The following is a 144,179-nucleotide window of genomic DNA, read 5'->3' on the forward strand; positions in this document are numbered from 1 at the left end:
GCTCCTAGAGCAGGTCCAGCAGAGGGCAACAAAGATGAAAAGGGGAATGGAGCAACTCACTGATGAGAACAGGCTGAGGGAGCTGGGCCTGTTCAGCCTCAAGAAGAGACATCTGGGAAGGGACCTCATAAATGTCTATACGTATCTGAAGAGAGGGTGTGAGGAGGATGGAGCCAGGCTCTTGATGGTGCCAAGCAATAGGACAAGAGGCAATGAGCAGAAACTGACACACAGGAAGTTCCACCTGAGTATTAGGAAGAACTTCACTGTGCAGGTTGCAGGTTCACTGCGCACTGAAGCAGGTTGCCCAGAGATGTTGTGGAGTCTCCTTCACTGGAGACATTCAAGAACTGTCTGGATGTAATCCTGTACCAGGTGCTCTAGGATGCCCCTCCTTAAGCAGGGAGGTTGGACCAGCTAACTCACTGTGGTCCCTTCCAATTCTACCTATTCTGTGATTTAGCAGCAAGATCAGGTATTGAAATTAGGCAAATCCCAGGCTCAATTAGCAGTTACAATACAGAATGTACTCCCTCCCCCCAACTACTGCAACATCAGAGACCAGCCATCTCCTTATTCTTATATTTCTTGCTCATTGAGTTCTCTTTCCCACTTGGCAGAACACCTGAGGATGACGTAGTGCAAGGCTCCCAAGAAACAAGTTACTGTATGTAGCCTGTTATTCAAGATTGCTTAGAAGTTCCCTTGACATATTTCAAAAGCCTTTAGAATATATATCTAACAGCAGCTGCCATTCTCTTACACGTCACAGAGAATTGTTTAAAGCTGGATTTACATCTACACTCCATATTTTGGCAAAATAAAGTAAGGAATGCATTTAACAGTGAGCTACCAGCATGCTAGAAGCAAAAAAGTCTAACTCTTGAAAGATTATCAGTGTTCTACTAAGTCTTCTGGCAAAGGTGCAACCAGTGTAGGACTAAAGGTTAGAACAAAAACCAAGCCACAAAAAGAAAATACAAACCAGCATGAGCTTGGCCTTTAAAGTTCAGAAATGGGCTGGCCTTTCTTGGATGTGACAAAATTCCTGCAGCTAACACAATATACATCACTGTCAAATAGAGAGACTTCTGTGCTGCTTTTCTAGATGGGTTTGACTGTAGAGAGGCTAAATAAGGAGGAAAATCCAAAGAATAGGAACAATGATATGAGAGAACAGCACGGAAAGAAAGAGAAGACCTTAAACTCTCATATCTCTGACCAACAAACACTGAACTTGCATTGAACAGTGACAATTTCTTCTAGATTCTACTCCACTACCACCAGAAGGACTCCATGGAGAAGTTCTGAGTTTGTAAATTTGCTCACAAAAGTAACATAAGAGGAACAGGTGAAGTGTTTAGAACTTGTACTAGTTTGTGAAGCAAATCTCCTACAGTGACTTGGCTGAAGAGTTAAGTGACAGTAGAGCCCCATAATACATGACACCACATTCAACATGAGGAGGCAGATGAGAACAGAAGCCTGTCATTCCATGCCATTATAAAACGTACCAGTAAGATACTAAGACCAGCACAACAAGAGCAACAGATGTTTGGTCATCTGTTCCTTTCTCTGCTTACAAGGAAGAAAAAGCAACAAAAAACCAGCCCTGTATAGAATTGTGTATCTAGTTTTTACCATTAGCTAGATCCTTAGAAAAAGATCAAAACCAACTTGTACATCCAGCAGAAAAATAGACATGAGTTTTCCAAGAAGGTAAACTCCAAAGCTCCAGAAATCATGGTACTCAGAGACTCGAGTCCAGAACCACTTGGAAACCTACATGATCTCATTTCTAACGGGCTTTAGTCAGCACATTAGCAGAAGTGCTATGGCAATATATGAGCAGCACATTTTTTGGAAGAAGATACTCTAAAATTTTGCTTAACCATGGCACTTATAAAGTGTTGATTTTTTTCAGACACCTAAGTATCTTCTTTGAATTGGACCACAGATCTATTTACCTCGGACATTTAATCTCAGAATTTGGACCATCTTTACAAAGAAAAATCCCACAAAATACCAGCGAATAGTTTACTCACCCTGAAAAACAACAGCTTAGGACAGGTAACTATATGTTGTAAAGAATGGCAGGGCTGAGACTGAAGACCCGCTAACCTGTGGAATAGACTTCTTGCACTTACATGATTTTCGTAACTCCACATTTACTCACTTACGTCCATTCAGAAGAAATACCTTATTGCATTTTGCTGGAAGAATATCAAGTTTAGGACTGACTCAAAATCATCAATACAGAAAAGTACTCACTTGGACTGTAGTTTGAGACTTGAACCTGCCATGTTTGAGACTTCAACCTGCTGTGTTCTGTGACCCTATCTAGGTAACACATAGGCAGTCTTGACTAAGAGGTTTATCTCCAGACTGCTTCCTGACAAGAAAGCAGCAGGATTTCTGATACATTACTTAATCAGTTTAACTCTCAAAACTGTACAATTCCTTCTGTTCTTCTGGAACTTGACGACTGGCTCCATGAAAACCTAATGCATTAACAACATTAAGAAAAATTGCAAGAGCAAGAGAGAAAATGCACATATGTATTTAGGTTTTGTATTTTCCTCCTACAGAATACTGCATTTGGTCCTATCCATTCTCATCAGATATAGCCCCCTCCGAAAAAAGTCAGACTTAAGATTCAGTGATTAAAGGGCAGAATTAAATCTCACTTCCGAATTCTATTACTTGCCTTAACATAGCACATTATGCAACTCCAACCACATTAGTTTGGTTTTTCTCTTAAAATTGGCAAAAAATAACTATTTTCCAAAGAACTTCAGAAATAGTTTTTGTAAAGTGTTCGGAGTTCCTTACATTATGAACATATTCATATTGCATAAAACAGAAACTGCCAGGTGACCTGATTATTATTACTTTAAGTATGAAAAAAATATGAAAATGAAACTGTTAGATGAAAATTGTGTTTAATTACAGTGGTAGATACCAAGACACTCCTGAAATCAGTGCATCAGTGCTACTAAGCAACATACCAAATCTACAGAGATAATTTATTCTGTTTTGATTTCAATATAATTTGTTCCAACACATCCTTTGGTTAATCCCAATCTACTTATCCAAGACACAATATAGGCTACACTTAGTTTTGTATTATTACTTAGAAGTAAAAAACTTGTTCTTCAATATTTTGGCTTCAAGAAAAGACAGCTTATGAATCCACTGACAATCTCAATTAAGAACTTCTTCAGTTTCCAAAGTCCTATCAACACTTATCTCAAAGTCTTCAACAGATCAAGCCAAATCTATGTTTAAAGTTCAAAATACAAAAGATATGAATTATGTTTTTTATAAAAATGTAAAAAGCTAGTCAAAATTACATGTTTAGGTATTTAATCTCTGAAGAATGGAGTATAGCAGCGGGGAACTTAAATATAATAAGAATTATCAACAATAAATACAAGAAATTAATGCAAAGATTGCAATAGAAGGATTCTTGAGTACAATGAGAATATAAAGAGACATTCTAATTTGTACAAAAACCATCCCAACTTTGTATACAATCTCTTCTATAAATACAACCATATAAGATGAAATGCTTATTTGCAAATAATAAATATTAAAAAGTGTGCTTTACTGGGTTTTTCGTTCATTCTCTTGGCAGGTGTAATTTGCAGGAAGTCTGTAAAGACAAATTTCCATAATTAGATACTGTAACTCTCTCCAGATGTTATGTTTTAAATACGAATAACAACGGATGCAGTACATACTTGATTTTCACAGAAAGCATCAATAGAACACTAAGCACTGTAACAAATCCATTTGCAGTTATACAGCGTGGAACTGTAAGGGAAATTGTAGATAAAAAGTTTACCTATAGTGGAGCATGAAATTGGCTGTGCATTGCTATTGCCTGTTGAAGTTTTTCCTCTTTGGCTCGTCTGCAGTGGCACAGCTACAAAACAAGACATACAGGACTGAATTCAGAACGCAATCCTTTATAATGCATACTAGTTTCTCTTTAACTGTTTAGCTACATTGCAGAACTTTAAAAAAAAAGGAATGCTCTGTGACCTACTTGCATTCTATTCTTCAGACTGAACAATGGTCTATATTGATAACATTATTCCATCCACAATTGTTTACAAGAGGATTGTTTCCAATGTTATGAAATGCATTTATTAGACATCTTTAAAGAAAGGTACACTACTTGCCAAGTTGCTTCTGTCACAGCACAAGCAAGAATGGTGTTTTTTGAACTTCAGTTACTTACTTGATGATAGCCATTAAAACAGTAATTAGTTTAAGAAGTTTAATAAATTAAACATAAAGGTTATTTAATACAACATGTCATTTTATGTCAACCTTCCAAACTTGAAATTTACCATGTGGCTACCATATCCTATATCTGTATAGGATATACAAGAAAGTGGCATGAAAACACATGAGTGGGGTCTAATGCAGGAGACCTTTGCACTCCTGCCTTAAAAATACATGCCTCTGGAATGCAGATTATAATCTATATGGACTGCAGCCACTTAAGGATCTTTTTTTTCTCTATTAAAGCTTACTAAAGCACTGCTCTGTATGACAGGACTGCTCAAACTCTTAAGACCTAAATTTACTCACTATGTGTCATACATCTCTCAAATTAGAGTTATTTGTGTATTACATACCGTTCTCTTTTCCATGAAACTACTAAGAAAGTCATCTATTTCTGTTTTGCCTTCTAAGAAATCTTCTGCAATAGTGTCAGACTCCTCTTCAGCTTCATGGGCAGCTACTTTAAGTCTGGCTTGCAGGGCACTTGGACTGCAACTCTAATAAAATAAAAAGTCTTATGTAATATTAAACTGTCCATCAAAACTTACATTCTTAAGGAGATAAATGACTATATAAATATGGAATATGTGGATAGACCGTTATTATTACATAAAAGGCTAAGTGACCAGATGAAGCTTCATCTCCAAGAAACAGCACAGCTTGTTAAACTAGAAAGGATTCCATGTGAGAAAAGCGGTGCTAGTTTAGGTCTTGATACACAAGTCATTCTCACAAATATATAAAGCTTTTCAACTTTTACCCTACACTGTAGAAAGCATCCAGCTTGGAAATCTGACAGGTTCTCGAGAGCATGATTTCTGAGTGGAACTAGTGTTTCAAGTGTCTTCAATAAATAGGGTCTACTTTTGAAACTCAGTTGTGAACCTGAGAAGTATAGAAAGGTAAAAAAGCACTTACTGTTCAGATTTTAGATACCCTTGAAATGACTGTGGAGAGGAAGACAGGAAAGCAAAAAGCACCTACTCAAGAACTAGATGGGCTAACGTAAACCATTATTTTCATTTTCCTGTTCCTATAAACCTCAAACATTATTTCTGTTTATTGCATACAATTTCCTTATTTTTCCTCTAATATGTTTGGGAAGTTAATCAGGACATGATTCACATCCAGTAGGAGTTTGTACAGAGGTAGAACTGCAAAATAAGGGTATTTACAGGTTTTAGATACTTGGCCTACCCTTCACCTACTGCACGAAAAGCATTTTACTTATGTACTGTAAAACTTTAATCAGAAATTTCCTGTTAAATAACCTTGTACAAAATAAGGAGAGTTTGCTCTAATAAAAGATGACTAAATTCACTCACACTACCAGTAAAAAGACTTGTCTGGAATGTTGAAGGAGAGAGAACAGGAGATAACAGGTAGTGCACAGTAAACATCAATACAAGAAGATACAGCATGTATGGGAGAAATGCAGAAAAATTCAGCTGCAACTCTCCAGCTCTCAGCCTCCTAACCATCATTCAATCGAATCAGCAAATCTGACTTAGAAAAAATAAAAGATAATGCAGCTGTGGGATATTATGTCCTGTTCTTAAGTGGTTTCTTACAGAAATAGAAGGTTTCTCAAGGTCAACTACCTCCATCCACTTTAAAGACAACTTGCATCACATGAAAAGGAGGCATTAGGAGTCAGACCACTCTGATTTTCAAACGAGGAAACACTTAAATCCCCTATGAAATCATTCAGTTTGCTGTCACACAACATTTTCATTGTTATTTCCTATTTTGTTACTTTGGGAACATTCTGAAATTCAGGTACTGTGCATGCTAATTTGATGGACTGTTGTATTCTCAGGTGTTAAGTCTTGCGAATAATGAAGATTTCAGTGCAGAAACTGGTTTGTGGGAAGTTACAAAGCCTGTAAACATACCTAAAATCATTCGCCTCAAAATTACTTTCTGAAGTAGCAACTTTACCCAGTTTGTGCTTTTGACTGTGCAATGTTCGACAGCATTATACAATATATTGCCCAAAGTAAGCACATCCATTGAATCACGGAATTTAAGTTTCTAAAGTCATAACTGTTTTCACCTGGTACAGTTTTATAAGCTCATGTTAAATGAGTACCATTAATTAAACAAGCCTTCATTAAAGATCATTCTATTCTTAAAACTGGTTTGGCCTAGGATTGTACTTAACGGCTCCGGATGCACATCACTCTCTTATTCCATCTTTGCTTCAATGGTAGTGTTAAAAAACAAAAACTCAACCACAGAAATCACTCTTGTGCTTTTAACCTGTTTGATCCATCATCCCATTTTTGTCATAGTTTATGTGAATCTATTTCATGCAAAATTAAGAGTTAATGAAAATTCTTAATGGTTAAAGATACAAATCAAAACTTCAATTTTATTCTTAAAGGATAACATACAGAAATTATACCTCACTAAGTTCATGCTGTCTTTGCATCTTTTTTTCAAAGGCTGCTTTCATCTGTGTGAGTTGCTCATACTGGAAGAAAAAAGAAAAAGAACATTTTCATCTTGAAAACCACCAAATATTACCAGTAATATTTCTGAAAAAGATTTTATTGTTCACGTACTTTATCCAAGACCGTCTGTCTTTTTGCCTCGAGATTAGGCTCCAGCAACAAGTTTTTTTCTGTAAAATAAAGTCACTATTATTACTTTTTTTTTAAAGGATTCAATTCACAGAGTATAGGCAGAGATGATAACATTTTGACATCTTACTTGCCAGCTCTTCAATGCTTTTCACTAACTCATCTCTATCAGTAATGACTTGCTTCAGCTGTGGCAGAGTCACAAACTGTTCTAGTAACACCTCCTCTTGCTCATTCATACTGGTCAGCTGTGATATGCTATATTAAAACAGAACAAAAGTAGATTTAATTCTAACAGCAAACAGCAGATGTAGAGTAACTGACGTCTGCCAAAAGTCTGAGGCATTTTTAGGGATTTTACAGATACATGACACTTGACCACACGTTGGTTTTCCCCTTTCTCCTGGATTGTGGGCTCTGCTATATGCAGCAGTGAGCTTAAAAAATAGCATGTCAAAAAGTATCTCCCATTTCAAGCCTTACTTCCTATGAAGTGCTTTTTAATGCTACTATAGTTGGTTGACCATGTCCAGCTACCAGATGCCCACCCAGCTGCTCTCTCAGTCCCCTTCCTCAATAGGATATAGGGAAACAGCTCAGGGTTTGAGTTAAAGACAGTGAGATCACTTACCAATTAAGATCGCACGGCAAAATACACTCAGAAAAATTTATTGTCATTTATTGCATTTATTGTCAATTATATTAAGAGTTGGATGGTGAGCAAGAAACACAAATAAAACACCTTGCTCCCTTTTTTCCCCGGCTCAACTTCATGCCTTTATTCCCAACTCCTCTACCTCCCACTGCCTCCTGCTTCTTGAGGCCAGGAGGGAATTACAAATGTAGTAGTCAGTCAGCACCATTCATCTCTGCTGCTCCTCCCTCCTCACACTTTGCCTCACTCCAGCATGGATCAGATTGCCATCAGCTCCCAGCAGGGCAGACTATTCTAGTTTGGGTTATCCATGTCTGCAGTTTCCTTCAGGACGTATCTGCCTGCTCCAATGTGGAGTCCTCCATGGATTGCAGAGTGGGTATCTGCTCCAACACAGTCCCCTCCATTGGCTACCATCCTGCAGTGGGTTTGCTGCCAAGCCAGCCTGGCACAGGGGCAGCCCCTGACCCCCCATTCTCAGAAAGACCACCTAAAAAGCCCCCAGGCTACCAAAACCTTGCTATCTACACACAATACAGAATTTTAACCCACTCTTCTTGAAAGGAACAGGCTTGATTAGAATACTATGTTTAAACAATCAAATTACACTTCCCTGCTAAACTGCTACCTTGCTACTATGTAACAAGGATGCTGCTGGAACTTACAGCTGATTTAGCTACATTCAACAGGCTCTTTGGAAGGTGTCAAAGAAAACAAAACACCCTGAAGTCTGTCTTGCAAAATCTCTTTTTCTTTTTTGAAAGGACAAAGCTACCAATTGCTTAACAATGGTACCACCATAAAGATGTGAGATCTGAAGGAAACCAATTTTTAAGATCCTCAGAATTAATAGCCAATTTGTAATCCTATCCCAGAGAACTCATCTAGGAGGTTGGCTTGTTAGATCTGAGCAAATTGCTGGGGACAACAGCTAATAAATCTTGTTTGAATTGTGATGAGATGATGACAGTATTTGTGCAATATGTATATGAAGTATTCAGATGTAGAGGTGCTTTGCACTGGGACAGCTGGCACAGTTACCACTTGGATTTGTCTAACCCAGCCCTTCCTTCATGTGCTGAGCTGCTCAAGGAACTGCCCACTCCTACCCTGCACTACAGTCCTTTCAAATTTAAGAGAATATAATTTGTGACCAGTCTCAAGCTGTACAATTTTCTCCTTCAGAAGTTATGCTTATTGTATTAGTAGAAATTACGTTCCTGGCAATGCCTCAGAAAACAGCTGAACACTGACAGTTAGGAAAAGTAAAAATAAATATTCTTTTTCCTGGTGTTGAATCAAGTAGATTAGATTAAAAGAATCAAGTAGATTAGAAAAACCTAAATAAGCAGCACGTTTGAATACAAGGTTAGCATACTTTCTGACTCCACAACTTTGGTATTTGGTAGTTCTCCTATCTATAATTTCTCTAAAAATCTCAGTAACATGTACATACTTCTGACAAAAAAACAGATACAGAGCAGTAGTAACTGCCTTTAAGTAACTATGGGAAGTTTAACTACCTTCTGAAAATTTACCTTAGTTCTGAGAGTTCTGGAAAGGTATCAGGAACATCAGGCATCTTGTAAGTAAATCCATTCTGGCCAACCTAAGTAGAAGTTCAGAAATGCTTAGTAGATTTTTGAAGAGCACTTTCTTGATATGTAACCGATTAATCTAAAACTAGAGATGACTATTTGCCAGCAAGAAGAAAAGCAGGAAAAACAGTAAGAAGCAGTACTAGTCTCTGAGCAAAAGACATTTCAATTCAACGATGGCAACAAAATGCTTAGGGATGTTTGGGGAGGCATGTCATAAAATATGCCTAAGTTTTGGAGGAAAATAATTCTGTCTTGCCTGTCCTTTGTTTGAAAACAGTTGGATGATCAAGGAAATACACAAGAGTACAACTCAGAGAAAACAGAGAAATAGATTGATATTTTAATCTCTTTCACATGGTTTTTAAAACTATAATCCCGCAGAAAAAAAAAGTTTTAGACAAGGAAAAAATGTTTGTCTTCACAAAATGTAGAAAGTTTGAATTTCACAAAGCCAGAAAAGTGTCTTCAAAGATTAAGAAAACTTTTGTTTCTAAAGACAAGATTTTATTAAAGACTAAATGTCCTAGTTGAGCAGGAGGGACCAGTTGACACTGTGTGGGGGTGATCAAAGCTGTGTATTCTACCCCCTCTATTCATTCCCAAGGACAATGGCCCATTAGCAGCAGCTGCCCAGGGAGCCATTATCACCTTCACACTCAGCCTGAGGGGGCGGAGCTGCTAAGGGGCCATCAACAGTTCAACACCCCCTGGCTCCAGAGTTAATCACCCATTGTGTGAGTCCCCGCCCAGGGGGAGGGACTGGGTGCTCCCTGAGGGTACATATGTGGTGGGTAAGAAGACTTCGGTAAACTTCTTGTCGGATCCAAAGGAGCAGCAGGACCTCAACAGGAGGAGATCCCCGCTCTCGCCCAGACCACAGCCCTCGCCTGCACCAACAGGTTTTTTATTTCCTTTTGCTCTGGACTTGGGGGAGCCACAGGGGTCTCAGCACAAGGGCAAACAAACCCCCTTGGGTTTGTGCCCCAGGACACTGGGTTATACTGCTGTTTTTTTGTGAGTTGAAAGCAATTTCCCTTTTGTGTCAGTGTTTTTATTGTAATATTATTATTAAATTTTAGGTCTGACTTATAATCTCTCTTGTGGTGAGTTCATTTCCCCTGCTGGTTTGCCTTTAAACTAGCACACTAAACATTTGCATAAAAAGTATGTAGAGAACATTAAAAAAAAAACCTTCCAGAGTTCATCAGCAAGAGGGAGTCTGATATACACATAAAAGATAAAACTCTACATATAAGGGCTTGAGATTGCACATTGTCCTCACCTGATTCTGGGCAGGAAAGAAAGAAACATTTCCTATGGTTGGAGAAACAGTTACATCTGCACTATGGGGGGGAGTGCAGCTCCAAAAAAACTCCTCTGCTATATTCAAAGTTATTTAGGGTAACACTAGTTTCACTGAAACTCAGAAAGATAAACTTGTTGCTCTGACTTCAAGTTTCAAAAAACTTTGTCAAAGCCAGAATGACAATTTTGCTTTCCTAACACCAGCAAAACAATAATGTGCAGCTTCACAAACTGCTTCCTTGACTTTTGCAGCAATGCCCTATGTGCTCTTTAGGGAACTTATACTCCATGTGTGACAGCTCAGGCAGCAAAACCCTGAGCACAGACCTGCAGCACGGCAGCAAAACCCTGAGCACAGACCTGCAGCACGGCAGCAAAACCCTGAGCACAGACCTGCAGCACGGCAGCAAAACCCTGAGCACAGACCTGCAGCACGGCAGCAAAACCCTGAGCACAGACCTGCAGCACGGCAGCAAAACCCTGAGCACAGACCTGCAGCACGGCAGCAAAACCCTGAGCACAGACCTGCAGCACGGCAGCAAAACCCTGAGCACAGACCTGCAGCACGGCAGCAAAACCCTGAGCACAGACCTGCAGCACGGCAGCAAAACCCTGAGCACAGACCTGCAGCACGGCAGCAAAACCCTGAGCACAGACCTGCAGCACGGCAGCAAAACCCTGAGCACAGACCTGCAGCACGGCAGCAAAACCCTGAGCACAGACCTGCAGCACGGCAGCAAAACCCTGAGCACAGACCTGCAGCACGGCAGCAAAACCCTGAGCACAGACCTGCAGCACGGCAGCAAAACCCTGAGCACAGACCTGCAGCACGGCTTCTGCTGTTGGAACTGGCAGTGGCAGATCAGCAATCAACCCACAGGAGGGAGCAGCAGGCTTGTCGGCAGAGTAGCTTGAAGAAACTGATTCGCCAGCAGGCATGGCTGACACTGTTCTGTTTGTTTCTTGAGTTGGGTATGGAGGAAGAAAGGGAAACCCCTGAGGTGCAAAAGGAGGCATTCCAGCTGGTTTGCTGAAAACGCTACAAACAAACAAAAAACACGACCATGAGCAACCAACTACTTACAGCACATTTCCTATCATTTGAATTATAATTACTAGACCACTTACAAGACTGAATTTTCAAACAACCATAAACTTTGCATTTCTGTTCTCAGTTACTTCCAATGTTGTCTTTTTGTCTTATACTGCATATATAACACAGAACTCCATTAAACTGTATTCTTGTAGAGCATCCAAATACACGCACTCTTAATTATAAGAAAACTACCTCTCAAAGATTTATGAGAGCATAAATATAACTTGTTTCTATCCCAAAGTTGTGAGAAATGTATTTGTGTCATACATTAGCTCTTATTTATGGTATAGCATTTAACAGTTGGGCAACACATACATAACTACTTCTAAATAACATGAATGATTTTTTTTTAGAATTCACGACTGCAGCTGCCTCTAATCCCAGTATCACTGTAAGCCACAAGAACCATAGTTGTAGTGATAAAGTTGGAATTTCAGACCACTTTTGCATATTTAATACAATTCTTTAAATGGCACAATTTCTGTTGTATAGTTGTGCAACAGAAACCGCCCTAAGCCTGGGAGATTAAGAACAGAGTATGAAAAAGTACGAGTGATCACCAGATCATCAGCTGATCTACAGCAAATTCCAGATTTCATCTGATAATGTAAAAATTTATTCTTTTTCAAGAAAACAGATATAAAGTTACATCAGCAAGTTGATATAGTAACTTCAATGAAAACTTGTGTTTCTTCTCAAAACAATGATGTCATCAAGCATGTGCATAAAGTTGTGCAAGGACAGGGAATCTAATTCTCCCAATATATCCACTATATTATTCCTGTCCCTGCCCTCCTAATAATTGGTTTACTCTCTTTTTAAAAAATTGATAAACATAGTTCTATTCATCATGTTTATAGATAACTTACTATGGAAATGATGTTGAGCTAGGAGCCAGGACTGGAGGATTCTTCCAAAATTCATCCAGTAAACTTTGAATAATTTTTCCAAGATCTGAGTGCATTGTAAACTGGTAAAAGCATAAAACAAAACCCAACGTAGAAGAAAAATTATGTCTGGAATCAAACAGCTCCAAAAATATGCTAAGCTTGATTGCTTATTATACCCACATGGCAGTGCTGGAAGCTATTTCAGATGTATCAGCTAATGTAAATTCTGTATGCATAATCTCCAAATAAAGTGATAAAGTCAGCCAGAGCTGAACAGATATTAGAAATCTTTTATATATTCCATTATGAATAGACAGTCAATGAAGTGCAACATTTCTGTTGATAACCAAAAAATTCACCTTAGTTACCAACTTACTTTTGGGAAAACAACAAAAGGGGAGGGGCAAAAAATAAAATATTTGAGGACAAAGGCATTAATTGCATTCCAAAAGAGTCAGATCCTCCCCTCCATCTCAAAAACTACCATTTTCTTCTTGACAAAGAAAAGGGGAAAGAACAGCAAATTAAAATCCTGAATATTCGAGCTAAAACCCTTATGTTGTTCTAATAGGATTAGGCTGGAAAGAACTATGTTACAAAACAGTCTTAAAGCATTCCTCTCCTTTATTTGGAATACACTGCAGAGAAACAAGAACTGTGCTATTGATACTGACAAGAAATGTGACAGGAACTATTTTATAAGCCATCATAAATTAGTTGAATATTCCACATATCTAAAACTCAGTAACAGTAAAAGAATAGTAGTAGTATACTGAACACCTGAGTTTTTGTTTTCAGGTCCCCAAAGTACAGTTTGAGAGAGATTAGCATCTGTACTAAACTTGTCTACAGGAACTATTAACAATAATAGTGTAACATGTATTAAAACTTCTATTAACAGTAGATCTATGTGAAACTACAAATTATACATACATTACTTATTAAGGGACCGGTCACATATACTCCCTGCTTGTCCATTAAATGATGTCTCACAGGTGGGAAAACACTGATGACTGGTTTTTCCTGAGGAAACTGAGGTGGAAGCAAGCTGCAAATACAAGAATAATCATTACTACAGCTATATCCCTTGATAAAGTTTGTGTAAGAAGGCTTCTTATGCAAAGAAAATGTCCTATTAATTACATAAACTTACTTTTCTACAACAGTGGTGGAAAAATATACAGTGAATAAAGCACATAGGATTGTTCAGTTACAAAAGTAGAAGCCAGAATGGAACACCAGACTTCATGGAACTGAAGAAAGCATTTACTGTGCAAAACTGTAGTACAGCAGTGGAGTAATTATGTCCATGGACAAAGAAAAAGCTGTAGCAGAACAAGAGTATTTTTGAATACCAATGTTATTAGTACCAATACAATGCAGTGCAACCTGTAAGAAGAGGCCAAGCCAGCAGGCCAAAGTAATAAAAAACTTGTAGACAGAATTCCACCAACATTTGCCAGAGCAAAAGGATCCTCCAAAGTCAACATCACGGCCAGGCTTTGTGAACAAAGATTTGGGCAGGGCACTACCCACATTTATGTGGGTGTGTTCTTCGAGCCTGCACAGTGGATTTTTTAGGTGAGGCACAGCGTGTGCAGAACTGGCCTCACCCTTTGCTCCTGAGGTTCATCTGCCACAGCCAAGTGAGCTTGGACAGTCGCAGCGAATACCTCAGGACGCAGGTTTAGTATCCTCCAAAGTAAATTCACAGGCAACGTTACAATACATCACTGAAGTTATGATCCAGAATCTTCACTGGGGTAAGAGTATGGAGTTACAGCAGACTAGTAAATTACTAATCAAGTTTATTTGCAGTTGTAGAGGATTCAAAGTCATCAGAAACCCTCAAATGTTTTCCCCTGGTTTACCTTCAACTAAAAGCAATCAGCTATCTTACCAGCTTAGCACAGCAAAATATGGGTTTGCTCTCAGCTAAGCTTCTGCATGCATCTTGTACAGGACTAGCTTCACTCAATCACTACAACATGAATATGAATCCAGGTTCCTCACATTAATTATGAGTGGGGAGCCACTTACATTCTATTACTGCTTTTTTTTTGAGACCAATTTTAATTTTCAAGATGTGTGTAGAGATATCTCACTATACTTACATGTTAATATTAATTGTCAAGTTGTTTACAGTGAACGGCAGTCGATATTCCACATCTTTCTGAATTTCTGCAATGCTGTCAAAGAAGAAATGGTTAGCATTCAATTCATGATCAATAGAACAGCTTAAAGTCTAAAAAAACTAAGCATGACCTCAGATCTTTGTACTTAGTTTAGTTTTGAAAAGCCCTCTAAGAACTAAATTGAAAATGCTGGAATAAGCTAATATGCTTCTGGCATGACATGCTGAACATTAAGATTAAAGTGAAATACAGTAATTCCACTTTTAAACCTCATACATGATGGCAAGCAATGGAAATACAGTAGGAGAAATCACACTATTCACTGTTCTGACAACAATCTCAACTTACTTTTCTCACTTACTGGCTTAATTGAAGACATCACATCAGTCATTTTTAAATATCTTGAATTTTATCTGATTAAACAATTACTGTGCCAAGGCTTTATACCAGGGTTTTTACAACTAAGTATGGCTTCACAATACTGTCTACAGATCAGTATTTAGAATATTTTTAAGACTAGGCTCTCTTCCTTAATAGGTTAGTTTGGTGTTTAACAGTAGTTTTTAACATGTGCACCAAGCTCAATACACTTGCACAAGTATTTTCAAGAATAATATGGAGAAAAGCTACTTGCAAGAATGTAAAGCTCCAGTTACACTCCAGACCCAGGAGCCTCCCTGAAAGCACTCATTTATTTTGCAAGACAGAATCCAAACGTGCTTTTCCTACAACAGGTAAATTACTGAGAAAATCTTCAAAGCAGCAGCATTAATAGGAAGTGTATTTCAATACTCAAAGCACTCTACAATTTCTATACTCAGCAAGACTGTTTTGAAGGATGGCATTCCATAGAACGTGGGGAAGGAAGAGGTGGAGAGGAAGACTTAGCTCAGAAGCAGAATTTTCAGACAACACAAACATATCTAAGCTGGGACTAGGAGAGAGAGGAGGGCAGAAAATTAGCTTCATCTTATGCCTGAATCAAAACAAACTTCAAAAGCAGACTGACTTCTCATTCATATATTTTTCCTGCCTGTACTTGGTTAATAATGTTCTTCTCCCTCACCTCTCTAAGGCTCCCTTATAAAGGGAGGTAACACAGCTCCAGTGGGAAAAAATGGCAGATGGGTGTCCCCAGAAAGAGCCTTTTAAGCCAATTTCAGAAATGCCCCTCCATTCACTGCCAGATCGCTCCATACAATTACTTCCTCAAAAAAACCCCATTACTTGCAAATGCGTGTTAGGAGTAGTGCTAGGAGTGTTTTGTGTCCTTCCAAAGCATTACTTGGACACAGAATTTCAGACTCTAGCTTTCAGAGCTTGGGGAACAAATGGAGTAAGGTAGGAACTTAGCTATGAACCTTGCTTTCTGCAGCCAAATCTTATTCCTCTCATAGTCAACTCAGTATCTGCTCTTTCCCTGTGAAATCACGTGTTGTTTGAACAAAATATATAGTATCTTCATCACAAGAGAATTCAAATCAAGGGCTCTAGCATGTTACACCACACACCAAAATTGGCACCTCCTCATTCTGAACTGAAGGATTCTCCCTGGAACCTCTCACATACATTCCGCCCTGTAATCATGTCACACTTTTTAACAGCCTGCTGCAAAATCCTTTGGAGAAGGGTCTGTAATTATGCTCCACTCACATGCACAACCTACAGAAACTGGGGAGGAAGATGAGGACAGGGAGAAACAAGAAAGCCAGAATAATATTGAGCTGATCAAAGGGTTATAACTTCCCTTGCTTTTGGAAAACCTTGAACTGATAAACTTAGCTCTCCCTTCCCCAAGTGGGAATGGGTACACTGGAAAAAGGACACATTCTTAACTTTGGCTAGAACAACAGCAAACGTAAGAAAATTATTTTTAAATGCAAAGACTTTATTTCAAGCTCCTAACCTGTGAGGGACCCTGAAAAAGCAGTCTAGCTGCTTTAATGAAATTAAGATCACACATACCTGAGCTTTTATGATCTAAGACAATACAAACCAAACTCGACTAACTTAGTTACCTACACCATGACAAGAACTTTGAGCATTTCGGTGAGGAGCAGCGAGTATACTCAAAAATTAACAATAAAGTACACATCAGACAAAGCAAACCCTAGAATGACATTTATTTAATCACTGCTCAGGAAACAATGCTGTTGCAATGCTTAATGCATATTCCTATCCTATAGATCTGTGCTGCTGGAGTCCATGAGCACGCACAAAAAACAAACTTTGAACTTTAGAAAACTTGCATGAGTTCACACACCGTTTTAAAAGCACACAATTTGAGGCACTGTTACTCAGATTTGCTCAGTAATAAGTATCTCTTATGAAAACTGTACACTTTCCTAACTTTGCGTAATTTTGGGGTTTTAATTATTTTATTACTCTTAAGAGAGATCAGGTAGGCTGGTTTACAGGGCTGTAGTTACATTTGGGCAGCTACCATGTCTCTACTCCGCATCTCAATTCCTAGCTGCAGGGTCTCTTCCCTCTCTGCCTGTACTTGTGCTGGTGCCTGCACAAACAAGTAACAAACGAGTTCAGCAAGCTCACTGACAAACGCTGATCACCTTTTTGGGGACTTAACTCGGGATGAGCTTATCTCCCTGCTACATAAAAAAGTTCACTAAGCTGCTGCATGCCCACAGAGACAGCTCCTTAGCAAAGTGAGCTGTCTCAAAAATATTTGCAAAACTGTCTCTGAACAGAATTAAGCTTATGCAAGCAACAGTACTTAGAACATTGACAAAATATTAGGATGGTGAGTTATCTGCAGTTATTTAATTGGAAATACAGTATCTCTTCCACTCCTAGGAAAACATTATCCTTCCTCTTTCTTGGTTGTTTTGGAGGCATATATCATTCCAGTTCTACAGACATCTTAGAAAGCTGTATGTCTGTAGAATGCTTACTTCACTGAAAATATAACTTGAAATTTATGAATTGTGGATCTCCTTTTAAAATGTGAGTAGTTTTAAAAGCCTAGGAGAAATGGAGGGCAGTATGCCAAGAGGGAGTACCTCAGAAACAGAAAATGCCTTGGTTTCAGAAGTGTGGATGTCGAAGAGGAATAAAAACAACCGGCCTGTGTTGAGCACCAAAACAAAATCAGTTTTTAAGGAACAACCAGTTATTAAGAAGCTAACAATAAATAGTTGGTACATCCTGTAGGGCTGCTATACCACTGCTTACAGACCACAGTGACGTTCAACTCCTTGGTACTCTCTGCCTCAACTTTTAAACGACTCTCTCACAAGCAGCTTCCAGAGAGCTTTTATCCCGACATGTGCAGTCTGCACCGCTTTGCAGCCCTCAGCCCATCACACCGTTTCACTGGCTCTCTGGTCAGTGCCCGGTGGGAGCGGGCACGGCGACCTGCGCCTGCTGCCCGGCCCAGGCCCCACGGCTTGCCGGCGGGGGCGCCTTCCCGCAGTCCCGATAGACAACTCGGCTTTCTGTTTCCCGGTGCCTCCTTCCGGCCGGCCCCGACACCGCACAGTCCAGCCCGGCTGTCCCCCGGGGGGACACGGCGCTCCGGCCGGCGGGACCCTGCGGCCCAGGGGCTCGGCCGGCGCGGGTGTCCTGTTCACCCGCACGGCCGCGGAGACCAGCCGGGCCTCGCCGGGCGGGGACGGGGCGCAGCCAGGTCCCCGGGTGCGCCTGCGGGGACACAAGGCCCGGTCCCGACACGGCGCGGCCCCCGCAGGACCCCCACAAGACCCCGAGCCCTGGCCGGGTCACCCCGCGCGGCCCCCCCGGCCCGGCCCGCGCGCTCGGCGGGCACTCACGAGGCGTGCGCGGCGCGCAGGGACTCGAGCTGGCGCTGCCGCTGCTGCTGGAGCCCGGTGCGCGCGGGCGGCGCGGGGCCCGCGGAGGCGCCGCCCTTGGCGAGCGGGAAGAGCCAGTTCATGGCGCGCGGCGGCCGCGGGCGGGCGCGAGGGTACCGGCAGCTCCGCGCGCCCCGCCCGACAGACCACGTGCGCCTGCGCGCGACCCCGGCCCCGCCCACCGCCACCGCCCCGGGGCCGCCCGCGCAGATACGTCACCGCCGCGCGCCACGGCCGCGTGCGGCAGGGGGAGGGGCGGGGCGGGGCGGGGCGCGCGGCGATTGGGCAGAGCGGAGCGCGGAAAGGCCGTGTCGCGCGGCGATGACGCAGGGGCTTTGTGCGCGCGGCGGCGGCGCCGGGGCAGCAGCGCGTCCTGCGGCTGGCGGGGCCGCGCGGGCCTCCCAGAGCCGCCCCGGCCCGGCCCGAGCGGTGAGCGGGGAGCGGGCGGGCACTGGGGCGGGCACCGCGAGGGGGGCCGCGCTCCGCCGCTCCCACCGGCGCCTTCCCCGCACCCAGGGACACGGCCCGGGCCGCCCGAGCCCGCCTCGCTCTGTGGGTCCCCGCGCACGGATTTAGCGCTGCCTTTGGGAGCTGGAGGAGCTGCTCCTGCCCCCTGAGGCCGCCCGCCGTGCCCTCGAGTTCGGCGTGACGCCGTTTTGCGGCTGCGTTCCCTCCCGCACGCGGCCCAGGGATCCGCAGGAACGCGCCCTCCCGACCCGCGGGGCAGCGGCGCCCGTAGGCTCGGGTGGCCCTGCGGTGCCTGCCTGAGCGCTGCGCCCTCCCGGTTTGCCGCCCTTGGGCAAGAAATAGTTGCTGGCAAACTGTAGAATTTTAGTTTCTGAGGGTAATCCGAACTCAGCCGAAATTCATGTGTTTTGGTGGCTACGTTGCTCTGCTTTTATGAAATTTTTAAGAATAAAGCTTGGTCGTGGTGCTTGAAGGCTTTGGGGTTTTTTCCAGATAAACGAAGAGCTAAAAACACTTTCATTCTTTGCTTTCTTTATCTTTTAGGCTTAAAAAAAACCATAAACAATTGAACTCCTTATGAAACTGATCTTCAGTCAAGTATAACTTCTGATGTATGGTCTCTAAAGCTCCCCACTATGCCAGCAGCTACCGTAGACCATAGCCAAAGAATCTGTGAAGTTTGGGCTTGTAACTTAGATGAAGAGATGAAGAAAATTCGGCAAGTTATACGGAAGTATAACTATGTAGCTATGGTAAGTGGGCGCTGGGCGTCTGTAGCAAATTACCTCAAAACCCATTAACTGTAGCTGAAGTCAGTAAACTTGTTCATCTCTTCAATGAAAGAATAAGAGGTTCTTAATGTGGAATTAACGCTGTAGGAACATGAAGATCCTAATTTGTTACTCTTTTAAAAGCTAAATTTGTGTGTAGTACTCTTCAGCTATGAAGCTGTTTGATAATGTTTTATTGCAAGTGAGGAATGTAAATATTTGTCCTTGTCATCTGTTCAAGTTTTAATTCTGCTCTTCCAGGACACAGAGTTTCCAGGAGTAGTTGCAAGGCCTATTGGAGAATTCAGAAGCAACGCAGACTATCAGTACCAACTATTGCGCTGTAATGTCGACTTACTGAAAATAATTCAACTAGGACTGACATTTATGAATGAGCAAGGAGAATATCCTCCAGGAACTTCCACTTGGCAATTTAATTTTAAATTTAACTTAACGTAAGTGTTCGATTTGCATGTTGCTGAATGTATGTTTCTGACTTACTGAAAATAAGTAATATATTCTTTCACATATATATACATATCAACTTTTTTTATCTATCTAATTGGAATATCCTCGATACTTCATGTGAGGAAGATTTTTTGTCAAAAATGCCAAGCAGTTTCAGCCAAAGTTTTCAAAAGGGGCATTCACACTTGGTGCATACATTAGCTCTGTGTTTTCATGTTTAGCATTTCACAATGTGTTAGTTGTTAGAGAATTCACATGTTGTTTCTTTACATACCGTAAATGGAAATACCAACACTTGAAGAAGATAAAAGTAAAGCTACTGAAGCGACTAAAGAAGTATGTCAACTGTTACCTGCAAGTTCTGAATTATTTTTTCTGAAGCTGCTTAAAAAGCAAGGTGAATTTACTGTGTAATGGAATAATATTGTGAATGTTTTACAATGTAGTTTTTTTTCAGTATAAACTTCACTTTTTCAGGGGAATCAAACAGAGGTCTAATTATATCTTTACCTGGTTGACAAAGTTACTGGTATCTTGATGTTTGGGGTTTTTTTCCTGAAGTAAATATAATTGGTCTGATAGATTTTCGTATGTTGATTATCTGTTGGATACCAGTGCAAAGACTTCTCACACATTTAAGTGTGTTGAAGCCTTGGGGTTTTGGCAGTTGTGTTACAAGCTGATAACTGGACAGCTTCATATACATGAGTTAAAGCTACAGCCTACAAAGGAGGTTTAGAGAACAGACTTTTTTTTCTGAAGATATAAAGGCTTGTTATCAAGGTAGTTAGGGTTCTTAAAAAGAGGAAGAGTGCTGCTGCCTCCCTTGATCTTTTAAACTCTTTTAAACAAGCAGTGCTGTGGCTTGTCACAAATCAGTTTGTTCTGAGCTATGACACTGTATTTAGGCTTGTTTGAAGTGTCTCTTGAAAGAAAACTAAGTGCAGATTGAATATTTTGGTTTGTCTGATCTTACCTGGCCACATGAATGCTGGATGGAAGCTGTTCATTTCTCTGATAGAATATACCAATCCTGCTAAATATGGGAAAAAGAGAAGTGAATTAATAACTTAAAACTGCGATCTGGGAAGAAAAGCCTGTGCTACAATTTGTTTTCTAAGCTTCAAAGGTCTGCTTAATGTCAAGCAACTGAAACCAAAAGTAGCTTTCCATCTGTTTGTGCCAGATGCTGCAGGAGATAAGACACCTTAGTAAAGCAAGATACAGGTAATCACTGAGCTAACTTGTTACTAGTTCCCTTATTGTATAGAAAAACTTAAGCTTAGTAAGTATTGCATGAAACATGAATTATACATTTTTTTAATCTCTTTTTTCACATGGGAGAAGAACTTATTTTTGTCTTTTTCTAATCATCCGTTTGGGAAGTGGCTCTGTGCCAAGTGTTCTGCTAAAGCAAAACAGCTGTTGTTTGTTCCTATGTGACTTTTGTGTGTGTGTGGTTCTAGCCAGGTCTTGTTTTAGTGTGCTTTGAAAGAGCATAAGTATTTCTCTAATCAAACTGTGCACCTGAACAACTAGAATTAAAACTCCTTTTTGTGAAATGGTGTGTTGTTTTGGGGAGATACTTTAATGTGTTACCGAGGTAGACAGGTGTTGGGAAACTGATGCCTTAAAGCTGGAGAACTAATGAGCAGCTGTGTGGGAGGGAGGAAAAAAGATACAACACATCTTGAGAATGTATCTCTCTGTTCTGATGAATGATGACTTGCTATTAGGAATAAGGAATACAAGTCTCTGACTGAATCTAACAATTGAGTTTGATATGTTCGTTGTCTTCTCTGATTTTTTTGGCATGTTTGGTTTTTGTTGTTTTTTATTTAAAATTATACACTGAAGAAACTGGAATAGTATGTTGTGGACAGTAAAATGAACATCATCTTCTGAGTAGAGTCATGTTTGTATGTTTGTTTTTGTTTTGTTTTGAGGTTTTTTTTCAGATAACCATTCTATGTTTTAGTATGATGATACAGATTATACTTTAGGGGGGAGAACCCCCCCCTCCCCCCCCACCGAACATCAATTTCAGCATAAAATCCCTAAAACTTCATGCAAATGTTAGTGGTAAAGGGAATAATACAGGAGTAAGAGGGAATCAAACAAGGCATAGAGGAATTGTATTTCATTCTGTTAAATTTTAGGTCCAAAATATGGCTATTAAAGTTGAAATTGATTGTTTAGAAGAATTAGGCTACCTGAAAGGATTGACTAGATGGAGCAAGTACTCTATTTCCAATTGTACTGAGAAGGAAGTTTTGATGGATGTTTATGTAAGCTCAAGTCACAAAAACCTGTAGGAAATGTTATCCACAGAACTGATTCAGCACTGGGATCTGTTCCCAGCTCTGTAAGGAAATGTGTTGGTGCTTTAGCTGTTACGTATCATTTGTCACAGTTCCAAGAAATGAATAGAGGTATTTTACTGAATAAGATCCATAGATTCACTTTGCTCTGTAGCTCAGCGAAAGAGGGGTTATAGGTAAGTGGAAGAGGGGCAGGAATGAGGTTTTTTAATGAAAACAGCAAGAACGAAGGTGCTGAGAATGGTGGAAAAAAAAAAGCTTTGAAAAATGGTTGTTTTGTAATCAACCCAGAACAAAGTCAAGTTGCTCCTGCTCTATGCTAGTGATGTCTGTGGAATGAATAGCAAAAAAGATGTTACCTGGTTTATAATCACCGAGGTTTGTGGATTTTGGAAATTGACTTTTCCTCTCTGTTTTTAGAGAAGATATGTATGCTCAGGACTCCATTGAACTGTTGACGACGTCTGGTATCCAGTTTAAAAAGCATGAAGAAGAGGGAATTGAGACACAGTACTTTGCAGAACTGCTCATGACATCAGGAGTTGTACTGTGTGAAGGAGTCAAGTGGCTTTCCTTTCACAGGTAAATTCTCCATGTTTATTTGAGGTTTCAACATCTGTTACTGAATTTGGATTTCACATCTTGTGTGATTAAGTGCTGTGAATCTGATGGTGTGTGTAGCGCACGGCTTGGTTGATAAATATTTCTGCTGTAATACCTCTAACACCTTTCTCTGAATAGTGAATGGCAGGTACAGGAGATACTGGGGTTTTCTACAAGGTGTTTACACAGGAACCAGGAAACTGTAAAGCTGAAAAACATGAGACTCCTCAGCCAGCAGGTGGTGCTGTACCCGTGCGAATAACAACGATGGACGCAAACTATTCCTAAGCAATTCTTGAGCAAAACCTGTTTGTGTCCTGGGAGAGATCACCACAGAATTATCAGTGAAGAGTTTTATAAAGCACTCTTAAATTTGTTGTAAATTTCCTGAGAATCTGGGTAGCTGAAAATTACTCAGCCTGGAAGGAGATCCCTTCTAAGTCTTAATTCTAGCTGTGGTAATGTTTATTCCATCACAGGAACCCATCTTTCAAGTAGAAATAGAAATGTGAATGCTAAATCTCTATGAATCTGTCAAGATACAAAAGGTTTTTAAATGATAGTAAGATTTAAAACATATGCAGTGGTCATTGTGTAGCCAAGCACAGGCTAGAGATACCTCACACTTCTTGCAAGCAGCAGTGTCTTTAAAAGCATATTGCCATGTAATGCCCTCGAGTTGGTGTCTTACATGTTGGCTGCTGAGAAAGTCAGTAAGGGCAGAGTGAATGTTTTAACCCAGGCAAGTTTTGTTACAATGTTATTCACTGTGTCACTCGTACTGTATTGGTGAGTGGTAACATGTAAATTATGAAATGAGAAAAAACCCTAATTCTTCATCCGTAAGTGCCAAATGTTGGAGGAGACAGTCATATGGAATTAGAGAAGTATTTATGCTATAAACCAACTGGAAAATAAGGTAATGAATGTAAAGCAGTAGTAGAAGGGTGCATATAACATCTTGTTGCAGAAGTTACCGTTTGATTTGCTCTGTAGAAAGAATTGTTATGCTGAGCTTCCAAAGGAGGAGCCTTAGAAAGAAAAGACAGTTAAAAAAAGAAGGATCCTCTGAGTCCAGTTGTCACTTATATCTTCCACTTACAGCTGTCTTGACTCACAATATGACTTCAAAATAATCTTACTCTTGCTGTCATGCTACTGGGGTAGGACATTGTGGAAGAATACTGTGACAGGAGTGCCATAAACTGTCAAAATAACTGCAAAGGCCAAAGTAGTGAATTAAGTTTTTTTCAGCTTCTTAAACCCATTATTATGGGCTCTTACATGTATATTTATGATTTATACTTGACTACAGAAATGCAACTTGGATGGTTCAAGAGAAAGGGAGGCAGTTTATGCGTAACTGGTGCATCAGCAGAGACTGTCACGCAGAAGCAGCTTCAGCCTTGAAATGGTGTTTTTCCAGTATTGCCTGATGACCTTAAGGGCCTGGTATAAGGTATACCTGAGCCATTTCTACACTAGGGGTTCTTTTTTAAGCCTTTTTCTATTTAGTGTGTGTAATTCCTGACTAACAGGCTGGTTGAAGTGTAGTGCAAACCTTGTGCAATAATGCCATTTTTACTAGTGCAGCTTGTGAAAGATGTTTGAAATGGCTTTATTAACAGAAGTCTAGTTTCATCTGTGCTGAGATAAATTTCTGTTTTGGATTTCACTGAATATGTCTTTAGAAATCCTCTTAAGACATTTATTCCAACAAGTGTTTGTCAAATGCTGATTATCAGAGAGTGTTTAAAGGCTTTTGATGTTTGCCAGGGCTTGTTGATACCATCTTGAGCATAAAACCCTGGAGTAAGTGGGTTAAGTTCCAAGGAAACTGAGATTGCACAAAGGTATATTTGAGCATGGGTCTTTTAAAATGTGCCACAAAGAGTAGTGAACAGGTGCTTCTAAATATGTTTTAGATTGATTGTGATTATGTTTTATCAGCAGGACACTCAGCTGAAAATTTGTTTCATGTAGATCCTCCATACAGTAGTTCTTTGACTACTGAAAAAGCTGTACTTGATAATTGCTGACTCTGCTATTGCTTCCATTTCCTTAAAATGCTCTGATTACTACCAACCCTTAAAATTTAAGTCCCATAGGAATTGGGCAGAGGGGACTCACTCCTTTCTCAGAGTGTGAGGTTATGGTTTGTTTTTTTCCCAGTCCTTGATTTCCTTGAACTCTTACATGGTTTATTTCTAATCTCAGCTTCTCTAATAGTTCTGTGTGTGTGCTTTTTATCTGTGTTTGGTGCAGCTGCCTTGGCACCCTGACCTGTTGGCAAATCTGTGTGGACCTGCAGTTCTGACAGACATAAGTGGAGATTCGCACTGTCACTAGTTCTTGTGTACTGCAATGTCAGGCAACTCCATCAAATCTGTTGTGTGTGTTGGTTAAAATGTATTTGAGTCAATGAGAGAGGAGGGGGAAACCCTGAATTTCTGATCGTTGTCACAATCAAAAGAGCTCTGAGTGCTTGGCAGTCTAGCAAGTTAAAAAGAAAAAACTCAAATGCTGTTTTTGTGGATGTTCACTTGACTGCCCTGCTGAAGCTTTTGAGTGTCCACCTGTGTGCAACCTCCTCTGTTTGTCTTTGGAGGGTCTGTCTAAACATGCTTTTGTGAAAACAAAACACAGATGTTTTTGGGATGTTGGAAAGTTCCAAGGTATTGTGTTTCAATAATCATTTGTGTCTAACTGATTTTAGTAAAATTTAATCTCTTGCCTAATTTCTGTTAGCCTATTATAAAACGAAGTAAGTCTTTCTCAGCTCTTGCAGATTTTGATTTATTTCAGACTTGGTGCTTGAGTAGAATTCATAGTTAATTGGCTGTCTGAATTCTTTCTGGATCGTAAGGCAAAGAAATATGGGTGTGTTTGCTCTTCTTTACAGCCTTGTTGCCTGCAGCTGTCCATGTGCAGTGAAAAAGCAAAACAAATGTCTGTAAGACTGCTCATGTTGTAGAGCTCCACGGATTGTGGCTTGCTGCACTAAGCAACTTAGGTGATTATATTAGAAATGGTGAAAGTTTTTTAAGGAAAGGAGGCCTTTGTGCTTCAGGGTGTAAACCAACCACTAATTGCCTGTTAAAGGATTAGAAGAAAACTTTTTTAATGAGTAGGTAGTTATATAATTGCTCACCATGGAATTTCTTACCTTTCTGTTAGCATTCAGCAGTGGCCACTCAAAATTTTTTAACTGGATATATCTTAGTCTTGAATTGGAGTGACAGTTTTTACGTCTCTGTAAGCTTGGATCTGCTGCAGTCTTCAAGAGAAAAAAAATTCTCAATCAAAATTGCACATTTGTGATTCCTGCTCAAAATAAGATTACTAGATGAATGATGACTTTTCTTTTCTTGCAGAGCTTCTTTCTTAAGAGAAAGTAGAAATGTTTGAGCACATCTGTTTTTAGTAATTCAGTCATGTAAATAGGGTGTGGGGTTTTTATTGGAAGAGAAGTAAAAAAAAAAGTTTTTTTGACAAGGAGAAGCCCAAATACTGGGATTTTTCACTTTAAAAGTTTTAATGTAGCAGTTACATTTGGGTGATGAGGATGATCAATGTAAGGAATTCAGTGAGTTAATAAACTAATCTCTAGAGGAATGCCTCCTAATCCTGAACAGTCTTTTTTCCATCTTTTTGAATAGTCTTTTTTGTTGATGTGACTTTTTTCTTTTCTTTAGAGGGCTTTGTGCTAATGCAGGCTTTCCCAGCTTCCCTTCTCCTTCAGATCATGTAATAACATTAAGCTTCCAAGCGACTGTTTTGCCAAGTATGCTGCAGTTTTTACTTTGTAAGACTCTACTGAAATCCTTTAACTCTGGCTTCTTTGCTCCTTGGCTCGTGGCTGCTGCTGTGGAGATTGGAGGGCAGCCAGCACAGCTTCAAAGTACCAGATGCAGTGCAGGATTTGTTCCACATGTAATTTTTAGAGCAGTGGAAACCCCCATGGGAGAGCTGCAATAGTCTATACCTTTTGTATATCTTGTATTAATGAACTTACAGGAAACAGTCCATTCATTCCCAATGTGTTCAAGGTGTTTCTACCCTTTGTCTTGAAATTCGTAATATAAAGATGGTGTAGAGAGCCTTATAGTGTACAAAAGATACAAAAAGTATTTTATTTATCTTGAGTATGGAAGCTGAAGCCTTGAGCCTACATCAGAAGTCACCAGTCTTTGTGAATTCTACATAACCACAGGATCAATAGTAGAGTGCTCTTAACTGATTTGTCTTTTCTGTTGCTCATCTCCCAGTTAAACATCTTGGTCAGTAGCACCAAGCTGCAAAATCCTTGGGTTTGCGTGTCATCCCTGTGTGTTCAAGAATGAACACAAAGTCTTAAACTGGGAGTTTGAAGTCTTTGGTGGCCACCTGTTCTCTTGAATCAGCTCTCAGCGCTATGCTAAGGTTCCTTAAATAGCAAAACTGATGAAGCCTTCAGTGGAGGCAGCCCTGCTGTGTGTTTTTGTCTTCATTGTTAGTACAGGCGTTTTTAAAATTGTGTGTCACTAAAATCTAGACATTGATATGGTTCAATGCAAACTTAATAACCTAGAAGAGAGTGTATCAGTCCTTCATCTAGCTCAGTTCATATGTGTGAGCAGTCCTGCAAGCACAGGGGTCAGACCAGATCAGATTTGGGATAAGGTCATGTATAATCTGGTTTGTAATTGCTGCCTTCCTAGGGAAGAACATAACTAGTCATCACTACTTTTTGCAGTGGTGTTTAGTCCTTAATACTTGACATCTGTCTTTTATATACTTTAAACCCTCTTTCCTCTCATAACCCTTTGTAAAAAGTATGTGGTTTCACCTTTCACTGCCACACCTGTTTCCTTTGTCCTCTTTCTTCAATCAAGCTATTGAGGAGGAAGCCTTTCCGAGCTCTTCACTGTAGCGTGCACGCACTGTAATACCTCAGGTTCTTCTAACAAATTGTACTGCTCAGTTATCTTGCTGCCTCCTGCACACTTACATGTACACACAAAAAGTTTTCCAGCTTACCCTGTCATTGTCTCCAGAAAGAGTAATAGTCTACAAGCTGTTAAATTTTTCAGTTGTGTGTGTGCAGATTTTATGGGAAAGTTGAGAGACAATCCCTCTTCATTGCTGAGGGTTAAACTTTCCTCCTGGCATAAACATGCATTGGCTCTGGAAACACATTAATCTCTTGGATTTCAGGAACTGTGGAAGTCTCTCTGTGTCTCAGTTTGTAGTGAGAAACTCCAGTCTCTGTGAAAGAAACCAACATAAGAGTCTTTCTGGTATAAGTTCTTGTTATCAGATGAAGACCCAGCAACACTACCTTGTCTCAGGATTTAAAGGAATTCCTGTAGGCAGATCTTTTTGCTTCTTCACTTCGCCTTATTCAGACTAAATTAAAATATTTTTTTTTGGAATCTGCAATGGGACCATTTAGACTGAAGTTTAGTTTTTTCATAGAAGTTGTTCTTAATTGTTCTGAAATTAAATAAAATGTCCTGTTAATGTGAAATAAACTCTTGATGTTGGAAGTGAGGATGCTTCTAAGTAATTTGCTTATCTTGTTTTTGTTATTAATTTGCAGTGGATATGACTTTGGCTATTTAATCAAAATCCTGACAAACTCCAATTTACCTGAGGAAGAGTTGGACTTCTTTGAGATACTGAGGTTGTTTTTCCCTGTCATCTATGATGTAAAATATCTCATGAAGAGTTGCAAAAACCTGAAAGTAAGTAATCAGTTAATGCCTCAGAACAAATTTTGTGTTTGGAAACAGTACTTTGTGCTTAAAAATCCTTATTTTCTTTATTTTTGTTGTATGCTTTTGCTTTGATAGTGCCTACTAAGCATTATTATATAAAACTTCGTATGCTTAATATTAAAGGCATTGATAGAAGCAGGCAGGAGCACAAATCAATTTTTATAACTAATTGACAGTTAAAAATACCATGATAGTGTATTTACAGTTCTTTAATAGATGATAAACCCATGTTTGGAATTAATTCTTCCTTTCCTTAGCCATAAGAATTGATGGGTTTCGAATACTCTTTATTTCCTCATTGGCAGTCCAGTGAAGGACTGCAGCTGTCTGGGCAAAGGTAATTGCAATGAGGATGATGTGGAAGTGTCTTGGGAAGAGGAATGGAGTGAAGAATGTTTCAGATGGCCCTATAAGGAAAGATAACAGCATATGTTCAGGGACAACATGTGAGTTCTGGGGGAAAAAAAAGAATTAGAACCTAATCTCTAATGTCAGGCCAGTGAGGCTCCTAACTGGCTTACTCTGTCAGGCATAAAATTTGGATACCTTACTGGACTGAAGAGTGAATGGGAATTGGAACTAAGTGTGTGAAGGGGGAGACAGCAAGTGAAAGAAGGATGCTAAAGGCACTGTTAACAGCCTTACTTGCCCCAAAGAACTGCTGCTAGGAGTTTGGGCTGCTGCTGGAATTAGGTGCATCGCTCATCTGAGGCAATTGATGACTCATTGCTCTTATGGAAAGTAACTTAACTTCTGGGCTTTCTGAATGAAAACCTGCAGAAAAAAGAGAACACTCATCTTAGTAAAACGAAATCCTGGAATCCAGGAATGACCTGCCACTTCGTTGTACTGAATGAGTAATTTGTGTGCTGTGTACAGTCCTCTTTCTTTCTGAGAGAAACTTGCTTAGTTTATCATAGAATCGATTGGGTTGGAAAAGTCCTCCAAGATCATCAAGTCCAACCCTTGGTCCAACTCCAGTCCATTTACCAGATCATGGCACTCAGTGCCACGTCCAATCTGCGTTTAAAAATCTCTAGGGATGGTGAATCCACCTCTCTGGGCAGCCCATTCCAATGCCTGATTACTCTCTCTGTAAAGAATTTTTTTCTGATATCCAACTTAAATTACCCCTGGCAAAGCTTAAGCCCATGCCCCCTTGTCCTATTGCTGAGTGCCTGGGAGAAGAGACCAGCCCCCACCTGGCTAGAACTTCCCTTCAGGTAGTTCTAGACAGTGCTGAGGTCACCTCTGAGCCTCCTCTTCTCCAGGCTAAACACCCCCAGCTCCCTCAGCCTCTCCCCATAGGACTTGTGCTCCAGTCCCTTCACCAGCCCTGTTGCTCTTCTCTGGACTCGCTCCAGCACCTCAATTTTAGGTAGTAACCTGTTTGTGTTGAAAGTAAATTGTGAGAGAAGTAAATTAACTTTGTTAATCAAAGTAATGTTGAAAATGTAGACCACCCTTCCAGTCAGTAAGAGAAGTGTACCTGTCTAGGTCCATCTGCAGTTGTTACTGATACAATCAGCTAGGCTATGGCTGAGTATGAGAGAACATCCTTAGAAACAGGTTTTTTCCAGAGGCCAGGAGCAAAAATCAAATGCTTGTAAACTTCAGGAATCTTAAAGAAGTGGAGGGGGAAGCCTCTAAGAAAAAACCCTTTTCTCACTTGTGATGAACCAAAGTAAAACATCTGGTGTTTTAGTGGTGGTGACACACTTGGCAAGAACAGAATGTATATTCTAAATTTAGTGCCATAGGAAAGGTAACAGGTTGATATTCTGTGTCAGTGTTACAGAGGAGATATTCCCAGTGGGTTTAGGGAGGGGACTGTAGACATTTCATTAAGACATAGTTGTGTGTAACCTGCATTGCTTAGAGACACTGAGATCTTTTGGAAGACAAGAAAAACCTTCAGAGGTCTTATTTCAGCAAACCATAAGAACAAGGGTCATTTTTTTTTCAGACCTGAATATGTAGGTCAGCTTTCCTGCAGTAAATTTTGATCCTGTCACCTCACCTGCAGACTGATAGTGACAGCTGGGAAAGGGAAATGGACTGTCTTACCCCTTCAGATTTACCAGTGATGAAGTGATGGTGGACTTGAGCTGTACTGAGAGAAGCTGCCTGAAACAAATTACTAAACATTCAGTGTTCTGACTCTAAAAATGCATGCATTGTCTCCTAATGTGTGTTGCTTTCAATCTCTATTAAATGGCAGTGAATTAAATGGCTGTGCAGTTGTCTTTTATTGACGTCTACGTTATTTTTCATATGATTTTTCATTGATCTGCTGTAGGTCCCCTGCTCTCTGTCCCCACACAACCAAAAAAGATTTTTGGTATTGGAAAGAGAAATATGTTTCAGGATAGGAAAAGTGTTTGATGCTCTTTTTGTGGAATTAAGTACTCTGTGAATTTACAGTATATTATTCTGACTTTCCTAGCATGCAAATTGAGTGTTGAGATATTAATATAGTGTAAGCTGAACTTGCTTATTTTCTAGGAATCTTTTTGTGTAGACCATTCCAAAACTTTTTGATAATAGTGGCAATCCTAAGGAATGTAGATTGATAGAGCTTGTTGGAAACTTGCTTCTAATAAGAAGGTTTTTACAGAACAATGAACTCTGGGACCATGAAATGAGAATTTGAACTGGATTTGCTGTTGACTGTGGTTGTGTGATTATGTAAATGATTGTGGCCTTTTTCTTGAAAGGCTGATGCTCTCAAAATTTGGGAAGAATTTGTCCTTCTCCTCCAAGAGTGAAGCATATTTACCTGGAGTACGGAAGTCTTGCCTGAAAGAGAATCTCAATAGCCTATTCATTTTCTGTCCTGGTTCTGACTAGCACAGAGTTAATTTTTGCAGTAGCCAGGAGGGGGCATGACTGGGACACGATGGTTATTCTGTACCACCTCACATCTTTCTCTGAGGAAGGGAGTAGTAGGGCTTGCTTCCATGACAGAGGGAACAGACAGGTGTTGTTAGGGGTTTCTGCAGGATGAGCAGTACTGTTTCTTTTCTTGTACACTGCCATGACTGTTGTTGCTGTTACTGTTTGTTTTCTTATCTCATTGCTGTTTTCCAGTAAATTGTTCATATTCCAACCTGTGTTCTTTACTTTTTGTGCCTCCAGTTCTCCTTTCCAGCCTGTCACAGGGGAAGGGAAAGGGGTAACGTGAGTGAGCTCTGTGTTTTGTAGTGGTTTCAGTGGGAACACTAAACTGGAGAATACCATTCCTAAGCCTTGAGAACCTTATTTGGCACCCAAGGTGGTGAACAAATGGTTGAGATAACAAATCTGTCTGAAGAACAGGTTGGAAACAAGTTCGATCTAAGCATTTGTTGCATTAGATCCAGAGCCACTGGTCACAGTGTTGCTTTATCTGTTCATGTGGTTGTACCTAACCCTGTATGTGTTTCTGTATATGCACTATGTACCCATTGTGGTTCTCTTTTTCAGAGCAGAGAGGGATCAGAATTGCTTTGTTAATGTACTGTGGGGTATCAATCTATGATGTGAAAACATTAAGCACAGTAAGGGTAATTTGGGACGTGTGTTCATTCAGTGCTGCTCTCCTGCCCTTGCCCTGAGCATCTCTGCGAGTCCATTAAAAATTGTACTCAGTGTGTGAGAAGAACAGGGGAGGATGGTTTCCCCAGCTTTTCATCACAGTTTTCTGCATCAGACCTCTTAAAACAGCTTTTGCGACTTTTGAATTTCCTTTGGACGTTAAGGAAAGCGTGCCCTTGTTTCTGTGTCTGCTCTGTCTCCTCAGTGCAGCCTAAACCATATTTAGGGTAGCATGATCCACACTATGTTTGGAGTCAGGACGGAGATTTCTGGGAATGTCAATCAGAGATCTACCCTGAGGATGGATAGTCATGAGTGACATGGAATGTGGGAGAAAACGGGTCAGTTTTTGGGAAAATTCTTTGCTCCAGTAATTTAGGAGTTCACCCTTGAACAACTACAGGATCTTAATAAAGTGATAGAATATTTGGCAGGAGAATGCTGTGGCAACTCCATAGAGGAGCAACTTCCTTCTTGCATTGTGTTGGACCATGGCTACGCTTTAATAGACACAGTGCAATACTAGACAGCACCCTCATGGGGAAGAGGAGGAAAGCAGACCAGCAGGCACCACCATGGCCGCTCTGGCTGCAGCTGAACCAGAGGAACAACCTGTGCTGATAGCATGCACTCCTGTACAGAAAATCCAAGACAAAATCAGCTGACTTAGTAAGGAATTAAGAGGCAGCCGAGCCCTCAGAACAGGAGGAAAAGGCAGGGCTGGAGATAACCACCTGACTCCTATCCCTCGGTGAGCTGTGAGATATGCTAAAAGATTTCAGCCACCAGTCAGGTGAGCCCCAGTGCCCTGGCTGCTCTGATGCTTGGATGTCATGGCCCACAATATGAAACTAGATGGTACTGAAGCCAAGCAACTGGGATCCCTGGGATGTGGGCATTGACAAGAGGGTTTGGAAGAGGACAGAAACTCTCAGCCTCTGGATGTGACTCCTGTCAAGCGCGAGGGAAAGGAATTCTCTGAAGGATGATCTACTAGTGTGCCCAAGCAGGTGGAATGCCATAGAGTAAGGTATCCAGTACCTGAAAGAATTAGCTGTGCTGGAGGTAATCTGTAAGGATTCAAATAATGAGAAGTCCCCTGTAGATTGTGCAGATGCAGTGAAGTATATGCAATCCATGTGGTGGAAGTTGTACGGAGCACACCATTGTGGTATCCCAACTCATTGGCATTAATGTCAATGAAAGAAGGAGAACAAACAGTGCTTCAGCAATATGAACTCCTACTCTGGTAATATGAAGATCTTTTTTCCTCCCTACTGACCTGTGCCTTAGCTGTATGATCCCTGTGTGGTGAGTTGCAGAAGCTATTGAGGGTCAAGGTAGATCAAACCAGGTTGCAGAACTGAAATGCATCCAGCTGGCTTTAGATATCACTAAATGAGAGGAGTGGCCACCGCTCTACCTCTACACTGACTTGTAAATGATAGCAAATGCTCTATGGGGATGGCTAGACCAATGGAAAAAGGTTGATTTGCAGCACAGAGGAAAACCCATCTGGGCTGCTGAGATGTGGCAATACATTGCTGCTCAGGTAGGGAAGGTGACTGTAAAAGTATGTCAGGTAGATGCATTCGTACGTACCCAAGAGTCAGGCTACTGAAGAGCATTGGAACCATGCACAGCGGGATCGAGCTGCCCAAATTAAAGTGTCTCAGCTAGATCTGGACTGGCAACATAAGTATGAATTATTTCTGCCTTGGTGGGCCCATGACACTTCAGGTCAAAAAAGGAAGAGATGCAACATGGAGATGGGCTCATGATTTAAGGGTGGGCTTAACCTGGGAGATAATGTTCATGGTTATCCACAACTGTGAAATGTGTGCAACCGTTAAACAAGCCAAGCTGGTAAAGCCCCCTGTGGTATGGGGGATGATAAGATAACCAAAGTATAAATGTGGGGAGGCCTTGCAGACTTACTATATCTCACTCCTGCAAACCCCCCAAGGCAAGTGCTATGTGCTGACCGTGGTAGAAGCAACCACTGGATGGCTGGAGACATACCCTGTGCCTCATGCTACTGCCTGGAATACCATCCTGGGCCTTGAAAAGCCAGTCCTGTGGTGATGTGGCACTCCAGAGAGAACTGAGTCATGCAGTGGGACTCACTTTAAGAATACCCTCATAAACACCTGGGCTAGACAGTGTGATATTGGGAGGGTGTATCATATTCCCTATTGTGCACCAGCCTCTGGGAAAATCAAACTGTACAATGGACTGTTAAAAACCACCTTGAAGGCAGGGGGTGAGGAGACCTTCAGACATAGGAATCTGCCTTCAGTGGAGGCCGCCTGATTAGTTAACACCTGAGGCTCCACCAATCAAGCTGCCCTCACCCCATCAAAACCTCACATAGCTCAGAAGGGGACAAAGTCCCCATGGTGCATAAGAGCCGTATGTTAGGAAAGACAGTTTGGATTAATCCTGCCTCAGGCAAAGGCAAACTTACCCACAAGATTGTTTTTGCTCATGGATCTAGGTGCATTTGGTGGGTAATACAGAGCAACCAGGAAACATGATGTGTACCTCAAGGGGATTTGATTTTTGGGTGAGAACAGTCTGTAATGTTGAATTGTATCATATTGGTTGCTGTTGAATGACACTGCTACTGTATGCCATAACTACCATGGACAATGAGTACGGACTGCTCCAGATGCACTAGTTGTGAGCTCCTAATGCAGCATGCAACAGCCAACAGCACACTGTACCTCCTGCCTTAGACATCTAGGATGGATGGATAGAACCTACAGTCATGGACTAAATGAACTCAACAGACATATTAGAAAGGATGACCATTGACAACGAAAATTATACCCCTGCTTGTGTGTATTTATATATATGTATATAGTTGGAAGTTGTAGCATTTAGGCATGACATAAATGGTATAGAATAAGAGGTGGATACTGTCCTGGTTCCAGCCAGGACAGGATTCATTTTTGCAGTAGCCAGGAGGGACTGTGGCTGGGACGCACAGGTTATTCTATACTACCTCACATAATTTTCTGGGTATGGGGTAAGGGGACTGTTCTGGGTCAGAGTAGTATGGCACAGGAAGCAATTGTGTATTTCCAGGGGTTTCTGCAGGGTGAGCAATAATAGTTTTGTTTTTGTCATTAGTATTGTTGCTGCTCATTTCCTTATTTCTATTTTACAGTAAATTGTTCGTATTTCAAGCTGTGGTCTTCACCTTTTGTGCCTCCAAGTCTCCTCCCCAGACTGCCATAGAGGGGAGGAAGTGGAAAGCGAGTGAGCAGTGCATGGTTAGGAGTGGTTTTGTGGGGAACACTAGACTGGAGAATACCATTTTCAGAGACAGATGAATTCATTTTGTAATTATTACACTTACAGACCAAGAAGTTCCACACAAAAATTGTGTGATCTTTATTTACAAATATACATACACACAACACTATACCACTGTTTTCAAAGCATTCTTTGGTAGGCTGCTGTACTGTACTTTCTGTATTACTAGGTTTGCATTCCAGAGCTTGCAGCTGCTGTGTAACTATTACTGATTTTATTCTGATTCTTAATTTCTTCAAAGTTATTTGGAGGTAGAGTAGATAGTTTTACAACTTGCAGAACCTGATAGAGAGGCTTTGCTAATTTGCAGCTGGAGGAAGCAGAGTTAGGAGCAGAAATTGGTACCTTTGAAAGGGTTTGGGTCCAGCTGCTGTTGTGAATTAGCAGCTTGTTACTGGAGTTAGCAGAGAATATGCTTATGTCTAAGATGCACTCTTTTCCTTGCTGGCCAACAGCCCTCAGCATGATTTTGAGAGTGCAGATTAACTGAGTGTGTTCACAGTGTTCAAATGCTCTATCTAAGCACATAAAACAAACTAGTTTTAGTGCTTAACTGTATAGTGCACAGACATACCTTAATCTTCTGTAAACTATATTCCTGCTGCTGAAGACAGAATAAAACTTGCTATACCAGTACTGTTGGTTTGTAGCTGTTACTTAGGAATGCTATTACTGAAGCTTCCATGTTTTTTAACAGAAAAAGTGAACTCAAACCTGTTGGCATAAGAGCCACAGGAATTCTCATAATGTTTGATCTGATTTTCAGGTCAGATTCCTGTATTGGTTCATGAGTTTTACATTTGACAGTTATGCTTTTGCCTCGTGTTGCTTCCCTTCTTGTACCTAAAACAGCTTAAGAGTGCAAGGAAAGGTGAACTTTGGGCATTCTTTCTTTAAAAGCGTGGCCTCTGTGCAACATTTTTGCCTTGCAAAGCTTATGGCAGCACTGAGGATTTTGTTTGCCTGGTTTTTTTTAAATCTTTCTAGACCTTTAAGAATGTGCATGTGCTTTAGTCTTTCCATAGCTTTATAATTTAGTGAATTAAAAAAAGAATTGTACAATCATGTGTTCACAGCATTAAAAGATTGTAGTTACAGTGTAACCTGTCTGTCCTTCAGCTGCTGGTGTTACGTGTAAAAGCAAACCAAAGTCTGACAGGTTTGCTTCCACACATAGCAGTTACTGCTATCTTGGAGGGGACACTAAAAGGAGGTTTATTTAGTCATCTGCAGTTAAGGGGATGGTTTTTCTCATAAGCTTATTGGGAAAGAAAATTGTTTCAAAACTGAAGAAGTTTTACCTTTTAGAGCAGATGGATTTATAGATTTGCAGCTTTGACATGTTGTCTACACTTTCACTGTCTGTCCTTGTAAACTGTTGTATCAACATTCAAAATTGATGACTACTGTTTTAAATTTTTCCCTTTTTGTATGTCAGATATTTATTTAATTTTTTTAAGAAGTAGGTTTTGTTGCATATGTGTCTGTTAAATATACGTCTTTAACAGAAAAGCTTGCTACACCATTGCATTTTAGTATCTTAGAAAATAAGTTGCAAGATGATCAATTCTTTATTGCATGCTTTTTCCACTATTCTCTTACAAAAACTAATGAAATAAACTTTAAAAGGGGTAGAATGTCTTGTAGAGATAGAAGGAGCACTACCTTCCTCTTTTAACTTTGCCACCTGGTTTCTAAATGCCTGTGGTCTAACATATTTGGAGACTCCCTGTAGTGATCTGGGTGCTTAAGAATATTCTCGGTTTTTTAAAGGGATGTGGAGACTCAGCTTAATTGTTGAAAGGGTAGTGGGGAGGAAAAGGTCTGTTTCAAAGGAAGCCAGGCACTTTAACACATGGAGGCATGTGGGCTTGTCATTTGAAAGCACTTGAACTGGTGTTTTTTAAAAGGTAAAAACGTCATTCTACACTTTTGTTCAAATAGAAGTACAGGAACGCCTGGTTTTGTTCTTAAGCATTGCTAGTCCACCTTTCAGCACCTTGAAGAAATCGTTAAGTAATGACATCTGATTACTGGAGAGGCTGAAACATGAGGGGTAGTAGTTTTGTTGGTTGCAGGTACTGCCTTATTTAATCAATACTGATAGAGAATTTTAATACTGCTATTGATAGAGAAAGTTTGATTCTCCATGTGTCCATTTATTTAGTATAATGACTGTTTCAACTACTGTACAAATGTTAAAATATGCCTGAGGTAACCTGTGTAACAGATTTTCCCAAATATAGCTGTTCAGTTTTCTGATTTATCTTTTTTTAGCAGTTAACATAAATGTATTCTTTTTCAGGGTGGATTGCAAGAAGTGGCTGAGCAGTTAGAGCTGGAAAGGATAGGACCACAGCATCAGGCAGGATCCGATTCTTTACTCACAGGAATGGCCTTTTTCAAAATGAGAGAAGTAGGTGAATGTATTGTTTTTATTTCCATGACAGTAATGTGCTGTGATAGTCACATGGAATTGCTGGTTCTGATAAGTCTGTGGTATTTTAAAGAGGTCTCTGAAGGGCTTCAGGGTTCAATCCTTTCTTGACAGAAATAAGACTTACCTGTATTTTCCCCAGAGTAAGTGTGAACCAACCTCACTGATTGCCTGCTTAGCTGCTGTGAGTATTTCTTCCCATGTCCAGCCTGTGCCTGGCTTTTCCATTTTTTTGTGAATTTTGTTTTGTGTTGGTTTTTTGCCTTACCTGTTTTGCAGGGCACCATTTTACAGGTGGCTGTTGCAGTGAGTTTTGAGCTGCTGGAGCCAAACTCCTTTTTGGGAGACTCTACTCAAGCCAATTTTTTTTTTAGAGCTTCTGCTCAGTGTTATACCCAGCTGGGGTGCATTGCTGCTTGTGACAGGCTGATAGATGGGGAAAGTGCTGACTCACCACTTCTAGCTAAACTTTCAGTCTTTAGGTGTATTAAATAATGACTGTCAGGCTGCTGTGGAGCATGTCCGTGCATTTCTTCTTCCTTACCATTAACAGAAGCACAAATTAACTAATATTCTAAAAGGTTGTGTATCAGTCAATTAATTCAAGGTTTACAGCAAGGAAAATCAGGTTCTATAAGCTTCATACTTCCTTGCTACTTGTCGACATACAGCAGGAAGATATTAGGATATTTTGCATTAGCAGAACAATCAAATGTTGAACAGGCTGCTTCTGGAAAGCACTTGCACTGGAGAAATGCCAGTGCATTAGAACATGGCATTCTGCTAGCAATTCAGTGTCAAAATACATGGTAATATCAAACCTCATCTTTTAACAAGGTTAAGTACTACATGCTGAGGTGTCTTCCTTCTGGAATCCAGCCTTTTGTATGAAGGAGAAAATGGCTATGAACTTCTGACAAATACTAGTGAGACAGCTGTGAATGAATAAATGATGTGGTTTAAGCTGGTTTGCTTATCCTAACATTCTGTTCTGCCTCTGCTGGAACTATTGCAGTTGTCAAGCAGGTCATGGGCTACAGGTGGAATAAAGAGGATTACATTTCTGGTATGATGAAAGCCCAGTGTGGCTAACTGCTGTCTGCCTGGTGTTGTTAATTTTTTACTCTTGAATTTGAAACAAAATCCGAAGCAAAAGAAAGGGAAGTATATAATAATCATTTTTAAGATACAACCTTTCAAATTAGTTTCATAATAGAGGAAAAGGTTCCAACCCCTGACAGTTTCTTTAATGAGATCACAGAATATGCTGAGTTGGAAGGGATCCTCAAGGATCCTCAAGTCCAACTCTTAGCCCTGCACAGAACCATCCCCAAGAGTCACACCATGTGCCTGAGAATATTCTCCAAATGCTTCTTGAACTCTGTCAGGCTTTGTGCTGTGACCACTGCCCTGGGGAGCCTCTTCCAGCACCCAACAACCCTCTGGATGAAGAACCTTTTTCTAATATCCAACCTAAACCTTCCCTGACACAACTTCAGGCCCTTCCCTTGGGTCCTGTCACTGGTCACCAAAGAGAAGAGATCAGTGCCTGCCCCCTCCTCCAGGCTGAATAGACCAAGTGCCCTCAGCCCCTTCTCACATGACTTCCCCTCAAGGCCCTTCACCATCTTCGTTACCCTCCTTTGGACACTCTCCAATAGCTTAATATCTTTCTTATATTGTGATGCCCAAAACTGCACAATATTCAAGGTGAGGCCACACCAGTTTACCAAAAGCTTTTACCAGGAGTAGAAATATTTGAGGGCCTTTTAGAATAAAACACTTGCTTCATTAAACCAATAGACATGGATTGTGATTTTTTTCCCAGTACTTGTGGATATTCTTTGCAAATACAGCATTTCTAAATAAGAACACAGTAGTAAGCAAAGAGAAATATATTGTGATGATTTTTAAATTCTTTTCTGTGGAGTTCAGTATTTAAAAATGTAGTTCTCAGTAAAAGAACTTCATTTTAGAGGTAAAAAGTTTTGTTACTAATTGCTGTGAAGGAGTTACAACTTGCTTGCTGAGTTTTGGAGTGCCAGCCAAAAAAAGCTACTGCTCTTTTTCTTTCTGTCAGAAATACTTAAATAATGATACTACACCAGTAGAGTTGTTGTTTTGGGGTTTTCCTACCTGTTTATTTCTGTAAAAACTGCTGGGGGCTTTAAAACTTTTAATTGAAGTCTCGGATTCCTGCAGTACAGAATTTTTCATCCTGACTGTGCTGGTAAGAGCAAAGCCTGAAGAGAGAAGTTTTGAGGCTCTGTTTAGAATTGTGTATTGCATCCATTCTAGTCCTTCATACCTCTGCCTGTCTTAGATTTCTGATGTTGATGATGTCTCAGAATGTCAGATTGTCCAGGGTTGCCATGAAGGTTTTAGGGTGAACATGTGTGTGTCATCTTATTTTTGTGAGATAATTTGTGGGTTTGTGCTTGAAAACCTAAGTCTGAAAAGTAGAGCATCAGACTATCACGGGGTTTCATTTGTCTTCCACTGAAAGGTTCCATTTGCAATTTAGATTTGTATTTTGCATCTCCTTTTTAAATGAAGTCCCTGTCTGTGAGGAGCTGGAAATGAATCTTTCAGCATTTCTCTAAACTCCATAATGGGTTTTGTGCTCATCCTCCCCACTCCCAAACCTTTATAATATAAATCAGGACACACCACCATTTCAAGTCATAGTGTGGTGAAATCTGTCCACTGAGGAGTAGGTAAGAAAACAGCCACTGATGAGGGATGCTAAGCATGTACCTCTTGTGAGAAACACCACAGAAATCAGATGGAGAAATATCTTTGTTGCACTTGCAGAAAAGTCAGTGATGACTAATAATACAAAATTACGCAAACATTGCATTTGGCCATTTCATTGGGAAGGACACACAGGAAGATTGTATTTCTTGACAGATTTAAATGTTCTATAGCACATTGCGATAATGTGTTGAGATTAAGTGTGTTATAATGTTAATTGTATCATCTTCTGCACCTTGGGATTTAATATCTTATTCTAAAAAGAAAGTAACATTTTAAAGCCTTGCTATAGTTCTATTTAAATTGAACCTTTTCTAATAATTTGTGTATCTCTTTTAACTCTTCAGATGTTCTTTGAAGATCACATTGACGATGCCAAATATTGTGGCCACTTATATGGTCTTGGTTCAGGCTCATCTTATGTACAAAATGGCACAGGAAACGCTTATGAAGAAGAAGCCAACAAGCAGTCATGACATGAAATGAAAGGCCACCTTTTTGACCTCCACGTGCTTGTATATAGGTTTTATCTCTGGCTGAACCCCTTGGACAATAAGGCTTTTTTCCCCCCTTTCTCAGCACACTTTCTTTTCTGCCTTTCTATGTACTAAACTTGACTGTTCCTATCGCAGATTTTGATCTTAATATTGATATGTAAAATTTTCTGGGTTCCATTTTGGCCTCTTAACTAGCCCGTTTGTAAAGAACCATGTATAGGATCAGTGTGGCAGAGAGAGAGAAGGGGAAAGTTGAATCATAATGAATAGTCTGTTAAACTTACCTATATAGTTCTTCCATTTTTTTGTCTCTTTCCCCTCCCTTCTCCAAATTAACTGGCTCTGATTGTAACTAACTTCCCCCTTCATGTCTGTTCCTTCCAGTATGCAGGCGCTTTAGCTATTCAAGATTGTGGACCATCAAATTTGCACTTTAGAGAGAGACTCTGACTCAGATCCTCTGTTTTATTTGAAGTTTGTTTTGGTTTTTTCTTTTGCCCTCAGCTAGAATACAATCATCTGCCAAGTTCAGCAGCTTCACGCTGTATTTCCTTGGTATCTCGACCCACTTATTTGCTGCATAATCTGTTTGTTCAGGCAAAACAAACTACTGAAATCGTAGTAACTGCTTTTATTTTACTAGTGTTGGGTCATCTTCAGACACATCTGCACATGTCAACTACTGGTTGGCCTGCTGCTTTAAATCCGCTCTGGGATGGGAGAAAGAGGCTTGAAAAAACAGCTTTACACCCTTCAGGAGAAGAACACCTATGATTTAGCCTTTTTGCCATTAAGCTGAGAGTTGAAGGATATGGGAAAAGTAAGAGTCTTGTAATGGCACACTTCCCTTGATTAAACTCCTAGCTTTTTTTCTAGTAATGTACACCTCAGATATTTTTTATGAAGTCATATTTATTATGTACTTGATTTCATCATTGTTGTAAGTCAGTTTAGTTGAAGATAAAACCCAAAGATCTGAAAAAATACTATTTAATTGAACTATTGAATTAAAAGGACAATTAAATCATGCTTTTTGTAGTTGTTACAAAGACAGATGTTACAGATGTGTTGTAAAGCAACAAAATATAAATAACTTACAGCTAATAAAGTTACCTGAGGAGTGTAATGCTAGCTTATTTTTGAGTATATCTTACAATATATTTTAGATATATTGTTTTAAAGGACCCTAGAGTATGTTCTCAACTCTGCATAGCATGTATCCAGAGCAGTTGTGCAGGAAGGATTTTTGGTACTGAATAGCTAAATACTAGCCTGAAGTGATGGAATGTGTGATATTGTGTGTCTGTGCGTGTGCACGTGTATGTGTGTTTGACACAAATCAATGGTAGAAAAATCTCCAAATGTTCACCAAATACTCTGTTTTATCTTGTACTTAAAAGCAAAAAATCAGAACACCTTTTTCTCATTGAGTTATGATGATGTAACTGGGCAGTCCTTTTTAAACAAGTAATTTGCATAACAGAGGGTATTTGTTTTTAAAGCTTTTGTAAATAAAGGCCTAAGAAATGTTTTCTTACATAACAACAGACTGGTGGTTTTGTTGCAAAATTTTTCCTGGAATGTGAATATTCAGTAATTTCAGTTCTGTATTCTGTTTTGTTTAGGCATGATAGTTCTCTTCTGTATGCTTATAAAATAATCTAACCTGCTGCTCCCTGACTGATGCCACATTCAGAGCAAAATTCTCTTCGTGTGTTTCTAGTAATTTAATTCTTACTGTCCTGAATTGAAAGACTTGATCACAATTTGCTTCAGAGGCATCCTAATCCCATTAGTAATTTTAGACCATTATGCATTAGGTGATGGTGACTTGTTGTCAGTTGTCTTTGGCTTTTGTTAGATAGTGATAGTGAAAGCAGGATGAATTCTTAACTGTGGCTTACAGAGAAAATTTGCATACATGCGGAATTAAGAACCCTGAAGTTGATGCATTTGCTTTAAAGCAGTAGCTTTGCCTAAAGCAGAACCAGTGCAGCTATCTGGCTAACTTTTGAAATGGATGACTTTTCCAAAGACTTTAATGGGTTTTTGTTTTGAAGTAACTTTTTAATCGAGGATCAAAGAAGGTTTTAGAGCCTTCTAAGTACGTGCCTAGAGTAAAAGTTGTAGTGCCGATGGGGATGTGCTTTTGAAGTGACTGCTGAGCATCCCACATGCTGTGCTGTGCTTTTCTTTGCTTCCTGTCATAGAATTACAGAATGGTTTGGGTTGGAAGGGACCTTAAAGATCATCTAGTTCCAGCTCCCTTGCTGTGGGCAGGGTCACCTTCCACTGGACCAGGTTGCTCAAAGCACTGTTCTACCTGGCCATTAACACTCCAGCAATGGGGCATCCACAACTTCTTTGCCGTGGGCAACCTGTTCCAGTGCCTTACCACCCTCACAGTAAAGAATTTCTTCCTAATATCTGCCTTCTCAGTTTAAGCCATTCCCCCTTGTCCTATCACTACATGTCACATAAAAATACCTCTCTTCTAGGTCTCCTGATATGGGAAACTGCTGTTAGGTCTCCCTCAAGCATGCTCTTCACTAGGCTGAGCAACCCCAACTCAACCTGTCTTCATAGGAGAGGTGCTCCAGCCCTCTAAACGTCTTTGTGGCTTGCTCCAGCAGGTCTACATCCCTCTTATGTTATGCGTCCCAGGCTGAACTCCAAGTGAGGTCTTACAGGAGCAGAGCAGAGGGGCAGAATCCCCTGTCTTGACCTGCTGGCCACACTTTGATGCAGCCCAGGACACTTGCACATATCAAGTTTCTTGTTCACCAACAACTGCAAGTCCTTTTCCTCAGGGCAGCTCTCTATCTTCCCAGCCTGTGTTTGTGCTTGGGATTGTGCCAGCCCACAGTAAGGACCTTGCAATTGGCATGTTGAACTTCATGAGGTTCCAGACCCACCTCTCAAGCCCGGCATCCCTTCCTTCCAGTATGTTGACTTCACAACACAGCTTGGTGTCGTCAACAACTTGCATGAAGTTTGCCATGTCATGAACCTGTCAGAGCTTGGACTCCTTTTAGAAGAAGCTGCATCTAAAGATGCACAACAGCTGTGTGTCTCATGTCCTGGCTGCTCATGGGCATGCAGCCTGCAGGGACAGGCTGAGTTGCTTCAGCCCTAGCCTACCATGGGGTATTTGACTTCAAGCAATTCTACTCTGTAATAATTTTCTTCCTGTAAGAAAAGCTTTTCTCAAAAGCCATCAATCAGCATGAAACTAAGATTGTACTTCATTCTGAGAGAGAACTCTTGGTCTGATCACTGCGATCTGTCTGTTGAGAGTTGATTACAGATGGGGAGACATCTGTGCGTCATTCATTTCTTGGGCAAAATTAGATTTAGTTTCAATTAAGGAGTGACTTAAATTGTGAATAGTAGAGATTATGAAAAAAGTAATTTCTTCCTATGTGTAGGACTACTACTTGCAAACTGCAGAGCCTGAAATCTGAATCTATTTCCAAAGTGGACAGCTTTAATTGCTTTTGCAAAAATGAATGTGCAGGCACAGTTCCAGCTGTCTAGACATGCACTTTTTTGTTCAGAGACAAGAATTCTCTTTCTAGGCCTCTGCTTTTCCCAATCCATTTAAAATACATCATTGTTTGAGTAGGTTTGCCAGAAGAAATGCAGTATCAAAATCTGTTATATTTGATCTTTCTTTTTTTAATCCCCTGTATTTTTGGCTACTGGAGTCAGATGAGTGTTCCAGGAACCTTATGTTCTCTGTCACTATCTTTTTCAGTATATATAATTTATATTTTAAGCATTTAACCCCCTTGCTCATTGAAACTAGGCAAGGAGGATCTTTTTGGTAGAAGAAAATAGGTCTGGTCCATATTCAGAGTATTTGAGGCTTTTTTCCATTTGTGTTTGCAGATGACCTATAACCTCTGATATCCAAGAAATTTCTCTTACATTGTCTGACTGGTTACTCTAAGCTCAAGAAAGGTTCATTCCCTCATGCATGAAATCAAAGAAAAGTAGCAGGAAACCTGCACTGATGAACAAGGAGCTTCTGAGAAGAGATGTCATTCCTACCTTCAAGAGGGAGGACACAGAGGACAAAGGTAATTGCAGGCTGGTCAGCCTCACCTTGACCCCTGTGAAGGTGAATAAAGAGATAAGCATAGAAACCATTTCCAGATATAGAATGGATATAGCCTGGATTTGTAAAGGGGAAATAATTTCCTATCAGTTTACTGTATTTTACCTTCCTTTGAGCATATGTATTGGATTAGGTGATCATAGATCCCTTCCAATGCTCTCTCTGTGTGATACTACAGCACACCTATGTAGATGGCACTGAGTCCTTATGAGCGAAATAGATAAGGCATGAAGTTTAGGTGTTCTGTGCTCAGAAGGTACAGGGGTTTGTTAGTCATCCAGAGGACAGTCCATGCAGTGAAGACCAAGTGGTTGCTTCATGCTGTATAGCATGGTCTGGAAGACATAAGCCGCATGGCAGGTAGAATAATTTCATAGTAGTTTCATTAATAGTTCCAAGTAACATTTCCTAGCTTATTAGTGCCTAAGACATTTTGTACTTAATTGTGTTGGCTGAATGGTCTTGAGTGGTAGTACTTGTTCAGTTCTATAAAACTCTTTTATAGGGCGAGCTAAGTCATCTGGCAGTGTGTGTGCTAGTAGTCCAATGTTCTCTGACCAGGTTTTTCAGGATATTCCATATGAGGAAAGCTTAATGCTGTAGTACCAAATTTAGTAAGTTGAAGATGTTTGTTGCTATGTGGGATTTTGATTTAGAAAAGTGATAGAGCAACACGCTGAAATCACAACACAAATACAATATAGCAATTGTGCATACAGTTGACTCGCAATACAAACACCATTCTCTTTACTGATCTCTATAGCTTGCTACCACTGCAGTGCTGGGTTATCCCAGTTTCTGGAAGGACCATGTGGATTGAAGCCAGCTTGAGCCTATTCTCCTCAAAGTTGATTTTGCTGGGTGTTCAACTTTTACACTCTATGTCAGGCTAAGCCATGTTCACACATCCCCGTGTTGGCGTGGCTGACTCCAATTGATTATTTTAGGGAAGACCTATTTGCAACCAGCTGCCCCCTTCAACTGATACAGCTGTTTGTTTACAACAAAGGACATCTCTGATCCCTTTGCTGTGAGATCAGTTCAGGTTCTTGGGTGACAGCTGTTGTCACTTCCTACATTCTTTTCTGAGCTTCATGCACACACCATCTCTGTCTTCTCTGAGCCTTCTCCTATTGAAGGCATTCATTGACCACTCACAGAACAGAAGTGTGGCTTTGTAAGGCCAGATGTTGCTGGATTTGATTTTAAGATGTGCTGCATATTAATGACTATCCCACTCAGAAAAAGGAAAAAAACCAACAAATTTAAGCTGCTGTATCTTCACTTTGACTTCCCAATGGTGTATCTTTTGCTGACATGTTCTGTTTTGGGTTTTTTTTCCCCTTCCATTTTCTCAGTTGTCATTTCTACTTGAGAACCTGTGTTTCTGTGGCTTCTGTTTCAAACTCCCGACTGGTTTTTCAACCTCGAATTAACTAATAACTCACCTAACCTAGAATGCACTGAAAGGAAGAAAACACTTTTGTACTGAATCAGTTTTTAGAACTTCCCTGGATTTAGGGTGGTGTGGGTTCACTGCAGTTTATTAACTTGTAAAATAATTATTCTAAGTGAATTTTTAAATAGAACAGACTTCTCAAGATATTTATTTAACAACACCAAGTCAGTGATGGCAAAGAAAGCCAAAAGCCTCCAGTAGAATTGTGGGCATTTATCTGACTACCACAAATTGTTGAGTTTGTAAAAAATCTCCCAAATAATAAACCTTGATTTTTACACAGAGTACAATAAATTGGTTATCTTTATGTACTTTTCATACCATGAAGTTACTTTTCTGATACATCTGATCTTCAGTGTACTTTGGTTGGTTTAAGGAGATTGTTTTGATGTTTCCCTCTTCCATGATTGTGTCACACAGGTAGCAAAATCAGGATGATATTCCTGCATTATTTTAGCAGTCTTGGATTGGGAATGACGTGCCCATTGTGAAGGTCTGATTTCTTCAGAGGCTGGTGTGATCCTTCTCTGCCAGCACAGATGAGGTATTATTTTCTGCCTCTGGTGAAGTGGGAGAACTGTGCTCTTTCTCATGCTCGTTAGACACTTGCCTCCATTAACTGTGTTGGATAATGTGAGCGAGAGAGAGTAGGGGAAGTCTTCCCTTCTCTGCACGTCAGGTAGAAGAACAGATGAACTTTCTGTGCTCCGTTATAGAGAACATGCTTTATCTTTTGTAGAGTAGCAAATTGAGCTGGTGCTGCAGTTGGCAATATCCTTTCTTTACCTTTCATGATGCAATAGCTGAGCTTGGCAAGCTGCATTTTCTTTCATTCTTGCCCCTCTGCATGTTCTGGAGTGTAGCTGTACTATCTGTGATAGTGTTCTATATAATTGCTAGTGTGCTTATATGATCACTAAGCTACTGACTCTATTGCATCTGTTTGAACTACTGGCCAGTTGTATCTGTGGTATGATAGAGAAGGTAACTGGAAATAAGTTTCTGTTGTTCAGGCTGAAATAATTTGTGTGTGTTGTGTATTTTTGTCTTATAACCAGAGCTGATCTGAGAATTATTCTGGTTTTGGGGGGGGGGGGAGGGGGGGAGGAAAGGAAAGTGACTTCATAAAGTGATGACTGTCAGGAAGTGTTGGGTCTGTTCCAGTTATGCCAATCAGTTAAAACTGTGAGCATGCAGGAGGTGGGAAAGGGGAGATGGCTCATGGCACACTCTCCCTGCACACTGCTGCACTCAAACTGTTGGGACCATCTGCTTTTGATTACAGTGATCTAGGATGAAGCATGTAATCAATCCCCCAAATACTGGATTTCAGGATGACTGAGTTACTGTGTATCAGTGATGGGTGCCAACTTGCAGAAATTAAGGAATTATCTCTCTATAATGAACTCAGGGACAGAGAGGAATAAAGAAGACATAAATATTGATTTTATATTTCAAATTAATGATTTTCAATCTGGACTTCTATGGAAGGAAAGAAGAGAGAGAACATAATAATAAAAAATTTCAAAAGGGACCAGTTGAAAAATTGCAGAGGTGAAATGGCAGGGCTTTCCTTAGATGCCACTTGCTCAACATTTCACCCCAGAAGGCTGCTGCTTTTCCTGTCGTATTACCAGGTGACTGATAAGCAAGTGATAACTGCAACTGAAGTAGCAAGAGAGACACCCCACCACCCATACAGCATAGCAGCACATTCTTTTATTTATTTTTGTTTTGGATGAGAATGTTTGCATATGGTTCAATACCACTATTTATGGAAGAATTTTAAAAATGTGAAGAGCTTGAACCATATACTGTAGGTTATGTCTGAACTGGAAGAGGTGAAAACTGCTTTCATCTTTACATAACTGCTTCTCCATTTTTAGAGATGCCTGAGCAGTCTCAGTGCTCTCAGCACCTGAGGCAGATCCAACAATTTCCTAGGGAAGACAGCACAGACTGGAAAGTCAGGCAGATCAGAAGACTGTCATGGGAGGGACTGGAGAGCCCTCATGAAACAAAGCTGTGGTGGGTGGCAATCCTGGTGAATAACATTACTTCCTTTCTTGCACCTCCTCACTTCTATAAAGTTAAATGGTTTTAAGAACCCCATCTTCTTTTGAGACAAAATTCTATCTTTCTGACCATCAACAATATCCAAAAGAGTGCAGCTGTCTGTCTGCCAGCATGAAGACATTGAGTGTTTCACCCATGAAAGACCATAAAAGGAATTGGTTCCATCTCAAGCTCTTTCAGTATTGGTGCTTTGGGATTTAGGAGTTAAACTGAGGAAAAGAAACTTACCTATAAAAGTCCAAGATTGCTGGTGAGAGACTGAGGGGTGACATAGCAACTAGATTCTTAATGAAGCCATAGTAGAGATGATGTTCTGCTGTTTAGGTGTGCCATCAGTAAAACTGAAGGTAGTGTCAATGACTGCTATGTACATGATGTGCTGAACACGAAGCATTTATTTATGTGAGCAATACATTAACAAGTAGCAAAGTTTACGCTAAATTTATGTAGAAATATATTTCCCCCACCTCCAGGACACCAGTCAACTGAATCAGGGCAAGACCTCTCAGTCCAAATAATGATTAAAACCAGCTACAGAATTCCACGCATTAAAACAAACTTGTTTACTGAACCTTTCTGGAGACTCCCTCACAGGAGATACTCAAGAACCATCTGGATTCAATCCTGTGCAATGTGCTCCAAGATGACCCTGCTGAAGCAGGGAGGTTGGATCAGATGACCCCATTTGTGGTCCCTTCCAACCTTAATTATTCTGTGATTCTGTGTTTCATTAACTTATCTGCCCAGTTATAGACTACTGAAAAACTTTCAGTCTGAAATGTAAACTGGACTGTGTTTTTTCTCTCAAGTTAAAGAACTTAAGTGCATAGAACAAGCTGTGTCTAACTGCTCAGCAGGAGGAGCTCACCAACATTGTATTTCATTTTTTTTAATAAAAATCCTTCTCTGTGAAGACTTCGAGCACTCCATCACTAGTCCATCATCTGATAGAGCGTATGTGTGGACCACTTCTGGTGCAGACATGTTTTGGATTTGTTCTAACCTACAAATTAAAAAAAGCTTCTTATGCATGTGGGGAGCTATGATTCATACGACTGTTTACGTATCTACAAAATAAATTTAACTCTGTCATCAGGGACTTGGGCCCATCTGAGGAGTCTGTAGGACTTCTCCAATTCCCACTAAAGCTTGAAATGCAGTCATACTGATAGACAAATCACAGATATCAGGGATATTATTTTCTTTTTAGCATAAAAGTAGATTAGTAACTGTACAGTAGGTAAAAAGCAGTCCTTAAAAAAATACAGAAATTACACAAAAGCTGTAGTAAAGTGCCTAGCAAGAATATAGAGGTCAGGAAAATCAGTGTAAGCAGACAAACAACGTTGCATCCTCACTCCCCTGATCTTTTCACACATTCCCCTGTGTGCATTGTAACACTGACCATGCTCAGTATGTCAAAAAGAGCATTTTCACTTTGTTATAGAAAGTATTACAGAGCTTAAAGCCAAGAATATAGTCATATCATCAGAAATTATAGTCTGGAGCATGCTTAGCTCACTTTTTTGTTCATACTCTACGCAGCCAGGAACCCTCAAAAGCCTGCTGACAGTACTCTTCATGGAGACAGCTCATGCCCATCCAGACAGCAGATGTAGCCACAGCCCTCTGGCTCATATCTGCTCAACGTTTACCTCTGAGCTACCATCCTTTCCACTTCTTCCTTCATCAACATCTGTTTCCCGTGCCTCTGGCTGCATCAAAGCTGCAGATTACTTAGGGCTATTGTGCTTTCCAAGTGTGACTCTGAGACATGGAGAAGCCAGCTATTTCTTCATCTGTTATCCCTATCCTTTCTCTACATTGATCCCCAGTCTTACTGAGAGCTCTCAAGAGTCCTGGACATAGAGGGGCTGACATCTGTATTAAAGAGATCCATTTTCATGATGGGTTTTGCTGGGGAAAAAAAAAAATCTTTTGTCTTTACATAAAAATATGGAGCAAGTTACACTGAAGCTGAATTTCAACTTTTTTCTCAGTATCTTTAAATGCATGCTCCATGACAAACCACCCTGTGATTACCTGTACAAAACAAGATTCTACAGATAGAGAACCTGAAGTGTTAAAAAATACATTTTCCCTTTCCCCCTTATCCCTTAACAAGTTCACCTTTAAACAAACACAAATACGAGGTAAGCTGACAGAATAATACTGAATAAATAGCTGCAAAAAATCTTTTGGTTGCTAGATCTCTGCAGGCATCATGTAAACTGTATGCTACCTTCATGCTAGTTCAAAAAAGGTGTTCTACATCAAGGGATCCACATTCTGGCACTTCTGGCAAGAAACAGATGTTTTCAGGCTGGTAAAATTTGGTATTAAAAAAACTCCAAACCATAACATAAATACATTTTCCCTCACTAGGAAAAAAAGCCACATTTGTGCTCCACCAGCTATCACTTAAGTTGTAAACCCAAGAACGAAAAATTTTAAAGCTACCTGCCTGTAGAAGAATTAATGATAGTATTTTTTGCTTTCAGAATTATGTCCCTTAGTCCTGCTGCCAGTTTTCTAAACAAACAACTGGCATCTTTACACTGTGAACCGACCTTCTAAGTGACTCAGTTTGACAACAGAAGCACTTCTGTTTCAGCTGAACTGAGCTTAGTCTGAGAGGTTTTCACTTTTTTTTTTTGACTGGTCCTTTTAGCCAGCCACCTAGAAAGCTTTAGTTCCTCCTAAAGTTGTTTTCAGAATAGCAATTTGCATTTAAATGTAAACACTGATACCATAAGTGTAGTGTATACAAAAGGCACGAGACAGATTTGTGTTGCTGAAACTTCCTTGACTGTGAAAACTGATAATGTGTCCTTTTATTATCTGGTCAGTAACCTCTGATGCTAAGAAAGCTGCCAGCTCCCAACTTAATTGAAGGGGATTTCCCATGTGCAGCAGCTTGGCTTTTGGGTATTGCAATCAGAAGTCTGTTGTCCTCCAAATGCAAATATCACAAGTCTCCTTGATTGTACATGATATTTGTTAAGTTATGCCGTAAGAAAGGCAGTGTCTTGAAGAACAAATCAAAAAAGAAATGTGAGACAAATACTGATTAATAAGAAACTAGGAGCTGGAAAAACTAGGAGCTTGTGGCCATCAGGAACACAGGTTGGTAAAAAACCTTTTGGATCAAAGTTCAGTGCCAACAATTGCTTCCCAAAGGGGTTAAGAGCTCCAAATGGGACAATAAAATCCCCATTTCATAGCACTATCCTGTGCAGCTCCCATCAAAATCCCCAGCTGGCCAGTTTTATTTATGTATTACCCATCTGAATGCGGGCTTTTTATCACAGCACTGAGCACTGACCCACTGTACAATTCAATTAACAAAGGACTTGTTTCCCCTCTATAACTTTTCAAACTACTGGTAGTGCAGATCTGAGGGGACACAGAGCTTTTGCAATCATGTTTTCCAAAAAAATTCCAAAAATAGACACTTCAGTTGGGTCTTCTTATCTTCAAAAATCACTTATCAAGTGCTCAAAGTAAAATACAGTCCACCAAGCCACTAAATTATTCATAGTCAACACTGGGCCTTCTCCCAGTTCATAAGGGCAGGAGTGCAAAAATTTGATTTTGATGTCAATTATTTATAACAATTTGAATTAAAAGGTGAACCAAGGCAAGAACATGGACTGATACATAAGAAGGTCACATTTCTCTTGTGCTGAATATCAAAGGAAAATCAGCCATTGAATTTTTACAGTTGTAAATTCAGACTCTTTTTTTTTTCCTTTTCCTAATACTCACTCAACCTTCACCATTCAAACCCAGCAGTTTTAAGTTGAAAGATTCTTTACATAGTTCAGAAGTAGTATGTTTAGTTTCATGTTTCAAATAGTGACACGTTGGTTTGTTTTCTGAGCACAACCATACAGGAGCAGACAGGAACAGCTGGCCAACAGGGCTGATATTTGGAAGAATGCATCTTCCTTCCAATGACAGCTTGTTCTTAAACTGAAACAGAACATTAATCAGAAAATAAATTATTAGAATCAAAGAATACTTAAAAATTAAGTTATTGCTACAAGTCTCATCAACTTGAAGGGCAAAGTGACCAAGTGAAAATCCCACCCTGAAGAGGAACACAGTAAGATTGCTCACAGTTATGTTATTGTTATGTTATGTTATTAATCTACTTCAGGATAACAGTGATTTAGTACTGACTACACAGGAAGCAGGCCACCAATTTATAAAATGAAGTGAGCTATTTTTACAGTAATTCCAGGTACCAGCATCATTAAAAAACAATCCTCTATTACATTAGTATAAACTACATTTGGCATTCTCAGTAATTAGTCCTCTGATGAACTAGAAAGGATTATAGGATACAGGATATTGAACAGATCTTTAGTTGGGGCAGGAATAAGAATTCTAACAGCCTGGCAGGGGCTGTGGGCTGTATTTTTCATGTCAAAGATGAAATTACTTGGTTTGGTTGTGGTAACTTCAGCAACTCTATTAAGTGTTCTTTTCACTCCCTAGGAATAAATATAACTCAAATACTGAAAAAAAAAGAAGTGAAATGCAAAGTAGTTAAAAAAAGTTTTTATATAAGGGCTCTTATTCCAGCAACTATATGTCATAGGTAGATGATGATAGATAGATAGATAGATAGATAGATAGATAGATAGATAGATAGATAGATAGATAGAGCGAGCAATTAGCTTTCTTACTACCTCTCCAGAAATCTTTCAAGTGCCACATAGAAACAGCTCAGAAACCAGGGTACAACCAAACTGGTGCTCATGCTCATGCCAAAGAATTGCCAGTCGTTAAGATACTATCCTTCTGAAATGTGCAAAGGAACCCCTTTATGGGGCTTTACATTTACTCTTTGGAACAGAACCTCCTCTGAAAGTGGTATCTTTTTAAAGTCTCAGTTCAAAATGGATGCTCACAAAAAGAAAAAAAAAACAAAACAAAAAACCCCCAAACAAACAAACAAGGTCCCAGGCCCCAGGGATGAGTTAATCAGACTGCAAACACAAATCTGTCACTTTCTCAGACTGGACTAAGAACTATTTAAAAAGACCATGAGATGCTTATCAAGCTGAACAGCAGGGAAAACCCTCGCTTTTAACATCTTTAGAACAGTCACAGACCATGCTTGATATTCAGAATAATCTGAATGATGTATGGCCAAACTTCGCAAACGAAGATTTGGGAAGGGCTGTCCCCACGTGGGTGTGCCCTTCCAGCCTGCGCAGTGGATTTTAGGTGAGGCTCAGCGTGCGCAGAACTGGCCCCACCGTTTCAGTCCTGAGGTTCATCTGCCACGGCCGAGCGAGCTTGGACAGTGACAGTGAAGTCCTTGGGACTAGAACCTACAGCACCCGGCATTTCCCAGGAGGTCTCCCATCCAAGTACTAATCCGGGGCTGACCCTGCGGAGCGTCCGAGATCTGATGGGATTGGATGTCAGGGAGGCATTTAATCTGAATGATAAAGTTCCAATAAAATATACAACTCTTCAAAGAAAGATTAAAGTTTAAAAGTAATTAAGTAAATAAAGTGTTAGCACTCTAGAAAGTAGAACTCCAACCTGATAAAGCTAGGTCCAATTAATGGTAACATAATCCAAAAATCTGTTTCTTTAAAATCTATCTCCAATATTTTACTCTTGATTAGTTATGACATGTAAGACATTAAACTCACTGAAACTGAGTAATTTATTATTTTCTAGAAGCTTTTGTTTTGTTAAAACAACTGACAGACTAAACAGGGCAGAAATACAGCATTTTCCATTTTGAACAAAGGATTGGAAATGAGAGTTTTATATTCTATTCAAATAACATACACAGAACAGTCAAAATTGCAGCCACCGTCTTGAGTTTCATTCGCTTGTCTCTAACTCTGTTCATCTGACTCCCACATTTCAACACTTCTAGCACTTCACACCATCATCAAGTTTGCAGATGTACCTATATCTGGAACTGTGTCTTCATCACTGAACACCAGAATGTAAGGGTCAAGAATTTTTTTAGTTTCTCTTATGAACCAAACTGAACTTTTGGGAACTTTTTGGTACAAGCTATGGGCCCATCTGTTGGTATCTGCACACCTATCTGCTCTGATAGTGCAGTATCATTCCTGATGGATCTAGTAACAATCACTGCAGTTCCCTGATGGCTTTCCATGCCTTCTGCTTCCTCCACAAGGGACCATCAGCAACCTGACAGTCATGACAGCACGTCCACGAGTCATGTCACACACAAATGAGTGACATTCACTTGAGACACTTTTTCAGGATGACTGAAAAGGTGCTTCCAACAGTAGAGACAGAACTGACCTTGCTGGAACAACTCCATACCAATTATTTAGTATACAGAAAATCTTAAAGAGTTGGAGTCATATTTTTCATAGAGTTTTTAGATATGAAATAGTTTAATTCCATAAGCTTTGGTGCAGTTAGCAATATTCAAATACTAAAGTGAATATCATGATTGATTGTGTTCATTCCCCACAACCCAATTATTAAGGTCTCCTTATGTACCTAACAGAATTTACTAGCTGCTTTCAAATCTGCTTTCTGGGATATCTATGTTGCAAGATATAAATGCAAGGAATCAAAAAAATCTCAGCTGCTTTTGAAAATAGGCGATTAAATGCTCAGGGTCATGGATTTGCCTTCAGTAGGCAGCACTTTTTTACTATTAGAGAAGATGCAGCTCAGTACCTGACATAGAACAAGACATTAAAAGCTTATATATTAGACTAAATCTTTTTTCCTTCATCATTTGATAGACCTTTACCTGCTTTAGTATACCATGCTAAGGTCTTTGCATTTAGTGTTAAGAACTAACTTAATTTTCAAACAGCTTTACAGGCTGAACAGCTGGACTAGTCATAATATCATTATCTTTCTAAAGAAGGAATAATAATAATAATATCTAGGAATATTAGCTAAAAAAACAAGTACAAAGATTAAACTATTCTCCAAACACGATACATTAGGAAATAGGAGGTTTATTTTAAACCTATGAATTCATGTGCTACTACTTGTGGTAAAAAAATGAATCAAAAGAAAACAGATAGGAATTGTTTTAGTAATTATCTTTTGTGCATTCTTCAAGTGGTAGGGAATCACAGAAAAACATATTAATTACTGAGATTATTAACGTACCTTTCCTTACATATTCAGGTATTTCTTTTAAGGGAAATTAGGTTTCATTTTCCATGGTTAATGCAGGATTGTTCATACCTTTAAAGACAAAAAATGGTATTTCCACAGGAAAAGGTCTCATGTCTACTTCAGCAAATAATACACAACCTTTAATAAACAAACATTTTAATGTCATTACACTATTACCAAGTCTATTCCTGTCCTGTGTCTATTACACAGCTTTTTACTAGTTGCAAGTAGCTGTTATCATACTCTTCTATAGGCAACTTCTTGTCAGAAGTACTATCAGGCAATTAGCACCTACAGGTGTCAGTGTTCTCAGCACCTCTTGGGCAGGTTGGCACAGCAGCCTGAAACACGGAACTTCCTACAAGCATGCATTTAAAATGTTTCACGAATTTTGGTTCATGAATACAAACCAAGTGACCTTGGTCATTGTTACTCTGTATCCTCCACAACTACTTCATACAACACAAATCATTGCAGCATAAATCAATTCCTTACCAACTTTGCCCTTTTCAGCCTTTGCACTAGTTTCTGACCAAGAAGGTGTATCTGTAAGTAGGTGGCTCTGGGAATCACGCAGAGGCTTTGCAGGAAACAGATGGTTCTCACTGTAGTGCCAATAAAAAGAGCATGAGTGAACTGCAGTAATTTTTCATTATCACACATTACGAACAGATCGTCATATGCAGTGTTTTTCTTACCTTACCTTGCTTCTTTTCTGATGAATCACTACTCTTTTATAATTACATACATTACAGCATAGTTGTCACAGATGTAAGTGCAACATAAAAAGCAACTCCCCAGCACAGAACAGGAAAACATTCTGATTTTTAATTTGACAGATATTATATATTAATAGATGTACTTCAGCTCCAAATGCACTCTTACCTGTAATCTTTCCCACTACAACAAACTTGATATGATAAATAGTGGAGAAAATATCTCCAAAATTTCTTGCCTAACATAAATTGTGGAATGCTGACGTAAGATAAAACATTGGTTAAGTAGCTAGCTGAATAAAAGATTGTCAATATGATTCCATTATCATTTCTTTGCCACATGTTCAAGTATACGATACTTATCACACTTTTCATTGCATAAATGTTGCAAAAAAGATACGGTATGAAATACTAAGCTGTTATATTTATTTAAAGGAGCATCTGCATACTTTTCACGCTTTAAGGATGTCATGTCCACTAAGTTTAAGAACTAATAAATTATGTCCTATTATCAGCAGGAAACGCTTAATGTTCAGCTTTCTGTGCTTTGGCAGAAGTGCCATAAGGGATGCCCTCATGTGAAGCTATCACCAGACACAAAAAATGAGGCCTCCCCTAAGAGCTGTGCAAGGTAATGGATTTGTATCACAGGCAGACCAACTAACCAGCTCAAATGTATGCAGAACAGAATGCTGCTGATAATGAATGTCAGGCAGGTGTGGAAAATTCAGGTTCTGGGATGCCACTGAAGCAACAAAAAGCACATCAGGAGGAAAAAAACCCACCCCACATTACTTCCATGAATTTAAAAATTAACCTGAGAATTAGCTGATCAGCTTAGCTGTTTAAAATCTGACTTAATAAGATTTATTAAAAGGATACGTAAGTGGTATGCAAATGAAGAGTATCTTATACATGGTTCTGTTTATGTATGCACAAGAAAAAAAAAATCAGCTATTTAAAATTAGTACAAAAAAGCAGATTACTTTTTGGACGTAGAACCAAGACCACCAGGTGTAGAAGCTTGCTCAGGATCCTGATTAACGAGGCAAGTCGGGAAGGAGCAACCATCCCCTAAACTGAAAAATTCAAAATTAGTATCCTACATACAAAAATCCAACACCCTTGAAGAACATTTTATTCAAGTGAGTATTACTTCATCTTATTTCAAAAAACTAACCATCCCCCAAATCCTCTGTATCCTGATCATTCAACAAATGAAGCACTAAGAACGGCATACCTTGAAAACACAGGCAGCAACCAGTATTTCTTCTCATCACCAAACACCTGCCTTAGGTTTTTGCTAAAGCCCAAGCTAAACCCATTCTTGTCCGTTCTGTGACGAAATATCGGAGCTCGGAATACCTCTTAAAAGAAAAAGATCAGTTAGATCTCTTTGCAAGGTAGAATGTTTAAGTTTCACACCAGTATTTAGGCAATTCCACCAATGATACCATCATCCAAGAGGGAAGGCTGTACTGCCTGAAGGACAGAGAAAGCCGTCAGTGCTACACAGTTGCTGTGCATGTGGAGGAAGTGCAATGGCTGAGGAAGGGTGAGGAACTCACTCATTAAGAAGGCATGATATGTTTATATGAAGATTTCAGCATTTGACTATACCATATAGAGTGTTCAAAAAAGAAAAACCTAAACAAAGGCTTTACTACAGAAGGAGGTAATGGCAAAGAAGAAAAGCTGAACCTACTAAGACTAGCTTTTCACATGCTGGTGTATGAAAATACTGTATGTTTTTACAGCTGCATAAAGAAATTACTTTTCTCATGGACTCAGATTTCTCCCATAGACATACAACCTATATTTCTGGAGAAGAGAGCTAAATACAGCTTGAAGTGCTGCAAAGTGCCTGAAGCACAAAATTAATTCACTTTCCACTAAGTGACTGATAGCCATTTCCCTTAATTGGCTATATATAGTATGCAAACTACATCCTGATGTCCTGACAGTACAGCTCCCACAAACCACATGGGAACCATGCCGAGACTGTCCTTCTGCAGCAATGAACTGCTGGAAATGACCTTCCACGTGCAGTATGCATTAGTTACAATGAACCAGTTTAAAGAAGGGGGGAGGGAAAATGGGGACACCCTTTCAGCTGCCCACCTTAAGCCAGGAAAACAGCTCCCAGGATGATTTAAGCACAGTCACACTTAAAGCTGTAATGGCTTCATTACCAAATATTGCATGTTGAACACTTTCCCCAGGTAAATGAGGAAGAAGAAACAGATTCTTTTTGAGCAGCTTAAGTATGGAGAAAACATATTATATTAGCTCTATTGAATTCTGTTTCTTTTGAAAATTAAATGTTGAATTAAAAGTGTTACATATTGTGGTTACCTCTGAACAAATGTTTTTTGCACTAAAATTGTAAGACCAGTTTATAAATAGAATACTTAATTATTTTCATTCATTTAAGCATTTCAATAAAACTTTTCTCCACCTATAACTAGACCAAACAATTTTTTTATCAATACTAATTTCTAAATGAATTTGTCACAATGCTGACGAAACCCACAAACCCTAGAGAAATCTTGATATAAACAAGCTTTCTTCCATTGATATAGATACCTATTTTCAACAGAAAAGCATTTAGAGATTTAGAAACTTGAATGGCTACATTACAAATTGGCATTATTAAAGTCCAGGACATAGTACAAAACAGGCACTCAAATCTTCTGCACCTTCTTTTATTTATTAAGATTTTATATCAAAAAAACATGCATTCAAGTAGAGGGAAATCCTGGTTTAATACTGATATTCAATGCAATTATATATACTGCCACATAGAACAGGAACAGTCCACCTTCTTTAAAGTTCGTAAAATTAATTCAGAACACAGGGCCCTTTCTCTGCATCTATGATTCTGTAGTAGAGAGGTCTCACTGCTGTGAAACTGCCTTTTGGATCTCCACTGCTCATTTACTACTAAATATAGAAGCACTGCCTGTTCTGTAACAGATCATTCCCTGACAGAACTTTGGTTCTGCAGGGGGCAAGGGGGGGCACGAAGTGCTGGAGCCACTGCCCTTTTTGAGACACTGTATCAGAGGACTCTGACTCGGGGGCTGAGAATGCCAAACAAGAATCCCATGTACGAGCATGCAGTAGTGTGTAATATTTATGAGAAAATCACCTCAATTTTATTTTCATTTTTCTAGTTTATTCAGTTTCTGTTTACAAGCTGTGGGTGTAAAGCAGTGAGAGGAAGAGCATAAGTGTGTTAATGACTTAGCCCTTTGGGGCAAGAGGGAAAGAGAGTTTCCAGGAAGCAGCAGAACTGGGGAGTCAGGACAGGACAGTGCCGGATCTGGGAATTTCTAATCAGGATCCAAGGAACCTGTGTAGAATTGGCCACTTTTTCCTATCACACCCATACGTGCAATATACATTTATTGTTTATTTTTTGCTGTCAAACACAGAAGCATTAAATCTCCTTACCTAAAGTAGATTTATTCTTGCTGACAAGCCAACAGTGATACCCAAAGAGAGAAGACAAACTGACAGAAAACATTGCTGCAGCAAAGAATAAAAACATGATGTGGAACTTGGCTTGAGTATCAGGAAGGCCATTCTAAAAATAAAAAAAATATGCCATTAGAATTGGGGAAATAGCTGTTTAATTTAGTTACTAATAATCCTCTATTCAGCCAAATCAAATTCAACACAGAGACAAATGTACCATACAAAAATATGATTTAATGAATTACACATTTTCAATGTACAGACAGCCACGCAAACTAGGCTGGTGACAGCAGCTAAGTTAAAGAAACAGTTAAACAAATACTGAGAGCAACAATCTGACATTTGGATCTGAACATTGAAGTATCTCTTAGTGAAGAATAATTTGTCATTACAAAAACTGTGTTAATTGGCATTATCAAAATACTTGCATCCTAAATTAGCTTCAAAATAATGAAGAAATAAGTGAAATTTCATAAACTATGATAAAGAAAATTAAGGCTATGGTTATTAGATCTTTTGTACTTTGTGATATTAGGGATACTAAATTACAATGGAATCACAGAATGCCTTGGCTTGGAAGGGAAAGGTGTCAGCAAAACCTCAGCTCTGGACATGACTAGAGCAAACTTCAGGCTGTTCAGGGAATTAGGTCCCCTGAGAAAAGGCTTAGTGCAGGTGCTGGGGTCCATCAGTGCTGGTCACTTCTAAAACATCACCTCCTAAGGGCACAGGAGCAGCAACTCTCAAATGTCAGAAGTCAAGCAGGTGAGGCAGAAGGCTGGCTTAGCTGAACAGGAATATTCTCTTGGAGATAAGGCAAAAAAAGGAAAGTGTATGGCCAGTGGAAGCAAGGCCAAGTTCCATGGGAAGAATTTAGAGATGCTGCTAACTGCTGTAGAGAGAAAATTCATGTGGCAAAGCTAAACTGGAGTTGAAGCTGGCCAGAAATGTGGGGAACAATAAAAAGAGTTTTTTTCAAATACATTGATGGTAATATGCAGTATAGAAATATCATCAGCCTTTCCCAAGGTGAGGATGGTCACCTGACAAACAGGGACAGAGACAAGGCAGAGGTGTTTAATGCTTTCTTTGCCTCCGTCTTCACTATGGATAACAGACCAAGCGGGTCTCAGTTCCCTGGGCTGGAGGACCCTGACTGGGAGAATGATCAACTCCCAGTCAACCCTGAAATTGTGTGGGATCTGCTGCTCCATCTGCATCCCTACAAATCTGTGGGACCTGATGGGATTAATCCCATAATCCTCAAAGAGCTGGCTGATGCCATCGCAAAACCTCTCGATGATTTTTGAGCAGTCTTGGGAATTCCAAGAGGTCCCAGCTGACTGGGAGCTGGCAAACATTGTCACACTTTTCAAGGAGGAATCTACAGGCCTGTCAATCTCACTTCAGTGCCTGGTAAAGTTACGGGGAAGATTATTCCGGGAATTATAAAGACAGACAACATTGTCATTAGTCACAGTCAGCAAGGCTTCATGAGAGGGAAGTCCTGCTTATCAAACCTAATTTCTTTCTATGACGAGGTAGCCTACCTAGCTGATTGAGGAAAACCAGTGGATGTAATCTTTTTGTATTTCAGTAAAGCTTTTGATACTGTCTCTCACAGGATCCTTCTTGTCAAAATGTCCAGAACAGCTGGATAAACACATCATGCAGTGGTTGAGCAATTGGCTCACAGGTTGAGCACGGAGGGTGACCGTGAATGGGGTAACATCAAACTGGTGACCTATCACTAGTAGGGTTCCAGTTAGGCCCTGTGCTGTTCAACATCTTCATAAATGACTTGGACAACAGACTGGAAGGGATACTGAGCAAGTCTGCAGATGACACAAAACTGGGAGGAGCTGTTGACCCTCTCGAAGGCAGGGAGGCCCTGCAGAGAGACCTCAACAAATCAGAGGACAATCACTAACCATATGAGATTCAACAAGGGGAAATGCCGGATTCTGCACCTGGGATGGGGCAATCCTGGATGTATGTACAGACTGGAGAATGAGATGCTGGAAAGCAGTGCTGGGAAAGGGACCTGTGGGTCCTGGTCAGTGACAAGTCGAATCTGAGTCAGCAGTGCCCTGGCAGCCAGGAGGGCCAACTGTGTCCTGGGGGACATCAGGCACAGCATCACCAGCCAGTCGAGGGAGGGGATTGTCCCACTCTGCTCTGCACTGGGGTGGCCTCCCCTTGAATATTGTGTGCAGTTTTGGGTACCACAATATAAGAAAGATATTAAGTGATTACAGAGTGTCCAAAGGAGGGCAACAGAGATGGTGAAGGACCTTGAGGGGAAGTCGTGTGAGGAGCAGCTGAGGGCACTTGATCTGTTGAGCCTGGAGGAGACTGAGGGGAGACCTCATTGCAGTCACAACCTCTTGTTGAAGGGACACATGGTGTGAGTCTTGGGCACCATCCTGTGCAGAGCTAAGGGTTGGACTCGATGATCCTTATGCATCTCTTTCGATTCAGGATATTCTGTGATTCTGTGATCTAGTTCCAACCCCTCTGCCATGGGTAGGGACAACTTCCACTAGAGCAGCTTGCTCAAAGCCCCATCCAACCTGGCCTTGAACACTTCCAGCAATGGGGCATCCACAACTTCGCTGGACAACCTGTTCTAGTGCCTCATCATCCTCATAGTAAAGAATTTCTTTCTAATATGTAATCTAAATCTGCCCTACTTCAGTTTAAAGCCATTACCTCCAGTTATAACACTACATGCACTTGTAAAAAAGTCCATCTCCAGCTTTTTTGTAGCCCTCCTTAGAATCTTAGGCTTCTTATGCGGCAGTAAGATCACACACTTAAAGACAGTATGTAGACTGGGGTACTTACTGTCCAAAACTTGATAAAGTACTGTAAATCTGTTGCAGCAATGAAAAGGCAATACACAAGTGAGTAAGCCAAGAAGAGAAGAAAAAATTTGTAATTGGAGAATCCTACACAGTTGTTCACCCTGATTAAAAAAGAGTACAAGTGAAAATGGAATGTTATGGAAGTTATTTTCATTTACTTTATTCCAATTTAATTTAAACTTATTCACTCTAAAAAACGTTAATATCAGCATGTAAATCAAGTTTTACTTCCTATCTCTGCTGCTTCAAGCTACTGAAATGGATTTAATTTCAATTCTCAAATTAGAGTAGTAATTCTAACCCAAATTAAAATAACATCCCCACCAGAAAAAGCCCAAACAACTTTACCAGGTAATGCCACTTTCAACAGCTTACTGAAATTAAATTTTCTCTTATGGTATGAAATCTGTTCCCAGCACATCTGATGTAAATGTGACTGCAGTTAGAGGTATTTTTTCAGTTTGCAGGTAAATATGTTACAACATTAGGCATGCTGCATGTCAAGTAGGACAGTAACAAGGCCAAGAATTCAAATCTTGACTGAATTTTGTGAGAATAAAAGCAGTCTCATTTAATCCAAATCCTCCTTCATTAATCATACTACATATTAAAACTTCTTAGTAAGACTCAAAAGCATTTATAGAAGATTCATAAAAATATTTATATTTACATCAAATAATGAGAGAAATACTACTCTTGAATAAACAGAAAACATTCCATACCAGTGACAACATGACATGAAATAAAAGACATTAGAAACATGTAAATACAATACAAATGTTAAAATAAATCTCATTTTATCATGTTTACTTACGGGCTTTAAGTTCACCTGTCTCCTATTTGTAAAGGTTTAATACATGGTAACAGGGAACCCATACCCTCTATGACTATGATGGTACATTTATTACCACGCCAGCTTCCCATTAGAGGCAATATATTATGTATTATGCATTTTAGAACACACATGTAATGCTATTATAGCCATCAAATGAAAATTGGAGTGCTGGCCATGGGCAGTCTATTAGTAAACCACTTCATCTTTTATTTGATTGCATTAAGAAGCTAATCAAAGTTATCTTTGCACTAACTTTGACAGAACTCTTCATATGAGTTTAAAAAAAATTATTCCATACACCTTTAACTAACTGATATTTCTGTCAGAAAGATCAGCTAATTAAGAGAAGAACACACCCATAAAAGCACTTGCATGTTGAAAAATAATTCTCAAAAGAAAAAAAAAAGAATGTGTGGCAAGTCTCAACTTTAGCTTCTAGAAGTGCAGGACAAGTTACTGCAATTATTCTCTTTACTGAGATAGTGATGCTAATGGTAGGATACAATAAGGGTAAAATCTTAAAATACCAGATAGATTTACACTGTACACTACTGCTGTCCATTCTCAGGGTGGATAGAGAGTTTGTTCTAAGTTTTGTTTTCACAGAACACATCATGTTGGCTAAACAATAAATATAGCATTATCATTTAAACATGAAGCAATAGCTAAGCATCTCTATTAATTACAGTTAAGGACTCACAACAGATTGTTCTAATTCAAAAACAAGAAGATAGATTTCTAAGCTCATCATGCAGTGAAGTGGGTTTTTTTCATTAAATATGTCAAAGTAAGCAATTCCACTATAAACTGCAAGAAATTCAGATTCAAGTTTTCAAAGATAACCCTATTTTTCTTTCATGGTATTTATTTTAGGACTGTTTTTCCTTTAAGGCACAGTTTAGTATGAGAAAAAGAATATCAAGTGAAATGCTATTCCCCAAAGATGAAGTTTCTTGAATCAAAGATATTTCTTTATCACTGTTCCTTTGCACTATGACATGTGATACACACGTCAGAATAAACTCTAGATTTTCATGCTCCCTTCAATTCTGACAAAGCCTCAAACTGCAGAGCTCTTACTTGAAGAGGACAGTTTATCAGAAGATTGAAGAGAAAGTAAACAGCAGGGTTTTGTAATTGTACTGTTTGAGCATGTAGTATAAAATCTTAAAACCCAAGAATGGTGGTTATATTTGAAGTCTAATGTTTCTGAGGAAGATTAAAACTGATAAATATACTGACAACTGGCTAAATAATGGCACATTATTGCAGTGACACATTCATACAGAAGAACAGTCCAGAATAACAATTTGGATTACAGCTAACATTTTAAACACTACAGTTTGAAGAACAAAAGGAAGATGTATCATTCCTGTCTCAAGAGTTAGTTTAATGAAAATGCCAGGCAAAGAAATAACTTACTGAAGGTGATGCAACTCAGTTAAAAAACGTATCACAGAATTCAGAAGATGGTTACTTCTATTTGGATTACTCAAAAGATAAAGTAGAAATATTTCAAATTACTCCTAAGGTCTTCCTAATGCCCCTTGTTAGAATTAGAGTGTTATATACAAATGATATTTTTGATGTGCCTCAAGCCACTGCATGCCCACCTGCAGCTCCATCCGTACAGAGTGAGCAGCAGCAGTACTAGAAATCACTAACGCAACACGTAAATCTGTTGGAGTTGTTAGTGGGCAGTTAGCATTAATATTTCCATTTATCACAGCACTTCCACTAGCACAGGAGTGACAGCCAAAATAAAGCCTCCCAGAGAGCTGAAGACAGCTGACTTGGGGCTAGGACATGACAACTTCTTATTCCCTCTGCCTTCCAAATGCTTCATCTTGCTTTCCCTAGGTTATTTTTACCTGTCTTCTCTCCAGAAATCCTTTTCCTAGCAGAATATTAAATTAAAGGATACTCTCATTACTGTTTCCCCGCTCTCCTTAAGTATCACATCGGTTCTTTTCCCTTCCTTCCCACACAGGCCTTCTCCCATGAAAAAATCCCAACATGAAAAGCAAAGCAGGACCTAGTGATAAGAGGCTAAAATCCATCCACTATACTGACTTGCATCCTTATTTTTGTTGACAAGATAGCCATGTATTTCCCAAAGAACCTCTGAGCATGGGTAAGTGAGTTTCAATAACATGAACTAGATACAGCCTGCCTTTTCATTTTTAACCTGGGGTGGCATTTCATCATTCATTGCAACAAAGGCACAGTAATACTCAAACTATAAAGAAAATACACAATCCTTAACTTAAAAGAAGTTCTCACTGACCAGAAGTCTACCTCATCCTTACTGTAAAAACACAGGGTTACCCAACTCAAAGGTCTAGGAAAAATTATGTATAAACTTCTTTCCATATGTCACAACTAAGAAAAAAGGGCATACAGTAAATACCTCCAGTGGTTCTGCAAGAACAGTAACCTCACATAAGCATCTAACTCTAGGAATAGTAAAGCATCACCTTCATGACAGGCCCAGTAAAAGTGGAGCCAAATCAGAAAGTAAGAAAAGAAAGCCAAAAATACACTCACCAAGGGCAGTGATGATCCATTTTCAAAATGCATCTTAAAAACACCCCAACAGAATTCCAAGCATTGCAGAAGGCAAAAAATAAAAAAGTCAGAAGCATAGTTACAGGTCAAATTTAAATTATTCACACAGAGATTAAGAATTACCCATATTTACTGTTGGTTACCTAATCTATTTGACAAATATGTGTATTTAAATTCACATAAAACTGTTTACCTACAAGTGAAGTACAGATAACCTAAACTCAAAACACTTGATCTGTCACAAGCTTAGTGATTTAAGAAAATGCAATCTCTACCTTCAGCTTTAGGATTTGGTTCTCATTTTGTACAGGTTTTTCAACTATTGTTTATCCTCTGCCAGCGCCTTAAAAACTGGGCTAATTAAATTATTATATCCTTAGACATACAACTAAAGTATATTTCCAAGAACAAGGTTTGTTTTTATAAAAAGATATACACAAGCACACGAGGTTTTTAAGAACTCACCTTGTATGAAAAATCCCAACCACTTTTCCAATTAATCACTCTCCATTAATAAAATGTGCACAAGAAAATCAGGTCTAATTGAAGCAAGTGAATTTTGAGACGGTAAGGACAAAATAAAGGTATTCTATGAAGTATGTTCTTCACTAATGGCATTCTGCAAATATCACTCACATTTTGTAGGATAACACAAGTCACCCTTTTTCTCCAGTAGAAGCACACATGACTATTCTCCTATCATACATGGCAACCACCATTCCATATTACACAGCCAAGATCCTCTTTCTGCCTCAATTCTGTTACTTTCAGTGCCTCTCCTGCTTTGCTGGACAACATGGAATGTCTTCTCCACCTCACAATTATGTTGGAAGGTGTGATGCTGTCAGGTGAAGAGTATTTGGAACAGCCTTAAAGCTAAGAATAAATTATCCTTTGAGGAAGTGTCTTCTCTCAAAGTTAGAAATCTAAAGCACGGGGGGGAAGGGTGGAGAAATACACAGACATAAATGCAAGCTAACTAGAGAAAGGTCAGAGAGAACAACAACCAAAAGAAGGATTAAATTAAAAAGCAATCAAGACTTCTGGAGACTATGGATGTGAACTTCCTTTTGTGTTCAATGAACAAAAACTTCATTTTATTTCCCAGTTAGAAATGGGAGAATGCTCAGCTGTTTCTTTAAACAGAAGTAACCGGCAAGTTATCCAGGGGAAAATAGTTTACTACCTCAGATAAGGTGTAAGTGACATCATGATTAGATTGAGATGGGTAGTGAAGTGTATTCAGATTCTAACAAAAAAAGCATTTATCAGCTATTTTTGGTGACATTCTTAAGGAAGATTCTTTATTAATATTTATAAATTTTAACCATTAGGTAAAGAATGTGTAAGACCACGTAATCCATGCTGGCATGGATTCCCTAAGGAAGCCATCAAATGAATTAGACTAAATTACAGACTTCCTTAGAAATAAGTAAATGAAAACTAAATCTGGAGGAAAATAAAAAAAGTCTGAGGGAAAAAAGCTTACCTGCCTGAAAAATCTACTCACAAATAATAAAAGCTTTTGTGCTAAGGAAAAAATGGATTAATTCAGAAAACAATTTATTTAAAATATACTCTTACTTGTCGCATACAGAACAGTGATGACAACGATCTGGTTTGACAAGATGGCATCTGTCACAGTATCTGATTGCTAAAGAAAAAAGTTCCAAGATTAGACCTCAATGTACAGTTACACATTCTGATTCCTGAAGTCTGTGCAAAAGTAAATACTAGCAGCTCAGCCCAGCAGAACCCCCAGGAAAGCATTTCAGCATGAGCACAAACAGTTGCAAATACCAAAGCATTCTTTAACTACTTGCAATGCTGAATCTATCAGAGTGAACCCAAAAAGCTCAGTTTTTGCAATCTCTGCTAATCATGCTGATCAGGGTTTTTACTTCCAAACCTCTCAACTCTGCAAAACAACCAGTGAACCAACAAAACCCACAAAACCCTCACTAGACTGGAAAAACTTTGAAGACCATTTAACAATATAGCCATTTTAAACTATTATTCTAACAGCTTTAAATTTACTATATGAGATTATCTCTTGGATTTGCTTAGCTAGCCAGCATTCACAAACTGACAATATCAGTAGGGTTAGATTAACTCTTAGTTTGGAAGAACTTTTGTTCTTGCAACTGAACAATCAACAAGCAAAGCAGTGAGTTTCTTATGGTGAATTATCTAGCTATACACAACATGCAGATAGCAATTCTTTTTTTATTACTACTTTTTTAACCTATGAAAAAAGAAATCTATGCAGTTAATGACTGCTACAGACTCTTCTGCAGCTTGACAGTATCACAAGCTATTTGTTAATATCAATTTGAAAACATCTAGCGAGGCATCATCAATCCACTTTAAAATCCTAAACTGTATGCCACAATTCACTTTCCAACAATCTTTACACTGAATAAATGTAGCTGCATAAAGCTATATTAAAGTTAAGTTCTTGGGTCACTTTGTTATTTTATGCACTATGAAAAGCACTTCTTCCCTTCAATCCAAATCTTTAATTTTTTTTTAATTTAGGTAGTACATCAAGACAACTCTCTTCAGTGGTCTCCTGAACACCTATTTACCTCCAGACATTGTCCGTGTATAGATAGGAAGATCCTTGGCTGCCCGTCTTAAGACTTCTTGCTGGGATTCACCTCTAGGCTCCCTCTCTAGGGATTCCTTGTCTGAATATGATAGATGAAACTGGAATAATTTTTAAAATCAAAGAAATGTTAGCAAAGTCCAAGTTAAATAAGTAACTGTAGATGTGTAAAGAGAAATAAATAGTCATTATATGAAGATGGATTAGCAGCATGTACAAGGCATTACAGCAAATAACCCAGTGTTCCCAAGACAAATAATTCAGTTTATGGCAAAATGAAAAATACTTCTGATTTGATATTGATGCAGTGTTGAATGCTTCCAGAAGTATCAAGCAACATTATTCATGGGGAAGATCAAGGGTTTATCATTCCTCTGAAAGGTCAGTTACATTACTTTTGTAATACCAAGTATTAGCAAGTGAATACGTTAGGGATGTCAGTATTTAACTGACAGAAAATACACTACAAGTAATAGCAGAAAAGGCAGCTTTATTGCTCTTCTGTCTGGCATTTTGCCTGTCATTCTTTGTCACTAGAGAGTTGCTGTTCTCTCCATGTACATATTAGGATGTGTTTTAACTTTAGAGACTGGCTCAGAGAAGGAAGAGATGGGTGTCCTGTATGACAGAAAAACCACATCTTGAACATCTTCCTGAATAAATGACAACTTCTGTCACTGCTCAAAATTACAATAATAAACATGGCTCTAGTAAGTGCTTAAAGGGTAAAAATTACTGAAAGAGATGCACAAGATACATGAAGTAGCACAAACTTCTTATACTCCAAAGTCCTGTGCAACACAGCAACATAGCCTTGTCACTGTAGCTTCTAGAAACAAGCAGATGCCAAAGACTTTGATATATCCCATCGGAGAAAGAGGATAAAAAATCATCTCTGAAAAAAGTCCACAGTTGGGAGTGGCTGTTTCTAACCTGTGCCAGAAACAGAAGCCCACTGCATAGCATTTGGTTAAAACTTGGTTGTAATAATGCCAAGGTCATGGATTGAATCCCTATGTGGGCCATTGACTTAAGAGTTGGACTCGATGATCTCTGTGGGTCCCTTCCAACTCAGAATAGTCTGTGGTTCTGTGATTTTTGTTCACAGGAAGGCTAGTCATAACAATATTGATTTTTTTTCTAAAAGAAAGTGATGCAGGAAGCAAAACTAAGGAAGCAGACAGAAACACACAGGAGCCTCTTCTCTCCATCACAGAGAAGGCACTACTCCACCTTTCCTGACAAAGTTCACAATCTTCCAGCTCAAGCTGGAGATTCACTATTTAGCCTGAGTTTCTCAGGTCACCATTCATCTTTTTTCCTTTGCAAGAACACACTCTTACCAACCTGCGAGTGGATTTATATTGTGAAACATATGATTTCTCACTGCAGAACCTTGGTTCAGAATACTTTTTGGGGTTTTTTTTAAATGCCTGTTTGATGTAAACAGATTTTGTAATGGTCCTCAGAGTTGTCCTAGGTCTACAAACCCTCCTGCCAGGAAACCATCTTCCGTCCCACCTTCATGCAGTGCTTGTGTGTAGTTGGTACACACAGGGACAGAATGGCACACACTACAGCAACGTCCCTCAACATCTACTTTTTATACGTGTAAAAGTTTGCAATAAGCTTAAAAGAAAGCTGTGGGGTTTGCACCATCTACAGTACTCATGAAAACAGAATGCAAAAGCATTATCAGTTTTTCAGTCTTCAAACAAGTATTTGCTAGAAAAGTCAATTCAGTTCACTTGAAAAGATAATCTTTTATTATTTACAGACTTCATCCTAGAAAAATGGAAGCCAAGCAGCAATTTAACACTACAAAATACCCTAATTAAATTTTAAAAATACTGTTCTAGTGGAATAGGAAAAAGACATGGAACAACAAAGATGTCACTTACTTCCAGCAACTTTGTGTAAATTCAAAGAACACAGAAACATCACACATTGCTGTCTATTACTCAACTTCAGTACTTTTCAGACCCCATTTGTAGTTTTCCAGTAGTATTGCATGATGTACTATGATTAGTACGATTTGTCAAAATGTTTTGGAAGTCTTTTACTGGCATCAGCCCAGTGCTTTGAAAACCCTTCTAATTATCACTACAGTCACCATATACATGCAAACATTTTGCTTTGAAATTACCAAATGAAATAGGCTCCTAATTTATTTTACTCCTCCCCACTCCAGGCTGTTGTAAAGAATGCAGTGTGAATTTAATGAAGATGGCAATTAGTTTGAATTATCTACTTGTTTTCACAACTACATATCTTAGTGGCGAATGAAAACTATTCAGAGAAGAACCTCTGCATAAGAGACAGCAGAAATCATAAGGTATGTCTTTTGTGGTGACATGGTACTTAAAGTAGCTCGGGTTATGTGTCCATGCTGCAGTAAGTACTGGCTTTGTGGGTATTTCAAACTACAGAGCAGCCACAGCCTGATTCCTCTTGACCTCGGAGGTTGTGTGACACAGCACCTACTGAGGACTAGGGGATTTCTGTACAGAGGATGAAAGAGGCCAAAAAGGTGTGCTGGTTGTACCAACCTGCATGGGGAACATTTCCATTAAGGCCATTGATGGAAATCCTCCATAGACCTCTTTTCCATGTGGCTGTTCTTTACTAGCCTCCTTCCTCCTTAGCCCACTGTGGCTTCTCAGCATCGGCTTACCTAATGTGCACTCCCACCACAACTCACAAGTTCCTTCATACCAAAGCACGAGGAACATTTAATTCAGAGGGCAACAGATAGATGCTAACAGGAAATATAAGTTAGCAAGGAAATAATTTTTTTTCACATAAAAGTCTGATATTCCCATGCAAAGATTTAAGGCAGTAGCTCAAGTAACTCACATTTTTCAAGTGAGCAGGATTTTTCCTTCTTAATATCATAGTAGCTCATTTAAAAATATCTATTTAAAAAACTTTAAAACTTAGAGAAGATGGGGTTTTTTTGTGTTGGTCACTACATTGATCGCATCTGACCCGCTCCTATTAAGAAGCGGTAACTACCACCTATGTTTTTCTACACAGTGTAAAACTACATGAGATCAGAGACTAAGTTCTGCAAATACTACAAAATCAGGCAGTTGACTATAGGCTATTTCATAAACAAAAGTTAAGTTTATCTTACTTCTTTTGAAGGATTCATTGGTAGCGTAAAGATTGTTTTCCAATATGACCAGACGAACAGCATGAAAAATATGTGGTAAGCAACCAGGCACACAACTAAAATCAAAAAGGAACAGAATTAATACAAACAGACCAGTGATACTGTAGTACTTACAAACAGCTGTTGTATGCATCACAGATAGTTCTCTAACAGATGTACATACAAAGGCTCTGCAAAAGCTTTGCAACAAAAATACAGCACTGCAACTTTACATTAGACAAATACAGACTGTGTGGGGAAAGTCATGATACAGTCTACATAGATTACAAAAGTTTGAGGGGAATGGCTAATAGCCTATTAAAGCCCCATAATTATTTAGCAAGCACTCTCCCTCTACACATTTGTTAAGCCCTAATTTTAACTGATGCATCTCTACCTTCTGGTTTTATAAACCATGCAGGGAGAATGCCAGCCACACAATCACCCCTGCCATACGCACCTAAAGCCCCGATCACCCCCAAAGGAAGTACAGCCATCTAAACAATGTCAAGAGTGAGGGTAGTCTGGGGTGGATACACATGATACATGAGCAGTAACCATAACCAGTTACTTTGTTCTGCTAGATTTTAGGATGGAGGACAGCTGGGTAGTTTTTAAAAACTTGCAGGTCCCATAAATTCAAGTGTTCATTCACTACTTTTTATTTTTCACAGCCAGTGATTATTCTTACATTTTTTAATACATGCCAGTCAACATTTACCATGCTGAATTGTTTTACTAGAATATAGAAGGCAATATTAACTTTTTCAAAGACCTGCTATGGATAGATAGGTATTTCTTTTTAAAAGCTCCCACTGTACTAAGCAATTCACTACAGTAAATAGCAAATACAAAACTCAGATCCCCTGATTACCTTACTCTAATGACAGGGAAGAGTATTTTTCTATAAATTCACAAGATCATCAGAAACATAAAAGGAAACCCGTGTACTTTCACTAAACAAACTGAAATATTGTCCTTGCATGGCAAGCTCATGGAGGTTTTTTATATATTCCGTGCTAAAGAATTTTCTATAACACATGGATGACGGTGTGTATAAGTGCAGGAACAATTATCCAGCATGTTCTTATTTTTTGTAACTTTTGCCTCAAAAGTAATACTGAATAAATATTTCTGGTGTTGAAGTTTGTTTATTCAAAAAACAGCCACATTGTAAATATTTACTCTTACTAAGCAGTTAAAAATAATAAACAAAAGCTAACAAAATCTGAAGAGCAACTCTGTACAAAGCTTTTAGGATGACAGGGATAAAGAGTCACTTGCCAAGTCCATAAACTGAAAGAAAAATCTCATCAGCATAAGTAAGTGATAGAACTGGTCTCCACACAAAGCACAATACACTAAATTACCACCTTGCTATTGCACAAGCTTCTGGAGAGGAACTGTCTATATTTTTATCAGAACATTACTATCAACTCTAAAAAACCCTTATTCACTCAAACAAAACGAATATTTTTTAACAATGGTATATTTATGGCATACAGTAAGGGCAAAGTAGGACAAGTTACCTCAGTTCTATACATGATGCATTTACTAATCTGCATTAGTTTTTTACTGTTGTGAGAAAAACAGTAACTTGTGACTGACAAGAAAATTGTTCATATATTAAAAAAAAACCCTACTGGAGAAGACAAAAGTTTAGCCTAAAGCCATTATCCCAAGTTCCCCTTTTAAAGTCTGCACAAGAATTGCATTCATCCTATTTGATCTCAAACCCCAATTCTCCAACTATTCCCAGGTCCCAACTGCTCCCTCCTCCCAGGTTATCTACCAACCAGTTTCTCTGCACCACAATAAGACCCTGGGCTACCCAACTGCTCCAGTGGGTCTGCGGGTGTTGGGAGTCCAACATAAGAACCTCATTTCATTTGACACAGTGAAAGAATAACTGCAGCTCCTTGGCAGAAATCCTTCTATTTTTCAGTTTTTAGAAAACAAAAACAAAAAACCCCAACCCAAATGGTGTATCTCCTGCATGAAAGCAGCCCATCTACAAATAGCTAGCATAGCTAGAGTTGCCTGGAAATCTGAGGTAACTTGTAGAAGGCCTGAGCCCCATTTGCCCAGTTTTCACCCCTGAAAAAACTTAGGGCAGAAGTATAGCCAGGGTAAATTTCTCCTGACTGGCTGAAGCTGACCAAAACTTTGAGTGAAATTAAGGAAATTTAATGTTCCCCAATGCATGTTGCTGATAATTATAATGCATTTTGTGAGCAATGCAAAACAACACAGTTGTGTCCCTTCTCACACAGTATGGAGCAACAACAAGCTGGAATTACTTCCAAGTCTGCAGGTGCTGAAGTTTCCAGATACACTTATGCTCTCATATGGGTGGAGAGATTGCTGAACTGAAAAGTTTTTCAAGTAAATGTTTCTTAATTAAGAAACACTTTTTCTACATTAGGGAGTTGCCAATGACGTGATAAAATCCACTGAAATTACACAAACACAAAAAGCATACAGTTTCTTTCTTAAAACTTCCTCCACAGCCCCACACCTTACACTTCCATGCTGTGCTGAAGTGTTAAAAAATAGCACCTGAAAAAGCGGCCTAAACATGCTACAGCCTCGGGGTAGGGACTGCAGTTTTATTGTATTATCAAAAGGCTACATAGCCAAAGGATTCTATTTCTTTAAACACAATGGCTAAAAAGAAACTGCTGAAAAATTTTGCCTCCCATTTAAGTATGTTGCATCTGCACAAACACCCTGCTCATCTCTAGAAGTCCTGTTTTTACAAGAGCTTTCCATGTTATAATTTTTTAAAACAGAATATAAGGATTATTTTAGTTGACACAACAGAGAACCAGTAAGAAGAGTAAAAAATTCTAATTTTTAACATCTTTATTTGTAATGGCTAAAGCAATATTCAGGAACAGCAGGACAATAAAAGGAGCTGAGGAATATAAAAAAATACACTTATTTAAAATCAGTTAGATTTGTATCCCAATTCTATTAGTAAACTATTCTACCCTGATACATGAATTTGAATTATAAACAGCTAATAAAAATCTTACCTTTTTCTCCAATATTTGTCATTGTCACTGAAAAAAGAGGAAAAAAATTATGTTTAAATAGCAAATGATGTAACTGAACATTTAAACATTTTTTAATCAAAGAGGGAAGAATAATCATCAAAAAATACATGTTTAATATCACATATTATCAAGCTTTTATGCCATGTACGTTCATTACAAGAATAGGTACACAATGCCAATTGTTTGTAAGGTTTTTTGGCTTCTGTTCCCTGGCTCACTTCCTGATAACTAGTAATTCCATCTATCTGAAGCTGCTCAAGGTTAATCCAAGAAAAGTCACCCCTGAACACGAGTTATTTCTTTAACTGTGGTTGCACACGTTTCACTGTTTATTTGTGTTCTATTCTTGAAGTGCAGGTATTAGATCCCAGAATCTGCCAGCAATACTTGGTGATACCTTAGCTCTCCAAAGCAAAAAATTGAAAGTAGACAAAAGCTGCATTTCCTTTAAGAAACTGCCCATGGATTACAAGATTTGGGGTTAGTAAGAGAGTGAGAAAGGTGCAATTATGTCAGGCACGGAGTGGAGTACACAGATATCACACACATCAGTCACTGCATTTTCCACTCTTGGTCACATTATTTAGAAAAAGTAACCATTGTACAACAGATCAAAAACTCCCAAGTGATCAAAACCTCTTTTCACTCAAACCGCTCCACCACACATTTATCCACCCCAGTTAAGCAGCCTACAAACTGTACTATTCTGGCATATACAACTGTGAGCTGAAGGACAGTAGCTATATGGATCTCTCATTCACTCTTGTTTTCCTATTAAAAGTGGTTGCACAAGGCTGGTCATTAAACAGCAGGCACAATGCAACTCCTACCGAAAGGTCAAGCAGCTGTGCCACCTGACTGATGCATTAACCTTAGGCTTGTTAATAGAATGAAAGTCACTAATTAAATGTATCTTGCACATTGCAAAGCTGTACCATGGAACCAGTTCTGCTCAACACTTTAACGCTCTGGAAGAGTGAACACCTATCAAGTTTGCAGATGATGCCACCCTGGGGAGACCAGCTGGTATGTGCAGGACTGCCATCCAAAGGGACCCTGACAGGCTGGGAGAATGGCCCAAGCGACCAAGCTGGCAGGGACCAGACCACTCATCCTCTAAAGAGTGGCTGCACAGCCAGGGCTTGTCAGCCTGGAGAAGATGCGGTTTTGGGAGGGCCTAACAGTACCTCCAGGGAGGCATTGAGGAAGAGGAGCTGGGCTCTTCATACTGGCACAGTGTGGGAAAACAAGAGCCAGTAGGTGCAAGTTGAAATGAAAGAATCAGGTTTGATACAAGGAAAACTTTTCCCACCATGAGAACATTGCACCAGTGGAGGAGGCTGCCCAGAAGTATTATACAGCCTCTATCACTGAAGTTTTTCAAGACTGAAAGTAATAAAATCCTGAACAACCTGGCATGACCTCACACCTAACCCTGCTTTGAATAGAAGGCTGGACTAGATGAGCTAAGGTCCTCTTAAACACAAATTATTCTACAACTCTGTAATTATAAAATAGGTCCATTAAAGTGGAGATATGGCTATAGGTCTAATAAAACAAGCATCTGCCTTAAATGAGGCAAAACAGTAAGCAACCATGTTTATAAAGCTTTCCACAAAACCCAGAAAGACACCTCAGAAGTTGCATAAGGCACTATAAGGTAAACTCTATTCTGCTCTCAGTTTTCTGAAAAATTTAGAACTTGATAAGCTAAATATTCATCTAGACAACTACTAGCTAGAGAGAAGCTGAGGGAACATGTATATACATCTGAACTTGAGAGGCAGAGAAGCTCCACTCCAACAATGCACAAGAACATCTTTAGAACTGATGTGTAATTTAAAAGTTCTGAAGCTCTCAGATTAGGACAAATTAGTCACTACTCAAATTCTGATCTTTCTCCACTTGGTATGGTCAGCAATGTGTGCAGAAATTTTCTCAGTCTTCCTGAAATAACTACTCTCTGTTAATTAAAAAGCCACAGTCAAGAAGATATTTCAGAATCACCAGTTTCAAAATAAAATCTACTTAACCAACCTTCACAATAATTTGTGGTATTTTTCTCTCCTTACAAGGGAATGACATAGAACATCGCTGTGAAAGCAGTTGTAATCTTTCTACCACCCCTTAGCTTTGGATTAAATGTATTTGTTAAAGTGTTTGAGATGTCTAAATTTTCCACAAGCCTGTAGATAAAGGACAGATACAAATAATAAAACTAAATTTAATAATCTCTACTAGATGGCAAACCTACAGCTTTTCAAAATTTCTGTCCACCTCCAGAATGAAATGCACACTTCAGAGTCTGCACCTGCTCAGTGGGCTGTCTTTTCAGCTTCTGTGGTATCTAACTTGGAAGCCAAACGTTCTTGACAGTCAGGACCATGAAGGATAAAACACAAGTGCTCAGAGATGTCCAGCTAATCCCAGCAGGGTGAGAACATGGGGGGTTTTGATACATCTTGTCATTTTAATCTTCTTTTACCACCTGAGTATAACTCAAGAGTTATTTCATACACTCCTGAGTTGCAACTACTGTAAGAGACCAAAGCAGAAGAGGCAAGGCTGAAAATATAAGTATCTTTTCAATCTTGCTATCTTTTTCCCCCACACATAGTGCAACTCGTGTGTACAACTCGTGTGTACAAGGAGACTCGTGTTGCCCAACAAGCACTCTCACAGACGGTGACACAGAGGAACACACACAATATCCAATAACCTGTATGAGGTGAAGTACTACTCCTTCTGCTCGTGCCTTTTTAAATCACCTTTGATGAAAGTTCCTTAAAATGTGTGTGAAAGAAACAGACAGACATCTGCAATACCACAGCACCAGAGAGGAAATGAAATGGGTTTTTTTTGTTTGGTTTGGCTGTTTGTTTTTTTGGTTTTGTTTGGTTGGTTGGTTTGCACAAGTGTGACAGAATTGACCAGCAGGAAAGAAAAGAAAAAAAACCCATTGCTCTTATAAATCAAAATCTCTTTTAAATTTCTCTAAAATATTAACTTTCTCTATTTGTTGAATGAACACGATACAAAGACTTTTTAGGGTAACCACAAGATGTTTATAGTTCTAAAATCATACCATTAAAGAGCATGGAAAATGTTGTAGTTTGGGATTATTATGTAAATTCTCTCCCTTGCCACTTAACTGCCCAGGCCAGCGGTTAACAAAAGAAGCAGTTAACTGTTGATCGCTGGGGTGGGGGCAGGTTTGTCTCTTTTGGGTTTTTTTTTGGATATTCTCCCCAGTCTTGGCTCGGCGGAACGGGGGAGTGGGGGCTCGAGGGAAGCAGGCTGCCCTGCTGGTTACTGCTGGGGTTTTCCTGGCTGTCTCGCTGCTGCCTACCTCGGACTACTTTTCATGCCGCGCTGCTGCTGCTGCCTGCCTTGGATTTGCTGCTGGTTGCTCGTACCTTTCTGCTTCTTGGACGGGGAACACAGGGGGAAGAGACTGAGTCCATCTGAAAGCTCACTGCTCTTCTGTCTCGCTGGAGAGGGACTGAAACTCACTCTGCAGCCAGCCGGGCTGTGACATGGACACGAGTATAACCTTTCCTCCCGGAGAAAAAACCTGCTGGGTTTTGTTGTTGTTTTGTTTCTTTTTTGGTTTTTTTCCTCTCTTGTGGTGTTGGGGAAGTGGGTTGCACTAGTCTGTTTACATATATATATATATATATATATATCAGTTATCCTTCTTGTATTAAAATTCCTTTTCTTAAATTTGATAAAGAGTGGTGTGATTATCGTGGAGGAGGCCCCTCCCCTGCTTGTGGGTAAAACATTTTGGTTTTTTTTCCCCTCTAACCGAGACAGAAAATAATTTGCTAATATGAAAAAGAGTCCCTCTAATTTTGGCCTCGGTCAAAGAAATGTTTGCTATTTTCCCCACCTTCTGAACAGCACACATGATGTATTTATTTAAACTAAATTTTACATTTTTCATTAGATTTGGTGATACAGCTTTATTATATTATTCAATAGTATTTGATCATACAGCATTCTCTGAATCATTTAGACCTCAATGGCAGTTTTCTCATTTCTCTTGTTAGGGGTTACATTCACTATGGTAGTGCACAGAAAAAGTAGGTCAGGCTGTGCAACCCATCATTAATAAATATCAGCTGAAATGCTGCAAATGTGCTTACTGGTAATCAAACAGCACAGAAATAATATGGGTAAAAAGCATTTATGTCTACAATGACTAAATTAAACACCAAGGACATGGCAATCCCACAACTGCAAAGCAATTTCTGGAAGAAAACAGGGTAAAACCCTTTGAGACCAAAATGGAATGATACTCCTGTATATTCAGAGAGGGAAATAATTATAAAACCATGACCTGTCTTCAAGAGATCGTTAAAAACTTACAGCTTTGTTTGCTGAGATACTGCAGGGGCCAATTTCATTCAAAATTATCCCGCCCCTGCTAAAGCACCAGGATGCCTTTACAGTGCAGTACTAGCAGCCTATCACATCATTAGAGACTCTCTGGATAATTACACAGCTTGCAGATGGTGCTCATCAGAATTAGGGACTAGGCTGGGACAGACACAGGACTTCAGCCAATGTAGGTGCCGATTTCCTGAGCCAGAAACAGCATTCCCTGCTTGCTCTGAGCCCCAAGCAGCCAGAAACAGGAACAGCACATTCAGTAGCCAATGCTGCTAAACAGCCTGTGCTTGCAAAAAAACAACTGTGAAGAAAACAAAGCTATGTTACAAAAGATTGGAAAAAGTCCAGAATGGTTTCCATCACCCAATTAGTTTGCTAAGAAGAGAAGTCACGTTGCTAGCACCTTGCACTGGGTCAGACATTAATTCAGTGACAGAAATGGATTCCCCATTTCTTGAATTACTTTTTCTACAAACTACTATTTTCTCTAGAAATCTTTATTCTCACTCACTTGTGGAAAAATGCAGCCAGAGATATGGTAAGACACATTGCTGCCACAAAACCCAAAAGAGTTTGGAAGATAAAGTTAATGTAAAAAATTTGTGTTGGTTTTGTAACATTAAATTTCACTTGACTTCTAAACCCAAAATCACAGTTCCTGAACTGTTAATATAATGGTTATATTAAAAAAAAAGGGTAGAAAGCAATTAATTTTTTAAAGCTTTGATGAAAGTGGATATACAAAATCTTGCTTTCATATTTTATGTACATTTTTTAAATATTTAAGACTTTGGAATGGGAATAAAATACATCTGGTTCAGAGACTCTGTAGCCACATCTATAAATAGCTGTTCCTCTCAAACTTTTATGAAGTTTAACATCTTGGATCTCATTCACAAAAACTAAGCACGTATTTTATCTTTAGAGCGTATTTGAAGCTGTAAAACACTCATCTATAGATACAGTTTAACTCAGCTCTGCGCACACATAAAAGTGTTTTATAGTTGTGACAAATGTTCTGTCGTTGCTTGCAATAGTCCTTTAGAAAAAACATCCTTGCTTGCAATAAAAACCAACCTCTCTGCCAGAAAGAGGAGTGATTTGCACTGATTCAGAGTGACAAGATGCCACCAGTGCTTTGCTTCAGAACAAAAGTAACAGAAATATTTCTGGGATATTTAAGGTTAGTATAAGTAGTTATCAGTAACTCATATATTTGGATTTGACAGTATTTGTGAATGTTTCAGTAAACTCATTTTAACCCTGTGCCTATCAAACTGCATCACCATCTACCTCCCCAGCAGCAAGCCATTTGGTACCTTTGTAGATAAGGTCACAAACCCACTGCTTTTGAACAGACTAAGAATTGACTTAATCTTTCTTCTTTACAAACCTCCCATTTACCTTCCATGTCATAAGGATTGACTGGAGTGAAGACTACTTCCAGCAAAGCTGTAGAGCCAGATTCTTTTTGGCAAAAACAAAGTTCACCCTTACAAGAAAATCCTTTAAAGTATGTATTAAGCAGTGTTAAATCTTTAAAACTGAAAGCATAATCTTATCTAATAATTATATCTTCACCATAGGCCCTATGTTTTCAAATTCAAGCCATGGTTTCAATTTCAAGGCACAAACCCTATACATAATACACTGGGCACTACACGAATCGACAACCAGCCACGCTTAACACAGACTTCAATTCTGTTTCAGAAGTGGAGAATGGCAGCTGCCTCTGAAAGTCTGAGAAAGAAATCAAATGAAATTTGAGAAATGCACAGGAGCACTGCTGGCTATAATTCAGAAGTCAATGTTAAGTCAGCTGCCAGTTTTGAAACTTTTCTCTAAGTAACCAGGGATCTGCAAAAAGGGAAAAGAAAACAAAACAAAAAGTGGTATTTGCAAAATATGGCCAAAGAAAGTTTGCATTTTTATTCCAAAGTCGTTTTCTACCTTAGCATCCAACGTACAGACAGGGTGTTTAACTGGTATTTAACAACAGCCAACTGCAGTGTTACAATGTACTTGTATTTCTATAGCCAAAGGTAAGATGTCTATAGATGGTTACACGATATAAGTTGCAAGTACTTTAACTCCTTTAATTCATCTGAAGAATACACTGAGCAAAGAGCTCAAGTTAAGCTGACCAAATTGGAGGTCTGACTTATTTTTCCTTTTTTTTTTTACCTCTTATCAGTGTCTATCTCCATATTTCTGCCACTTCGGATTCCCTGATGATACTCCGCCAAGCCCACAGGGCACATATTAATTCTGCCTCTAAACTGTGATGAATTAAGCAGCTTTTTATCCTGTTATAATTCCATTCCACTGATGGTACACAAAGTCCAAAACCTCAACTCAGCACTAATCAGCTTGATCCTCCAGCAAAAACTTTTCATGATTATTAACACCTTTAGCACCTAGATGTCATTCCACATTTTCTGTTCTATTCTGGAGGTTGCTGTGGACAGATACCAGTGACATACTCTGCTTCCAAACCAAGGATGTGGCTTATGAGGTCTCCTGACAGTACTGTGAATATCTTGTTGTACTCCACCTTCAGCTGTTCTGAAGTCACTTATTTTTTTTCTAAATCAGGCAAATCATTCACCAGGTGGCAATATATATTCCTTTTCCTTTCACTGAAGTAGTCAGGAAGTGCTTAGTGTTCATTTGTTCCACAGGAAAACCATTTTCCTTCTTTACAATTACAAATTCAAGCTACATTTTCTGATGGATTCCCTAAGCAAGAGCATTATCCTTAGAATTAAAAATCAGTGATGTTTCGAAATGGATCAAAAGTGAACATACACATCCCTTTTCTATTTACAGGATAACCCTTTCATCAGCTCGGTTGATATTCTTACTAAAAACATCTGTCACAGCACTGTCAATTTTTAGAGCTTCCTTCTTATATGCACGTCCAAATCACAAATCCGCAGGAAAACAAAAAAACCCAAAAGCACCTCTGCATCCAAGTTTGGAAAAAGCATTTCTGGCAAACAACTACCAGAAACTGCAAATAACTACTGGTTCTGCCTTACCTGAAGCCTGGAGTGGAAAACTCCTCCAAGTCCCTTATTATTCTATTAACATGAGTTAGAGATCTATCTAAGAAGGAGGATGTAAGAATAATTTTTTCCTTGCATATGCAAGGATTTTAATAAACACTGAATTTTCATTTTTGGGTTTTCATAAAAGACTGAATCCAATGTGTATTTTCTGAGTAGAGACACATGGATAAGATGCTGGGGGAAAGAATTCCATTTGAAATTCACGTTACTGTTGTTCCATGTCCCCTAGGTTAAAATTTCAGTAGCTTTAGTTATCAAAACTCAGTGTACTCACTGTATGTTGCCAGTATTTCCTCACCTTTTTTAGAGGAAGAACAACAAATCTGTATCCCTCAGGTTCACATAAACACACTCAATTTTTTTAAGGGGAGGAATACTTAAAGGCCCATTACTTTGAAACACAAAGGAAGGTATTTGAGATGAAAAAACAGCTACTATTGCCAGACCGGGGTTGTGAGATGGTAATACTGACAACATTAAGAAAACGGTACTGGAATAGAGAGAAGCACTTTTTAAGTAGGTGTTTTAAGACCAGTTAATTTACACATTTAATTCCAGTATTCTTTAACCCACAGGAAGAAGAGAAACATTTGCTAGTGCTCAACACTCTTCTCCTTTTTCTTAAAGGTTAAAGCAGCATGAGCACTTAACTGAATCAGCTAAGAAAAGAGAGACATGGTAATACTACTGTTAAAACCAGTGAATTTCTTGTTCTATTCCTAAAACCTTTTTTTGGTTTCCAAAATGCTACTCAATAGTGTAACTACTCAGCTTTAGGGATGAAAGGAATCAAATTTAATAGACTTCTTTTTTAAAAAAAAAAAACGTTCCTCCTACAATGCTCAGATTAAAATTACGAAAAACCTTCTTATTCAAAATACTACATGTAAGATACTTTCTCATTACTAAGAGCTCAAATAAACCACTTATTTGAGCAAAGTCCTTGCTAAGTCCTACTGCACAATGGTTAACTGTTCCCTGTACATTGTCAGCATCAATGACAGCAAGCTGCAGAAAAAAAGCAGCTGTATATGTCCTCTTTAGCATTCAGTGCTGCAGGAATAAAAAATGCACTGAGCAGACAGGCTGGCTTCAAAGCACTGAAATGCTTACAGTCTATTCCTGCAGTTGGCTTTCATTCCCAGAGTTGTTAGTTATACCTTCTGTTGTTTACACTAAATATTCATTAGTAAGACAAGACATAAGTTTATTTTATCTTAATATGCCAAAAAAAGAGGGAAAACATCCAGATATAGATAAAAGATGGAATTTGCGGAAGTTGTGGATGACTATTATGCTGAATTCAAAAACTCGTGAGCCAGACAGAACGGGGAAGGGGTGGTAGTGGGGGAAACAGAAAAAAAAATAAAACCCCCACCTGTATCCATAGAAAGGAATCCAGGAAAAGATATTTTAGCAGAGCCTCAGGATTCCCTCCCCTCCCATCTCAGGTCTTTTGTTTTGAGGGGTTCTCAAGGAATTAAGGTACCATAGTTTTCAGTTTGAAGCAAGTTTCAAGAATGTAATTTCCTTAAGAGGTACCTGCTTTCAGATAAGCTGAAACCCAATCTTCCTCTGTTATACAGAATTACGCAGAAGAAAAATACAGTAGGTCACTGAAACAGTAGCACCCAAAACAAGCCAACTGTACCTACTGCAGGGCAGCATACCCTTGGACAGATGTTAACTACAGAGCCAGTTTATCCTGAAACATCATCTCCCTCACTGTGTCAGCCAAAAGCTCCCCTGGCCAGGCTCACTCAGCCAGCTTTGCCCAGAACCCTGCAGCCAACTCACAGCCTTCTTGCTGGAGGGAGACCCTGCAGTCCTCCTCTTGTGAGGGTACAGCAACTCTAGTTGAAGAGACCTAAAACTAACAGATTTGAATGTTGTTAGGGAAAACAAAAGATGCAAAAAAATCCATCTCCAACATAGGAACCATGCCAGGTCTTCATACATCCCTGCAAAACAGAGGTGCTAGGCCTGATAATTATTTTTTGCTTAGTCCCTCAATTGCTCAGCCAAGCATCTCTAGGACAAAAATCCTACCAGTTTGGTGCATACAATAAAAAAAATAAAATTCAAAAATTATGTACCAGACTGCTGAGATTTGCAACATGAACAGCTGAAGGCTGGGAATTAACTTGAATTCCTTTGTGCCATTATTGTAACACTGTTACTGAAGCATCAGCATGCCACACATTAGACCCTAAAAATCAAAGATTCAACTATTTTCTGCAAGGTACACTGTAAGAGAAACCAAAATCAGAAAAAAAACCCTCTAGAAAGCAAGGGAGCCTGGTGACCCGATTATTTAATAAATCCCCCTGGCTCATCTTCTCAAATGTACACAAATACTCATATCACACCCTGTCTCCAGTATTGATGAATGATTTGCCTGACGCTGAGGAACAGGTGCCAAGGTGCGCGGTCAGGATGACTCCCGAATGCAATGTAGGCTGTCGATGCCAAAGAAGGGACCAAGAAGTTGTGACAGCCGGGCATTTTCCAGATGCCCGAAGAGTGGCACGGGGAGACTCGCCGTTTTCCTGTTACCTGTTCCTGCCTCCACGCCAGCAGACCACTGTCACTGACACGCACCTGTGTGTGCGTGTGGGTGTGTGTGTGCGTCTGTCTCTGTGTCTCTGTACACTCGGTCGCGCCGAAGGCACGGCCAACGCAGCTCCGGCACTGTCAGATCCCGCGTCCCATGGCGGTGCTGGGACCGGTCACACGCCGCCCACTCAACCGAGGGGAACTCACGCCCGTGAAAAGCCCCGTGCGACTGTCCTCGCCTGCAGTGGGAACCACGCTCTGCCAGGTCGCCGGGAGCCCCAGGCAGCGCGGATTACCCTCGCCCGGGGAACTCCACCCCAGCCCAGCCCAGCCCAGCCCAGCCCTGCCCAGCCCAGCCCAGCCGAGCCCTGCCCAGCCCAGCCCGCTGCCATCCCCGGCCCCAGCCCCAGCCCCAGCCCCAGCCCCTGGCCCGGGCCCGGCCCGCGGGCGTGGCGGCAGCGGCGGCGGCAGCAGCAGCAGCAGCGGGAGCCGGGGCGGCCCCGGCGCCGACACAGGCACAGCCGCCGCCCGTGCCCGTCCAGCCGGCGGCGCTCCCCCGGCAGCGGCGGCGGCGGCGCCCACCCCCGTCCCCGCGGCGTCGGCGGCACTCACGCAGGCAGAGCTGGGTGACATAGGCGTAGTAGGACCAGCAGAGGATGCTGGAGATGAAGAGCACGGGCACCCAGTAGAGCACCCGCTGGCAGCGCCGCCGCACGCCGCCCCAGGCTCCTGGCGCCCCGGCTGCTGCCGGCGGCGGCGGTGCCGCCATCTTCCCGCACCGCATCCCGCCACTGCTCCGGGGCCGGCCCGGCCGCGCTCTCGCCGGCGCCCGCCCCGGCCCCTCCCTCCGGCGGGGCTGCCCCTCCCCTCCCACCGGCCGCCGCGCCCCGGCCCGGCTCGGGCAGCGGGGAGGAGGCACCCCTGAACCCACAGTGTCCCTTCGGGGTCCGACGTGGAGGGCCGGGAGCGGGGCCGGGAAGTGCCCCGAGCGGCATCCCCCGGCTTATCCGCCTCGGGAATCGGGATGGCGGTGGCTCCCTGCAAATGCTTTAAAACACCTGTTTACGAAAAGCGCTGCCTCGTTTGCAAATAACATTTCCAAGTATTGTACTGTGGAAAAGTGCTGCGGGGCCACAGTAAGCAGCAGCTGTGCGAGGCCGCGGGCACCGGAGCCGCTCTCGGCCAGCCCAGGGGGCGGAGGGCGGTGCTGACTCACTCCTGCCCGAAAGGGCTTTACCTTCTGCCCGTCGTAATGAAACTCGCGTGAAGTGTCACAGCAAACCGCCCTGCGCTGCAGTATGTGCGCCCAAACCGCTGCTGAATTATCGCAGCAAAATTGGAAATGCCAAGCACGGCCTGTGGTGTTTCCGCAATCTGTTAGGAACTCTCAAGAGCCCCGGCAGTGCAGTAGGTAGGAAGGAGCTGGTTGATTAAAATTTGTTTTCAAGAAAAGCTTGTCTGGTATCTCACACGGGAGACTACACATAAAGCGAAGTAGTCACAACGTGGAAGGCGTACAATTGCCATTGCTTTAGAAACAGGCTGCAAGAGAAGAAAATAACACTAGAGAAAATACTACAAAACCAATAATAGGTGTGCTGCAAGGTTCCAGAATACGAGACAGAGTAGCCAGCGTGTTTGTTGAAGAGACAGGTAAAGAACCTGACCATATGGCTGCAGTGTTTTTATATAATGGAAAATCATGCACCCCTCATTACTGTAAGATCAAGCTGAGGAATTTCAGTTAGCCACAGGGAACAACCAGTGTAGGATGATGTATCGAGAGGAAAAATACATCCCATGGCAGGAAATTATCTTTGCCTGTTCAAGAGAAGGACTCACGTATCATTGTGAAGGGATCAGTGAAACCATCTCCTCAATGTATGGTTATTACAGTAGAGAAAAGAACGAAATATGCCATCAAGAGATTGCAATACAGTAATTTAAGAAAAGATTCTGCTTAATGGGGTATTATGTATTTCACATTAAAAAGATATAGTGAATGTTGCTGAAAATCTAGATTTGATATTCCTGCATATTGTATTTCACAAAAGGAAAGGGACCAAGCCCAACCTGACATAGACAATAAAAGCACTTTATTTTACCTGATTAATTATGCAAATCATCACTGAGGGCAGCATTTTAATAGAATATTTAAAGGATTTGACTTTACTGCGTTTTAATGCAAACCCATGGTTATTCCAAACAGATTTTAAAAGATTTTAAAAGAAATAATATTACTACTGCCTGGAGGCACACCCTCTGCTTTACTGGCAAAAGTTAAAAGAAATGAAGGCAATTTAATTTATTTGGTGGCTTTTCAAATTTATTTGGAAATACATGACAGTGACCTCTCACAGGTACCAATGATAACGCATCTATTGTGTTGTGTGTTTCCAGGGAGACGTGGCTGTACCACGGGAGGTTCGCAGCTGGGAGCTCTGCTTTTAAGGATGAAGTAGGTTTTGCATTGTCCTTGGGGGCTACGAAAGGCTTTCTTCTATAAAACCTTTCAAAATGCCGTATGTGATATGGGGCTTATTAACAACAACACATGCCAGGGAAACACAGTAAAAATTAGGGAAGACTTTAAAATATAATAATTTATACTTTGAAATCATAGTTATTATACAAAATTATGCATATAGAGAAGTGGCAGTTTGCCAGAGGTGTGGGAGTAAAAACATGATGTGTTTCAAAGACCTTAAATTATATCATACAGTATCGGTTCAGAGGCCTTTTATTACCCCTTCATGGAAATGGGCTTGTGTAGTCCAGCTTTCTTTTTCGAGGGCCACCACCTCCCTCTGCTCACTGCTCAGATTTCACAATAATTAGTATTATCTTATTTAGAATGCTATTAATTGCATGAATAATAATTATTAAAGCATACACTTTACCAGAGCGCCAAAATCATGGTCATTCTGGTTAAAAATCAATCCATTTAGTGAAATAAACAGGCAAACCACACTTTTATTTAGACCAGTCAAAAAAATCTGCCTTGACTGATACACCCAATTATGTTGGAGCACTCTTTGGTCAGAGAGCTGTAAAGAATTCCTCTTTCCTGTCCTCATGTCTTCTCCCCAGCGACATGGGCTCTCTAACTTTCCTTCATGTCCACAGTCACTTTCTATTCCCTCCATGACTCTCATCACTCATGGGTGATGGTCATGAGAGACCCTTTCTTCTGTGCCTTTCCTCCTCTTCCTCCCTCTGTGGTATGACCTGCAGACATTTTAGGTAACAGCAGAGCAACTCAAGAGCAAGAATATTCAAAAGAGCATTGTATTATGGCAGAAGTAAATCCTGGCATAATCTAAACCCATTAGGCATTAATGGACAAGTTTCCCAAATGATTATACTTGGGCTATCTCTCTGTATAATGAGAGAGGTTACTTGGACACAGTTTAATGCTGCTTGTATGAAATGTTCAGAAGACAAAGACAGAGGAAATGAAGGTAATTTTCTTGTCAGGAGCTGGGCTGAAGGTAGCTCGCGTTTGAGGAGGCAGCTTGAGTGTTTGGCAAATTGAAACAAAACATTCTTGTCATAAGTGGTAGTACCACTCAGCTTTTGCCCTTGAGTAAGGTATATGCAAGGTATTGCCAGTGGATTTTTTCTTAAATGTGTCTGTCCTGGAATGTATTTGAGTATTTCTAACATTACCATGTCTGACTATTTCCTGTATCCTGTTGTGTGACCTTGGTAGCATGAAGGGACATTAGAGGAAGGGGCTGCCACATACAGCTCTGGGGCCCGGCATGCTCCTCCCTGCTGAAGCCCAGCCCAGGGACCCAGTGTCTCCTCCCTGGGGAAGGTGCTGCTTCTTTCCTGCTCAACCACCAGCAACCTCAACAGTGCCTATGCATGGGACTGGCACAAGTGCAGACAGCCACTCCTGTTCTCCCCTTTGGCTGTCAGGGCTGAGTTTCACTAGTCAAAGCACATCCGCTCCACAAGGTCCTTGTGCAGCTTATCTTGCTGAAAAAAGCAGCTTCGTGCTGCACATACCCTTTCCAACCAGTCTGGCTGACCAGGGCTGTCTCTGCTGTTGTCTTCTGTGAGTGTTGTGCAGTTGTGTTTGTGCATCTGTATGTATGGCTTTCTCCCTTCTTCATCATCCCACTTGACATGTACCTTGATCAGATGACATTAATGAAGCAGGCCCTCTCTCCTTCCATGCTCTGACAGCTGGGCTCAGATACAGAAGTGAGGGGTGGAAACTGTGCCTCTTTCTGAAGGAAGGCATCTTGGTACCCTTAGCATGCAGTCCTAATTAAAAACTATTCCTTTGTAAGTCTAGGGGGCTCTACTTTGTTGAATCGCCTTTAAATAAAGAGTTACATTGTGGTTCAGTTGCTGACATTAAAAGTTCTTTGATACTTGTAGTCAGGTGATGCTGCATTCCCACACTGCTTACAGATAGCTAAAAGCATTTTGGTGCATTTAAGAAGTAAGGAACTACTAAGGTAGTAGTTAGGAAGTTGTTCATTTACAGCAAACAGTTGTAGATTTATCTAATGAAATTACACAGATGTCTTGAATGTATTTTATTAAGATGTGATAAACAGTTCCTGACAATCAATCTTATAAAGTAATGGCAGCAAAATGGAAGGAAATTTAAAGGGAGGCTGTTTGACATATGATAGAGAAAAATTATCTGTTAATGATAATTTAGCACAGTAAGTCTCTTCACAGCTCAGTTTTATGTGAGTTTGAAAGGTTATAAAACTTCAAAACAGTATGAATAAGAAAGTAAAATGATCTACAAAAGCGATTATGAAAATTAAGTGTTCTTCTTAATGTGTATGTGAATTGAATACCATAGTGCTGGAGTATGAGAGCATCTGTAGCTGGAAACACTGTGTATCTAGCTCATTACATTTTAGCTATAAAGTGACACTGAACTCTTAAGACTACCACTGCAACAACTGAATGTGGAAAAATAAAAACTTCACATTATTAAGTAATTAATTTCAAGATGTCACAGGTCTCCTGTGCTAGAATAGGTTGAGAATCACAGAATATTCTGAGTTGGAAGGGACCCACAAGGATCATCGAAGTTCATCTCCTGGTCTTGCACAGGACAGCCCCAAGAATCACACCATATGCCTGAGGGCATTGTCCAAACGCTTCTTGAACTCTATCACAAAGCATGATTAATTTTATAAACTCATAACAGCTTTCCTTAAGTGCAGTATTTCTCTCATTATTTGGTTTATTTCAAAAATCCCAGACTAAGTATATGCAGAATACAGTGACTGATAAATAAACACACAGACAAAATGCTCTTAAGTATTTTTAGACAAGGCACTTACAGTTTATAGACTCTGAACACGTCCTTCTCTGTGCAGGCAGTCTCACATGGTTTCTCCCTCACCATGTCCCATGTATTCAGCAGAGCAGCAAAAGGAGGAGGGACAGTAGGATACATATTTGCTCCCACACAAATGCAATATACAGAGCAGCAGTTAGAGGCAGGAATATGCACAGACAGAGAGACATTAGGGTACATGGCAGTAATTAGGTGAACCAGCAGCTTTACAGGGATGCTCCCTGGCCTTCAAGACAGCGACCGTGCTGCTTGCTTATCTCCAGAATGTTTGGGTGTTGGACCGTGCTTACTCCAGAGGAAAAGATATCTCTGTGTAACATCTCTGGCACAACGTATCACCTAGAAAATGGATGTTGCATCCCAGCTGGAGTCAGGTATCATTTTCTCTGTATAGTTCATGGCTCCCAGCTACATGAAAACAAGCAATTTAAGACACTCCTCAGTGTCAGTCTAGTGTCAAATGTATTTTAACTGAAGGGCTGGCCCAAATGTATTCAACTTCTTGCTCTCCCTTCATTCTAGTTCATTACTCAATTACTTGCAAATGTTTTGATACCCAAACCTAACTGTTGTCATATGATTTTTCTTGTTTGGTTGGTTTTTTGTTTGTGGGTTTTTTGTTTTTGTGTTTTAACTTTTGTGGAAATTTGCCTGGTTCTCCACGGGACAGGCACATTTAGCTCCTTTCCAAGTAATGAAGTCCTTCCCTAAATTTCTTGATTGCTACCTCTGCATTGATACAATACTATATTTGTCAGAGTCTGCCTTCAAGAAGTTTCATGGAGTCCTCTTTGAGCTTATTATCCACCCACTATTCTGTCACGTTCAGCAGTAGTTTTTTTGTTGCATTGTTTTTTTTCTCAGATGCATCCATCTCTGAATTTTCATCCCCCTGCTGCTTCCCCTTTTGTCACTTAAGGTGAGAAACATGGGAAAAAGCTAAACCAGTTCCAATCAGTACTAGTTCTGGTGTAATGGAGATCTGTACAGTGCCCAAGGCACGTCTCGGCTTAGACAAAAATTTAGTTGAAAACCCCTTGAGACCTGTATGTAAGAAACCTTATCCCTTGCTGTGTGCACCAATCCAGTGCTTTCTGCCCTTTGCAGTAGAAGTTACGTGATTTAATGCTTGACTCCAAAAGTAGACATCTAAATTTTAAACTATTACCCTGACAAACTCCTTTTTTATTTTAAATAGGGTATTTTAAACCTACTTCTACAGGTAATGTCCTGAAACACCTTGACAGACCTTGGTCATACATCTAGGTTTGGCTGTTGTCCAGGGATGAAATAACTGCCTATGTTCAAGCTTTCTGTTGCTGGGGATCCTTAGACTATGTCTGCACAAAATGCAGCAACAGCTCCAATTTATTTCTTTCCACTTCCCATGGAAGTGTTTCAACTGCCAGCCTGTAAGCCAGTTTCAGTAATTTGTCCACTGTCCTTTTGAAATGACACGGAAAGGGATGCAAGTGTAGCAGGGTGGGTTCTACAGTTGCTGGAAAAAGTGAGGCTGAGCACTGTTGAGAATTCAGAAAAACACAGTATCTTTATTAACAGAAGTGACTGAATAGTGAGAACCCAAAGAGAAGGGAGAGAGAGGGAAGGAGACTAAAGCAATAAACCCAAACATGTAAGCACTCCATTCACCACGGGGTTACTTACGTAAGGTTGTCTTACCAACTCAGGACACTCCCCTGAAGGCAGGGGCTACACCTTCTAGGCATTGGCAGACAGCAGGTGTCTCTGCTGTCTTTTTTGGGACAAAAACACCAACACCCAGAGCACAAGCCCTCTCACCTTTTATTGAGCCTGGTAGAGACATCTACCTAGAGAGGTGTGGCCAGCATCCCCTGAGAGAGGTCTCAGGCTTTGCTCTCTTCCCCCATCAGCTCTCCTCCAAAGGCTGTGAACTAATAGGAGAGACTCAAGTAACTTTAGTTTATGCAAACTCTGTCTTCAAGGATGAACCCTTCACTCTATCAGCTTTTGTTCCCTAGAACTTGGCAGGAAAAGGATAAATCTTTTCACAGGTTGCATAAGCTAAAACACAGGCCAAAATGTCAACACTTTCAAGTCCAATACAGCAAGGTTCCCAGCAGCAGAGAAAGTAAATGCTCCAGCAGCCTCTTAGGGCATCTGCCCGAAACAGCAGGGACTCCTGGATTCCAGTCCCTGCTCCTTGTACTGGGTTTTGTCACATGGTTTCCAACTGCAAGGGCATATTCTCTTTGCAAGCTATGGTATCTCTAGCAAGACACATAACTGGACAGCAACCACCACAGCCCTCTGAATCCTGACTGCCACTGCTCTGCTATTCATCTCTCTTCCAGGAAATGTATCTCTTCCCATTCTCTCACACTGTCCCCAGCACTTCTGTAAGCAGGAGCTGTTCTCGAATCACAACTGTGTGTGTGTGTGCACGTGGGTTTTTTGGCTGTCTCACTTTCTAACTGAGCCTTCTCCTCGCACCGTCACACACATGCTACTGGCCACTAAAGAGAGCACATGAGAACACACAGCTCCCAGGAGCAACACCTTACAATATCTCTGTACTCACTACTGCCTGGTTAACTGGTTTAGATAGTTTGCCCATTTAAAACAGTTTGAGGTATTTCTGGATCTCATGTATGCATTTTTGAAAAGCCCAGGTGACTAACTTCAGACTCAGTATTGTACTGCAGAGATCTGAATACCTGAAAGTTTATTTTTACAGCACTACACTCTTGAATCTAGGCTGGAGCTTATGAATCGGGGTTAGAGTTAAAAAAAACCCCAGGAGTGATATGTTGCTGTTGCTATGAATATTTATATATATAAAATTAGGTATTTCAATAAAAAATAATTAAAGTGGGTAAGAGTATTTTTATGGAATGCTATTAGTTAGTAATAATGCTCCTCTGTGGGAGGAATTTGTAAGTCAAACTAGTGGTGAAAATTAACATTACCCATTCAAGATTAAAGCACACCCTCATGTATTTGATTGTTTGCATATGAAAAAGAATGTAATATATCCAAGGGCATTATCTGCTGACAGGTTCAGGGTGCCAAATATTTTCATGGATTTTCAGATATAGGGAAAAGTACTGTACACTCAGACCTCACACATACTAGAAAATATTCGTATTAGTTTTGGCTTGATTTTAAGGGGGTTTGTAGTATTGCTAAAAATTGGTTTCAGATTAGTTTTTGAACAGAGAGCTTTTGGTCTGATTCCTTTCCTTCTGCAAGTATTAGTCTGGAGATCTTTTGCTAGAAACTGTGTTGAAAATATCTTCAGTGGGACAAAAGAGCAAGACACATCATTAGGTAAAGAGTATCACACAATGTTGAATCACAATGAAAAATTCCTCTATAATTTTTTTTCCCTTTTATTTCAGTGCATCTGTATCCTGATATTTAGGTGGAAGAGATCAAATAAGTATAGAAACCAGGCAGTATCGCCAACAAAATGCTGCAGATTACTGTTCAATAATGTTTCTTTTCCTTCAGGCTTATAACTTCCTGTATCATACAACACCAGAATCTGCAGTGGTATTAGTTTGTATCCACTTACTGCCAAAATGTGCAAGGAAGGAAACTGCCACAGTAATCTTAAACACCAGAAGTTTAGCAGGGAGCAGCTTGCAGTACAGGATATTCTGCCAGGAACAAGGAATCCATCAGAGCAGGCAAAAGTTATTTAGTGTCACCAAGCTATCCAAAGCTGCAGGTTTACTGGTTCCCATTTTATCCCAGCTGGTCTGGGCATCTGTGGGCAGTTCCTAAGCACCCTCTGAATATCCATTTACACTATTACAGTTTTTTTAGCTTACAGAGGAGAACAAGAGCTGCTTTTTAAAAAAGGCTTAATTTACATAACTTTTCACATAATTTAGTTGCAGCATACACATTTTCTCTGCTGCCAGGAATTTGGCAGATTTTGAATAAGGTTTTATTGAGCACAGTGACTGCTGCCTATCCAAGGGGTGCCTCTATAGCAGATGGCATGTGCTGTTACCCTGCCTTGTTTTCACCTGTCTTTGCAATTCCAGCTCTTTTATACAGAATTCTGTGGCAGAAAAGAGATGACCAGAAGAAGAAAACATGTCTATTTTTTTGTAATGGTGAGATTCTCTAATTCAAAACCCTTACACATTCATGTTACAAAAAGAAAAGATTATTTTATGACAATTTAAATTATATACACTGCAAAGAATATTAGGTTCAAGTGCATTTATTTTGAATTAAACAAGAATATTATATGTATATATTCATATATATATTAAATAACATTATTAAAGATGAGAGAAAAATATGTTTAAAAACTAATCATCTGACACTTTCACATTCTAGTTTATATTAAGGGACTGTAGTTAGAAAGTACATAGAAAAATGCGAAAATTTTCTCAAGCCAGCCATAAAAGCAAAGTGCACTATTGCCTAGTGCAGTGGAGCAGCAAAATGATGTTGGTACTGCTGCTTCCTCCAAAGGGAGGATCACTGTGAATGGGCAGCAGTGAATGAAAAGCAAAGATGGGAACCCCTTCAATGACTCCCTATCTTTCTTCCCTTTTTTTTTGTCCTTCATCGCTGAAGTAGCAAACTGGGTTTTTTGCATAATGCTGACAAGAAGCAGTGAGACAGTTCTGCATACCAAGATGATACATTGAATACAGTTGATTCCTAAACGATCGCAGAGGGATTGCAGCTTATCTGTGTTCTGCTGTGTCAATTCAAGAACCTTTAACCCAATTTAATTGATTTTTTTTCCTTGTTGTCAGTAGTCTAAGGACACCAAGGTGGAAATTTTGTAAGTATTTTTCATGAAATATTAACTAAAGTATCATCCTCCAATAGTTTTCTGAACTAGCTTGTTCTTTTTAGCCACATCTAGCGCATTATTTTCTATAACCCCCAGTGTGGAATTTCTTAAAAAAACCTCTTCTATCTTATTTTGATTTTTTTATCAGAGATAAATTTTACTATAAATTAAACATTTCTAAACTTAGGTGCACTTACACAGATGTTATACATCTACTGACATGTGATATAAGAGGGTATTTGAGCAACATGTGCACTGAATAAAATTTTAAAAGGTTTGCCTTCACATACTTGGAGTAATTAGATATTTAAAACCATTACTTTTGGTTCTGTTTTGATTGTCTGACTACAAAATATTTGCTTTTCCAATAACAATTTACTGACACTAGTTTTAGTGTATGCATTCAGCCAGAAGAGTTTCAAGGCACAGATTGTTCCTGAACAGATACAGACTTATTCAATGTCCAGTAAACCTTTTCAAAAAGGGTATAAAAAATATATGTTTTTCTTTGTTTGGGTTTAATTCATAACACCTAACAATATTCTTGAAAGGAAGTAAGAAAAAATGCTGCTGCTGAAGACCAAACAAGGAATTTAGAGTAACTGAAAAACCAATGTAACAGTGTCCATACCACTGTTTCAGTAACATTAAACCTAGAGGGCATGATAGGTCCTAGTGGCTACTGACTGCCTAACGTCTCCATAATCTTTGTACAGCCTAATTTATGTCTAATGTTTGATGTGTAATATTCACATAATATGGCTTAATGAGTGTTGTTCTGTACTGCTGCATGCATTCATGTTTTGTTTTGCTCTTTTCTTCGACACAAACACGAGTTATTTATCTAGTTTTCAGATACTGCATTCCAAAGTAGCAAATTAGACAACTATAATTTCTACTCAGTGGTGCTTCATAGAAAGGTGCACTATTCACAAGAAACACACGGAGTTTTACTCTACAGGAAACATACCAGTGCATGGCAATAAATTTTATAATAAATATTATAACGTGTGTGTTACTTAACATGAATTTGAACATTTTGACTTTTCTTCAACATACTGCTTGTAAGATATCTTAAAATCTGTACTCTTTTTTAAAAGGATAAATTAATAAACATAATAATAAGACTCAGAGAATCTGAACATTATAGTTCATACAGTACTTTTCCTAGGTAAATACCTATCATTCACATTATAACTAACAGCTTTACTCTTTTTAAAATAACAGCTTCTAAGAGTTTAATTTGTCCATTCAACTCATACATCATTGTTATGCTACTTAAGGTAGTCTTGTTTTCAGTTTAGCACAAACTTTTAACAGTGCTCTTCTGAAAGCAAATTCACAGTCTAAGCTGATGTAGGCAGTTTCTCTTCATTGCTAAAACATCTTCCCACCAGGTGTAAAACATATTTTGTTTTCTTTTAAATGGCAAACTTATCTCAAAATAATAAAAAATAATATTCAAAAGGTGTTCTTAAAAAAAGACTTCTGCCACTCAGGCAATAGTTTTTCATTTCAATAAAACATATACTGAGAAGCAGTTTTGAGAGTTGGTGATCACTACACTAAGTGGAAAAGAAGTCCTGTGTTTTCTACTGCAGCTGGAAGATTCATAATTCACCTGGGTTAGTTTGTTCTTCATTACAAATTCATAGGAATAAATAGTTCTAACCAGTGCAGATAATTCTTCTTCCTTCATCTCAGCATATCTCGTCTCCGAAATTGCTTCCATAGATCTCTGAGATGTTCACTGGTTACAGTCATCACACAAGAGTAATATTCCTTCCAACCATACTTTGGAGTCTCCTGTGAAAAGTGAACAACATACAATCAAAAAAAAGATATCACTCACTAAATTCCTTAATTATACATTAAATTTTACTCAGATTCATACACACTGGAGAGATGTTTTAATATTAAAATAATGAAAGATAAAATTTACTCGTGTAAATGGGGGTTATAAATCCATACACAGGTTCAGTATTCAAAATGCATCCTCACCTCACAGCACACAGTTAGCATTCAACAGCTAGCCTATTTATATTAAAAGCTGCAAGAAAGGATTTGCTCTTTATTCAGGTATGTCCTGTTTTCTCTCTAGTTTTGTTTCTTGCCTCTTTGTGTTGATGCTGTAGTAAAAAGTTCACTTATGACACCACACAAAAAGCATAGAAAATTACTAATGTTCATTAAACTGAAGCATCAGCAAAAGCCAAATGTAATATGAGCAGAGGGCATGAAAGCTTCTTTACATTGTTACCTTAATCCTAAAGTGCATTGTAGTTCAGCAACATGAATAAGTGTCCTTTGAATGAAGAAGAATACTGGTCAAGGGCTGGCTGGAAGATTCACTAGACTCTGCTATCTGTACTTAGCACTGGATCTCATTATTTCTTGCACTATTCCTAACTTCACAAGCCTATTTTCATAGTAGGTGTAGAAAGTTGGAGAGGTACTAAGTATTATAGCAACTGGGAAAAGAAGCTAAGGGAGGAACAGGAATTATAATTGCTATAGGAAAGTCAAAAACATTTACAAGAAATTGTAATTTCTAAGATGGATTACAATTTACAGTATCTGGAGGCAAGTGGTTACAGTATCAAGGTGTCATGGTTTAACCCGGCAGGCAGATGAACATCACACAGCTATTTGATCACTCCTCCCACTCCGGAGAGAGAATCAGAAAAAAAAACCCAAAGCCCTGAAATTAATGCGCTGAGATAAAAACAGTTTAACAGAAAAGGGAAAAATAATTAGAATATATGAAACAAGTGATGCACAGTGCAATTGCTCACCACCCTCCAACTGATGCCCAGCCAGTTCCTGAGCAGCGGCCGCAGGCAGCTTTCCTCCCACTTTATTTGGTGAGGATGACACCACATGGTACGGAATATGCCTTGGGCCAGCTGGAGTCAGCTGTCTCTGCTATGCCCCTTCCCAATTTCTTATGCACCCCCAGCCTCCTCACTGGGGTGTGGAGGACCCCAGGAAAAGCTGAAAAGTCCTTGACTTAGTGTGAGCGATGCTCAGTAGCAACTACAACATCAGTGCGTCGTTGACATTATTTTCATCCTGTATTCAAAACACAGCACTATACCAGGTACTAGGAAGAAAATTAACTGTCTCTTAGCCAAAACGAGGACAACAAAATGAGACATTGTCCAATATCTTGTTTCAGTAAAGCTGTTAAAAATACTGCAACACTGCAGTACATTAAAATCAACTGTGAAACAGTGAAGCCTACATTCATTTATTCTTATCTCTCATCTTGTTTAATTAAAAAACACAGAACTTTATAGAGAAGTTGTAACTATTCAGAAAACAATCTAATCCACAGTAGTACATAACCCAGACTTTAAATGAAATATTAGAAGCAATACTTACATGAATGCATAATTCAGTTGAGATTTATAGTCAATTTAATGAAAAAATGTATTACTTGCAAATTGCACTGCATTATTTAACAAAAGCACATTCAGTTGATTAACTTGTGCTTTAAGATACATATTTTTTATTTGATGACACAAGTTCCCAGAAATGTTCATGAAAGTCATTACAAGAAATGCTGAAATACACTGACTGTTCAGATGAACAGTCTTATTTCTAATGTATACAGTGTTGTTGTATCCAGTCTCAGTGTACCAAATCCATGGAGAAAACATTTTGTCCACATATTCTGTGATGCTTTCACATTTCACTGTCACATTCTGCCCCCGCTGTATCCAGGTATGTTTTTAAGTTTCTAGTCAGGTTTAGGAACAAAAGCTCAGGTTCTGTAATTTCCAATTACTTCTGTAAGAGAAGTCAGTAAGGTATGCCTAATCACACGCTTCTCACTTTCTCTACTTCAAAGAGATAAGCAAAAGTCTCTTTAAGTAATAAGTGACAACATTTTCTGTAGCTTTTTTTAAAGTTATCTCTTAGAATAGATGTATTCAATTGCTGTGTACTAGCAATGTATAGAAATTAAAGCTTTAAAAATATTAGCTACATGAGAAATTTAATCTTACTTGACAAAATGAAGTGTTTACAGAGGACAACAATTTATAGCTGAAACATGGCTAGAAATGAGATTTTAAATCCATGCTTCAGTCTTTCATGATTTTCTCAAAATGGAATTTCCTTCCTCAGTCCCAAGGCACTGTTTTTAGCTATTAACTATTACTTAATAAAAACCTTTAATCAGAAATTTTGAAGCCCCACTAACATTTAGAACATCTAGAAATCAGTTATTTTAAAGCAATAAGTCTTAAGATTCTCAAGAAATGACTGGTACATAGAACTTAATTTCTAGATTTACATCTCTGACATGTAATAGTTATTTTTAGTACTTCAGAAGTCAATAACATCAGAATTATGGCTTAAATATCTGTTACAGCTACTGAACATGCAAATAATTTGGCAAACAGTACTTTTAGATGGACTTGAATCCCTTTTTAAGTTGGCCTCTAGAATCCCTTTTCGGAAATTAACTTTGAACGGGCTCTGTTAGAAATTTCCTAGACAATCCTTCTGTAAGACATTTGAAGCAGAGTTCTCTATGCTCTGTTAGGCAGTTCTCTACAAACATGTTTTTTTCAGTTCTCCCTGCAGTGTATGCAAAGGAATATCTGTCAATGCCAAGTGCGGCTGTCTGCCCACACACAGCTTGTACAGGTTCCCCAAGGAGAGATTATCATTATATATTATATGGGTACAACACTCTTTACACTGTTGAGTAAATGGCCCTAGTGCATTTTAAAGATACATGATGTACAGCACAATGTGCTTTATCCCTTTTCAGGGTCTAGATTCAAAATAGGGTATAATCTACAGTACGTGTGCCGAGTATCTTAACCTCCTTCATCAGAGTTCTACATTTACCACAGAAACTGTATCAAAGCACAACAATCTGTACATTTATATTTGGAACAAAGTAAAATTCATAGTACTTGTACTGCACCTAACTTTGGGATGTAGTTGCAGCCGATTTTTGTATTTCAGGTACATTTATGTGTTTGTACATCAGACAAATTAAATTACCCACTGAAATTGTTCAATTTCAAATCTCCAACAATCCTATCTTTATTATGTTTTAAAGTTATAAACTAAATGGAAAATGGTAATTTTTAGAATTAGGTAAATCCAGGTTCACTCCACAATGTATGGCAAAGACAGAACTATCTCTGTTCTCCACAGTAACTTTTGTCAAATCACCACGTGCTTTGGCTAAAGTTTCCATTTCCATTAACTGGCATTTGCAATGAACTTTAGTAGAAGTTTACAACAAATCTGAAGAAATATTATGAGTTGAGCAATGTTTCACACAAAAAGAACTCTGAACAGCTAACAACTGATTACATCAGTAATGGCAGGACTTGACCTCAGAGGTCTTTTCTGACCTTAGCAATTCTGTGATTCTATGATTCTAATTCATGATGAGACAAGAAGCAATTGCTCAAGTGAAGAGCAGTAGCAAACTAATGTGTCAGCAGGGAAGAGGGAATATTATATATACAAGGCTTATACTGCATTCTTCAGTGCACAGGTAACAGATATTTGATATAGACCTTTTCAAGTCAGCTTGGGTGACCATGAAGAATTTTTGTTAATAGCATCCAGGAGCTCCAGCTGGGAAGAAGAGCAGGGTAAATAACCAGCAGACTCTACACTGAGTCAGTGAGGTGCCTGTAGCCAAGCCCACACCCTGAGAACTAACCAGGTTCCTGTCTCCTGATGTGTAGTGTAGGCACACTATTATTCAACTTTGAATTTTATCTTGAGAATGACTTTATACAAATTGAACAACATCTCCCTTTCTCCACTGTACATTTTTTCCCAGTTTACACCATCTTAGCATACGAATTTATTGCCTGAATTCAGATCTGACAAGGTATTGGTGTATGTCAATTTGATGCTTTTAGAACCCTTCTGTTACCAAGATAATTACCAAGTTTGACTGTTACCAAGATAGTTTTGTTAGGTTTGGTGATTAGGTACTGGATTCCTTTGTGTCACTGCATCTTCTTCCACTTGGTCACATACCCGTCACTGAAATTACTAGGGAAGCATTATGATTGTATAGCATTTTGCCAGTTTACAGTTTAAACAATACTTGACAGGCAACTGCAATGTAGACTTCAAAATGACAAAAAGTACTACTAAAACCCATTTTTTAAAATACATGGGAAAAGAAGAAAGGAAGATTTGAGAGCCAAAAGTTTCAAAGATATGAAGTTACTTAAAATTCATCTACAGTCATGACTTTCCTCTCATGCAACTAGTGACTTGGACTACTAAAATGTTGTTTCAACTATTTCATTAGTCATTTACATTTCCCATTAATAAAGTGGAGAAGCCAGATGGTTTGTTTGTTAAGATCAAATTTCCTATTCTGTCCCTCATATATTAGTTCCAATGCTTCAGTATTTGGGTTATACTCATAAAAAGGAAGTATAATTTTAAAAGTGTTACTAGCAAAATAGTAACAAAATAATTCTATGGATGCTGCATTTTACATGTACGAGAAAAGCATATGCAGATCAAACAGGACTATTGTCTTCTTTTTAAGGGACAAACCAGCTGCATAAGCCTGGACATGCCCCAAGCCATCTCTACTGCTAAATTTCAAAGAACAGACTGTTCAAAAGATGTGAAACACTTCACTACAAAAGAAGTGGTCTAAACGTTCCAAAGTACATGGTTCATAATACAGGACATGTTGTGCCAGAGTAACAGGTTAATAGTTTAGAGATATTTTCTCTCCTTGTCTATCTCACCCAGAGGTCTACAAAAGAAAAACACTAGTGGGACTGGCGAGCTGGTGGGCTACCAGTCTGGGTAAACAGATCCCACCCCTCATCCTTAAACACTCAGCTTTTACACTATTGCTGGATGCCAGCTATCAACCCTGATAAACAGGATCCAAGATGCCTTGCTTTGCTTTCCTGAAATAGTATTTCAGAGTTAGGGAAAGAATGATTAAAAACAGAGGTCCAGCACACTCAGTGGAATACAAGTGGTCAGAGAGGCATATGACAGAAAACGGTAGGATTCAGAAGGTCAGAGGCAAATATGACTATGTATGGAGCCATCTGAACACGGTTATTGAACAAAAAATAGCTTAATATTGTGCCTCAGAAATAAAAACAGCAGGGGAATGACAGTCAAACCCTCCTGGCTCAGAAGCACATGAGATGTGTTGGCTACCCTACAGGGTCCACTCACAATATGGCTACAGAATATGCACACCTCAGTTTTTACACTGAAACTGACAGCACAATGTAATTGGAAGAATGGACATTCATGTAGTGCATACATGGAAACAGTCATGGTGATCATGTGTGGACACAGTGCTGATTTTTGAAAATTGCTGGCATAGCATTAATCAAGCCAAAATGATTGTTGCTTTCAAAAGTCTAACAGTATAAATTGAAGTAGGTCAAATTACAAATAGAAAATCTGCCTCTACAATCTTCAGTGGTAAAATACTTATTAGCTATAGGTACCTGAGAAATTACTTGAAAAGAAGGTAACAGGACAGACAGAAAACAGCAACAGAAATTATGAAAGAATACTTTTCCTAATTTTGAACACAGTACAAAATCGCAGCTGGCTTACAAAACAGTGAGAGTGTGAATCAGTCATTATCAACTTCAGAATAAAATTCTATTGCTTCACTCAAAAATATGTGATGCTTTGAGTTACCACATTGCTTGCAGTCAAGACAACCTATTCCTGAGTTTTTGAACAGGGAACAAAGCAGTGACAGCTAAACATTCAGGCATTCCTGCAAGCATGCCAGCACACTCAGACTGGGTGGCTAACACATACCGTCATTTATCTGCTATAGAGTTCCTTCCTCACGCAGGATTTGAAAGTAGTGTACCTCTGTATAGGTTTGTAGCCCTGTGGAGCAGAAGATGGAGAAGTGCGCAGATGCAGACAACATGTGAAGGCAGCCAGAGGTAAGCATAAGACAACAGTATCATGAAAATACAAAAAAAAATGGCTTTAAGTGACAAATAGCTAGGAGATACAGTACAGTATGTGTTAGGTAGTCATTAAGTTCCAAGTCTTTCAGTTTATTAAAAATGTAGTTTATAAAGGAAAGGGAATCTTTGTATATATTTTTAAATTAAAAAACAGAAAGAATTATTTTAACTAAATATTAAAAAAAATAAAGCTTTTCATGTCTACACACTTTATGGCAGTACTTGGACTGACCACGTGATGGCAGCTTAACACACAAGTTTGTTTCAAACTACTAAAATCAAAACAAGGTTTCAGGTTATGCTACTAAATTGCAGAAAGAGAGAAATGTCTTTCACTGAACTCTTTAAGACATTTACTTTTCAAAAAATGTATCTAAATTTTATGTTAAAATGAATTTTTATTATGTTCCTATAAGAGGTAGTACTTGATCCTCCTCAAGTTTGTAAGTTCATGTCTAAGCTTTTAAATAGAAGAAAACTGGTAGGTTCTGACTGATGTTTCAGAACTCTATTTTCATTGGACTCAATTTTCATTGGATTCTTTGCTCTTTAGTATTTTTGCTTTAGTCTGACTATATAACCAAAAAAATGCCCTTTTCTAAAATACATGGTCCTAATACCAAACTCTATTATGCATTCAAGATTCTGGGCAAACATTTAGTAAAACAACTTTTAAAAATGTTGAATTGCTAAATGTAAGACGTTAACTGTAAAATCACACTTCAACTCATAGGCCTAGCTGAAACTATTATTTTTGAATGTTTTCAGAGTGATAATCAGACACTACATTGATTTGAGCAGACAATAATTGTGGGATACTTAACATTAAAATCGGGCATTTATATTTCATAAACAGGTTCAGATTTATCAAGGCAAAGATTTCTATGTTGCTACAAAATATTGCATAAGCAGAAGTTGTTATGATCTTTCTTCTGTATAATGGAACTGACTGAATCTTCATACGGATGCAAAACACCATTGTTGACAAAGAAAAGGTTAGTGATCCGTTAGTTTTGATTTAGCACAAGACAACATTTGAGCCCTCTACATAGTAGGAGCAAGAGAGCAAACTCTTACTTGTTCTGGACATGTTAAACACTGTGTAACTTTTAATGTACAAAACCAGGAAGCAATTAATGACACCTACCAATTTGTTCTGGGAAGAAGGTTCTTATTTTTCCTACTTTTCATTCTAAACCAAAACTGGAGTGAGTGGGGGGTGTTTATTAAACTGAAAAGGCAAATATCTGCAGAATTTTTACTGCTACCCACTCCTCGAAAAATCAGGTTAGTGGGACACTTGTGAAAACTTTCTGGAAATTGTAATTCCTCAGTTTGGTACTGTAATTGGCTTAGAATACTACTGATTAGTGAAGAGAATGCATTTAACATAATTATAGAACCAAATCATGATCATCTCCTATGCAATCCAGGAGATATCTAGTGTCTAATTAAAATTAGACATATAATTTATGAAAGACTGTTATTATTCTGAATGTCCCAGCTATTCTTTATAGTTCTTTCACAATACACAGGAATATTTTATAGTAGTCTAGGCAAAAGAAAGATAAATACATAAGACTGAACAGTGCTTGATGATATAGATTCTTAAGGATTATACGTGATTTCTGTCATGCATTTTGTGAAATAGAAACACATAATACAAGAACTAAGCAGACTGTTTTCTGGTTAAATTAACACACACTGCACATTTACAATTAGTAAACAGTTAAAACATATAGCCAAACATCTTGAAACGATTATGAAACAATCATCATTCCCACACCATAATAAAAAGGAACTGAGGACCAACAAGGAAATAAGTTTTTTATGAATGTAGTGGTTGTTATCCACATTTTATGTTTGATCATACTAGTACAGAAATCACAAGTAAACTATTAAACTCAACACCATTTAACAGAAAGTTTTAATGTTATATTTAGGAAGCTAACTAAAAAAGTATTAAAGAACAATACACTGAAATGTGAATTTAGGAATCATAATACTTGTTTAAACTTTATAAACATAATACTGTTTAAGATTTATGTCTAAGTGATAAGGTTGTCACCATTTTAGGTTTAGTTGAAAATGTTGACAAACTATCATAGGAAAAAAAACATTTTTGTTGAACATACTCTAATTAAATTTTTTTCTGCTATTACAAAATTCCCCTGCACTACACAGAACCTGACGATGGCAGCAAGGCCTACACATTGACCTAAAAGGCAAAGCATGATTTACAACTTGCTCCCTATGAAAATTTTCTGCAAGTAATTTCCTGCCCTCTAGCTTAGTTTAATTGAATGTTTTATATACAGGGTTTAATTACCAAAAGTAACTCTGAACTAGAATACAACATTGTTCAGCATCACTTCATTGAGTCTTTGTTTGAAAAGTAAAACTATCTTCTGCTGTAACTCTTTCCAACTGTGATTATCAACACTTGGTACTATGTATGTTTTTGAAGAGCCACTGTTTGACCTTTAACTAAACTGCCTGAGCCTGAGAGAGACAAATTCTCTTTTCTCTGCAAGTAACCCAGACATAATTGCTACCCTTGTTAAAATTCCTAATGCTAATCCATTAATCACACAACACAGAAAAAATGACAGTATGCAGAGGAATTCTCGTCTCCTGTTTGGTTTGATAAAGGTACATTATGTCCTCTATGTATTGCTTTCTGATCAAGAAAATCAGGAATTTAAGAAGGATTTTATCTTATAGACTACTTCAGTATTTCTATAAAACATGTATCTTTAAACACATGCACTGTTGGTTTGAAACGCACAGGTGCTACAGATGCTAAAGCAGCAGTAAGCAGTAAAGTCAACTAAGATAACTATAAAAATTAGGATCCTTACCCTAAACCCTCGATTGAGTCTGTCTTTCATAATACCGATAAATTCTTTATAACTCAGCTGGTCATCTCTGTCGACATCAAAAATCTTGAACACTGTGTTCACCAAATGCGGTGAAAGCTTCACACCTGTGGCTACATACACAGCACGTTTGAATTCATCTGCATAAGGAGAACACCAGAAAAAAATTATAACACCTTGAATTTAATGGTTCTTTGTGGACAACATACTATGAAATACAATAAACTCTTGAGTTCTCACAATTAGACACTCAAAAAATAAGAAAATGTGAAAATCAGGATTGAATTTTACAGTTCTAAAGCGAGTGACTCTCAACTGATACAAAATTACACTGCTTAACTGCTATCAACTATTTTACACAAAAGATTATAGTTAATTTACTACACTATGTGCAATAACAAAATTAGACGATCATATTATAATTAAACCTATGTCACATATATGGCATTTAATTATTTGACACAAAACAGAACCCAAGGAATAGAGCACAGAGAAAGTGATATAATCCTTCGATAAGGACACCTGAGGTAGGACTATGCTGATGTTACTGTGTCAAGCCCATGAAGAGGCTACAGGAGGAGAGCAGCAAATCTGACCACTTCACATATTGTTCACCTTGCACTCCCCACGCACCACAACTGTTTTATTTAGGATTTTAGTCAATACATACATGCCTAGTTCTTTTAGCACCTACTTACTGAGTTGTTGGGAAATCTGTCTAATCTCTCTTTGGACCTTCTGACACTGTTTCCTTTTACAAACTTTGTAGAAGGCCAGATTCCAGATGCTCACTGTGTAAAGAAATGCTTTTGTTTGCTTTAATCTGATCTCTTACCGACGTCATCAAGTGCCTCAACTCTTCTATTGTAGGATTTGATGAACAGCAATTCTACATTTAGCTGATCCACCACTTATATGACTTTGCAAAATATATCTTAAGATATGACCGAGCCTTCTCCTCTCAAAGTTGGAGCCCTACCCTTTTTAGCCTTTTACTGGAGATGTTAAAACTACAAACTAGGGACTAAAACATTTTTGTCAACAGTTCTATATTGTTATTAAAACATTTTTATAAAAATATAAATACTTACCTTGACCTATGGAACGACTTGCAAAATTATACATTTGCATTGCAATTGTAAAGTCTTCCAGATTATTCAAGAATTGGAAAAATGATCTAAATTCATCAAATGTGATACCCTAAAAAAGAGAAGAACGAAATGCACCATAAGAATTGTCAATAGTAGGAGCAACTGAATAAACAAACTTTGCAGTTATATATGTCTACTTCATTTAAGAACAGATATTACACCCATTGAAAAAAAAGAGATTTGTAGGAAAAGTCAATGAAGTAAAGAAGTGGAGTCTCTTGAGGAATCCAAGACACTTTCCTCTTGGGAACTGCAATGGACAGCAATTATCACCAAAGCAGTTGAAAATACTGTTCCATTGCTAAAGGCAATTTTTAAGAATCCCAGGATTATTACAATATGACGGTCAAAAATGAGAATAAAAATTCTAGGTTTGTATGAATATTGGAGTATGTTTATTACTGAAAATCTGCAAATGACTATTATATATGTGTGTGTTCACATAAATACACTTAATGAATTCATAAATACGTGTTATGATCTACCTTAAGCCTGTACTATAAGGTGAAATTTTTACATATCCAGATTTAAACATCTAAGTCTCTTCAGCTGATGCTCCAAGAATCCAGCACTGCAGGGTTTGTCCAGCTTTTTAAAAAATCTTTTGCAGACCAGACTTCAACATATCTTCTGTGAAAGTTTAGCTGAAAACGTTGTTACAAGAGCTTACTTTATCTTCTTTCCCTATGAGATTTGTTCTGCTCTTCTCTCATCTCTGCTACAAATCCAAAGACCTGATAAACTATCTCTAAATCAATTTTGAAAGAGACCTTAAATTGAGACCTTGAATTAAGCCAGGACCATTGCCTATATCTGATTCTCCTTGGTCTCAATCATTCTAAACATGAGATGGCATTCTTTGTCAAACCTTGATCTCCCTGGACTCCTTCAACTGTAATTTCTGGCTATTTTTCTGTTTGCTTTTATCCTGTTTAAGTACTTGTCTCTGAAAATAAACCTGAAGACAATAGAAAGACCTGTGAGACTTTCTGTTCAAACTAAAATATTTTTACCTATGTCTCTCCTCAAATACATACATAGTCATTATGGTACACAAGTTTTCTTGCTTATACCCTTACAATACCCAACCTGATCCTGATGGTGGGGGAGGGAGTGAGTGGCTGTGTGGGGCTTGGTTTCTGGCAGGTGTTAAACCATGACAAAAAAGAAGCTAACTTTTTAATTAATATGGAGAGATTATATATTACCAGAGGAAGGAAAACTCACATTAACACACGCATGCTGCTAAAAATGCGTAGACTTTCTTATGGAGCTGACATCTATAGTAATTCAAGATGCCACCTCAAATGAATCACTGCTTGGCATCTAGTTAGTAAAAGGAAGAAAACATCCTGTGACCAGGCAACATGCCAGGTGAATATTTTAATGTGACTACAATATGGCAAATGATCATCATGTTGCTTTAGGGGCTTCTTCTTACAGGGCTATGAAAGATTAATATCACTAACTGTGAGAGGAGATGCCTATTACTTTGCAAACTCAACTAATTTTTCTTCTAAATGGAATCCTCTGGTTAGTGTTACTATTGCAGCATATCAATGTAATAAAACAGCACATTTTATAATTTTCAAATTATAATGTTATTACAAGTGTAAAAAAGTGCAAACATATGAACAATGGCAATAAAGGCAAAATCCCATTCTCAAAAGCCTATGGCCAGCATGAGAGACGTCACAGGGATTCACTTTTCCCACTGTACTGACAGCACATTTACAAAGCCAGTGATATAAAGCAGCAACGTCTTGTTTCACTTAATGGAGGTACAGCATATGATATACAGATATATGGCACTGGTCCTGTGCCAGGATATTCCCAGAATGCAAACCTGTGCTTAAGCAAGCCTGTGACTGAGTGACAGCTTTCTACATGGAAGTTTTCCTTAACCAATGGTCCCACCAGAGGACGTGAGGAAACTACTATGGAATACTTGCTATCAAAACAGTGACATTGGCGGACTTTGAGATGAACTTCCAGCAATACCTCTTTGTGTTCAAAAGAATGTGTTTGTACTTATATTTATCTAGCTTCACCTTTGCCATTCAAAGTATTTCTCTATACCTAAAACTGTCATTATTTTTCAGTCTCCCAAGTGACACATATCGTTGCTATTCAAGCCCCAAAGTGAGTGGGACCTCTTTTTCAGATTTCCATCTCAGAAGCATGCAGAAAGAGCTTTATAGCAGCTCTGTTGCAGTATCGTGGCTCTGAATACTACATTTTATGGTAGTTAGAACTGAGTGCCTCAACCAGAAATTCAGAAAGGGTCACTGAGCAGGAACTGAGACCAATTTTACCACTTCATCTTACATTTAATCCAGTCAAAAGAGAAAACACTGCTTCCCCCCTTTCACTCCCCAGCTGTATTTATCTCTCAGTGGCCCTAACTGCTGTACAATCACCAGAAGAATCAGATAGTCCAGATATCTGAACAGAAAACTGTTGATTTTTGGAGTGTGCTTCTGTCAGGTCAGTTGACTGATCTTACTGTGAAGGCTGAAATTACAATGTCATGTCTCAAATTAAAAATCAAAAAAAACCCTGTCCAAACTGATTTATTACTTTTCTTTGTGAGCTCTGCTGTCAATGCTATTAAACATATAGCTATTGAAAGTTAGATTTCTAGAACAGATGGGTCTGATCTCCTTCTGAAAATGCAAACGGAAGAAGTATACCCAAAACAGCTCTTATATGAAGGGCTACTCTTAATATTATCCTATTGGTTATTACTGATTCATAATTGCCACTACATTTCTCTCTGATACACTTCTGATAATGTATTTGTTTGTAAACAAATGAAGGACTATCTATCTCAGGTCCTTTACTGTTTATATTATCATTTCTGTCCCTTCAGTCATTAATATAAACCATATACCCACTAATAATTATATACATGTAATCCATTATTAAGATTATAAAACAAGATAAAAGGTGTCAATGTTATTTCTGAAGAGGCGCTTCTCCAGTGGCAATGCAAAAGAGAAGCAGTAAGGGAAAAAAGCGTTTTTTAAATACTTCTTTGCTAGAAAATTGTTCTTTATAAAGTCTGTGGTTTTTACTATTTAAATTTATTTTTATGTAAGCTTTAAAAATATTACTTGCTAAATCCTATGGAACAAAATTCCACGCTATTTACTCTTCTGCTTTTTATTCAGCAAGTAATCTAAAGGACAAGACAAAGCTTATGACCAGAATAAAAATCTGGTGCTAAGTAAATCAGTGACAGAATCTCACTCAGTCCAACAAGGCTATGTTTTCATCTTAATGACACTGGGACTGCATGCCGTGGCCCACTGCTAACAATTACCTTCTCTTCAGGAATACTGCAGCGCATATTTTCCAGGTAACTTGATGTATTCTCCACATTTGTATACCTCAAAAGAATATGGGCAAAGTCTTCCTCACTGATGGTGTTCATTCCATTAGAGTAGGAAAGGAATTCTATCTCTAGAACCTCAGTTTGTAGGTTATCCATAAATCTGAAGCACAAACATAAACATGAAGGAATAGTCATATTTTACATTTCTGCTGTTCATGTTCTTAAAAGACTGGTAGAATATGAGCCACAAATTAGTTCTTTTGCAGCACTGACAGTAAATCACTTCTCTATGTTGACGTATTTTCTAACACAACAATCTTAACACAATGATGTAACATGGTAGTAAGGATTAAAATTAGTTAATACTTACATTTCCAAATTAATTCTAGTTTTTATTTGCCTGATTTTCTTCTTCAGTGGGTCACTGATCTTTATTTGTATATGCTAAACTCAAAATTCCATCACGGTAGTAAATTAATTCCCAACATTTATTCCCAATGTAGTTACTTACAGCTTGCAATTTAACCTAACCTTTGTCTTTTTAACAAGCCAAGTATGATAAGCTCTTCCAGCTTTTCAATTTAACCTTTTAATACTTTACTATTCTTGTTATATTTCTACAAACTCTTCTTAATGTAACAACATATTTAGTATATTCTGGACACCAAAACTGGATACCAAGTATAAAATCAGCTATGTACAAAAAGTAAACAAAACTTCCCTGATTCTGTCTGATGTCCTAGTCTCACAACCGGGGTGAAATTAGCTCCCTAGTCACAGTAGCGCACTGGGAGTTCACATTAATCTGATTGTCAAACACAACCTCTAATATTTTAACTAGGTGCCTTTTGAAAATTTACCTTCTTTTGTGCTTCCTGTTTTGAACTCCCATCACAATTTCACGTGACGATAGAGTTTTTATATTATGTGAAATACTGGATACTTTTCATGACTTTTCATGGAGTATTTACTGAAGAAGCAACAGCCAAACACTGCATCTATTTAAATTATAAGAAGCATATAGTTTTATGGTTTTGTTTTTATGGCATTCTCTCAGTATTTTTTAATTTTTTTAAAATTCTTAAATTCTAATTTTACTGGCATAATAACTGAGTCAATAGCTTCCACTGTGTTTTCACTTTTACCCAAACGAGTTTGATCTAAGGTGCCTGCATGATATCTTCAGAAAATCCTTGCATAACCAAGAAAAAAAGTTCCTAAATACCAATAAGAACAGGGCTGTCGTATTAACCCCTCTACCTCAAACTAACTATGCACACAAGTGCTAATAAAACTTGCAAGCGCAGCAGCATTAGAAGAGGACTTTTTATTGCTGGGCCACTTATTGTTTTGTTTTGCTCTTTTTATATGTAACACACACAAAGGAAATGTAAACCTCATCAACATGCCTGCATAAGACATATATACAGTAATATAATAAACATTTAATTAGAATAATGCAAGTATTTTTTACAAGGAATTAACAATGTTGAGACTCACCTATAGAAATCTTCAAAGTTCAGTTCAGCTTTTCCTTTCTTGCCAAAAAAGTGTACAAGCAGTGTAGTATCTGACAGTGAACTTGAAATATCATCTGCACGCTTAGATATTAGAATAAAAAGAATTAAAGACCATCATGGGATCATATACAGAAGTATAATATAAGAGTGCTTATCATTACAACAGATCTTTCTATTGAAAGAGTTTGCATTTTATGTTCACTTTCCTAAAAAGATTTTAGTATTGAAATCCATTACATTAACTTTGCCATGCAATTTTCACAAAAAAAGTGGCATTAGTTGTTAATTGCATTTAGTAGAAAACACTTAATGCAACAAAATAGTATATAATAGAAGCTGAAATGAAGTGGGGGGAAAGGATGAAAAATAAAACCAGAAACTCAAAAGACAAAAAAAAAAAATCTGTCAGTTGAGGTAAACCATAAACGTAACTCCCTTTGTACAAAATCTCCTTTCCTTTCTACTATGCAACTACGAAGAAATTAAAGGACATTACTTCATACACTCATTATTTTATATTTCAAAATTAAGTATGGGATTGTGTTTCAAACCCACTCACATCAATTAGGTATACTTTTTATTACAGTTTTAGTGCCTAAACATATTTAAAAAAACAGAATCATAAGATATTTTGAAATAATGCAGTAATATTTTGACTCATTGTCTTAAGAATATTTCTCATCTACGGAGTACATGATTTCTGCACAGGACAGAGATCTCTGAATGTGTATTAATACTTTTTCCTTAATAAATAACAAAAAACTTTGAAGGCCAGAATTAGAATATAAAGCCAATTAATTTTGACCATTTGTAATATCAAGAGTTGTAAACAGGAATACAAACAGAAGTAACTATCATCTGTGTATAGTGGTTGCATAGCATTCCACTTTCTCCTACATACTCATTGCCCTCTTGTGGTGTCTACATGCATTGATTTTACTTCTACAAAGAAATTCTTCATTTACTGAAGACCTAAAAGAATAATTCAGTAATAAAAGGCTCTTAAATAAGTCACAGTATTCCAACATGGCAGTGTCCTGTCCTGCCATTAATGTGCATCTGCCAACATCTGAAATATAAAACTTCATGTATTTAGTCTCCTTACTGTGTCTGCTTAGGGAGAATCTTCTGTCTGAGCTCTTATTTTTCTTACAAAGACAAGATCTTATGAAAAGCAAAGTGTGGGAGACAGTAGTCTCTGCTCTTCCTAAGCAAGCTACCACCCACGAGGACCTTTGTGTGCTGATTCCTATGCTACAGTACAAAACAGAATGCACAGTACAGGTACCTAGTAAGTATTTGGGAGATGTAACAGTACTAATTTATCACCATACTGATAAATGATAAATGGATGGGATTTAACCTAAGTATAGAAAACTGTTTGTAGAGCTCTATTAAGATATATATGTATAAACCTGCAAGCTGCATTCAGAGTCTTGTAAGTCTGACTTTATTTCATAACTGAAGAGGCTATGAATTTATAAGATCAAGAAACTCCAAAGTGAAGAAACCGGGAAAGAATTTTGAACAATACTTCAACATCACAAAAAAAAACATTTTATGATGTACCAAGAAAAACCATGAACCACAAAAAACCACAAACCATGAAAAAACATTTCATACTACATTCTCTGAAATATACTATATTAATTTCAAATTTAAATACTAGTTTATAAAAAATGCCAAATGCAATATCCATTAAGAGTATTTATGCATCAACAACAAGGGAAAACACAAGGCAGTAACAACACAAACCCTTTCCTTTCAACATCCAAGATCTAAAGAAACGAGAGAGACTCTTCTGTTCTTTAGTATAATCAGTTTAGGATTCTCAAGATAGTATTTCATGTACCCTACCTTCCTCTTTATTCTCATATTCTTCTCCAGGGAGAAATAAGATGACATAGTGCATGCATACAGAGGTAGACAGATATTTCATGCCCTTCAATTAAGACAGCTCTGCTCTTCAAGTCAGCAAACTAATTCAGAAAAGTAATCACTATTTGTCTTTTAATATTGTTATCCTCCACTACCGGACACAATATACTGAAATGGAGATACCCTGATTTTTTATGTCTTTTAAGCAATTAAATCCCTAAGCACATTCAAACAACTTCCCTCAAGTACACCTAAGAGATATCAAATGTGAATTACAGCCTTTCATCTTGCAAAAACATTTCAAAACCTTAGACTTAGGTTGCATTCGGCCATATCTAAAGAACCATTTTAAAAAAATACAATCTGTAAGACTTTTCACAATTCCCATTTGGTTGGCCCCACTAAATGAAAAAACCCCAAACAAAAACCTCACTCCAGAAATTCAACCCACTATGCTTCTTTGTAGAATTGCAGGCAGCTGAAAACTACTCCTGTGCTCCTTCTGCATTAATAGCATTAAATAAATTCTCCTTCTTATGCAGCAAGGATAAAACCAAAAGCCTTAATTATTTAAAGCTATTACATACTGTTCATGATAAAAAAAAATTTAGATCAGTGAAAATTAAATGACCACACGTTTCCATGTACGCAAATCTGAGCATCAGTTTTGATCAAATGTATTTTGTGGTCATTTAAATGAAAATAAAATCCTGCTGCCTTCTCTTTCCCTTTACACAAACTGCGATACAAATACAGGTAAAGAGACAAACAGAAGACAAGTGTTTCAATCACATTATTGGCTTGCTGCATAACGGCAACATCTTTTCCTCTTGAATTCCTAACCTATAGTGCATTAAATCTATTTATTCTATATTCTGCAAAATTAATTTCAAGCTCAAGATTAAAAAGGATTGACTAAAACTAGGTAACATTTATGAGCATTGATTCCACTTGTAGCAACATATTCTAATAATTAAGTATGCATATAATTAAATAAGAGCTTTCTTACTGCAACTTCTTGATCTTTCAATAGTGCTAAATAACTGATTTCCAATTTCATTTATTAATTTAGGAATAAGCACAAAACCTGAATTCAGTGGTAAGTGGCATATTCCAACATGATGGTGTAGTTACTGAACTAGTAAAAGCAGAAACAGTATCGCATGTTGTCCTAAAAAGAAACAAGAGGTGATAACTTTTCTCCTCAAAGAGACCTTTTCAAATTGATTCCCACAGCAAGAAACCTTATTTACTCTCCATTTCCACTTACACATAGCCTTCTCAAAAGCCTATGAAACAACACAGACTCCAGTGTCACCTAGCTTTACACCACTTTAGTACTACAAATACCTATAGTATTATTCAGATGCAAGAGTACCTGGAAAAGATAAGAATACGGATGAAAGTCAGTTGACACAAACTTAAACCAAGCAAGATAAACATAACTATGGTGAGAAGTAGGAAATTGTCAGTGGAGCAAATGCAGAACGTGATTTTTCTTCATAAAATGGTTTACAAATAGGCAGACAGGCTTTTTATACAGTTTACAGAGAATTTAAACTGATGCTGAGCACAGCTGCTGTTAAGTTTCAATTACAGTGTAGTTACAGATATTAGTCTGAGAACATCAGATATTAAAAAACCTCTCTCTTCAAATTAAATGTGTATAGAGATTACCAAACTTAAGTCCATCTACACTTGGGACTGAATTAATGCCAGCTAACTGTAACTGAGAGTTCATTCAGAGAACTCAATGCCTCAACCTTCCTAAACAGTCAATTAAAGGAGCAGCGTTCTCTCCCTTCTGTGTCCCTCAGCTGACTAGACAAGAGCATTGATATTCTGGCCTTTAAAAACTGGTGGAATAAATAAGGACTAATAACTGGACTAATAGTTCAGGACCTCATTAACATAAAAGCAAGAAAAGAGAGGCTGGGTATACTGTTTTATTGCAAGAGTGCTATTTATGTGTTATGACACTGGATATTGCTATAAATACTCTTATAAAACTCAATTATGTAAACTACATTTTGGTTTTTTTAAGGGTAAATGAATCCAAGCTGAAAGAAATACAGAAAAGGCCTATTTGATACTTGAGAAATGTAGGTTCTACCTTAAGAGAAAAATAAAATACCTTATTTTTTTTGGCCTATGATGATTAAAACTGAGGGCTATGACTGCATTTATAAACACAACTGTGAGTAAGAAGATTAACACTAAAGAAGAAATTAAGGAACAAAAGACTGCTATAAAAGGACCACCAATAAATTTAGCCTAGAAATTAGAAATAAGTCCACTGAAGTCCTCAGGTTATTCAAGAGCTTCTGCAGAGGAACACCAGGGACAAAACACTAATTACTTTTAATATGAAGCACACATTGCTTACGAACCAAAGGAAAAGACTGTTTTACTCTGGAGTGTGTTTCAGTTCCTTGTTATTTTCTCATTATGATCCTGCCTAGGAAACATAGGACTTTGAGACCAGAGTCAGTGGAGAGTTGCTGTATCTCCTTTAATGCCACACAACCAGGAGAGCAATCACTCTCACTGCATGGGGTACAGAAAAGCCTAAATGATCTAATTTTATGACCCTCTGAAATTACCAATACAAATAAATGACTTAATTATCTGGAAGCAGATCATGAAACATTAATTATTAGAATTTAAAGCACTATGGAAATTAATTTGACAGCTCAGTGACATTTCTAGACATCCATAATGATTGTGTAATATTAACACAGACTGACTAATGTTTTGGTTACCTTAAAACATTCCTGCCTTTCTCCAATACTTAAAAAAACTCTTGCATGATAGGCTCTGATAACCTACATAAAAAGCACAATAAGGACATAAAGATACCATCACTATGAGTGTTAAAAAATGCTTCTTATTCTGAGGATTGAAGAGGACTTGATCTTCCAACTCTTTCGAAAGGTAACTTTGCTTTTTCTTGGAAAATCACAACTTCCAATTATCACACTGCATGGAACCAAATGCATTTCATCTGAGAACCTTCAGGGTTTTTCTTAAAAAAAAGTAATTAAAAGGAAGAGAAGAAATAAGATGCACAAAACAGGAAAATAATCAGAACAGAAATAAATAAAATAGCAGTCTGTTTATGGACCAGAGACAGAGGTTGTCTTATACCTCTGCAAGGTCCGAAAAGAGTGCTTGGCTTGTGCTACGTCTCAAAGTATCCCAGTAGCTTCTGGGGACAAGGTCCTCTCCTTCTGTTTTAAGAACCTGCAGTTTCAAGAAGTACAGTTGTTTGAAAAACAAAGAATGACAGAAAAACCACTTAGAAACTTTAAAATATTTTCCAACAGATCTTCAAAAGCATGGCTTGGTTCTCTTGCTTCTGAAGAGAAACGTCAACCCAGTTACATCACACTTTATAAATTAAAGGAGCACTGGTTGTTTACAGCTATTTGCTTATTACTCTTGGTTGTGCCAAAAGTATCACCAGACTCCACTTTCCCAAATAAAACAGAGAAAGCAAAAAGTGAAAATATTTATTAGAAATACATGTGAAAATGCCCATAAGTGTTCTGCTAGGTTTTTTTCTAACAATTCTGTTTTTCCAAAATTTAGTAATTTATATACCTAGAAATTCATTTTGTCATTGGTCAAAATATAAATATCACCATACAAGTAGTTATATAAAATTAATTTCATCCAATAATCAGGATTGCATCCTGGCACCAATAAAGCAAGGCAAAAAAACAAGCCTAACAAGTTCAACTTCAACTGTAACATACTTATCAGGAAAACACTATGCACATCTGATGATCAAACTTACCTTGTCATGTGAATGAACAACACCTCATTCTTCCACACATACAATTCTGTAATTATCTATTTTAACTAATCACTGAATTTGTTCTCTTATTGGAGATTTACTTTAGTCAATGGAATTAGTACTTCTGGGTGTGTTATTTTCATTACATGCATCTCACCATGATCATCATGTTCTGGTTGGCATTTGGCCAGTGAAAGCTCTCATGCAGTACATGCTGAAGCAGTCTTAGACACAAATGCAGTATGCACCAGAACATGGCTGGAAGGAATTTTCAAATGAAAATACTAAAACATTTATTTAACCCATTTAAAACATCACTCTATGCTTTCTATGGCCTACAGACCTGAACGCTTTTCAAAAAATTAGAACTATTTTGTAAGACAAAGTGAGGAGAATGGCCCAACACAACACGTTGGACTTTCCCAGAACTTTAGGATTCCATCTCCTTGGTCCTGAGTATCTGAAAAGGCTGCTACACTTCTTGTTTCAGTAGGAGAAATAGAACCCTAAATAATACTGGGTTTTGAGGGTGGGCAATTTATTGGATACTGTGAATTCCTATACACCCGAGTTTCCTTTGCATGGAGATCTCCATTCAGATAGTAGGAGGGAAAAAAAATACGGAGAGCTCCTGGGCATCATCTTGATAAAGGCTTTGGACATGGCTGGAGTCTAGAAGGAGATTTTTTTTTACTTAGAGCTGAAAAATTTCTAAATTACTAATGCCTAACTGGGTTGATTTCAGTTTGAAATAGCGGCAGCACAGGAATATGGTAACGGCTGTACAGCGTGTTTCACTGCTCTAATGCCTGATCTGAAATCCACTGAATCATAAGGCCTTACATATTCTACCACATTTTTCTCACAGCACTTTTTTCTCCCTTGAACCTTTCAATGCAACAGACTTTGTTTCTGCATATTGTTTAAAGTGTACGTGCCAACTTCACAGGAAATGAAACTGTGCATACCTGTGAGTGATTGTAAAAAGAAACAAATTTTAAAACTGGAATTTCACTAGTCATCTAATTCTCATAGATTCCATCCCGTCACTTTGAATGTCACAATAATCATACCAAAACAAAATTAATTCTTCCATTTAAACATCAAATCAATCTTTTTTTTAAAATCAGTTTTGCTTCTGCCATGATCCAAAAATTCATCAGGTCATGATGAAGACATTAAAACACCTAGATCTCTCTCTTGCTGATTCTCTCTTCCACCTCTCAGAAATGGCTGAAGTTTACTGTCAGCTACATAATACAGGGGCTTTCTGTAAAATCCTATTCTAGTTCAGCACTGAAAGTTCTTATGTATTTGTTCTGTAAGTGAAGCACAAAAATAGGAAGGTTCCCTTTTTGGGGTTACAAAGAGGTGAAGGATTCATTTGACTAATTATTACTTCACATTATACACAAGGAAACAAGACAGAGCTGAACCAAATGACTCATGCAGAATGACTTAATTTACACACATTAATTAAAAACAAGTCTATGATTTATTAAAATCTATTTTGTACTCTCCCTTAAAATATTTTTTCCTTCATATATAAATAAAGACAGAAACCTTTCCTCCTGGTAGGCTTGCATGTTCAGTGCATGCAATGAGCATGCACAGTCTTTTATCCCTCATGTTTTTGCAGATTAGCAGAAGGAATTTACTTCATGAAAAAGATAAATATAGTAAATTTTCTTATAGCATATTATTTCATCTCACTGGTGAAGACTGCATTATTGAAAAGAATTAGAGTACATACACTGTTAGTAGAAGTATGATATCCATAAAGTTGAAGGCGCTGACATACACCAAAAATGGGCCAAGCCACGTGTCACATGTCAGAATGAAGACAAAGGAAGGGAGGGAAAAAAAGACAACAGAATAGGTTAAGACAAGCAAATCTTTATATATTACTAGTCTTTTTGTTTGTGTGTTTTCAAAATGACAGAGAAGGAAAAATGGTTTATTTTCAATCTCATTCTTAATATTTTCAAAAGAACAGAATAGATTTGTAGAGAATACTCTAAGGAGAAATGTGACATTTTGCGAACTTTATGTTTTCCAAAAGCTCTTTCTTTGCGTGTAAGTTTCCTCTGTTCAAAATAAACAGAGTGTGAGAGATTCAATAACTGACCCAGAGTTTTGAAAAGCTGAACTGGATAGGTGTCTCTGGATGGGAAGAAATAAATCTTTTTATGATCAGCGAAGGTTTAAAAAGCTCTTTGTCAAAATGTTTCTTATAGGAAAGAATTTTTTCATAAATATGCAAATTGCAAAGGAATGTATTTTTTTCTGCTGTGGGCTTAAGAGATTTGTGCCTGATTTTTACTTCTCCAACAATAAAATAAATACCTTCTACTGTTCCCATCCTTCAGAAAAAACACCACAGACTCATTTATTTCTGACTTACTTTTTTTATGCCCATAAGAAATGCAAATTTGACATCATGTGAGTACCCAATATTCCATATAAATCTATTCAGATTAATAGATACAACTGAAAATATTTTGGTCATAAGTATTATTTATTAAAGGATTAAACTTGAATATAAAATCTAAGTTCACTTGTAACATTTCATAATCTATTTTAAAACTACTATATTGATAACAAGCATCAGGGCCAGTACACCTACATAAAGAGCTTTAGTTAGTTATGACAGCAAGAGTCTTGGTCTTGCCACTGAGATCTCTTACTGTTATAGACAGTAACACTGGGTCAGTACTGTTCACTTTTCCCTAGATTTACAGACTCCAAATGGAATCAATGCTACTGTCATAACAAGTCATAACCATACTTAAACACTATTTTTTCTTTTCTTTTTCTATATTTTTTATTACTCAGTATCTGCAGTTTAGGCTAAATATGTTTTTTTACACATAAGGTTATGCATATTCTTCTAACAATATGAATTTAGTGTTTAAAAGAGAATTGATTAGTCAAATATATACACACGCACTTTTATCCTACATTGAAGAAAACAAACCAATGACCAGATGCAACTATTCTGACTTTACTTACCAGCATTGCACGTTTTGCTTCATCTCCCCGTTTTTCTCTCTTCTCGTTTTTTTTCCTGAAGATCTCTTGGAGCTAAAAACCAAGTCATTTTGTACATATTTAGTGTTCAGGCTATTTCACATGCATAACAATGTTTCATCATGGGGATCACTACAATCAGTATTAAAATGTAGCTCTTTACTAACATATCAGGGTGCCAAAGATGCTTTATTGCTCATAGTCATGCCTTCATGTTCTGTGACTTAAACCATCCCACAGAAAGGAAAAGGGAAATTTTTTTTCCACAAAGTAAGGCTAACAATTCTACTTGGAAACAAAATACTAAAAACACCCTATTTAGCCAATCTGACCTATATAAAAATGCGGAGTTCCATCCTTTTTCACCAGCTCAAGACATATCCTTTCTTCTTGGGTACTAATTAGTACTTGTGTGGTTATGTACACAGCTGGATCAATCTTTTTTTTTTCATATTGTTAGTTTCCAGCCTGATCTGTTCTTAACTCCTGCTGGCACAAAGGAGGGATAAAAACACCTGGTGGGGGTGAAACATTCCCCTTCAGCAGCAACAGACTCAAATAGAGTAGTAACTCAAGAACAATTTATCGTACCTTTTTTTAAAGCCTGTTCAAAGAATACCTTCAGGTCTTGTAAAATACCACATTCACAAATTATCTCAACATTAAGACATGACTCCTGAGAAAACTTCGGATACAAGATTTCAGACATACAGATTGCCCAGAGGATGTGACATAGGTTAGAAGGGACAAGCATCCCCTGACTTAAGCAACCAAAGAGGGATTTCATATCATCTGACATCATCAAGAAGTGTCACGAAGTATAAAAAGAGAGGGAGGTGGAGCTTCTGCCTCTTTTGGGGAGAGACCTCAGACCCGCCAAGATAAGGCCTTGCCACCATCCCCGCTGTGTTATCTAGGGAGGTGAACAGTTTCTTGTTAATTTTTCTCCTCTCTTGCTGGGAGTTTTCTCTGGAAGAGTTTTTGAGAGGTTTTGACGGGTTTGGGTGGTTGGAATCTGTATTATTTGGCTGGGTGGCTTGGTAGCTATTGTGGTTAGTCTGGTTTTCTTTCTTCACATCTGTATGTATATATATTATATCATATTCTGTTTTTAATTGTCATTCTTTTGTATAATATAAGAAGTTTGCTACTTCGGGTTTGGGGTTTTTTTTCTCTCCCTCCTTTTTCTTTGGCTGGAGGGGACCCTTTCTCTCTGTGTTGGGCATTTGGCATTCTGCCAGCTCAACCCAAGACAAGGGGATCAGCAAGATTTACTGCAGGGTTATGACAATATTGAAACAAAAGAATACAGTGTTTAGCTATTAAGTATAAAACACATTTATAAAAAACATTTTATGAATTACCAAAATTGACTAAAGTGTTCTGGAATGTCCTATAATCCAAATACAGACCAGAATATTTTGTGTGTCACTACACCTTTTTTTGAGTATGGATCAATTTATAGATCTTGGTACATTTTTTCTAATTTTTGGCAAAGCTACAGGCATAAATTACTGTAACTTATGCTGACAAGGAGAGTCATGATAGGACATTTAGCTGGATGGCCTAGAGTATTACACAGTTTACAACCCACAACTGAAAGAAAAGTTAAATAAAGAGAAATAAGTAGAAAGAAAATCCCTTGTGAAAACTGAAGGGACAAGCCATCAAGCAGGAGTAAAGAGTGGCAGTAATTGAAAAACCAAGAAAGACAGGTATAAAGCAATGCATCCTTGGATGTATTTCCCCCGCCACAGAGGCAAAGGGAGTAGGATTCTGTTGCATAACTCATTAAAGCACTTGCTAAACTTCTGGAAATGGCTCTTTTGTTCAGAAAAGGTGCTATAGGATACCAGTGAGTGAAAAAGTGAATGCAAAAAGGGTCTAGGAGTACTTTCATAGCAACATTGTTTGAAACAGGGTAAGGGATTGACTGCTGAAGGCAGCAATAATAGGATCTCCTGTAACAAGGCAACACAATCCCCTTTCCTGACCTCACCCCTATCACATCAGCAAAGAGGAACACACAAACACCATGGAATTAGTTTACCAAAAATACTGAAGCTGTTATCAGAAAAGTTAAGTATTTTTCAACCCTTCGCTACATGTAAATAATCTCCTCAAGAATCACACAACACGTGATCCCTAAACAAAGCTCTTCAAAGTATCTTTAATGGTGAAACTGAATAGTACGAACTATACTTCCAATTTTGTGACAGCTGCCTGTCATCAGTGGATAAATATTTTCCAAATGCTGGACAGACCTCAAATGGCATCTTTTAAACAGTCTCCTGCCTCTATGCACACAGGATATGATGCATCATATTCAAGCAAGATGAAGCAAATGCCAAATATATGTTCTGGGGTCAGCTCTATCACAGCTGCAGCTGATTCAATTTCTATTGTCATATTTGCTTTTATTTACACAAACATTATCTATCTACCCACCTATTTTAGTCTTTTTCACTTCAGATCTAACATTCTGACTTACACGTCTTCAAGAAATTCTTAAGTGTCACTGATACCCTAATGAAGCAGTGACGCTCAGGTTTAATGTACACAAATTTGTTAAATATAACCATAGGAGGACAGTACATTTAAGGTTTGAACATTCTCCCTTGTTTTTATACACCAAGACTCCTAAAAGAAAAAGAATTAGGAGAATATTTTGCCAGGGACTGTGACAGAGAATAAAAATATATAGCAGGATGTGGACTATAAAAGCATAGTTAGAAAGATGCGATATCCATAGTTAAATGTTGTCCTTGCTCCCCACTTTATATGCTTATTTTATTCCATTTTTAGCATCAGTTTCTGAAAGACAAAGCCTCCTGTATTTTTACCCATTTAGCTGTTGTGATGGAAGCCATTTTTATAAAAAAAATAAGTTGTCACCCTCTTTCACTACATTCTGTTTTATTAAATCATTAAAAGCATTGGGTTTTTTTTCTATTTTCCCTTTTGCTAATTAATCCAAGGTTTGCTATAATCTGTGTAAAGCTCTGGTTTGAAAAATACTTTAATTCAAATTTTTAGTGTAACCAAAGTTTGGATGCAACAAAACTACTACCAAGTTCTAGATGTCCTGTCAACTGTTCTGAAGCACAAGGAAATTACTCAGCTCAAAGTCAATTCTGCTATCAGATATATTCTCCTTAAAAGAAGTACCTGAACCCCAGCTTAGCAAATTGGTTTAGCATATGGATTTCATGGACTGAACTAGATATATATACAGTATGATTTATTCAATTACAAATCTTGTCCAAAACAGGTGATAGTGTCACATTATGCCAGTCGGTATTTTCAGGTGACTTGCAATTATTAGCAGAACGAATGACAAAGTCAAGTGGTCTCCCAGGAAAAGATTCTTTTCCCTTCAGCATTATAGCATTGAAATAACTCTGCTGACAACTGGCACAGTTATATTACTTAAACTATAAATGAATGTAGTAGCAATTAAAAAGATACAGAATAAAGAATGGAATTAAGCTTCAAAAATCATTATATATAACACATCCATGCACTGTAAGAAGGAGCTACTATTTTCAATTTATATTATAATAACCCTTTATATTAAATAAGGCAGATAAACAATGGCACTCAGTGAAGAACATCTTGTATTCTCATGACTATTGATACCATCACATTAGTTTCAAGATTACTTCAAAGCCTGAAAATATACGTACCACTAAGAATTCCTTTTTATCCACCATCTCATTGCCATCAGTATCAAACATGTTGAAAGCAATTCTAAACCCTGCATGTGGCTCTGCCAAAAAAAAACCAAAATCCATTCAGTTATTTATTTGCTTGGAAAGAAAGCAAATATAAAACTAAGAAATTATTCAGCATTCATTTATAAAAGCCATACCCTGAACTAATTTAAATAAATACATTTGTGTATGTAGTAAATGCAAACTGTAACATCTGTAAAACAGTATTACTTGTGCTATGCCAACAGAAGGCATGCTCATAACAGTAGAAAAAGAACACAAAATATCCAAGAATAATATCTCACAGTAATGGCTGGTTAGGTAATTAAGAGTGTTCATAGCAGAGTCCATGTTAAAAAACACTGACTTGCAGAAAATAAACTTTACATGAAAAAACAGTATTCCAAAAGACACCTTAAAAGATTTTGCAAACAAGTTACAGGATGCAACTTCTGTTCAAAATAAATGCTCTGTTTAAATATAACCAGCATTTTCTTGTTTACATTGAAATTTGAGATCAGGTTAGAATTTTAAATTATTTCTGAAACATGAGGACTTTGAAGGCACCTGTAACTGAACCTTTAGGTAACATTTTGGTGATGCGCAGTGATATACAATATAGACGGATTATGGCCATAAGTAAACCCAGATAACAAAGAAATAATGGAAAAAATATCCATTGATCCAGGAGTTGGAGACAGGAAAAGTTCGGGTCAAGTTCCTGTTCTGATTCAAAACAGGAACCCAGATCATGTCTGAAAAAAACTCAGTAATGAATCCAGTAGAAATGGTTTAATTACATACAAAACTCTGTTCCTTCCCAAAAAACACCTCTTAAAATACCAAAATAAATTGTGTATCAGGCTCTATTTAGTCGAACTGTAAGTTATTCTAACTCTAAAGTTTTATGGGTGATACAAGGATAATTATTTAATTTTGTTAGTGTTTTCAAACATAATTGTCTTGTTGTTACCCATTTTGCACTAATAGGTGAAACAAACTAGGAATAATGGGTATCCTTCTCCCTATACTCAGTGCCCCTTATGAACACCAGCAAATTTAGCTAGAAGTTTTGTAGGAACGTCAAATAAGAAAATAAATTTAAGCTCTTAACTAGGCTTTAGCTGAAGAGTATGACTTGGCTTCCTCAACATTTAAACACAACAGAAGATTCCAGTAGGATAAAAGATGTTCAAATGGACATAGAGATATATGATGTTGTTTTATCCATATTGGGATATGCAGGGAGGGGAAGAATATTTTAACATACAACAAACAATTTAGAGCTAAGAAATTTGTAAGAAATCTTTTGGTGTTTGTTTTCTAAAAATACTTACTTGTTAAAATACATAAGAGGAATAAATATTCCGTGTAAGATATCACACCTGCAGATAAAAAATGAAAGTTATGCTACATTAGTTTCACCTTGTCTTCACGTCCTAAACTTGAAACCATTAAATCTACGTATAAGGAGAATTTTTTTACATCTGCATACGTATATTCATACTTGTGTGCATATAACTGTATTCAACCCTGTAAATGAATTACCTGTCTAAAATATTGATCTAGAGTGTGGGGCTTTTTGTTTGGGTTTATTTTTTAGTATTTTAGGGGAGGAATACGTTAAATATGGCAAATAAACAACAACAGTTGGTGCAGAATGGCTCATTTAACAGAAGCTGGCTAGATTCTTAAAAACTAATATAAATGATTTATTCAATTTTCTTTCCAAAACCTCCACCGATAAGTCATGACAACACTCTGACAGTATGAAAACTCTTACTTTGAGAACATTAATAGTGCTCGCTCCTGATACATCCCGTTTGTATACAGCTCTTGACTTTAATATGTGCTTTGTACACGCATGTTGTATATTAACTGAAAACTTGGTCCCATGTTACTTGGAAAGCACAGATTTGGGCTTTTAAGTCGAACTTTGTATGCACCTTTCCAGAATAATCACCTAAAATTTGTATTAACTCATAGTAAATAAACGCAATTTGTTAATTACTTTTAAAGCCTGTTAAAGACATTCGTACTCTCTCTTCTTTTACATTCAGAAGACCTGTAAGGAATATATTCTTTAAGGAATATATAGGCTTTTCATCTGTTTCAAGATGTCAAAAGGAAATCACATTGTGGAATGGCACTTCCTTTTCTCTCCAGAAGTGACTAAGGCAAAATTTCAGTTAGACCTGAAGCCAATACCCAAATAGTATGTCTGGTACAATAAGCTGTACTTGTGATTTTCTAACTCTGAACTAAGGGGTAGAGAGACAACTTTTCAAAATGCCCATAGTGGCAACAAAGAGAAGTGTCTTACAGTTCAGTCAGAACTGAAAACAATGATTTGCAGCAACCCCAAAAGCCCTGAGCTCCAGTGATCTTTGAGGCTGAACTAGGAAAACTTACTCCTTATTTCTAACAAATTGATGTTGTCTGCCCTCCAAAACCAAAATTGTTAAGTCAGTCCACAATATCAGACTATTTAAAAAGAGAAGAAAAAACCCTATTTATATGACTGAGAATAAAGATGCCTATCAGCTGGGATTTTCAAAAGTTGCTGGCTGTCTTGATTTCAGTCCAAATCAGGTGCAGAAGTTTTTCCAAAAACAGCCACATCTTTAGATGTTTAAATATCCTTTAAAATCTGACTTAACTGAGTATTGACAAACTATGCAAACAGTCATCTGAAATTTTTTTGCACTGAAAACCTTGTACGATTAAAACTCAAAACATTGTATCATTCATGTGGATTTCAGTCCCATCATACTTCATTTCCCATCTTTTGATCCATGAGCAAATTTAAGTCTTCAGAACCACTTCAGAAGACTCCTACTGCTAGTAGATCTAGTTAGGAAAGTTACCAGGTATTCTACCTACTACTTTCCTCAATTTACATATAGCTCCACACCGAAGATTAGCAAAGATTAAATGAAGGCATTTAAGTAACACATGCTCTATGCTTTATCTTCTTGATTTTAGAGCAGCTTGCAGAAATTGGTTTTCAAAGGCCTTCTTGAATCTCTTTGGACAAGCAGCTATCAAGAAACCTGATACCTTGAAAGGTTCTCATACAGTGATGTAAAACATTCTTTAATGGCCAGCATATAAATGTAAATATGTATTTTTGGTTTTTTGATGACACCTTCTTTGTTGTAAAACAGAGGAAGAAAGTGCAATTGTCAAGTAGTCCATCACAGTATGAAGAGAGCAACATAAAAGGCCTTGAAAGCATTCTTTCTCCTTTTGTTTGTACTGGTACATTGTAGCTCCAGACAGATAGTTCTGGTTGATTGCTCTGAGTGTTACGGGAGAGAGGCTCTGAAATGATTGAAGGGAAGCAAACCTTACTCTAAGCACAGAAAGGAGGGCACTCAAGGGCAAAACACAATAAAACTTAAGGACAAGGGGCATAAATCTATGTGGCTCATCTGAATTAAATAATCCATGGCAAAATAAATGTCCACAGGCTTTTGCTACTTGCTTCATATGTGCATGTTTTAAATAAAATGAGTAAAGCAATAAAGAAATAAATAAAGACTAAATTAGAATTAAGGAGACCTGAACTCTTCCCTTTCCTTTCACCAGCTTGCTGAACGACATTATCAGCCCCAAGACCCATCTCGTTTTTCTACATTATGTACAAAACTGGACAACAGAACTCACTTTTTCATAAAGCATGCTGAAAAGACACCTAACTGCTAAAGTTTATTACTAATTATACCAGTTTATTACAAGAGTTTTGAGTTTTTCTGATTCCATCAACTTCTGCAGAACTTCTCTGGCAGAAAACTGGAGTAAGATACTGTTGACTCAAGACTGTACATGTTGCAGATATTTCATTACAGACTTGAAAAGCAACATTCAGACTTTTCAAAAAACTGGTAACGTATTGATTTAACAGATTCTAAGGCTGGTTTTTTATGTAATTAATATTTCAAAAGTCAGCTGTTCTGCCTATACAGAAAGAGGCCTAGAGCAAAGAAATACATGGAAATACAGTGCAAGTATGTGCCAATTTCTGTCTCTGGAGTTCTGGCTGCAGACTCTGGGAAAAAAAGGGAGTGCCTCCATCCACTAGAGATTCAAGCCCGGGATCCTTCTCTGAGAGCAGGTCCATACTACTTAGACCTTTAATAAACCTGAGCTGTGTTTGATTGGAATTTTGTTGCTGGCATGCTTATTTTTAAAATCCATGAAGTGTATTTTATAGCAAGCACTTGCAGCTGCTTTTAAAAATGTTTCAAACGCTCCACCAAACCTGTGACATTCTAAATATAACAAAAGAAATATGTGGATTATTTATCATAAATAGTTTTTGTATGTCTGTACAAACCATCATTGTTTTTTTCCCCACTATGTTTTTTAGCTTTGCAGTGAAAGAGCTTATTAAGAAAGAAAAAAAAAACAAAACCAGGAGACCAGGAATGACTCCTGGCCCTTCATTTAGCAATAGTGCGAGTTTTAAAAGCTATCAAAGCCCACATCTGCAGAATTTAAAGGGATATATATAATTTCTGAAACTGTATCTCTGTGTTGTGTACAAAATGCTTATTCAGTGATATAAAATACCATTATTGTCTTGAGAAATAATCACATCATCAAACCTACTAATAAAAGTAAAGAGATACTATGTCTTTATTAGAATATTCTGTCTGTAGATCATTCATTGCAACAAACTGAACCTGAAATATTCAGCATCAGTTTAACAAGCTCTAGGACACCAATTCACCTAAAGATGCTGCAAGATGGCATCATTAAAACACTGTAGAGACTAAAGGGAACATTGTAAAATGTAGAAAGCAAGAACAAATACTTTTTATCTTTTTGAAAATGTGATTCAGATGAAGGTACAACATCACTTCAAACACAACAAAAATAATATGGTGATAATTTGGTTCAGGAAAATACATATTCATCAATTACCTTTCTCATTAAGATTACGAAAAAGTTTGGATGATCCTTTCCAAACTGGTGGCGTCTCCATAAGTATCTGATTCAGTTCCTAAAAAATAATATTTAAAAAATATAAAAGCATATAGTTCAATATTTAATGAAGTAGTTAACAGATTATAATTAAATTCTAGGAATATAAAAGACAACTGCCAGCAAATCTACCAGTTAATTTAACTCCACTTACCATAACCATTTTGAAAGCACTCAAGCACTCTAAAAATTTTGCACACACAAGTACTGCAAGTATTACTCCATGAATGCAATGTAGTTGTAGCTGAAATTACTCACCACTGATCAGATTCCCTGAAGCCAAGGATAAGTTTCCCTGGATTTCAGTACAATTTTCATACAAAATCCAAGCAACTGTTCTTTTCAAACACTCAACCTTAGCTAAAGCAAAGTTCACTCATGAATATGAATGTATTTTACTTAAAATACAGGGAAACAGAGTCCCTCTGCAGTTATACAAACATGAAAAAAAAGTAAGAGGCACTTAAACACTACAAAAAGTGAGAGAGTGGCATAAGTATTTCAGGCAGTTTTGGATACACCTGTTACACCAAGACACTAAGAAATGCAGTCAGATATGAGGAAGAAACTGCCAGAGGCTTGAGAAAAGTCAGTAAATCCAATGTAACATGCAACAGCTCCTAAAGTATCTTTGAAATTTTGGATTCAGCTGACTCTGAAGTGACAAAAATGAAGAAATTAAACTCTCTTGTGACTCTGTATCTGTATCACGAATGAAAGTAATGATCAAAATGTATGTTTGCATGAAAACACAGGAATTAATGCCCACCTGCTTTGAGAGGGATCGCCACTTTTTAGCACCTACAACAAAAGACAAAGTTATGAGTGCACAGAATTCAGTTATGCCAACGTGGTGTCATAAAAATCAGACTGCATTATACTGTGTTTTCTAGACAAAGAGGAAGTATTTTTCTTACTTCATGAGTATAACCTTCAACCTGGTTCCAAAAAAATTCTCTTTATGTTATTAAAAAAACCAAAAATAGCTTAATACGTATCTGAAGTACTAACTTTAAAGAAACAATTCAGATTTATAGCTTTTAATACGACTTTGTTTCAGTGAGAGTAATGACTTTGAACCTCCAAAATACATCCTTAAAACATGTAACAGGAAATAGAAGGCACTCATGCTAACCCCTGGTATCAATATTCCGAAATTATTATTTAGTAGCAGTAGTAATACAACAGTGCAGATTGTAGGGAGACCTGGACTCTGGCCCTTGCTTCAGGGACTACTCATACATTTTAAAGCAAATACAGAAAAAAAATCCTTGAAACTACACCAGGTGCTAAGACCCCCTTCAGCCCTTCCTAATAACTCAGATTCATGCTTCCTTTGGCAGTCTCTGTCAGGCTTACTTCTTTGGAAGTACACAACAGAATAGCGAAAGAGGACCTCCAATTCAGAACTGCTCATTAACACTAAAAACTGGTAAAACTGACCAGATCATTTCTTCCTGACATCTTACATGAATATTCCAGGCACAGAGTAAGACACTCATATTCAACAAGAGCTAGCCATAACCATTCAGGAATTCAAAATTTGAGGTTCATCCCGATTTGTCCCTCTCAGGACAAATATTTCCACAAATTCAATATTAAGATAAGGCACTGTGAATAATCAGAATTCATAAAGGTACAAAAAAGAAGCATTGTATGGGGTCAAATCCATAAACTTTTGGCAGGTAAAGGTTTCTTTTTATAGAGCAAAAGATGGTGTGGTATTAAAAATCCCCTTTTCACGGTGAAGTCCATACTCCATCAAATAATTAACACCATACAGAAGCTTCTTAGTACAGTATTTTACTTGTTCATTGTAAGAAACTGAGTGAAATTTTAATTTTACATCTCAGTAAAGGTTTGCACCAAGGCTGTCCACAAATCCCACTCTAGCTACAGTGGAGTTATACTGAACAACATCTTAACATGAGCTAACAGATTTTCATATACTTTTCAGTTTAATTTTTTTAAATTCAATTAAAGTCTTGTCTCAAAATATTAAATCAACTCCCCCAAAACAACCCCATTCGCGATATTATTGGATATATGTTTATGCCTACTATAAAAACCTGGAAAATAAATATATCTAATTTCCAATCAGATAATTTCCCAGTCTCATACCTTATCCACATATTTTCTTTCTAGACAAGTCAGTGAAGATTTATGTGTATATACATACTTACAGCTCAGGCTAAAATGACTATAGTTAGCGCTAAAGGGAACAAAAGTATTTCCTCCTCTTTTAACTGGCTTTCTAAATATATAAACATATATTCAGATGATAAAAATGTATCAAGCTGGACTCTTAAAAATATTCCATTTTCCCCAACAAAAGCCTTCACCATAAGGGCAGCAGCAAGTTAATTACAGCATTTATTTTCTATTTTCTATAATAACTGCCCATAGTAAAAAGCTACACTTTATGAAAGAAAATATACTCTTATAATATTAGTTAGTGTTTAATCAAAAAAGGAAGTGAACACCCTCTTGACTTTTGTAGGGTTTACATGATTTCCAAAGTAAATCAATCACAATAGACACATTCACTCCATCACAAATCTCATTCAGGTCTAGTATTATTAGCTTTTCTGTAAAGCAGACATAAAGAGCTACTATTATTAAGCTTCAAAGGGCATTTTTAGATTTTTAACAAAACTCAAGACCTTCTTAGTCTTCATCCATAAAATCCCCCAGGTGTACCGTCTTTCTTTCTTGTGCAAAATACAGATGTTCTAATATGGCAGGCTGAATTTACAACTTGCAACTTATTTATACAATAACAACTTATTTATACAATAAGATGTCTTGAAAGTATTATTTTATTCAGAAAAATACCTTCCTTAAATGTACTACCTTAAATACAGCAAGACAGAAAATTAAGACTTGGCCAAACAAAGTGGTACTTTGACAATGCTGCAGTACAAAGGTTAAAATTGTCATAATGAAATATGAGAAGCTGGGAGTGGTAATCTGTGGGTCATTTATTCAACCTATTCCTATTGATCAACCTTCTGTCCAAATGTGCCAGACAATATGACTTCCATTACAATGAAGTCATCCACGTCTACTTAGCAATAATCCCTTAAAATAATTATTGTCCCTGATACTAGCCTAAAAACCTAAAGAAAACTTCCAGGTTAGTTTTGCTTTTGGTTTCAGAGGTGAACTGGATGCACAGCGAGGATTTTGATACAAACAAGGTTTGCTACACTGAACTCAGAAGGGTGCCTGACTGTTCAGCTCCCAGATGTCTTCTTTTTTTGCCATGAGATAAAGACAATGTCCCTTGCGAGCTTAATGCTTTTTGGTTTGGTTTTGTTTTTACACTCTGAATCCTTGCTTTGAAAGAGGGGGAAGAAGAAATTTCATTAGCGTGGGAAAATTTTAACAGCAAGCCACACATATAGCGTGGTCAAGCCAGTAAAACTGCCACAAAATGGAGCTAAACCAAAATGTTTAACTGATGTCCAGTGTTGGAGGAGAGGATTTTAGTCCAGTATATGTAGCACATATGCTTCATGACCACAGACAGTGAAACCCAATTCCACAGTAACAAAAAATAGAAGACTTGAAGGTCTGGGCAGAGGAAGGAGATATGAATCGCTGCTGTGTGTTTGTATTAATGTGTGTGATAAGCAATCTGCTTCCTCTATTTTAACCGTAAAGCAAAAAAAAACACCAAAACCAAAACAAAAAGAGAATGAAGATTTGCTTTCTGGTAAGAGTTTCAAAGTTTTGCAAGTTTTCACCATCTAAGCTCTGTCTTCTCTCTTTACTGTTACAATGAGATTATATCTTTATTCAGAAGTTACAGAAGTTTTGATCACTGATGTGCTATGGCTGAATTCTTTTCTCTTGTTTCATTACTGTTAAGAGAACAAAGGGGAAAAAATCCAACATCTGCACAGAGCTTTAAGCTCTCCTCTGACAGTTTTAGCACTGCTTTTGACTGTTCTCTACACAGCTTTGTGGTGTAGACTTTATGAAGAAAGACCTAAGGTGAGTGATCACACATGTCACACCTGAGCAAAGATATTCACATTCCCTACAAGTTGTGCTGCTCCCAATGCACTGCAAGCCTGAGGGGCAGGAAATCAAGGCAGAGCAGAAAGGGATCACCTTACTATTCAGTCACTCTTTGATACTTAAAGCAGGGATTTTACAATAAATGAACTAAAGTTTAGAGTTGATTTTTCATTAATTTAATTAACAAATAGTACTAACTCTGGTAATGTTTAAGTGTAGAAAGTGGATCCCCTGGGGGACTGAAACTCTTACTAAAAGTATGTTATTTAGAGAGCTGTGATACGGTTAGAGAATCTATGTGGGGCAAAAAAAACCTCAAAAGGATAGCAAATGACAATTTAAGATGGCAAAATTTACCAAAAAATATTATTCTAAGTTATTTAGAGAACTCATATATTGCCTGCCTGTTTACAGAAAAACCACATAGAGGAGCAAGCAAGAGTTTACAGCAATACTGGCCTGCTCTGAAAGAAACTGTGTCAATGCAAATGGCACAGATTAACTTGGTGTCTTTCATGACTGTTGAGCTGTTTGTGACTTTTAAGACAAGAAAGTTCAACTAATGACTTGCATACAGATGTTTACAATCTAGTAACAAATCAGGATACTGATTGATGCACTTGGATACCACTAAAAATAAAATTCTGGAAACATGCAGTATCTTTTTACTACAATCAGAAACAGAAGTAGGAATCAGAAGCAATGGGAAAAATAACATACACTGCTGACATTTTCCCTAGCAATTTTATCATCGTAAAACTCCTGCTTACATTTGGGTTCATCACTTGTAACAGCCTGAATGAAGTCGTGTGGAGTCATATACAGCTGTCCTTCAAATTCTAAACTGGCAAACCTACGAAACCGCTGCTCCCGAGGAGTTGCATAAAGGTGCAAATCTTCAAGGTCTGATCTGCTTTCTGTAACCTTCAAAGACAGAAGGAAACTATTTTAATGTATGAAAAAAGTTTTGGTTTACCAGTTAAAGGCGGTAATTCATAAAGTCCAATGCATTCAAGTACTTTTTTATGGTACGAGCTGACACTACAGTCAGGATTTCACCGCTACCATTTTCAGTCTTCTACAAATTTAGCACTAAATCTTTGTGCATGCACACTATTCGAGCTCAGAACAAAAAGAAAAACAAAAGAGAACTTCAGCTCCTGAATCACAGAAAAGGGGCAACTTTACCTCAAGGAAGTCAATGTAATTTCAGCAGGCAGACTTCACACAACTCTGCCAAAATTATTTCAGTTTGATATTTCCAGAATGGAGTAACACTATTTTTTATATTGCTCCTTAGTACAGAGTGCAGTTGTTGATACTCCAGTGTAAATTCTTCTATGAATACTTCTATTTCAAGTATCCAATTAAAGCTATCACACTTCAGGGAACAGAAGAAAAGAACATAATTATACCTCCAGAGTTACAAAAGCATAATATGGCATTATGTTCACACATCACTAAGAGTTTACGTACGTCAGGAGTTTCTGGTATATTTACCAGAATTTACCAGCCAGCTGACTTACAGGTAAACTTGGTAGTACAAAACTATTAAGTGGTTCTAAATTACTACATCTTTATATTACACTGCCAAACTTTTTAACAGAAAATATATGACTGCTATCTGAAAACCTTTATTAGCCCATAATGAGGTGAGTTCCTCTGTGGAATCAGTATCCAAAGTTTTTTCAGAGATGAAAACACCAAACCCAAACTGTTTCCTAAAAGGAAGAACGATATAGCTAACCTCCCCCAATATGCTAAAATAGGCATACAACATCTTATGAATGAAATATCCCAAGTTATTTGTTACTCCTGTCATTTCATACAGGATCCCCCAAATGCTTCAGCTCTCAAACCAAGAAAATGCAACAAGTAGCACATAATTTAACTGATACAATGTTTTCTTTTAGCAATTAAGCGAACAGACAAATACACTTCGTTTTTCAGAGAGGCATCTAAACAGAAGTTGGAAGATGTCTGCAGTGGCTGTCCACTGATAACTGTACTCAAATACAAACAGAAACTGGTTTTCCAAAACCCTTCTAAGTATAGATTTCAGATTTCAGCAATTAGAAGCAAAGGCATATTTATACCAGGAAGTCAAAGATTTGGGCTCACTTTCTTCAGATTTCCAAACTAAGTCCTCAAAAAATAAAACATTACTAAGACTGCTGCAGTGAAACAAAATTTTATGGCCTCAGTTGTAACCAGGTGATTAAACTAGAAATTAATGTCTAGAAGAGGTCAAACAACCTTCTATTTGGAAAAAAAATGTGATCATTTTACATAGAAGAGTCTTACTAATTCAATATTATAGCCAGCCTTCTAGAAGGAAAAAACACTATTGACTGTGTATTTCTCCTTCTGGACCACCTCTGGCATTTTTCAAATCATTGCTTTGTGTGTATTTGTGTCAAAATATTTGGTTTCAATGGAAAAATCTGTCAGAGAAAGTAAGAGAAACACTTATACAATAATTTAATTTTCAGTGGACTGCTCTACAGACATTCTGCACTTCTGCTGGAGAAGCAGCTCTAAACCTGGGCTGTGTTTTTTAAAATTTTCAAATTATTATCAAATTAAATACAGGGAGAGAAAAATAAAATCTAACAGCCAGACCTACAAAGTCATCTTTGAATAACAGAAAGAAGCTACATTCTTTTCTGACATACTCATATGCAAGCCAAAATATTTCTGTCCTATCTCACTGAATATTTTGGTCTTACTGATCCTTCAGTAGTCCAGTGGCATTCAAGGTATGCCTTCATGTGGGATTTACACAACTCATTGTTTTGATAGAGCTTGTAGTGACACAACTGATTATCCTTGTATCTGCAGTTTAATAATCATTCCTATTTTTGATACATATTTTATTACTATTACAAACACGCTTTTGAATACATTCAGGTTGTAAGGATGAATAACAAAGCAATTCTGCAAAGTCAATTTTCAGGAAGGAAACTGCTTCAAGGCCATATTACACATACAGGATGTATAATCTGTTGCAATCAGTAATAATCAATCATACACAACCAGGGGAAGCTCTAGATAATGTGTCTCTCAAATATCATCTTAGTTTTGATCACTGTTAGCATTTGGAGAGCTTGTTGAGATTCTTTGCTCTCTCAAGAAATTCTCACTGTCTCAGGTAGCACTGCTTAGTGTTTAGCTTGAGATGCTTAGGAAAGCATTTGCTAAATTCTCAGACACATATTTCAACATTATCTTAAGGACTCTATGCTACTACACATATAAAATTACATGCTGCAAACATGGAATTTTCAAGACAAGCTTAAACTTAATATGTGCCAGTCCTCAGGTCTGCAAAACCTTAACTTCTGCCTCATTTTTTAATCCCAGTATTCCATGCTCTGGCTCAAAGTAATTGTAGCCTGACAGGAATCCAGCCTGCCACCAAAAAGAGCAGTAGCTCCCTAAAGGCCTCGTACCAGCATGCCCATACTCTGGCACTTTATGTTCATTTTTCCAAGTATCAAACTAGATAAGGGAAGTGGTCTGACTGAGAACTTTTCTTTTGGTGGTGTTATTTTTCACCTAGATAAACTCCTGGATCTATTCCCCAAGAACAGTCATTTGTTTCAAAACCTAGGCCACAGGAACTTACAGATTATGGAAAAGATACCCCCTGTTCCAGCAGCAACCTCCACCTCCTTCAAATTAAAGTGAGGGGAAAACTGCAAACTTAAGCATAAGTTTATTCCAAGGAATAAAAACACCACTTTATTTTGAAATTTGTGGCTTTATCTGAAAGAATCAAAACAAGTTATTTCTGGGATCACTGATCCATATATTATATGTCCAAATAAAAACAAGGTTTGGCTGCAGAAGACTCTAGGCATACACCTTAGCAAACTGATAAACTAAATCATCTTTGGAAATAGTATTTTTGTCCAAATTTGCTTCTATTACTGCTTAGTAATTAATGTAACATACAGCAATGCTTTCTCTTGCATAAGAGTTGTAATTATTAGGAACTAATAAATATGCTAATTAAAACCCAAGACATTCTAAAGTATGACCTGAATTCGCACTTCTTCAGGTATTCCTTTAAGAAATCCATCTCAACATATAACATGGAAACATCTCCTGTTTTCCTCAACATTAGTAGATCACAGTGCAGTGAGGCACACATGAAAATCTTACTGACACCAATTCCTTTCAATTGATTTATTTCCTATTTACACCCAGCTTAGGCAATCTTACTGTAGCAGCATTAGTTTCAAACTCAGTGGACAAATTTGGCACATGCGAAAGCTGTGAGAGTTGTTCAGCCTGAAGAAGACTTCAGGGAGACCTCAGAGCAGCCTTCCAGTACCTTAAGAGGCCTACAAGAAAGCTGGAGAGGGATTTTTTACAATGGCATATAGTGGGGGACCAGGGGGAACAGCTTTAAACTCAGAGAGGGGAGGGTTAGATTAGATATGAGGAAGAAATTCTTTACCGTGAGATGGTCAGACACTAGAATATGTTGCCCAGAGAAGCTGTGAATGCCCTGGAAATGTTCGGAGCCAGGTTGGATGGGGCTTTGAGAAACCTGGTCTAGTGGAATGTGTCCCTGCCCATGGCAGGGGTGTTGGGAACCAGATGATCTTTAAGGTCCCTTCCAAACCAAACCACTCTATGATCCTATGAACAAGAAAGTAAATATTGAATACCTTAGGGGATACTGTTGGTGAAGGAGTGAACAGGATTCACTAAGATTCCAGCTTCTATTTGAAGTTTCAAGAGCTTATCCACACTAAATCTCTCTGTAATTGTCAGCAATCTTCAAAAACTTTCATGAAAGTACATCTCCTTGACAAACAAATGAGGGAAGATTTTTTTTATGCTTCTTGTTTACTAATCCTCTTGGGAATCCTGCCTACTAATTACTATGATCTTGGATAATGTTATGGTTCTCTCCCTTTTAAAAGCAGACACAGGCATTTCCTTCAAGCAGAATGTCACAGATCTCCCAACAGCAGTATAATCTTAATTTTAGGCATAGACCTCCTTTGTTATTAGAAATTTTGTGGGGTAAAAGCCCACAGCTGAAACCAAGAATCTAGGTGGTAGACAAAATTTCTATCCTTCCAATTTCACAACTCAGGAAGTAAATAAGAAGAGGAAAGACTGAAGTTTATGTGCATCCATGAACAATATATTATCTTTCCCCTATTCTTAAAAAAATTCTAAGTGTTAATAGTTGTAATCAAACAACTCATGGTTATCACCCTTCTGCCCTTCCTCCTTCAAACTCTGACACCTTGTTGCTCTATATTTCACTTCCCACTCCCTGTCCTGTGCCACACCCTTGACAGAAGGACTGCAGATGGAACATGGAAACTTTTTGGGGGTGTTTAAATCAGCTAAGAGGAAAAAATTATCTCGGCCTATTCTCTTGCTGTTCCCTACCACAGAATTGTTATACATACACCTAATGCTCCAATGAAGAAGATATTTCAAAGCACTTTCAAAAATAGATTCAGCACTTATGTGCAAACCACAATCAGGCAAACAAAACAGAGGGAAATATTTTCCATAAGAAAGTCCACTTTAACACCATCTTATTGAAACAAGGTATTCAAAAATTAAATTGAAGACCAAATAGTAACTTGGCAGGGTACTTCTCTGACTGGAGAGTATCATTCTTCAATTATATGTGCTTCTGTTTTCTATCTCTGCTACAAACATACTGCAAACACCCTAAAATATCTTCACAAGTCTGAAATTTGTTACACAAATGAAAATATGGCAATTCTCTCTCACTAGCATGTTTCAATGACTACAATTACTAAAAACTCTTTCCTATTAGTACTGTATTTAGAGAAGACCACCTAACGCCCTGGTTATTGTACTAATACCACAGTGTGCATCACAAAGTAGTAATCCTTTAGAGAAAGGTCTTTGTCATGGACATTTGGCATTTTTAAGTCAATCAACTTTGAAAGTATTCCTTGCAGAACCTCTTCAAAGTGACACCCCTCCACAGTTTCTCCCTCTTTGTAGCAAAAATTGGAGTGAAGAAAATCTAGGCTTTTTATAAAGCAAATTCAGTGTTCAAAGCCCTTTCCCATTTTGGGTCCATCTTTCATGTACTGTGTCTATCAATAGAGACAATTCAAAATGCATCCAAAGTCTGATGCTCTCAAAGGTCTCCATGTATTCCTTCAAACTCCCTGACACATGGCCTCATCTCCCTTTCTGGTACCATGCTTATGTTACTGCCTTTCTTATCTCAGAGAGAATTTCTGTCACAATTTGGTGTAACATGAATAAACCTGCACAGCCTTCCAGTGAAATCCACGCAGTAACTTTACGTTGCCATAAGACAACCCAACACAGGGCACAAGCCCACAGCAGCTAAAGCAGCTAAAATTTTACAGTAGTCATGACCCCAAACTACCTGAAAATATCAGTAAGTGTTAATGATATGGCTCAGATTCACTGTGAGTGAAGTGTAAAAGACAAAAAATTACACCATCATTCTATTAAAAAACACAAATGTTGTTTGTCAAGTGTGTCTCATATTACATTAGGTCAGTAATTAGGAAGTTTTATTCTGTGACAAAAAATTCTAGTTTTCCCATAGAGCCAAGCTTAAATCCAGATACAGGATTTTTCACTTGGAAATTAAAAAACTGATGCCTCTAAGCTTATAAAGCTCTGAAGAAGTAATCTACAAGAATCCACTATCAAAATGCATAATGATACTCCAACTCCCTGATCAGACAATACCTACAAATAATCCAAAATATTTTACAGAATAAATAGGTAAAAATGTACATGCTGTTTGCATTTGAGGCAAAAAGGTCCAGCAGCATCGAAGAAAAGGAAAATGAAAAGTTTGCTGTGTTCCAAGTCAAATCAGTTTTCTCTTGCTTTTTCCAACTGAGATAAAGGTGAGACTATTTTAGCTAAAGAAGCCAACATTTACTACTAAAAGTACATTTTGCTTGCAGTCAAAATTATGTTTGTTGCAGTAGTTTAATCTTTAACTTATTTCAAGTGAGTAACTTTCTTTGAATTTTTGCTTACAAAGTAATCTGTCTTCCATCAATGAGAACCTGTGAAAATTATTAAAATAAAAAGATTTTCAAAGCAATACAGTTCCTAACTTCCTTCGTTTATATTTGACTTCAGGCTTATTTAATATGCTCCCATGTAGATAAAAGTAGCACAATTCTGTTTTCATGTTGGGTGGCCAAAAGGTTAAACGTCAAGTTCCCAGTGTGGGAAAATCCCAAAGCAGACAAAACTGTTTTGATGCTTACTGAAGTTATATTTCTAGCAGACACCTTAGATGTAGTACAGCCAACAATTCTGTTAGTTGATCCCACTTCACTGAGATAAGGACATTATTATATTAAAGTATTTACAAGCACAGGAAGCTGGAATATGTTTAAAATGCTGTAAAAAGGGCCATGTTCAAGTACAATTCTGTTATAGGAAATCTTTGGGTAACAGTGTTTAGGTGTCAGCACAGCTATGCCAGAAATCCTCCAAAATAAGTACTATGCTAAAATACTCTCCAACAGTCCTTGCATCAGTTTCATGTGGAAGTTACCCAACCTCTAACAGCTATTCAAGAAGCCTTAGTCAGAGTGTATCTCCCCCTATACACCCACATGCTTCACTGCATGCAGCACTAAAATACATCAGGAGCTTCATCTGTCCTTTCCAAACGTGCATCATCCTTTTTTAAAATTATGAGGAACACAGAATCAATGACAAAAGGTAAACCTTCCTTCTCCTTCAGCAAGGCTCTCACTCCAGCTGGCTGCCAAGAAGGATTCATCTCAGGATGATGCCAGTAAAGATCAGCCAAAGAGCAAACCATTTTCCTACATTTGGCAATTGACCTGCAACATGAAATGCACAGTTCTCATGAAAAAGCATTTGCTGCAAGTGGCTCTTGTAAAAATTATGCTTATCCATATTTTGGAACAGCATCCTCTTTGAGCAGGCAGGAGTCTCCTCCCTAAGGGAGTTTGCCTTACTTTTTGGAATTAAAGTTTTGTTCTTCATTTCCCAGAGACAGAAATACATGACATAATGCACTTAGAAATGTGCTGCTACAAATAAACTTGACCTTTTGAGTATTTTCATAAAGAGGGAGTTTGACAGTACTGCTGAGGTACTAGGGAAAAACCCTCGGGAAACATCCAAAGTAGGCAGCTTCCTTCTCCTGGAAATCAGTGTGCCCTCAAGAAATGTGATAAAGTACACATTATGTGTGTTTCTCTCTGCCCCTCTTTTAACTCCTAAATCACCTCTGAAGAAATTGATTCTCAGAGAATAGCTCCCAAAAATAAATAGATGCCTTTACACAATGCCAATGTCATTACAGAAAAGATCTTTTAGAAGTGCAAAGAGGCATCATTGATATTAGTTTACTAATGATACTGGACTTTTGGAGGTAAGACATTAGAAGATAATATTAATTCCTCTGAGGAACTCTGACACTGGATTATGTTTTTAGAAAATTGTTATACTGCTCTGAAAGCAACATCTATTCCAACAAGGTAAATACTCCATAAGCAGCATTGGATTAGGGCTCTTCTTGGGTTAATACTGTTCTCAGTTGTCAGTACAGAGAATCTGTATCAACAGTAACAGTTCTTTCAAAGGGATTTCTGCTCTGCATAAGCATCTAAACTTTAAAGGACCTGTCTGCTACTGGAGCTCTTGCAGTGCTCACCAAAACCTTTCGACAAAAAAAACAGCACCATTGAGTGCAGAATTTTACTTTGATTCTGAAATGTTCTGTGGCAGCATCCCTGGAATTAAAACTGCTCCTTTATTATAGTATCCAAGATTTCACTGTAGGTAACGACATGTAAAGGTGTCAGCACTGGAATTATTCTCAGAAAGCATCTGGGAAAAGATAATCCTGTAGGGAGATTAGCCTTATGCTGCTTTTGTAACGAATCTTACTCTCCACCAAAACACCTCAGGTCAAGCACGTACACTTTTGCACTGATCACATGATCTTTGTCAGCTCAAAAACTCTGCCACACCACTGATGCCATGCTGGGAACACTTGCCATGGCTTACCTGACTTCTAGCAAAGAGCACCTTCTCATTCATCTGTATATACATTCCAAATCTGTTGCTCATCAGGTTTCATGCTTTAGAAGTCCCACAGAACATGGAGACAGATCGGCAGACCATTTTGACAGATTGTTTCTCTAGCAGTCATTAAGCAGAGATACACTTTCCGGAAGATTTATAGCAAGGAGATCAGGGCTCGTTTTGCTTCACAAGTCTTTCCTGCTCAAGAAGCACCTTTCTCATAGGGAATTTGGATGTTTCCCCTCCTGCATTCCAAAGGAGGCTTTCAGGACCTCTTTCTGGTATGAGGAGAGATAAACCCTCACAGACTTTAAGGCTCTCATCCTTCCACTAACTGGCATTTTGGGGGTACTTGTGTGCTGTCTCACCTCACAGAGTCTCAAACACATTGTTTTTCAGTTACTCTCAAATGATGTGCCTCATTTCTGAGTTGGCTCAAGAGTGTTCCATCCATATCTGTGTAGTCATCACTATTAATCCTGAAATCTAAAAGCTGTTTTATATTTTGCTGGTTCTGTAGATCCTAGATGATAGCAGTATGACAAAGCAACTATCAAGACATATATGATAACCTGATATTCTTAAATATTCTATCACTACTGCCAAGCACTGTTTCAACTCACTGATAGAATCAGATGAAGTCAACTGTAGGGATACTAACTGGGACAAGCACAACTCTCAAAATACTTTCACAGGCCATATGAACATTATCTGGAAGCAAGTGACTTTCCAGAAAAGAAAGTTTTGCTTTGATAGTCAAAATGTAAACCAAGTTAACCCCCACTTTTTAGTATTTGGGGGCATCAAAAAACTGTTCTGCTGTCTGCTGGAGCTGTCTAGATAAACAAGGCCATTTTACTTACAACGCTTCTACAAAAATAATTCATCTGAAGAAATAAGAAAGACGTGGGAATTAAAGACTAGATACTGTACTAAGTTTGGTTGGGAGATTTAACTTTCTTCACAGTAGTTGGTATGGTGCTGTGTTTTGGATTTGTGAGCAAAACAGTGTAGAAAACACAGAGATGTCTCAGCTATGGCTGAGCAGTGCTGGCACGGTGTCAAGGCTCACCCTGCTTCTCACATTGTCCCAGCAGTGAGTTGTCTGGCAGTGCACAAGAAGTTATGAGGGGACACAGCTGGGAAATGGACTCCAACTTACCACAGAAGATTCCATACCATAG

The 144,179-nt window shown here is 38.3% G+C and overlaps 4 protein-coding genes across 11 annotated transcripts in view; 1 reads left to right on the forward strand and 3 right to left on the reverse strand.

Moving 5' to 3' along the window:
* Positions 1-2,923: 2,923 nt before the first annotated feature.
* Positions 2,924-18,524, reverse strand: VPS37A (VPS37A subunit of ESCRT-I). The gene is made up of 12 exons (XM_071556417.1): positions 18,352-18,524; positions 14,543-14,617; positions 13,362-13,476; positions 12,408-12,508; positions 11,265-11,481; positions 9,075-9,145; positions 7,012-7,139; positions 6,864-6,922; positions 6,704-6,772; positions 4,650-4,793; positions 3,848-3,928; positions 2,924-3,655 (listed from the first exon to the last, which is right to left on the reverse strand). Exons 1-11 carry the CDS (start codon positions 18,471-18,473, stop codon positions 3,848-3,850), a joined length of 1,182 nt encoding a protein of 393 aa, XP_071412518.1. The 5' UTR covers positions 18,474-18,524; the 3' UTR covers positions 2,924-3,655.
* A 192-nt stretch (positions 18,525-18,716) lies between these two features.
* Positions 18,717-42,911, forward strand: CNOT7 (CCR4-NOT transcription complex subunit 7). Its single transcript, XM_071556419.1, has 7 exons — positions 18,717-18,819; positions 19,402-19,610; positions 19,890-20,083; positions 22,838-22,999; positions 28,602-28,746; positions 37,982-38,092; positions 41,215-42,911. The coding sequence occupies exons 2-7, from the start codon at positions 19,494-19,496 to the stop codon at positions 41,341-41,343; spliced, it is 858 nt and encodes a 285-aa protein (XP_071412520.1). The 5' UTR covers positions 18,717-18,819; positions 19,402-19,493; the 3' UTR covers positions 41,344-42,911.
* A 6,485-nt stretch (positions 42,912-49,396) lies between these two features.
* On the reverse strand, positions 49,397-86,280 carry ZDHHC2 (zinc finger DHHC-type palmitoyltransferase 2). The gene is made up of 13 exons (XM_071556418.1): positions 86,093-86,280; positions 75,438-75,464; positions 72,382-72,476; positions 69,226-69,346; positions 68,222-68,291; positions 66,617-66,649; positions 63,215-63,335; positions 60,344-60,476; positions 58,128-58,254; positions 57,874-57,966; positions 56,667-56,776; positions 56,163-56,240; positions 49,397-52,994 (listed from the first exon to the last, which is right to left on the reverse strand). The coding sequence occupies exons 1-12, from the start codon at positions 86,262-86,264 to the stop codon at positions 56,200-56,202; spliced, it is 1,143 nt and encodes a 380-aa protein (XP_071412519.1). The 5' UTR covers positions 86,265-86,280; the 3' UTR covers positions 49,397-52,994; positions 56,163-56,199.
* An 8,738-nt stretch (positions 86,281-95,018) lies between these two features.
* The window catches only part of MICU3 (mitochondrial calcium uptake family member 3), a 52,531-nt gene continuing 3,370 nt past the window's right edge, over positions 95,019-144,179 (reverse strand). The window contains exons 2-16 of one of the 8 annotated variants that reach the window (XM_071556422.1): positions 134,688-134,841; positions 130,661-130,692; positions 129,832-129,910; positions 126,240-126,287; positions 124,876-124,958; positions 121,172-121,243; positions 119,913-119,951; positions 117,508-117,603; positions 117,123-117,185; positions 112,463-112,563; positions 110,951-111,122; positions 107,566-107,674; positions 106,457-106,614; positions 103,435-103,509; positions 97,339-97,428 (exon numbers count right to left, since the gene is read on the reverse strand). In XM_071556422.1, the coding sequence (XP_071412523.1) occupies positions 103,441-103,509; positions 106,457-106,614; positions 107,566-107,674; positions 110,951-111,122; positions 112,463-112,563; positions 117,123-117,185; positions 117,508-117,603; positions 119,913-119,951; positions 121,172-121,243; positions 124,876-124,958; positions 126,240-126,287; positions 129,832-129,910; positions 130,661-130,692; positions 134,688-134,841 (1,275 nt within the window). In that variant the 3' untranslated portion in view covers positions 97,339-97,428; positions 103,435-103,440. Of the gene's footprint in view, positions 97,429-103,434; positions 103,510-106,456; positions 106,615-107,565; positions 107,675-110,950; positions 111,123-112,462; positions 112,564-117,122; positions 117,186-117,507; positions 117,604-119,912; positions 119,952-121,171; positions 121,244-124,875; positions 124,959-126,239; positions 126,288-129,831; positions 129,911-130,660; positions 130,693-134,687; positions 134,842-144,179 lie in introns of all 8 variants that reach the window. The other 7 variants (XM_071556420.1, XM_071556424.1, XM_071556421.1 and 4 more) reach the window with 7 other exon arrangements.

Source organism: Pithys albifrons, chromosome 5 (assembly GCF_047495875.1).
Source record: "Pithys albifrons albifrons isolate INPA30051 chromosome 5, PitAlb_v1, whole genome shotgun sequence".
Taxonomy (NCBI): Eukaryota; Metazoa; Chordata; class Aves; order Passeriformes; family Thamnophilidae; genus Pithys; species Pithys albifrons.

What these genes read in the sequence shown, in the direction of transcription:
- VPS37A (XM_071556417.1), bottom strand. Translation starts at nt 18,473, where the DNA reads ATGAACTGGCTCTTCCCGCTCGCCAAGGGCGGCGCCTCCGCGGGCCCC. An exon ending in CCGGTCCCTTAATAAGTAAT is followed by an intron (nt 12,509 to 13,361) that starts GTATGTATAATT and finishes TGCTTTTACCAG; the next exon opens with TTTACAATGCACTCAGATCT. An exon ending in AAGCATTGAAGAGCTGGCAA is followed by an intron (nt 6,923 to 7,011) that starts GTAAGATGTCAA and finishes TTTATTTTACAG; the next exon opens with AAAAAAACTTGTTGCTGGAG.
- ZDHHC2 (XM_071556418.1), bottom strand. Translation starts at nt 86,264, where the DNA reads ATGCGGTGCGGGAAGATGGCGGCACCGCCGCCGCCGGCAGCAGCCGGG. An exon ending in GACAAATATTGGAGAAAAAG is followed by an intron (nt 72,477 to 75,437) that starts GTAAGATTTTTA and finishes TTTTGATTTTAG; the next exon opens with TTGTGTGCCTGGTTGCTTAC. An exon ending in TACACGGACAATGTCTGGAG is followed by an intron (nt 68,292 to 69,225) that starts GTAAATAGGTGT and finishes TTTTTTCTTTAG; the next exon opens with CAATCAGATACTGTGACAGA.
- CNOT7 (XM_071556419.1), top strand. Translation starts at nt 19,494, where the DNA reads ATGCCAGCAGCTACCGTAGACCATAGCCAAAGAATCTGTGAAGTTTGG. An exon ending in AATTTTAAATTTAACTTAAC is followed by an intron (nt 20,084 to 22,837) that starts GTAAGTGTTCGA and finishes CTCTGTTTTTAG; the next exon opens with AGAAGATATGTATGCTCAGG. An exon ending in AAGTGGCTTTCCTTTCACAG is followed by an intron (nt 23,000 to 28,601) that starts GTAAATTCTCCA and finishes ATTAATTTGCAG; the next exon opens with TGGATATGACTTTGGCTATT.